Genomic DNA, 144,179 nt, shown 5'->3' with positions numbered 1-144,179 from the left:
ATATCTGGTGTAACAGTAGTGTACATTTTAAAAAAAAAACACTTTTTTGACTGTGAAATAATAGCAGTCAGTTTCCTTCACACGTGTGCGTTTCAGTGCCTGCCTGCCAGGGCACAGTGTCACCCCAATGCAACTCATATCTGGTGTAACAGTAGTGTACATTTTAAAAAAAAAAACACTTTTTTGACTGTGAAATAATAGCAGTCAGTTTCCTTAACACGTGTGCATTTCATTGCCTGCCTGCCAGGACACAGTGTCACCCCAGTGCAACTCAAATCTGGTGTAACAGTAGTGTACATTTAAAAAAAAAAAAACACTTTTTTAACTGTGAAATAATAGCAGTCAGTTTCCTTCAGACGTGTGCATTTCAGTGCCTGCCAGGGCACAGTGTCACCCCAGTGCAACTCATATCTGGTGTAACAGTAGTGTACATTTAAAAAAAACAAACATTTTTTTGACTGTGAAATAATAGCAGTCAGTTTCCTTCACGAGTGTGCGTTTCAGTGCCTGCCAGGGCACAGTGTCACCCCAGTGCAACTCATATCTGGTGTAACAGTAGTGTACATTTTAAAAAAAAAAACTTTTTTGACTGTGAAATAATAGCAGTCATTTTCCTTCACACGTGTGCGTTTCAGTGCCTGCCAGGGCACAGTGTCACCCCAGTGCAACTCATATCTGGTGTAACAGTAGTGTACATTTAAAAAAAAAAAACACTTTTTTAACTGTGAAATAATAGCAGTCAGTTTCCTTCAGACGTGTGCATTTCAGTGCCTGCCAGGGCACAGTGTCACCCCAGTGCAACTCATATCTGGTGTAACAGTAGTGTACATTTAAAAAAAACAACACTTTTTTGACTGTGAAATAATAGCAGTCAGTTTCCTTTACACGTGTGCATTTCAGTGCCTGCCAGGGCACAGTGTCACCCCAGTGCAACTCATATCTGGTGTAACAGTAGTGTACATTTAAAAAAAAAAAACTTTTTTGACTGTGAAATAATAGCAGTCAGTTTCCTTAACACGTGTGCGTTTCAGTGCCTGCCAGGGCACAGTGTCACCCCAGTGCAACTCATATCTGGTGTAACAGTAGTGTACATTTAAAAAAAAAAAACACTTTTTTGACTGTGAAATAATAGCAGTCAGTTTCCTTCACACGTGTGCGTTTCAGTGCCTGCCTGCCAGGGCACAGTGTCACCCCAATGCAACTCATATCTGGTGTAACAGTAGTGTACATTTAAAAGAAAAAAACACTTTTTTGACTGTGAAATAATAGCAGTCAGTTTCCTTAACACGTGTGCATTTCATTGCCTGCCTGCCAGGACACAGTGTCACCCCAGTGCAACTCAAATCTGGTGTAACAGTAGTGTACATTTAAAAAAAACAAAAACACTTTTTTAACTGTGAAATAATAGCAGTCAGTTTCCTTCAGACGTGTGCATTTCAGTGCCTGCCAGGGCACAGTGTCACCCCAGTGCAACTCATATCTGGTGTAACAGTAGTGTACATTTAAAAAAAAAAAAACATTTTTTTGACTGTGAAATAATAGCAGTCAGTTTCCTTCACGAGTGTGCGTTTCAGTGCCTGCCAGGGCACAGTGTCACCCCAGTGCAACTCATATCTGGTGTAACAGTAGTGTACATTTTAAAAAAAAAAACTTTTTTGACTGTGAAATAATAGCAGTCACTTTCCTTCACACGTGTGCGTTTCAGTGCCTGCCAGGGCACAGTGTCACCCCAGTGCAACTCATATCTGGTGTAACAGTAGTGTACATTTAAAAAAAAAAAAACACTTTTTTAACTGTGAAATAATAGCAGTCAGTTTCCTTCAGACGTGTGCATTTCAGTGCCTGCCAGGGCACAGTGTCACCCCAGTGCAACTCATATCTGGTGTAACAGTAGTGTACATTTAAAAAAAACAACACTTTTTTGACTGTGAAATAATAGCAGTCAGTTTCCTTTACACGTGTGCATTTCAGTGCCTGCCAGGGCACAGTGTCACCCCAGTGCAACTCATATCTGGTGTAACAGTAGTGTACATTTAAAAAAAAAAAACTTTTTTGACTGTGAAATAATAGCAGTCAGTTTCCTTAACACGTGTGCGTTTCAGTGCCTGCCAGGGCACAGTGTCACCCCAGTGCAACTCATATCTGGTGTAACAGTAGTGTACATTTAAAAAAAAAAACACTTTTTTGACTGTGAAATAATAGCAGTCAGTTTCCTTCACACGTGTGCGTTTCAGTGCCTGCCTGCCAGGGCACAGTGTCACCCCAATGCAACTCATATCTGGTGTAACAGTAGTGTACATTTAAAAGAAAAAAACACTTTTTTGACTGTGAAATAATAGCAGTCAGTTTCCTTAACACGTGTGCATTTCATTGCCTGCCTGCCAGGACACAGTGTCACCCCAGTGCAACTCAAATCTGGTGTAACAGTAGTGTACATTTAAAAAAAAAAAAACACTTTTTTAACTGTGAAATAATAGCAGTCAGTTTCCTTCAGACGTGTGCATTTCAGTGCCTGCCAGGGCACAGTGTCACCCCAGTGCAACTCATATCTGGTGTAACAGTAGTGTACATTTAAAAAAAAAAAACATTTTTTTGACTGTGAAATAATAGCAGTCAGTTTCCTTCACGAGTGTGCGTTTCAGTGCCTGCCAGGGCACAGTGTCACCCCAGTGCAACTCATATCTGGTGTAACAGTAGTGTACATTTTAAAAAAAAAAACTTTTTTGACTGTGAAATAATAGCAGTCACTTTCCTTCACACGTGTGCGTTTCAGTGCCTGCCAGGGCACAGTGTCACCCCAGTGCAACTCATATCTGGTGTAACAGTAGTGTACATTTAAAAAAACAACACTTTTTTGACTGTGAAATAATAGCAGTCAGTTTCCTTTCACGAGTGTGCGTTTCAGTGCCTGCCAGGGCACAGTGTCACCCCAGTGCAACTCATATCTGGTGTAACAGTAGTGTACATTAAAAAAAAAACAACACTTTTTTGACAGTGAAATAATAGCAGTCAGTTTCCTTCACACGTGTGCGTTTCAGTGCCTGCCAGGGCACAGTGTCACCCCAGTGCAACTCATATCTGGTGTAACAGTAGTGTACATTTTAAAAAAAAAAACTTTTTTGACTGTGAAATAATAGCAGTCACTTTCCTTCACACGTGTGCGTTTCAGTGCCTGCCAGGGCACAGTGTCACCCCAGTGCAACTCATATCTGGTGTAACAGTAGTGTACATTTAAAAAAACAACACTTTTTTGACTGTGAAATAATAGCAGTCAGTTTCCTTTCACGAGTGTGCGTTTCAGTGCCTGCCAGGGCACAGTGTCACCCCAGTGCAACTCATATCTGGTGTAACAGTAGTGTACATTAAAAAAAAAACAACACTTTTTTGACAGTGAAATAATAGCAGTCAGTTTCCTTCACACGTGTGCGTTTCAGTGCCTGCCAGGGCACAGTGTCACCCCAGTGCAACTCATATCTGGTGTAACAGTAGTGTACATTTTAAAAAAAAAACACTTTTTTGACTGTGAAATAATAGCAGTCAGTTTCCTTCACACGTGTGCGTTTCAGTGCCTGCCAGGGCACAGTGTCACCCCAGTGCAACTCATATCTGGTGTAACAGTAGTGTACATTTAAAAAAAACAACACTTTTTTGACTGTGAAATAATAGCAGTCAGTTTCCTTCACACGTGTGCGTTTCAGTGCCTGCCAGGGCACAGTGTCACCCCAGTGCAACTCATATCTGGTGTAACAGTAGTGTACATTTAAAAAAAACAATACTTTTTTGACTGTGAAATAATAGCAGTCAGTTTCCTTCAAGCGTGTGCGTTTCAGTGCCTGCCAGGGCACAGTGTCACCCCAGTGCAACTCATATCTGGTGTAACAGTAGTGTACATTTAAAAAACAAAACACTTTTTTGACTGTGAAATAATAGCAGTCAGTTTCCTTAAAACGTGTGCGTTTCAGTGCCTGCCTGCCAGGGTACAGTGTCACACCAGTGCAACTCATATCTGGTGTAACAGTAGTGTACATTTAAAAAAAAATCAAATTTTGACTGTAATAGATTGAATAGCAGTTAGTTGTCTGCAAGCGTGTGTCAGGCCTACGGCGTCTACTCTGCCAACTTCTGCCAGTGCACAGTGCCACTCATATCTGTTGTCACAGTAGCTTGCACGCATAGTACCACTAATCGAAAAAAAAATGACAGACAGAGGCAGGCCACCCCGCAGGGGCCGTCGTGGTCCCTTTGGCCCTAGAATAATGCCCAGTGTTCAGAGGCCACGTACCCTCAACTCGAACAGTTCTGAGGACATAGTTGACTGGCTAACACAGGACACCCAATCTTCTACAGCTTCCGCTCGGAACCTTGACGCACCATCCTCCTCCAGCTTAGCTTTGGGCACCTCTCAAGTTACCACTCGCCCGCCTGCCGCCACCACCAACACTAGCACCACAGCCGCTTCACTTGATCTGTCAGAGGAGTTATTTACACATCAGTTGGAAGAAATGAGTGATAGTGATGCGCAACCATTATTGACAGAGGATGTAGATAACAGGGATATGTCTCAGTCAGGCAGCATTACACACATGGACGTACGGTTTGATGATGATGATGATGTTGTACCCGCTGCTGCTTCCTTTGCTGAGTTGTCAGATACAAGTGAAGCGGTTGATGATGACGATGCGTCCATGGATGTCACGTGGGTGCCCGCTAGAAGAGAAGAAAGTTCAGATGGGGAGACAGAGAGGAGGAGGAGACGAGTTGGAAGAAGGGGGAGGTTGTTGCAAGGAGCTAGTGGCACAGTCAGACAGCATGCATCGGCACCTGGGGTCAGCCAGACAGCACGCCAATCAACGCATGTTGTTGCCACCACCAGAATGCCGTCATTGCAGAGCTCAGCAGTGTGGCATTTTTTGTGTGTGTCAGCCTCTGACAACAGCAATGCCATTTGCAACCTGTGCCAAAAGAATCTGAGTCGTGGGAAGTCCAACACCCACCTAGGTACAAGTGCTTTGCGAAGGCACATGATCGCACATCACAAACGCATATGGGATCAACACATAAGTACAAGCAGCACACAAACTCAAAGCCGCCATCCTCCTCCTGGTCCAGCATCTTCAGCCACGTCAACCACTGCTGTCCTCCTTGCCCCCTCTCAACCATCCGCCACTCCGTGTCTCCCCTTGAGCAGTTCCTGCTCATCTGCCCACAGTCAGGTGTCTGTCAAGGACATGTTTAAGTGTAAGAAGCCAATGTCACAAAGTCACCCCCTTGCCCGGCATCTGACAGCTGGCTTGTCTGAACTCTTAGCCCGCCAGCTTTTGCCATACAAGCTGGTGGAGTCTGAGGCGTTCCAAAAATTTGTAGCTATTGGGACACCACAGTGGAAGGTACCCGGCTGAAATTTCTTTGCACAAAAGCAATCCCCAACCTGTACTCGATTGTGCAAAAGGAAGTGATGGCATGTCTGGCACACAGTGTTGGGGCAAGGGTCCATCTGACCACTGATACCTGGTCTGCAAAGCATGGTCAGGGCAGGTATATCACCTACACTGCGCATTGGGTAAACCTGGTGACGGCTGCCAAGCATGGAATGCGTTGCTCTGCAGAGGAGTTGATGACACCGCCACGACTTGCAGGCAGGCCTGCTGCCACCTCCTCTACTCCTCCTACTCCATCCTCTTCCATAACCTCCTTGGCTGAGTCCTCTTCTGCTGCTGCGTCTTGCTCCACATCAACGGCACCCCCCCAGCTCCCCAGGTACTATTCCACATCCCGGATACTGCAGTGTCACACCGTCTTGGGGTTGACTTGCCTGAAAGCAGAGAGTCACACCGGACCAGCACTCCTGTCTGCCCTGAATGCACAGGTGGATCAGTGGCTGACTCCGCACCAACTGGAGATCGGCAAAGTGGTTTGTGACAACGGAAGAAATTTGGTGGTGGCATTGAATTTGGGCAAGTTGACACATGTGCCGTGCATGGCACATGTGTGTAATCTGATCTTACAACGCTTTGTGCATAAGTACCCAGGCTTACAGGACGTCCTGAAGCAGGCCAGGAAGGTGTGTGGCCATTTCAGGCGTTCCTACACGGCCATGGCGCACTTTTCAGATATCCAGCGGCGAAACAACATGCCAGTGAGGCGCTTGATTTGCGACAGCCCGACACGTTGGAATTCAACACTCCTAATGTTCGACCGCCTGCTCCAACAAGAAAAAGCCGTTAACGACTATTTGTATGACCGGGGTGCTAGGACAGCCTCTGCGGAGCTGGGATTTTTTTTGCCATGTTACTGGACACTCATGCGCAATGCCTGTAGGCTCATGCGTCCTTTTGAGGAGGTGACAAACCTAGTCAGTCGCACCGAAGGCACCATCAGCGACATCATACCATTTGTTTTCTTCCTGGAGCGTGCGCTGCGAAGAGTGCTGGATCAGGCCGTAGATGAGCGTGAAGAGGAAGAGTTGTGGTCACCATCACCACCAGAAACAGCCTTATCAGCATCGCTTGCTGGACCTGCGGCAACGCTGGAAGAGGATTGTGAGGAAGAGGAGTCAGAGGAGGAATGTGGCTTTGAGGAGGAGGAGGAAGACCAACCACAACAGGCATCCCAGGGTGCTCGTTGTCACCTATTTGGTACCCGTGGTGTTGTACGTGGCTGGGGGGAAGAACATACCTTCAGTGAGATCACTGAGGACGAGGAATGGGACATGAGTAGCTCGGCATCCAACCTTGTGCAAATGGGGTCTTTCATGCTGTCGTGCCTGTTGAGGGACCCTCGTATAAAAAGGCTGTAGGAGAACGACCTGTACTGGGTGTCCATGCTACTAGACCCCCGGTATAAGCAGAAAGTACCTGAAATGTTACCGAATTACCGCAAGTCGGAAAGGATGCAGCAGTTCCAAAATAAATTAAAAAGTATGCTTTACACAGCGTATAAGGGTGATGTCACAGCACAACGGGAATCTAACAGGGGAAGAGGTGAAAGTAATCCTCCTCCTCCCACGACCACACCGGCAAGGACAGGATGCTTTACAGACGTGTTGTTGATGGAGGACATGCGGAGCTTTTTAAGTCCTATGCATCGCCACAGCCATTCGGGGTCCACCCTCAGAGAACGACTCGACCGACAGGTAGCAGACTACCTCGCCTTAACTGCAGATATCGACACTCTGAGGAGCGATGAACCCCTTGACTACTGGATGTGCAGGCTTGACCTGTGGCCTGAGCTATCCCAATTTGCGATAGAACTTCTGGCCTGCCCCGCTTCAAGTGTCCTGTCAGAAAGGACCTTCAGTGCAGCAGGAGGTATTGTCACTGAGAAGAGAAGTCGCCTAGGTCAAAAAAGTCTAGATTACCTCACCTTTATTAAGATGAATGAGGGATGGATCCCGAAGGGACTGGCAGTGGGCGATACATTCGACTAAAAAAGGCCTGATGAGATGAGCTGCCTTGGGCTAAAAATGGTCCACACGCTGCTGTATTTTATCTGTGAATGCCGGATGACTTGCGTGACTTATCCGCCACCAACTAGGGTTCAAGCCGCAATGTTTTAGGGCACTTTCTGCCTGGGAAACAAACATCAATTTTTCTGGCCGCTGCTACAGCAGCGGCTGCAACAATAACTAATTTTTCAGGCATGTGTACATGCCTAATTTTTCTGGCCTCTGGTGCTGCACTGTGGCTTCAAAAACCAAACCAAAAAAAGGCACATAACAGGGATTAAAATGATAAGAATAGAACTACTTAACACACCACTCCTATCTAGAGGCACATTAGATTGCACGCGCAGTGCCCCAAATTTGAAGTAGGAGGACCGACCAAGCATCTTTTTCCATCTCCCGGTTCCTAAAATCAATGTCATATACACGTCCCCTGATAGGGGACGTAACAGGGATTAAACTGATAGGAATAGTACTACTTAACACACCTTATAATAACGCAGAGAGAGGCAATGCAGAGAGAGGAGTCTGAAGAAGAGGAGTCAGAGGAGGAAGGTGGCTTTGAGGAGGTGGAAGACCAAACACAGCAGGCGTCCCAGGGGGCTTGTTTTCACCTTTCGGGGACCCTTGGTGTTGTACGTGGCTGGGTGGAGGAAGAAACCTTCAATGACATTAGTGAGGACAAGGAACGGGACATGGCTAGCTTGGTATCCAACCTTGTGCAAATGGGGAGTTTGCGGTTGTGCAAATGGACTGTTTGCGGTTGTTTGCGGTGCGTTAAAGGGACAGTCTAGGCCAAAATAAACTTTCATGATTCCGATAGAGCATGTAATTTTAAACAATTTTCCAATTTACTTTTATCACCAATTTTGCTTTGTTCTCTTGGTATTCTTAGTTGAAAGCTTAACCTAGGAGGTTCATATGCTAATTTCTTAGACCTTGAAGCCCACCTCTTTCAGATTGCATTTTAACAGTTTTTCACCACTAGAGGGTGTTAGTTCACGTATTTCATATAGATAACACTGTGCTCGTGCACGAGAAGTTATCTGGGAGCAGGCACTGATTGGCTAGACTGCAAGTCTGTCAAAAGAACTGAAAAAAGGGGCAGTTTGCAGAGGTTTAGATACAAGATAATCACAGAGGTTAAAAGTATATTATTATAAATGTGTTAGTTATGCAAAACTGAGAAATGGGTAATAAAGGGATTATCTATCTTTTAAAACAATAAAAATTCTGGTGTAGACTGTCCCTTTAAACGGGGAGTTTGGTCTGTCACTGTGAAGCGGGCGTAACCCTTACACTACCTGATCGATACAACATCATACCTGATGTTTTAAAGCACTTTATTCCAAACAATTTAGGAATGTTAGGTGATTTATGCCCTTTATGGCTTAAAACCAGACTCTGCATCAACTATGTAATTTTCCATGGGAGTTTTGCCATGGATCCCTCTCCGGCATGCCACAGTCCAGGTGTTAGTCCCCTTGAAACAACTTTTCCATCACTATTGTGGCCTGAAAGAGTCCCTGTGGGTTTTAAAATTTGCCTGCCTATTGAAGTCTATGGCGGTTCGCCCGGTTCGCTCGTACGCAAACAGTTGTGGAAGTTCGCGTTCGCTGTTCGCGAACCCAAATTTTTATGTTCGCGACATCACTATGTGTAAACCCTGTTAGATGATTATTTTAATAATCCTATGTTCCACATAGCCTTTTTTGCTCAATTTCTTTTATTACCTGCTGTAAGTCTGTCAATAAAATCTGTGCAATTTAGAAATACGGCAATTTAAAGTTTAAATTACAGGAAAATGGGACAAAATAAAAAAAATTAAAGTATATTGCAAAGTTTTTAACTACACATAATTAAACATTTATATTACAATCTCATATTATTTAATATTCCTTTAATGAATTCTTCAGATAAAAGCAGGGAGCCATCTAGATGTGGTTTCTTCTTTTTTTTTCTCCACTCATGGGAGTGAATTCATCTTTGAAAATAGCAGCTAATATTTTCCATAAATAGTCAGTGCTTGAGAACCAAGCACATATATATAATTATGTTATATATATATATATATATATATATATATATATATATATATATATATATATATATATATATATATTTATATATATATATATTATTTTTTCCAAGTCGATTAGGCACTCCAAATGAGTAAGTTGTACTAAGTCTTACTATGTATTCATATTTCAAGAAAGAAGACTCAGTGTTTCTTCAAATACACTTGTTACTTTATTTTGTGGTGGGTTACATTCAACGTTTCAGCCCACACTTGGGCCTTTCTCAAGGTGACTGACCCACTTCCAAACTCCCATTATATACACACCAATGATTAACTAATAATTGCCAGGTGATTTTCACCACACTTGTCTTCACACTTAACACCATATTCTCTGGAGTATATAGAAATCTACTTGACAGCTGAATATAAGCACACTTTGCCAACTCTAGTAGTTTAATTTTAAGGTTGCTCAGTTGAAGGCATCATATGGCTATAATCACCTCTGCAATTCACAATATCAAATTTACACTTATATACATGTATATCATATTAACCAGAAATAATACATTTGCTTACCTACTGCTTACTTATAATTCTAGTTATAGTTATGTATATAATTATATTTTCAACCAATGCTGGTCTGACTATAGGTGTGTCAGATATTTCTCCAGAAGTTCCTGGGTTTTAGCTACCCATTGTGGTTATTATCATAGCTGCTATGCTGTTATTACAGTTAAAGGGATACTAAACCCATTGTTTTGCTTAAGACAGCAAATACGCCTATAGAAAACAGGTCAAGGACAGATAGGTGTTTAGGCCCCTGGGGGCCACTGTGTCCAATTCCACTATCCATTGGGCCTCCCTCTGTAGCAACAATGTCTTCCTATTTCCTCCCCTTTTCAATTTTGGTACCTGATCTATTGGGTAGCATCTCAGACTTGACACAGGTTGTCTCTTTTCCAAAAAATGCTTCACCACTGGTTGGTCAGTTTTGTCTATAGCCTGCCTTATTTGCTGGATCTATGTACAGCCATACCTTCTTTTAATGCACATTACGTTTTTCCAACATGCATTTCCCCACATCGACATTTGATAATGTATACTATGTACTTAGACTCAAAATTTAGTGCCCGTTTTTTTTTCTTCTCTCTTGCCTGTATGGCTATGGGTGAAGGTGTCTCCTAATATAAGGTTGTTACAGGTAACACACCCATGGCAACAATATACCCCTCCTTTCCTAGTAAAGAAATGTGCCTTCTGTGTCTCATATTTCTCACTTGGATCTGCTTTTACTAGCATATTTCTAAGACTCCTCCCTTTTCTGTATTAAAAGATAGGGATATCCTTTGTAAAGGGAACTTATTTCTCATCCACCTCCAATATCTTCCAATTATCCAATACAGCTTGATGTAGCTTCCATGTGTCTGTGGTGAAGTCAGTTACAAAGTATAACCTTTCTCCCTGATCCTTGTTTTTAACCTGATCACTTCCTTTCATGTCCAGCACTTGTTTTTTTACTCTCATCTATTACCCTTTCAGGGTAACCTCATTGCAGAAACCTCTGACCCTTTTCCTTCACTGCCGCCTCCCAGGCATTCGTGTCTTATGTCAGTCTGACTGCCCTTACCATCTGTGTGTTAGGCATGGATCTCAATAGATATTTCGGGTGGAAACTTTCAAATCTAACCAAGGTGTTTCAGTTAACTTCCTAAATATCCTTGTCTCAAACCTGTTACTCTCCTTCAAAATTTCAATATCAAGAAATTCCATTTTTTGTACATGCCATTTAGCCACAAAATCTAATTGGGCTTTCCAAGTTGTTTAATTTCTTCACAAATCTTTTCAGCCTATCCTCGTCGCCCCCCCCAAACAACAAACACATCATCTATGAAGCGTTTGTAGCCTTTTCCATACAATTTAAACTCGGAGTCAGAGAGGATGTGTTTCTGTTCGTAGTAGTCCATGTAAATATTGACATAGCTATGTGCCACATGAGACCCCATAGCTGTGCCAATACGTTGCAGGTATATATCCCTTTCAATTTAAAGAAGTTCTTGTGTAGTACAAAATGTAACAATGCCATAAATTCTATGGGGGTCCCTAATATTCCTTATCCTCTAAGAGGATATATTTTACCGCCTGTATCCCCCCTCATGGGGGATGCAAGTATATAAATTAGATACATCCATTGTGACTAACCAATTATCATTACATTGTTCCAAATCCGCTAGGCTCAATATAAAGTCTGCAGAATCTTTAATGAATGTTAGAATTCCCTGCAAAATAAAGTAACAGTGTATTTGAAGAAACTATAGCCCAGATTACGAGTTTTGCGTTAGAGGCTATGCGGTGCTAACGAGCAGTTTTCCCTCACCGCTCACTTACATGCAGCGATAGTATTACGCGTTTTCAGAAACCCGTCGTTAAAAGGCAAAAAGTGAGCGCACTCCAATACCAGCGCTGCTTAAGTCAGCAGTGAGCTGGTCGTACGTGCTCGTGCACGATTTCCCCATAGGAATCAATGGGGAGAGCCGGCTGAGAAAAAGTCTAACACCTGCAAAAAAGCAGCGTAAAACTCCTTAACGCAGCCCCATTGATTCCTATGGGGAAATAAAATTTATGTCTACACCTAACACCCTAACATGAACCCCGAGTCTAAACACCCCTAATCTTACACTTATTAACCCTAATCTGCCACCCCCGACATCGCCGACACCTGTATTATAATTATTAACCCCTAATCTGCCACTCCGGACACCGCCGCCACCTACATTATATGTATTAACCCCTAATCTGCTGCCCCCAACATCGCCAACACCTACATACTGTTTATTAACCCCCAATCTGCCACCCAAATGTTGCCACAACCTACCTACTTTTATTAACCCCTAATCTGCTGCCCCCAACATCGCCACCACTATATTAAAGTTATTTACCCCTAAACCTAAGTCTAACCCTAACACCCCCTAACTTAAATATAATTAAAATAAATCTAAATAAATATTCCTATCATTAACTAAATTATTCCTATTTAAAACTAAATAATTACCTGTAAAATAAACCCTACGCTAGCTACAATATAACTAATAGTTACATTGTAGCTAGCTTAGGGTTTATTTTTATTTTACAGGCAAGTTTGTATTTATTTTAACTAGGTAGAATACTTATTAAATAGTTATTAACTATTTAATAACTACCTAGCTAAAATAAATACAAAAGTACCTGTAAAATAAAACCTAATCTAAGTTACACTAACACCTAACACTACACTATAATTAAATAAATTAACTAAATTAAATACAATTACCTAAATTAAATTAGCTAAAGTACAAAAAAAACCACTAAATTACAGAAAATAATAAACAAATTACAGATATTTAAACTAATTACACCAAGGGTCCATCTTCAAGTCATCCGACGCGGAGCATCCTCTTCATCCGGAGTCTTCTTACTGAATGAAGGTTCCTTTAAGTGACGTCATCCAAGATGGCGTCACTTAGATTCCGATTGGCTAATAGAATTCAGCCAATCAGAATTAAGGTAGAAAAAATCCTATTGGCTGATCCAATCAGCCAATAGGATTGAGCCTTGCATTCTATTGGCTGTTCCAATCAGCCAGTAGAATGCAAGCTCAATCCTATTGGCTGATTGCATCAGCCAATAGGATTTTTTTTCTACCTTAATTCCGATTGGCTGATAGAATTCTATCAGCCAATCAGAATCTAAGGGATGACGTCACATAAAGGAACCTTCATTCAGTAAGAAGACTCCGGATGAAGAGGATGCTCCACGTCGGATGTCTTGAAGATGGACCCGCTCCACGCCGGATGGATGAAGATACAAGATGCCGTCTGGATGAAGACTTCTGCCGTCTGGAGGACCACTTCGCCCAGCTTGGATGAAGACTTCTCCTGGCTTCGTTGTGGACTTCGGCCCGGCTTGGATGAAGATGTCTCCCGGACCCGGTAAGTCGATCTTCACGGGGTTAGTGTTAGGTTTTTTTAAGGGTGTATTGGGTGGGTTTTATTTTTAAGTTAGGGACTTTGGGCTGCAATAGAGCTAACTGCCCTTTTAAGGGCAATGCCCATCCAAATGCCCTTTTCAGGGCAATGGGGAGCTTAGTTTTTTTTAGATAGTATTTTATTTGGGGGGTTGGTTGTGTGGGTGGTGGGTTTTACTGTTGTGGGGGTTGTTTGTATTTTTTTTTACAGATAAAAGAGCTGATTACTTTGGGGCAATGCCCCGCAAAAGGCCCTTCTAAGGGCTATTGGTAGTTTAGTTTAGGCTAGGGTTTTTTTTATTTTGGAGGGGCTTTTTTTTATTTTAATAGGGTTATTAGATTAGGTGTAATTAGTTTAAATATCTGTAATTTGTTTATTATTTTCTGTAATTTAGTGTTTGTTTTTTTGTACTTTAGCTAATTTAATTTAATTTAGGTAATTGTATTTAATTTAGTTAATTTATTTAATTATAGTGTAGTGTTAGTGTAACTGAGGTTAGGTTTTATTTTACAGGTACTTTTGTATTTATTTTAGCTAGGTATTTATTAAATAGTTAATAACTATTTAATAACTATCCTACCTAGTTAAAATAAATACAAACTTGCCTGTAAAATAAAAATAAACCCTAAGCTAGCTACAATGTAACTATTAGTTATATTGTAGCTAGTTTAGGGTTTATTTTATAGGTAAGTATTTAGTTTTAAATAGGAATAATTTAGTTAATGATAGGAATTTTATTTAGATTTATTGTAATTATATTTAAGTTAGGGGGTGTTAGGGTTAGAGTTAGACTTAGGTTTAGGGGTTAATAACTTTAATATAGTTGTGGTGACGTTGGGGGCGGCAGATTAGTGGTTAATAAATAGTATGAAGGTGTTGGCGATGTTGGGGACAGCAGATTAGGGGTTAATACATATAATGTAGGTGGCGGCGGTGTCCAAAGCGGCAGATTAGGAGTTAATAATTATAATGTAGGTGTCGGCGATGTCGGGGATGGCAGATTAGGGGTTGAAAAATATAATGTAGGTGGCGGCGATGTTGGGGGCAGCAGATTAGGGGATCATAAATATAATGTAGGTGGCGGCGGTGTCCGGAGCGGCAGATTAGGGGTTAAAATTTGTATTATAGTGTTTGCGATGCGGGAGGGCCTCGGTTTAGGGGGTAATAGGTAGTTTATGGATGTTAGTGTACTTTTTAGCACTTTAGTTATGAGTTTTATGTTACGACGTTGTACCATCAAACTCATACTGACTTTTAAATGCGTTAGGACTCTTGACGGGGTAGGGTGTACCGCTCACTTTTTGGCCTCCCAGGACAGACTCATAATACCGGCACTATGGAAGTCCCATAGAAAAAAGACTTTACAAAGTTTACGTAAGTCGTTTTGCAGTAAGGCCAAAGAAGTGTGCGGTGCCCCTAAACCTTCAAGACTCGTAATACCAGCGGGCATAAAAAAGCAGCGTTAAGACCTCTTAACGCTGCTTTTTTACCCTAACGCACAACTCGTAGTCTTCCTTCTTGAAATATATATATGTATGTGTGAACAATGAACATACATATGTACACCTATAAACACATAGATACATGTGTACACACATATATACATTTACGCATACAAATTTATATAGACCTTCTTAGTCAAACACCTTGCATATACCATATCCCTTTTTAACCCTTTGTATACATTTATTTAAATTTTAAACTTATATTTTCTATGTATTATGTGTGTATATGAGCGTAATACTTCATTTTAATATGTTTTACATGTGTTTTGTGACATTTTTATTCTAGTCCTAACACTTTAGGGCATGCTAAAGGGGTGTTGGCCATGCTAAATCTTCTCTGGATATTCAATTTACCCATGGACTTGTAATTTCAATTTGCGTTCTCATTTTAGCACAGTCAATCAATATTGATGGATAAAGACTGTGCTATCAAAAGTTCTCCACTTGTAATCTGACACAGTATGTTGCCAATAGCTTTCCAATGGTTATTTCAGTTGCAGTAGTATAAAATATATATCAAATTGTTCATTCATGTTTATTTTTGTTTATTAAATAGTAATTTTTGCTCCTTGAAATCACAACCCATTCAAATAGGCTGCACTTGTAGGGAACTCATAGCTCATTATCTTATCATGTTTTACACACAGAAATGCTTCCTTATCTTATCTCTGTCTATTAAATTAAAGTTAAAAGGAGTGGTTTTTTTAAATAATTTTATCTTCTCACGCTTGTGAAATAGATCGCTGTGAACACATTAAAAGAGAGGAAAATAATGTAAATGTACACTGGTCCTTTAATAGAAAGTCATACATTATTCCAGCAGTCATAGTAAAATATTGTTTTAAATGTATAAACTTACTTATGAAAAGCATTTCTTGTTTCTATGACTTTAAAGCTGTTGTTAAGCAGCTGCCATCAAACTATTGACAGGAATATGGCCGCATTCAAGTCGCTATTGATAGCAACAAAGTTGTGGCTGCTAGGATCTTGGCCTGGGTCTCTATTTGTCTTTGTTTCTTGGTATTCTTTGTAACAGATAAACATTTATTAAAAACAATAATTGCTGTTTCATTTTAAATTCCTCACCAGAAAGTAGCACTTTACTATGTCAGTTCACAGTAACCTGTGTTTCCATCCACTAATTCCCCAATCTGTAGAAAAAAAAACAGAAATAGTCTCCCTATACACTAATTATAAAGTTAGTCATACACATTTTTTCCTTGTTTCTGTATTATGACCCAGGTAAAAATGCACCTATTTGTGATAATTAACATGGCAATATATGATAGTCATAACTTCATTCTCTACTGACCCAGTGATCGATTATATCATATACAAAGGCAAGCACAGCTAGCTCCTAAATATATTCATTTAAACATGTATCACCTTTATGGAATCACAGGGATATTTCCTGTAGTAAAAAATAAATTGAAAATTGAAAATAAATACATTAAAAAAAATTAAACCCCATATATTACTACAAATCTTTAACACTAAAAGGTTATACTCCAGCAAAAAAAATGAATAAATAAAAATAAATAAATAAGGATATTTACCATCAGTTACCTTAGGGAATAGATAACCTGAGCTTCTCATTTAAACATTTATAAGATGATATTATTATTATTATTATTATTATTATTATTATAATTATTAAGTGTTCATTCAATTATCAAACCTGATACTGTACTACAAAAAAAAAATAAAGGGACTACTTGTCCCCACCAGGCATTCTCTACCTCATAATGATGAGAAATACCCAGGTGAGCAGTTACCAATAAGATTTCCTGTTGACAGAATGAAAAGAAGTATTATACTATGGGGCATATTACAAGTAGAGCGCTAAATATCGTTTGCGAGAGCGCGCTTCCATAGGCTCCTATGGGAGCCTCGCTCTGATGCTATCACAGATGGCATCAGAACCTTTGTGCAGTGAAGAGGTAAGTAGTGCAGCGATGGGCAGCACTTAGTAAATATATATGTATAGACTGATATACATATATATTTACATTGCGGTCTATGAGAACACACAGTTCCCATAGACCGCAATGTAAAGGCACTTTTCAGTGGAGTTTTTATTTTTTCTAACACCCCACGCCCACCAACTTTAAAGCCCCACAACTGCCTAGTGCAGTTTTTTATTTAAAAAAATGCTAGATTTTGAGGGCATTTGAGGCACTTTTAGAAAATTAACCAGAGATCGGATCTTCGGTTAATTTTCAGAGCGCTAATTGCTACTGCGAGGTTGTGGAAGCAATAACCAGCCTCTTGTAATGGCTAGTTAATTATTGCGCTCCCACAAACAGGCAAATTTGCCCATTTGCGGGAGCGCAATAATTTAGTGCTCCACTTGTAATATAACACCAGTATACTAAATCTATTGGCAGTCATATGCTTTTTCCTTGTTTCAACATTATGACCCAGATACAAATAAAGCTATTTGCAATAGTTAACATGCCAATATATAATAGTCATGAATACATACTGACACAGTGTTTGATTACTTCATATGAAAAGGTAACCACGTGTTGTGTTATTAATGGTACAGTTCAATATAGTGCCAACTGCAACAGATATTATTTTGCACATTTAACACTGTTATTGATGCACAGGGATATTTCCTGCTGTGAATAATAAATTGAAAAAGTGGGCAACATTTTAATTTAATATAAACAACAGCAATGTATTACACTTGCTGTTGTTGTCATTTTACATTGTTTAAAGGAACACTATACCCAAACTTTTTCTTTCATGAATGCTACATTTTAGAATTATTGCACAGGCAACTAGCACGTCTAATTTGCATTGCTTTTCCTAGCAGCAATGAAAAATCTATCTACTACTGATGAGTTCTAATACGAATGAAACAGCTGTCTAGTAATGATTTTTGTATTGGCTGCACTCACCCCATTAGGGGATCGCTGTGTATTAACACAGTATTTGAAGCAAAAAATCTGAGATGTTGCAAATCTAATTTCCATATCTTACCCAGAATCCTCTTGTGCATTAGTAACAATGTATATGGAGTTTTACTTGGTAAAGGCAAACAGGGATACTTGTCTAGATGTGCTAATTGCCTGTGCAATAATTTCTATTGATTATATATATATATATATATATATATATATATTTATATTTAATTTACTCCTTTTCCCTCACCACCTACTACAATCATTAGCCCATCCCTTTTATCACCATCACCTCACTTCTGCTCTCATAAACTTCATATATTCCTAAACTCTCTCTCCCCCCTGCTCCACATTCCAAAGACACTCTCAATACTGCAAATCTGTATCTCATCTTATGTTACTCTCCCTCTTGCTCATACTAACTGCTAGCGATATATCCCCCAATCCTGGTCCCCCACTCGCCCACCCATGTACAGTATCTCACAAAAGTGAGTACACCCCTCACATTTTCATAAATATTTTATTATATCTTTTCATGTGACAACAATGAAGAAATCACACTTTGCTACAATGTAAAGTAGTGAGTGTACAGCCTGTATAACAGTGCAAATTTGCTGTCCCCTCAAAATAACTCAACCAACAGCCATTAATGTCTAAACCATTGGCAACAGAAGTGAGAACACCCCTAAGTGGAAATGTCCAAATTGGGCCCAAAGTGTCAATATTTTGTGTGGCCACCATTATTTTCCATCACTGCCTTAACCCTCTTGGGCATGAAGTTCACCTGAGCTTCACAGGTTTCCACTGGAGTCCTCTTCCACTCCTTCATGACGACATCACGGAGCTGGTGCATGTTAGAGACCTTGCTCTCCCTCACCTTCCATTTGAGGATGCCCCACAGAGGCTAAATAGGGTTTAGGTCTGGAGACATGCTTGACCAGTCCATCACCTTTACCCTCAGCTTCTTTAGCAATGCAGTGGTCGTCTTGGAGGTGTGCTTTGGGTTGTTATCATGTTGGAATACTGCCCTGCGGCCCAATCTCCGAAGGGAGGGGATCAGGCTCTGCTTATGTCATAGTTCATGGTTCCCCTTAATTAACTGTAGCTCCCCAGTGCTGGCAGCACTCATGCAGGCCCAGACCATGACACTCCCACCACCATGCTTGACTATAGGCAAGGCACACTTGCATTTGTACTCCTCACCTGGTTGCCGCCACACACGCTTGACACCATCTGAACCAAATAAGTTTATCTCGGTCTCATCGGACCACAGGGCATGGTTCCAGTAATCCATGTCCTTAGTCTGCTTGTCTTCAGCAAACTGTTTGCAGGCTTTCTTGTGCATCATCTTTAGAAGAGGCTTCCTTCTGGGATGACAGCCATGCAGACTAATTTGATGCAGTGTGCGGCGTATGGTCTGAGAACTGACAGGCTGACCCCACCCCTTCAACCTTTGCAGCAATGCTGGCAGCACTCATACATCTATTTCCCAAAGACAACCTATGGATATGACGCCGAGCACGTGCATGCAACTTCTTTAGTCGACCATGGCGAGGCCTGTTCTGAGTGGGACCTGTCATTTGAAACCGCTGTATGGTCTTGCCCACCGTGCTGCAGCTCAGTTTCAGGGTCTTGGCAGTCTTCTTATAGCCTAGGCCATCTTTATGTAGAGCAACAATTCTTTTTTTCAGATCCTCAGAGAGTTCTTTGCCATGAGGTGCCATGTTGAACTTCCAGTGACCAATATGAGAGAGTGTGAGAGCGATAACACCAAATTTAACACACCTGCTCCCCATTCACACCTGAGACCTTGAAATACTAACGAGTCACATGAAGTACTAACTTTTGTTGCCAACGGTTTAGACATTGTCTGTGTGTTGAGTTATTTTGAGGGGACAGCAAATTTACACTGTTATACAGACTGTAGCAAAGTGTCATTTCTTCAGTGTTGTCACATGAAAAGATATAATAAAATATTTACAAAAATGTGAGAGGTGTACTTACTTTTGTGAGATACTGTATGCCTTGCCTTCGACCTAAACACCAGAACTTTGGAAACCTTATTCAAGTTCCTCTTGTAACTAAAACAAATACCCCTTTCACTTGTGCACTCTGGAACTCTTGCTCTGTGTGCAACAAACTCACTTTTATCCATGACCTCTTTGTATCCCACTCCCTCAATCTTCTGGCTCTCACAGAAACCAGGCTCTCTCCCTCAGACACAGCTTCCCCTGCTGCACTGTCACATGGGGGTCTACACTTTAGCTACACCCAAGGCCTGGAAACAGGCAAGGAGGTAGTGTTGGTATTTTACTTTTCTCTCATTGCGCCTTTCAACAAATATGACCCATCTCTGCCTTCACATTTTCTTCCTTTGAAACCCATATTATTAGCTTATTTTCTCCTCTCTCTCTACGTGTTGCTATTATATATTGTCCCCCTCAACTCAATTTCTTGATCATCCTGGCTACCTTTTTTCCTCTCCTCAGACATCCCTGCCCTCATCCTTGGGGATTTCAACCTCACTGTCGACAATCCCACTGCCCCTGCTGCAAAACAACATATCCAGCTCACTTCCTCTTACGGTCTGTCATGGTTTGACTCTCCCACTCACAAAGATGGTGGCTCCCTCGATCTGATTTTCAGCTATCGATGCATTCAAGCAAACTTCACAAATTCCACCTTTCCTCATTCTGACCATCATCTCCTCACTTGTAATATCACAGCACTTCCTACTGCCCTCCCTCCTTCTAGCCCTCACATCAAATTCCACAGGAGCATTAAGTCACTTGATAAGCAACATCTTTTAAACTCTCTCAAACTTCTTCTCTCTTCCATCTCCTCCTTTTTCTGCCCTGACCAATCTATCTGTCACTATTGACAATTTGGCACCTCCTAGCATAGCCAAAAAGTCACATACTCATCCTCAGCCCTGGCATACTCCTCTGAAATACTACCTACGTAGATGTTCCAGCACTGCTGAGCGACATTAGAGAAAATCCCGTTGTTCAGCTGACTTCCTTCATTACAAGTTTATCTTAATCTCCTACTATTCTGCCCGTAACCTCACAAAGCAGGACTACTTCTCTACTCTTATCTCTACTCTTTTTTCAAACCCAAAAAGTCTGTTCTCCCCTTTTAGCACCCTTCTCTGCCCACCCCACCTCCTATTTCCACTTCTCTCTAAGTTCAAGATTTTGCCAACCACTTCACCAAAAAAATAGATACCATCAGAAATGAAATCATTTCTCAACACACTACCACTCTCCAACCCCCTCAACCAATAACCAATGTTCAAACCCCGCAAAGCAGCAGACTCAGCTTTTTTGCTCCTGTTACTGAGGAAGAAGTTTCTACCCTTATAGCCTCCTCTCACCTCACTACCTGTCCCCTTGATCCCATCCCTTCATAATTACTGCCCACCCTCTCTCCTACTCTTACTCCTACCCTCACACATATTTTTAATCTCTCCCTCAGCACTTGTATATTTCCCTCATCCCTTAAACATGCACTAATTACACCTATGCTTAAAAAATATTCTCTTGATCCATCATTTCCATCCAACTACCGCCCTATTTTCCTACTCCCCTTGTTCTCAAAACTCCTGGAAAGGCTCGTATATACACGTTTATCACAATAAACTTCTTCCTTGATCCATTGCAATCTGGATTTCACCCACAACATTCCACAGAAACTGCAATTATTAAGGTTGCTAATGACCTAATTACAGCAAAATATAAAGGCCAATTTTCTTTATTAATCCTTCTTGATCTGTCTGCAGCCTTTGACATGGGTTGACCACACTCTCTTGCTCCAAACCCTCCAATCCTTTGGCATCTGTGATACAGCTCTCTCAAGGCTCTCCTCTTACCTGTCTACCTGGACCTTTAGTGGTTTTTTTTTTTTAAATCATTTTATTTAATTGGAGGAGAAGTTATGAACAGAAAACAAGAAATACATAACATATCCAGAACATAAGATATCAAACATTTGGTTCTAGTAAACTCAGACATATCATGCTAACTGAATGAAGAGAAAAAAAAATAAAAAATTTATCAGAGTTACTTGGATTCTGCGTATCTCTTCAAATGTAACAAGTCATCTCTAACAGAACATCTTATCTTCTTCCTCCAATATCTTTTATTTAATCTATTATTTGATTTGTAGGGGCACTCAGTTACCATCTGCAAATCCTGACCTGCTTTCATCTGTCCCTTAGCTTAAAACGTGAGTCCACCTGCTTTATTCCTATCTTAATCCAGTCTTGAGTCTAAATAAATGCAGCTCTGCACCAAGCTGATATATTTACAGTTACGCTCAAGCTTTCTCACGCAAAACTCAAGAAATAAAAACCATAAATACTTCTACCCGGGGGGAGGGGGGAGGGGGAGAGGGAAGAAAAAAAAAATATATGCATTTTGAGAATTAAGTTTAATCTCCAGCTTACTGTTGCTTTTATTAATTTTCCACATTAACGGCTGTATGCCCAGTTTGAAGGTAATGAACCGTCTAAGATTAATTCCAGAAAGGGTATGGAATTTTGGAAAGGCGAGAGCATGTAGTATTGAGCAGCTGTGGGTTCACTATGAATAAACTTTTTCCATTTCTTAAAAAATGTAGTAACCTGTTTAACTGCAACTTTATCCAGTCCTACTATCTCTAGCATAATCTGACTTCTCATGGAGTTTGTGAATTCAATGATGGTAGGAGAATTTCTATGCTTCCACCTTTTGCATAAATGATTCCTTGCAATCAAAATTGCCAGATTTATGAATAATCTTTCCCCGATCCTTTGAGTTGGATACAAGAAGAATATGTGTTCTGCCTTTAACTCTATCTTGTCTCTTATTTTCCTGTTTATCCAGTATTGGATTTTACTCCAGAATTGCGCAATTTTTGGGCAGGTCCAAAAGTAATGCAGCAGATCCGCATTTACTCTATGACATTTAGGGCATGTGGCCTGTGATTGAGACCACTTGGCAATTCTGGCTGGGGTTAGATAGTAATTGTTTATTACCTTGTACTGTGATTCTCTTATATTGATTCTATCAGTTGCCTCCCTTGTTCTCTCAATGCTATCTGTTATGTCCTTATCTTGCAACTCGGGAAATTGTAATGCAAATTTCTGTTTACAGTGATTGATATGCAATGATCCTTCTTTACTCATGATGTATTGATACCAAATTGAGATTGATCTGATACCTGCTTTATATAGAGTTATCCCTGCCTCAATATTTAATTGTGCCCAATGCTTACTAAACCTACTATCATAATCATTTATAAAATGACGGGCCTGTAGATATGCATAGAAATGCTTGGATGGTAGGTTATATTCGCGAGTCAGATTTTCAAAAGATCTAATATCCCCCGTATGAGGTTCTTTTAATTGTGATACATAAATCAGCCCTCTCTTTTCCCAAGTATGGAATATACTATTACAATACCCTGGTGGGAAAGCAGGATTACCAGTAATCGGTAATGATCTAGAAGTCTGAAATTCTATCCCTAGTATTGTGCAATATTTCTGCCATGCGATCACTACATTGGCAATTGTGATTAACCTGCCTATATTACTTGGTAACTGTTTATACGGATAGTGTAACACGGCCTGCAGGTTAAATGGTTTAATTAATTCATTTTCGTGTTCGTAGTAAGTTACATAGTCTGATTTGCTGAGCCAATCTGCCCCAAATTTAACCAGGGATACTATATTGTAGTATTTTATATTTGGGCACGAAAAACCTCCAAATCGTTTTTCCTGCGTCAATTTATTGTACGCAATACGTGAAGTCTTTTTCCCCCAGATAAAAAAAGCGCAAGCTTTGTTATAGCTATCAATATCTCTCTTGTGTAATAGAAGGGGTAGATTTTGCAGCAAAAATAAAAATTTTGGGAAAATAATGGTTTTGATGACATTTATGCGGGCTGAGATAGATAAATAATATAAGTTCCATTTTGCTAGATCATACTGTAGTTTCTGGAATAAATCTTTAAAATTGAGCTGGTACCAGTGTGCTGGGTTCTTAGTAATCTTGATACCTAGATAGTTGATAGTCTGTACCTCTCTGAATTTACCAGAATAACTATTTCTATTTTTTGTGATCCAAAGGATTTCTGATTTGTTAATGTTTATTTTATATCCAGAGAAAGAACTAAATGTGTTTAGTATCTTCACAAAACTTATCGACTGCCTCGTATTTTGTAAGAATATTAACAGATCATCTGCGTAAAGTGCCACAGAAACCTTCTGATTTCCCACAGAAATTGGTGGAAGAGACTTTCTTAGATATATGGCTAAAGGTTCCAATGCGATATCAAAGAGTAATGGTGAAAGCGGGCACCCCTGGCGTGTTCCTTTGCCCAGAGTAATATTTTGTGATAGCTCACCGTTGACCAAAAGTTGAGACCTGGGCTTATTGTATACTAACCCGATCAAGTCGACCAGGGCGTCGGAAAATCCAAACCTTTTTAATGAGTTTATTAGATGATCCCAGATGATTGAATCAAAAGCCTTCTCGGTATCTACAGTGAGTAATGCTATGTCTTCCCCCTGATTTTTCTTTCCGGCGTCCTGGTCAACCTGATGGAGATAGTCCATGGTAGTAAGGACTCTGCGCATGTTTCTGACTGCGTTTCTGCCTGGGATGAAGCCTGCCTGATCAGGATGGATAATTTCTGTAATGGATTCCTTCATTCTTTCCGCAATAAGAGACATTAAAATCTTATAATCTTGATTAAGAAGCGAAATTGGCCGATATGACGCTACGTTAGTTGGATCCTTTGCTTTCTTATGAATTAGAGAGACTACTGAGTCAGAAAAGTATAGTGAATTCATCTCTTTCTGGAGATAATATTGGTTAAATAATTTGGTTAAGGTACCCGCTATCTCTGCCGCCATGATTTTATAAAACTCTGCCGGCAGGCCATCTGGCCCGGGCGCTTTACCAAGTTTAGATTTTTTTATGATATTTAATATTTCCGTTTCGGTGATGGGGGCATTAATTTACTGTAGTGCTGCCTGCGATATATGGGGAATGTCCAACCCCAGCCAGAATTGCTCTTTTTGCCTTTCGTCCACCTCTTCCCTTGCATAGAGGTTACTATAATATTCAAAAAATGCCCTGCAAATTTCATCTTTATTACTCAAGAGTTTCCCTTCAGACCGAATTGAAAGGATTTGATTTGATTTTTTTCTAAATTTGACCAACCTGGCCAGATGTTTGGCCGATATACCTTGACTACCCTGAAATGTGGACCTATTTTTCATCTCTTCGTGTGCCCCGATTTTATTCAAGAAGCATTCCCTTTCCAATCTAGCTGCTTTGTATATATCCCAATTTTCCTTATTGGGATTTCTGAGATATTTCACATATTTATTTCTAAGTTGGTTTGCTAGCTGCGTTTCTCTCGCTTTATTTTTCTTATTCCTTTTAATCATGTAGGCTTTTACTTCCCCCCTGATAACCGCTTTGCCTGCTTCCCAGAACACCTCGGTCTTGTTTATGTAATCTATATTTTGTGTGGAGTATTCTCTCCATTTTTGCTGTAGCCAGTTTGTAAATGATACACTTTTATACATGTATTGGGGAAAACGGAAAGAGTTTGCAATCTTTTTGGGGGGAGTACTCCACACAATCCTGATATCAATAATTGCGTGATCGGATAATATTATCTCTGAAATCTGAGACTCGATCTGATTTCTCATAATGTGTTCGTCTACTAGGAACATATCAATTCGGGAAAATTTTTTATGCGCGCCTGACTCGCAAGTAAATTTGCGAGTATCTGGGTGCTGGATACGCCAGGCGTCATATAATTTCAATACACGTGAAAAACTCTGCAACCGCTTCGCTTCCCTATTATTAGCCATTCTGTGCCGGATTTTATACCGATCTAGGTCAGGGCACATTGTGCAGTTAAAATCTCCTGCTACAATCAGATTCTGCCCGATATATGGAGATATAACCTTAATCATCTTCTCCCAGAACTTAGAGTCCCAGTTATTCGGGGCATATAAGTTACATAGTGTCCAAATTTTATCATCTATTTTCAGTTGTATTATTATGTATCTCCCATCTGGGTCTAATTCCTGCTTGATTATACTGTATGATAGGTCCCTACCGAGCAAGATTGCTACGCCTTTTTTACGTTTTTCACAAGGTGTGGCAATTATTTCCGCTATCCAATTTGTTTTCAATTTACTTATCTCAACCTCTTTAAGATGTAGTTCTTGTAGTAATATAATGTCTGGATGGTGTTTTCTAACTTGCTTGAGGACGTTTTTACGCTTAATGGGAGATGTTATTCCCCCCACATTCCACGAAATTAATTTAAGTGAATTGTTCATTTATTCAAAATCTGTACCTATTGAGATTAAAAACAAACTACACAACAAACAGAGGAAAAAAAAAAAAAAAAATATGAACAGCACACAGGTATCCCTCTCCCCCCTTTCCCCTTATTTCTAACCAACCTACCATTCTAATCTCCAAGGCCTATGAATGCCTTTGTCTTTGAGTGCTACTTAGACCTCTATATTGTTTTCTCTACAGAATTCCTTTGCCTCTTCAATAGTGTTTAGTGTGATGACACCGTCCATGCCCAGTACCGTAATTTTCGCAGGGTATTTCATGGTTGCCTTCAACCCTGCCCTGATAAATCCTGAGCAGAAAGGTGCCATCGCAAGCCTCTTTGAGGAGGTCTCCATTGAATAATCCTGAAATAAAAGGATCTGCTTGGAGTCTATAGTAAGTGTCTGGGCCTGCCTGTATTTTTGCATGATTTTAACTTTGTCTTGGAAGTTTAGGTACTTTATCATCACCATTCTTGGTCGCGTACTACCTTCTTTTGACTGTCTCACCATGCCGACCCTATGTGCTCTCTCCACCTGGAAACCTCCCTCCGCTCCTTGCAGACCTAGCAGTTTTGGTAATGTCTGTGTACTAAATAATAAAAGGTCTTCAAAGACTCTTGATTCTGGGAGACCAATCACACGCACATTGTTCCGCCTGGACCTATCTTCAAGATCCTCAATTTTGAGTTTTAATAACTTAATCTCATCTGAATGTGTGTCCAGCACGGTTTCCTGTCTAAAATGCGTGTCTTCTATATTCGAAATTCTAGCTTCTACCTCCGTTAATCTGTTTGAAAATTGTTTTATTTCATTTGATAGCTCTGAAATCTCCCCTTTTATTATTTCAAATTGAGGCAGGATTAATTCTGCCAGCTGGTTTGTAGTGAGTTGTTTTTCCTGATTCAAATCTGGACTTCTAACTGCTAGTTCTTGTAAATTCTCCTGCAAGGATTTTTGTTTTTTATCCTTCCTTATAGGCATGGCTGGAGATTTATTTTTAGAATTTGTAATATATTTCTCCATTTATTCCGTAACTCCAAACTAATTTCTGACTAGTCCCTGATTGGTCACAGCAATAGACTCTCTCTACCCTGCAATTGGTCCTATATGATCAACTTTATCTGAACAAACTGTTCTGTGGTGAGTTACTCTCAAACAGTAAGAAAAAATGCAGATTTAGTTACACATATAGCCTATTACATATTGAAAAACAAAGTACCGCTTAAATGTGCCATAAAACATTTGCAAGAAAAGAAATCACAATACAGACCTCCTTTTGCAAATTTTAACAGAGTTACCTAAAAAACAGGAAATTTAGGTGGTGTAAGCTGAGAATGTCTACTGATTTCTAAAACTTAAACAATAAGCAGCCCACTATTTTAGTTATAACTTATGAGGATAACTCCTGCTATGCGGGCTTAATCACTCAGATGCACACCCTTTTCACAAATGCTTCTGCCCAGCTTAAATTAAGTTCTGCTCATTTGACAACTCATACAGCCTGCTATGACCTTTTTTTTTTCATATGAGCAACTATAAGGGCCTGCAGCCTCAGGCAGGATCTAAAACACACAATTCAGAGCTGATAATAATTACTTTTACCATTATCCTCTTTTCTGTATGCACCAGGTAAACTACAGTTTTTTTTTTTGTTTTTTTTTTAGAGAATGTAGCCTATATTGCTCTTAAATATCAGAAACAATGTGTAGTTCTGCCCACCACAGCAAAAACCTGGCCTATCTTATAGGATTTTAGTGCCTTATAATATGCATTCAACTATCTATTGCATCCTGATTTTTACCACTGCACCGTTGAACCTTTCAAGATTTTTTGCTAACAAGTGAGCAGACAGCAAAATATTTCAAGCTTTTCTACTAATTATAGACATAGAAAAAAGAAATTATAGCAGCCAACTGCCTTCCGTGGTATCCCCTTTGCTTGATACAGTTCTGAGAGTACTCAGGGCCCTTATAATGCCAGACAAGATTATGGATAACAGTCTTTTCCAGGTTGTCTATAGTCAATATCCCTTTAATAAATTTTCATTAGGTTGTAGGCAGAAAAGAAGGAGACAGATAAGGCAGTATCCCTCCTCCTATAGCAAAATAAGTGTCTCCCTCCGAAAAGTTATAGCCACTCTCAGTCCTATGTGTACACGAGAAAAGAAGGAAAGTCCAGTTCCCCAACTGTGCTCCCAATCAGAAATATGCCGAGGCAAACAGAAAGAGGAAAAGTCCGCTTCCCCGCTATGCTCCTTCTGCCATAAATTATTGTTGAAACACACAGCCAGCTCCGTTCTGTCACCGACAGTACTGCCTGTATCACTCAGCTTGTAATAATACTTTAATCTGCCCCCAAGGAAAAGGTAACCATTATACTTACCCCCCCTCGTCTTCACGGCTCATTCATGACTGATCTCCGGTGGCCACTTCTCTCTGAACGCTATCCTCTGGCTCCTAGCGTTCTTAGCCCGCCTTCCGAGCTTCCTGTGGCTTTCACACCAACCAGCTCTTGGCGTCGCGCCCCGACGTCAGAACTACACGCCGGCTTACAGAGGGGGGGGGGGGGGCACCGATCTTCCGGCAGCAGTGTCTCCAGGTACACCGGCCGCTCCCGGCTTCCAGCTTACGGGTATGTGGACGTTTTGCCTGGGCTCGAGCTCCTTCCTCCTTGGCACCCGCTCCTTCTCGTTTAGCCAGGGAATTTGAGCTGCCTTCACTGAATTTAGGGTAACTTAGAAGTTTCCCCTGGCTTGCTATACAGCGACCCTCGGCGTAACTGTGGGGAGCTCTGTCTTTTATGCCCTTCTAGGCTTTATGAGTAACCACCGTCTGGTCCAGTGCTCCCGTTATGGGTTAAATGCTTAGTCCTTTTTTTTACCCTTTTTCACAGGCTTTAGAGATGAGATGGAGGCTTGTAGATGTAAGAATAGGCTGTTCCCAGTCAGCCCTTATTAGGGATCTATAGAGTTTCCTTAAGCCAGCTTTTATTCCTCCGGCCAGGCTTGTACTTTACACCCCGCAATGAGGCTCAGTGGCTTGGAAGTTTTTCAGCGCTGTTACTGCTCCACGCTGCTCCACACAGGTGAGCTTGAGCGTGCACCTCCACCTTCATGCTCCTCCCACAGGAAACTCCCCCCTGGACCTTTAGTGTTACCTTCTCTGGCACATCCTCTGACCCTTTACCACTTTCTGTCCATGGTCCCGTCCCTTCCCAATTTATAAGTCATCCTTAGGTTCCTTAATACAGTCCCATGGGTTTTAATACCATTTGTATGCTGATGATACCCAAATCTACATCTCTGCACCAGACCTATCCCCCTTCCTTACTAACTTGTGTCACTAACTATCTTTCTAGTATTTCATCCTGTATGTCCTCTCACTACCTTAAGCTAAATCTCTCAAAAAACCCATATTTTCCCCCCTACTTCCGAAATACCCCCCAACTCTCTCTAACTGTTGATAATAACATCATTACCCGATATCACACGACTCAGATCTCTCTTTCACTCCCCACATACAGTCTTTTGCCAATTCTTGCTGCCTCCACCTTAAATCATCTCTAGAATTTGCCACTTCCTCACACAAGACACAACTAAGACTTTAATCCACTCTCTCATCATTTCCTGTCTTGCTGTTTATCTCGCTTACAATCCATAATAAATTCCTCTGCCAGGCTGATCTTTCTTACACGTCTCTCCTCATCTGCTGTACCTCTCTGGCAGTCCCTTTCCTGACTTCCTCTAACCTCCAGAATAAAACATAAAATCCTGACTCTAACTTTTAAAGCTCTCAATAACACTGCTCCACCCTATATCTCTGACCTTGTCTCCAGATACTTGCCCTCCCGTCCCCTTCGCTCTGCTCATGACCTCCTTCTCTCCTCCTCTCTTGTTACCTCCTCACAATCCCATCTACAAGACTTCTCTTGCCTCGCTCTACAAGACTCTCCCCTAGTTTTCAAACTTTCAAGCGCTCCTTAAAGGTTCTACTATTTAGGGATGCATATAATATACAACTAAAATTTTACTATCTTAGTCCCTTACCCACTTTAGCTATCCCTTTGAACAACCCTTAGCATCTAAGCTTACAAGCCTAGCTGCTTTGTAGATGACCTTCATGAGAGATCATTTGCAACAGGGAAACTCTTGGCAGGGCCCTCTATCCCTTTGTCTCCCATAACTGTTACCTTGCATATTAGACCCATGTCTTTAGCGCTGCGGAACCTGTTGGCACTCTACAAATAACTGATATTAATAATATATATATTATTACACACATTATTATATATATGTATATATATATATATGTATATATATATGTATATATATATATATATATATATATATATATATATATATATATATATATATATATATATATATATATATATATATATATATATATATATATATATACAGGGAGTGCAGAATTATTAGGCAAGTTGTATTTTTGAGGATTAATTTTATTATTGAACAACAACCATGTTCTCAATGAACCCAAAAAACTCATTAATATCAAAGCTGAATATTTTTGGAAGTAGTTTTTAGTTTGTTTTTAGTTTTAGCTATTTTAGGGGGATATCTGTGTGTGCAGGTGACTATTACTGTGCATAATTATTAGGCAACTTAACAAAAAACAAATATATACCCATTTCAATTATTTATTTTTACCAGTGAAACCAATATAACATCTCAACATTCACAAATATACATTTCTGACATTCAAAAACAAAACAAAAACAAATCAGTGACCAATATAGCCACCTTTCTTTGCAAGGACACTCAAAAGCCTGCCATCCATGGATTATGTCAGTGTTTTGATCTGTTCACCATCAACATTGCGTGCAGCAGCAACCACAGCCTCCCAGACACTGTTCAAAGAGGTGTACTGTTTTTCCCTCCTTGTAAATCTCACATTTGATGATGGACCACAGGTTCTCAATGGGGTTCAGATCAGGTGAACAAGGAGGCCATGTCATTAGATTTTCTTCTTTTATACCCTTTCTTGCCAGCCACGCTGTGGAGTACTTGGACGCGTGTGATGGAGCATTGTCCTGCATGAAAATCATGTTTTTCTTGAAGGATGCAGACTTCTTCCTGTACCACTGCTTGAAGAAGGTGTCTTCCAGAAACTGGCAGTAGGACTGGGAGTTGAGCTTGACTCCATCCTCAACCCGAAAAGGCCCCACAAGCTCATCTTTGATGATACCAGCCCAAACCAGTACTCCACCTCCACCTTGCTGGCGTCTGAGTCAGACTGGAGCTCTCTGCCCTTTACCAATCCAGCCACGGGCCCATCCATCTGGCCCATCAAGACTCACTCTCATTTCATCAGTCCATAAAACCTTAGAAAAATCAGTCTTGAGATATTTCTTGGCCCAGTCTTGACGTTTCAGCTTGTGTGTCTTGTTCAGTGGTGGTCGTCTTTCAGCCTTTCTTACCTTGGCCATGTCTCTGAGTATTGCACACCTTGTGCTTTTGGGCACTCCAGTGATGTTGCAGCTCTGAAATATGGCCAAACTGGTAGCAAGTGGCATCTTGGCAGCTGCACGCTTGACTTTTCTCAGTTCATGGGCAGTTATTTTGCGCCTTGGTTTTTCCACACGCTTCTTGCGACCCTGTTGACTATTTTGAATGAAACGCTTGATTGTTCGATGATCACGCTTTAGAAGCTTTGCAATTTTAAGAGTGCTGCATCCCTCTGCAAGATATCTCACTATTTTTGACTTTTCTGAGCCTGTCAAGTCCTTCTTTTGACCCATTTTGCCAAAGGAAAGGAAGTTGCCTAATAATTATGCACACCTGATATAGGGTGTTGATGTCATTAGACCACACCCCTTCTCATTACAGAGATGCACATCACCTAATATGCTTAATTGGTAGTAGGCTTTCGAGCCTATACAGCTTGGAGTAAGACAACATGCATAAAGAGGATGATGTGGTCAAAATACTCATTTGCCTAATAATTCTGCACTCACTGTATATATATATATATATATAGGGATATCAATTTAAAAATACATAGAACATATTCTGCTATGCGCAGAACATTTGAAAATATTTACAGTAAATACACAGTATAACACTTTATTAAATATGAATATTGCATATATATGCTTTTACATGTTTTCATCTACTTAACTGCAAAGGGCTCCAATGCATTTATATATATATGTCTATATCTATTTATATGTTTATATATGTCTGTAAATACATAAATACACATATAAATACGTATGTACACATATTTACTTATGGTGCCATATAATTAATTGTTGGAATTGTATTATCACATCCAAACCATTACTGAAAGTCTAGAATCTCAAGGATTATATCTTTCTGGGCTTTTGCTAGCCTCTGTTTTAGATAGTTAAATATTAATTACAAACATTAATCACATCACAGTCTCTTTTAATCTCTCAGCATTACCTTAAAGTAGCACTTTACTTTGTCTACTCAGAGTATCCCGAGATTCCATGCTCTAATTCTCCATTTTGCAGAAATATAAAAGAACATTTAATGCTCACCAATATACTAAATCTATTGGCAGTCATATGCTTTTTCTTGTTTCAACATTATGACCCAGATACTAATAAACCTATTTGCAGTAGTTGACATGCCACTATATGATAGTCATGAGTTCATACTGACACAGTGTTTGATTACTTCATATGCAAAGGTAACCATGTGCTGTGTTATTAATGGACCAGTTCTACATAGTACCAACTGCAACAGAAATTCTTTTGCACTTTTAATACTGTTATTGATGCACAGGGATATTTCCAGCTGTGAATAATAAATTGAAAAAGTAAGGACCAATGCTATTAAATTTAATATAAACAACTAAGTTATACCAGAGCATGCTAATGTGAACTGGTATTACGAGTTAGGTGCAATGTGAATGTGACCAGCAATTTTAAATATATATGTATATGAATATATACATATATTTATGTGTTAATATGTGTATATACACATATTAACACATACATATATATGTATATACGCATTTACATATATATTTACTGGGAACACACAGTTCTCAAAGAATGCAATGTAAAGGCACTTTTCAGTTCTGTTTTGTTTCTAACATCCCACTCCTACCAACTTTAGATATTTAAAAAGGCCTAGTGCTACATTTTTTTTCCCATAAAAAAATAAAAGGCCCTCTATTTTGGGGGCATTTGGGGCACTTTTAGAAAATCAACCAGAGATCTGATCTCTGGTTAATTTTCAGAGCGCTAATTGCTATCGCAAGCTCGCAGTAGCAATAACCAGCCACGTGTAATGGCAAATTTGCCCGTTTGTAGGCACGCAATAAATTAGCGCTCCACTTGTAATGTAGTCCTTAATTGTATAAGATTATATTGTATAACATCAACAAAAAACACCAACTCAGGAGCTGGATGTTAAGACCAACATGGTTGTTTAATAAATAAATAATTTCAATAACTTATGTAAGGCATGACTTTTTCAGGAGATAGATCATTTTCTTCCAATTTCATTGGTCAAGCAATAAACAAATGTTTTTAAATGAAACTAATATATAGATAATATTATTGTAGTTTTAATAAATGGAGAACAAGTTAAAAGTGTTTTTGTTATTTTTAGCCTTCTCTCCATTTGTTAAAACTGCAACAATATTATATCTAGATATTAGTTTAATTTAAAAACATTTATTTATTTATTGCTTGATCAATGAAAGGAATGGTTGGGGGGGGGACCATTCTTAGTTCTACTACTCTAGTTTTGTTTAGCAAATATCTTGCTATGCACTATGCGGCAATCTACTGCAATCGTAGCAGCTGCATGCAAATTATGAGGCCTCCTGTCTTGCCATAAAATTCCCCTAACCGAATAGTTTAAGAATTGTTTAATATGGAGAGAGATGCTATTATTTTTATTTAAATAGATGCATCACACAGGTTCCTCACTAACCTTCCCTAACTAGATACATTTCTGACTCTAGCATATAATGTGCCCCTGTCCCCCTATCCCGGACCCTCTATACCTGTCCCTATCCCTCTATCCCTAGTCCTCTTTCCCTATCCATCTGTCCCTCTATCCCTATCCATCTGTCCCTATCCCTCTATCCCTGTCCCAATCCCCCTGTCCCTATCCCTCTGTCCCTATCCCTCTATCCCTGTCCCTATCCTTCTGTCCCTATCCCTTCCCTATCCCTCTGTCTCTATCCCTCTTTCCCTATCCATCTGTCCCTCTATCCCTATCCATCTGTCCCTATCCCTCTATCCCTGTCCCTATCCCCCTGTCCCTATCTCTCTATCCCTGTCCCTATCCCTCTGTACCTGATTTCCCTCAAACAGCTCTCAAACCCCCCTCTAACTTTTGTCGCCATCTTAGGTACTGGCAGCTGTCTGCCAGTACCTATAACCCACTTTTTTTTTATTCTTTTTTGTTTTAATTTTTTTTCTGTAGTGTAGTGGTCGCACCACCTCCCCCCTCCCACGATCACCATTTAGTCATCCCCAGTCACTCCATCCTCCCAAACCACTTTTCTGTAGTGTAGCTGCCCCATCCCTCCCTGTTCCTTTAATGTCTGTAGCATAGGACCCCCCACTCCCTCCCCTGCTGAGCCGCCCACCCTCCACCTCCCCACACTTCCTGTTGGCACCAGCAGAAGATCGTAACAGACGGTGACACACACAGTGTCACCGTTTGTAACGATCAGGCATCTGCCCTTATATGCACCAATCGCACTCCGACTCCATATGTGGCAGATGCCTGAAGCTTCAAAAGCTCCAGCTCTCAGCTGTAACATAACAGCTGAGAGTGCTGGAGCTTCCTGAAGCTGTCTCGTGCAGCCGACATTCTTTTGGCTGTGCGCACAACTGGCAAAAACACGTTTATTGTATAAGATATATATATATATGTCTATACTTGTGTACATATGTATTTATGTTTTTATATGTGTATATATGTCTGTAAATACATAAATACACATATATTCATAGTAGTGCCTATTCATAAAAGTGGGGAGTTAACCTTGGTTTCTAACTATCGCCCTATATCATTGCTTCCAGTATTATCAAATATCTTAGAAAAATGAGTCCATACGCAATTATGTGAATATTACCAACTTTCTAACTATCTGACCCCTGATCAATCAGGTTTTCGCCTGAATCACTCCACTACAACTGCCCTCCTAAAAGTTTGCAACGACATCCAAACGGGCATGGAACAAGGAGACCTAACTGGAGCTATTTTCCTTGATTTCGCAAAGGCTTTTGACACAGTGGACCACGACATACTACTGCTCAAACTAAAAAATTCTGGTATTGCTGATCATCCGTTAACCTGGTTTAGATCATATGTATGGGATCGATCACAATATGTCTCCGTTTCTAACAGTGACTCCCTCCCTCTCCCAGTCACATGTGGTGTTCCCCAAGGTTCCATTCTCGGCCCCCTACTATTCACATTATTTATAAATGATCTGCCTAGTGTCTGCAAATCTTCAACTGTACACATGTACGCAGACGACACAGTAATCTATGCAAACAAATCTGATCTGCCGCAGCTTGAAGCAGTGCTCCAAGACCAGTTCACAGAGGTAGAAAAGTGGATCTCAAAAAACAAACTCTTCCTAAACACTGACAAAACTGTCACAATGATCTTTGGAACGGGTCCTAAACTACACAAATTACAAAATTCCCACCTACGCATCAAAACAAAATCCAATTGCACGCTTACTGCAGTCCACTCTTTCAAATACTTGGGTATGTTGTTAGACCCTAATCTGTATTTTGGCCCCCACATAGAAAAACTTGCATCAAAACTTTATCCAAAATTAGGTGCCCTGTACAGAATCAAATCTTGCCTCAGCCCTACAGTAAAGGAAAAGATTGTACAGCAAATGCTGATGCCTATCATGGATTATGGGGACGTAGTATATGCACCTGCACCGCAAACTCACCTTAATAAACTTAATACATTGTATAACTCGTTCTGCCGCTTTGTGCTACAATGTAACTACAGGACCCACCATTGTGACATGCTAAAAGAACTAAACTGGCTGTCGCTGGAATCCAGACGCACCCTCCATCTTTCCTGCATTGTGTTTAAGAGCCTTTCTGGGAAGCTCCCACCCTACCTGAGCAGAATGCTCTCCCCGGCTATTCCCACCTCCTATAACCTCCGATCCAGTACAAACACATTATTTAGCTTGCCTCAATACAAAAAGAAAGCAGCTCGATCCTCCTTTTCCTACAGAGCGCCACAGTTATGGAATGACCTCCCGCACAGTTTCAAACCTTCCTCAAGCCTAATATCCTTTAAGAGATCCCTCTCTACATATCTCAAAACAGAATGCACCTGTCATGGTTGATTATATATTTCCTACCTGTTCTATGTAAAATTTTTGCATACATTGTGTATTATTATTGTTTTTTTAATTTTATTGTACCCTATTGTATCAATGCAATGTTTTGTGGACCCAGGACATACTTGAAAACAAGAGAAATCTCAATGTATCCTTCCTGGTAAAATATTTTATAAATAAATAAATAAATATAAATACATAAATACATATGTACACATATATTTACTTATGGTGTCTGAAGTAAAAAATAGCGAGGGGAAGTATAAGCTAAATAGTACAGAGGCAGTCCCCACCTCCTGTTTCCCATCCTCCTACCCATCTAGATTGTAAGTTCCCACGGGAATAGGGCCCTCAATTCCCCCTGTATTTGTCTGTAAAATTTTGTCTTTTATCGTATTGGTTCTCCATTGTACTGTTATCCTTGTACCCATGGACAGCGCTGTGGAACCTGTTGAAGCTTTATAAATAAAGAATAATAATAATAATAATAATAATATCCATAATTAAGGATAATAAAATGTTAATTTTCCATTCTTCTCTCCAAGTATTGGTGATTGGTTTACAGACAGATATAAGATAAAGAAGCAGGTATATGTACACAATGTGATAAAGTAATGAGATCTGATTATACCTACAAGCTCAACCCATTTTATTAGGTTGTGGCTTCAAAACACAAAATCAGCTAATTCATATACACAAATAAGCCTTAAAAAAGCAAATATCATAAATGTTATACTCTGCAGCTGGTAAAAAAGTAATTGGAAGCCCATTAAGGGAAAAACTATTTTATAGTATACTGTCCCTTTAATAACTTCTAGATTAACTGCTGCATTTTGTTTTACGTTCTATTATCTTCTAAGCCACATGCTTCCTTGAGAGTTGTTTTTTTTAAACAGTCTATCAGTTTCTGTCTAAGAAAGTTCCCCTATTAGTCAAGTCAACATTTAACAACTGTTATTTGTCTGTTTACCACTCTCCGTCTCCATGTGCTTTTACATTTGTTTGTACAAATGAGACCTGAAAAACTGGAATTACCAGAAGCAATGATGTAGTTTTGTTGCATATTATGACCTCAGTGTTTTCTAAGAGGAAGTAGAAGAGAAAGAAATATCCATGTATAGCTGGGTAAGTGCTATCTGTGTGTATAAAGAATTCAGGTGTTTAGCTAGTAACACCTTCCCCTGTCCATTGGTTGCTTAAAATAGATTCTGATTTCACCTTACCTTATATTACTGGATGCTACACTGACCAGTAGCCAGTACGTAGACTTGAGGTGAGAGTGAATCAGTAGCTGAACAGAAAGGTAAACATTTTAGTGGCACTTTGTGCACCATATTTGCTTTACAAAATCTATTCTATAATGATATAAAGCTTAATTTTATCTGTGTGTTAGAGTTTTCTTTTACAGGGAAATTGAATATATGCAAAAGGTTATCTAAAAATCCAAATAATTATTGAGATATTCATTATCAATATGACAAATAGATAGATGTAGATAATGAATGCTAAAATTATGAAGCATAGTTACATGTAGTGCATTTATAATTCCTTAATCAGTTTCACTATATAACCTATATATTGTGGAGAACGGCAATACTTGGAAACCATAATTAAAGAAAAAAGTGGTCCGCTGGAAGTCTTCTTGTAAAAGTTTAACAACCTAAGATCTATGCCAATCCAGATATTAGTGTGTTGCATTTCCACAAGAAGAAATCCATGTGGGAAAAAAAAGCAAATGCCGCGGACAGCTGCCTTATTCCGCATTTGGCAGTGAATGAAACTCTAGTGGAGGCTTTGGTGCTAATCAAGCTGATGGTCTCCTCAGACTTGGTTAAAAGCTATTTTTATCTCTGCTCAAGCACAATTGGTAACTGGTGCATTAGCGCACAAAGAACATATAATTGTGTTAGTGATGATGGGTAGTAAAACATTTTTAAAAATGTGTGTGTGTACTTTCAATGTAATTTGTAACATTTAAAGGGACTCATAATGATGCATATAAAAAACTTTTCAATATACTTTCATGAATAATTATGCTTGCTATTTTTGAAAATTATTTCTTTTATCTACTGCCCCCAGAGAGGCTGAAGTAGATCCTGCAAGATTTTGAATGCTGACTGCAACATTCCACACAGTGATTGCTTGGTCACCACAGGAACTCAATATATCAGTTTGTAATTAAACACAGCAAGAGATAGGATAAACAAGCGGATGTTAAAGGGGTGTGTCCCTCGGTAGCAAAACAATGCAATTTTGCTTGAATATGACCGTTATAAAAATACTTTTTTTAAATATTTGTTTTGCATATAGATCGTTTATGATGCAGTGCTTCTTTGCTGATATATTTGTATGTATGTACATAAACATACACACAACACATTGAAAGTCTGGCAGTCTCTTGCAAGCACAAAGCTAGATGAAAAGGAAAATGGAAAAGTAAGTTACAGCATTTGATCAAATGGTGATAGGACCAGGACTACGTCAAGGTCTCTACCTCTCTCTCAAACCGGACTGGATATACACTGCAATATTGCAATATTCACAGCCCTGGGTACTCACACACAGGAAGCTACACAGAACATACGTTTTTTAACAACTTTACAATGTACTTCTATTATCAATTTTGCTTCATTCTCTTCGCAATTCACTACTAGGAGCTAGCTGAAAAATACTCTAGACTCTTCTATATATTTTGGAGTATCTGTGTCCCTGTGTTCCAGTGCCTGTGTTACCATCATATCAGTAAGCTGGTTTGCTGCTAAATACCCAGCTTGTGCCTAATAGCACTGTCTGAGTGCTCTTCACAAATGTGAGTATACTGAATGAGAATCTACACTGATATCTTTTTGGTTTATTACTGGTACACACAGGCGCCCTGTTTCTTCTCCAGATTTGATGTCATTTTGTTTCTGCAATCAGTGAGCTGGGTTGCTGTCAAACATCCAGCCTGTTTCCAATAGCACTGTCTGAGTGCTCTTTGCAAATCTGAGTACCCTGATTAGGGCTCTTTGAAAATCTACTGGTACACACAGGCGCCTCTCTTGTTTCTTTCATCTTCCTGAAAAAATTGGTAAGCCAAAAACAGGAGGCATATATGTGCAGTCACCAATTAGAGACTAGCTCTCTGCTCCTGAGTCTACCTAGGTATCCTTTCAACAAAGGATACCAAGAGAACTAAACAAATTAGATAATAGAAGTACATTTTTCAAAACTGTATTTGAATCCTGAAGGAAAAATTTTGTATTTCATGTCCCTTTAACTACAGACCAGTCTGGGTGCAAAACGGATAGGGAGAATTACAAAACAAAAATATTAATACAACACAAGTCAGTTACAGTATATATGTGTTAATATTTTTGTTTTGTAATGTTTCCTATGGGCTTTGCCTGCAGAGATAAATTGAAAGTCTCTTAAAATGTTATACTCCTACATTTAATGAAGCGACTGTATATTTATCTAGTTTTTAATTCGGCACACACAATTAATAATCATTTGCATTTTAAAAAATTGTTTCTTACATTGTGTGTAACTGTCATAGCATTTTACAAAAATATATCATCTATAAAATCTTTACAAATATTTATATTAGATACATGGGGTATATTTATTAAAGTGTGGACAGACATGATACGAATCACATTGATATTCTTGTGAACTGTTGGTACAATGCCGCCCCCTGCAGATTTGCGGCCAATCGGCCACTAGCCACTAGGGGGTGTCAATTAACCCGATCGTATTTGATCATGTTGATTTCTGTTTGCTGCCTCAGTGCAGGTACACAGGTTATGGGGCAGTGGTCTTTAGACCTCTGCTTCATAACTTCAGTTTCCTGCGAGCCTGAAGGCTCGTCGGAAACACGAGGCATCAAGCTCTGTACGGAGCTTGATAAATTGACCCCATGGCATGAAAGGTGATGGAGCTATGTGTGTGTTGTGGCAGCTTCTTGTTTTGCAGCTTGCATCAATCTTTTATAGAATAAGGTAGAAGGTTTATAAATAATTTGTACAAAACTGCTGGTACCACTATCGTGTCCAACTCTAGGGGGCGCAACAGTACAAAGAGGTGATAATCATATAAACTAAAAGCATTAATGACAAAATTAATTAAATGAAAGTGGTCTAATAATAGACACTATACAGTAAATATAACACAATATTTGTGTCACAGATTGAGTCACAAACAAGAGTTTTATCTGAGTCCAATAGAAGACCGACAATCTGGTTAGTGTAAGGTGTAGCTTCAATTCCAGTTGGTACAATCCAAGATTTGTGTCACGGCTGCTTCTCTCAAAGAAAAAGAACGAATCCAAGAAAATAAATCTGTGAAAGAAGATCACATGCAGAGGGTGCCTCCTAGTGTGATACTGTGATTGTAAATGTATATGTGCAAAACTTGTGTTGTGGTTATACTCACAAGAATGGCAGCACCCAATATGCTAGGGTTGCACCGATACCATTTTTTTAAAGACTGAGTACAAATACTCACCGATACCATTTATTTTTATGGTATCGGTGACAGTTTACTAAGCACTATACAGACTAATGATGATTTAAGATAGCTTCTTTATAATTATGAACTGTAACTGTAATAAAACAGTTTTATGTGATTGTTGTCACAAAGTTCACAGAACATGTTTATAAATAAAAATATTACAATAAAATATATTAATCATAACAACAATATATAGCTGCAGCAGCTGGGGCTGTAAAGCTACAATTTAAAGGGGTGATTACTGGATGTCATTTGGTTGTAGGTTGCCTATATAACATCAATCTGACATTTGTATTTAATACAAAGTAATATAATTTAATTCTGAAAACAATATTGGGGAAGGAGTGTCCCAGTAATCCCCTTTGTGAAAAATGGGGCATTTGCATTCTACTGACTCAACAGAAAATAGGGCTGGTTTTCATATTTTTCCAGGGCTGCTTTTCATTCCCAGTCCAGCCCTGGCTAAGGATGTTCCTCAGAGTACAGTATATTTTGGCATAATTGTTCAAAATGAGAACTAGCAGTATAACAGGCAATCTAGCTATTAGAATATTTTTTCAAAAGTTAGTGGCCAGTTCTTTTTAAGGAACAGAAGCATATCTGCATGTTAAGCTATAAGTCTGTTTCTGTTATCAGTAAGGACATTTGATGCTAAACTGAACAGCATATAAAAACAATGCAAATAACAGATTGCAACGCGTTTCTCAGCTGTGCTAGCTGTTTCATCAGGTATCTCTGAGATGCACAGCTGAGAAACGCGTTGTAATCTGTTATTTGCATTGTTTTTATATGCTTTAGGTGAATGTATGCACCCCAGTTTTTATTCTGTTTTTTAATTAGAAAAAAACATACTGAACTTTTTGGAAGCCTGAGCTTGGTGTGATCTTTCCAGTATGGATACCCGGGCCATTGTCCCCCTAACTAGGATCAGTTTGCCGGGACACTGAGAGTTCACAGCCTGCGCTACTTAGCACATTGGTGATGCCATTCTTGTGAGTATAACCACAACACAAGATCTGCGCACATCCATTTACAATCACAGTATCAGGCGCCCTCTTTATGTGATCTTCTTTCACAGATTTATCTTCTTAAATAATTTGTAGATGCACTTCTTTACAAAACCAGTGGTTTGCTCATGGGATAGACATTCAATAGATACGGTAAAAAAAGAATTAAAGGGACATGAAACCCATTTTTTTTTTAGTGATTCAGATAGAGCATGCAATTTTAAACAACTTTCTAATTTACTTCTATTATCAAATGATCTTCATTCGTTTGGTATCTTTTGTTGAAAAGCAGGGACGTAAGCTCCGGAGCATGTACGTGTCTGGAGCACAATATGGCAGAATCTTATCCATTTGCAAAAGCACTGGATAGCGTCACTATTTCCTGCAATGTAGTGTTCTAGGCAATTACCCAGGTATCTCTTCTACAAAGAACAACATGGGAACAAAGCAAATTTGAAACTTAGTTTTTAAAACTGTATGCTCTGTCTGAATCACAAAATAAATGTATTAGGTTTCATATCCCTTTAATAAAGCTTACATTTCAGAAGGAGAAATCTGCAGTGTTAATGTGCCTATTATCTATTATAAAAATGTATGTTGTGTAAGTTTATATTAATTGTCTCTGTCACCCCGGCGAGTTTTCTCTGTTTACAAACCGTTGCAGTACACGTGGGCAATTTTAGACAAGAAATTGTAGGTATATGTTATGTTTACATAGTGAAATAAGTCATTTTCAAATTTAAATCCATTCCAAATTTTTTAAATGGTTTCTCAAGACTAAACTTGTCAGATACCTTGTATTGCAAAGCCACCCCGATGGAATAATGAAAAGCTATTTCAGGCACATAATCTTTTATTACTTGATATCACATTTTGAACGTTCCACATTATATCTTGATTTTGTGTGCATTTTATTAGTTTACATTTTAACATTTATAAGTGTTTCATGATTTAATCGAGATGTTTAAATAATGATAAGATCACAATTTGAAACTCTAAAAAAACAACGCCTAGATTACGAGTTTTGCGTTAGAAGCTGTGCTAACGAGCAGTTTTCTCTCACCACTCACTTACATGCAACGCTGGTATTACGAGTTTTTACAAACCCGGAGTTAAAAGACAAAAAGTGAGTGTTGAGCAAAATTTTGCTCCAAATCTCACTCCAATACCAGCGTTGCTTAAGTCAGCGGTGAGCTGGTGTAATGTGCTTGTGCACGATTTCTCCATAGTAATCAACGGGGAGAGCCGGCTGAAAAAAAGTCTAACACCTGCAAAAAAGCAGCGTAAAACTCACTAACGCAGCCCCATTGATTCCTATTGGGAAATAAAATTTATGTCTACACCTAACACCCTAACATGAACCCCGAGTCTAAACACCCTTAATCTTACACTTATTAACCCCTAATGTGCCGTCTCCGACATCGCCGACACCTACGTTATATTATTAACCCCTAATCTGCCGCTCCGGACACCGCCGCCACCTACATTATACTTATTAACCCCTAATCTGCTGCCCCCAACATCGCCGCCACCTACATTATATTTATTAACCCCTAATCTGCAGCCCCAACGTCGCCGCCACCTACCTACACTTATTAACCCCTAATCTGCCGCCCCAACGTCGCCGCCACTATATTAAAGTTATTAACCCTTAACCTAAGTCTAACCCTAACCCTAACACACCCTAACTTAAATATAATTTAAATAAATCTAAAGAAATATTCCTATCATTAAATACATTATTCCTATTTAAAACTAAATACTTACCTGTAAAATAAACCCTAAGCTAGCTACAATATAACTAATAGTTAAATTGTAGCTAGCTTAGGGTTTATTTTTATTTTACAGGCAAGTTTGTATTTATTTTAACTAGGTACAATAGTTATTAAATAGTTATTAACTATTTAATAACTACCTAGCTAAAATAAATACAAATTTGCCTGTAAAATAAAACCTAACCTAAGTTACACTAACACCTAACACTACACTACAATTAAATACAATTACCTAAATTAAATTAAATAAAAAAAAACAAAAAAAAAAAACACTAAATTACAGAAAATAATAAACAAATTACAGATATTTAAACTAATTACACCTAATCTAATAGCCCTATCAAAATAAAAAAAAAGCCCCCCCAAAATAAAAATAAAAACCCTAACCTAAACTAAACTACCAATAGCCCTTTAAAGGGCCTTTTGCGGGGCATTGCCCCAAAGTTATCAGCTCTTTTACCTGTAAAAAAAAATACAAACAACCCTCCCAAAAGTAAAACCCACCACCCACACAACCAACCCCCCAAATAAAATACTAACTAAAAAAACCTAAGCTCCCCATTGCCCTGAAAAGGGCATTTGAATGGGCATTGCCCTTAAAAGGGCAGTTAGCTCTTTTGACGTCCAAAGTCCCTAACCTAAAAATAAAACCCACCCAATACACCCTTAAAAAAAACCTAACCCCCTGAAGATCGACTTACCGGGAGACGTCTTCATCCAACCCGGGCAGAAGTGGTCCTCCAGACGGGCAGAAGTCTTCATCCAGACGGCATATTCTATCTTCATCCATTTGGCGCAGAGCGGGTCCATCTTCAAGACTTCCGACGTGGAGCATCCTCTTCATCCGACAACTAACACAGAATGAAGGTACCTTTAAGTGACGTCATCCAAGATGGCGTCCCTTAGATTCCGACTTGCTGATAGAAATCTATCAGCCAATCGTAATTAAGGTAGAAAAAATCCTATTGGCTGATGCAATCAGCCAATAGTATTGAAGTTCAATCCTATTGGCTGATCCAATCAGCCAATAGAATGCGAGCTCAATAGGATTTTTTCTACCTTAATTCCGATTGGCTGATAGAATTCTATCAGCCAATCGGAATCTAAGGGACGCCATCTTGGATGTCACTTAAAGGTACTTTCATTCTGTGTTAGTTGTCGGATGAAGAGGATGCTCTGCGTCGGATGTCTTGAAGATGGACCCGCTCCGCGCCGGATGGATGAAGATAGAAGATGCCGTCTGGATGAAGACTTCCGCCCGTCTGGAGGACCACTTCTGCCCGGCTTGGATGAAGACTTCTGCCGGTCTGGAGGACCACTTCGTCCGGCTTGGATAATGTAACAATTCAAACAATCTTCCTTAGAAAACATATAAAATATGTCAGCATTTCTCTATCAGAGATAAATGTGTTATCCCAAATGTCTCATAAAAACAATGACTGCTGTAATTATGAATTTAACTTAGGATGTTTTATTTAGCTTATAGTTAACACAGCATATGTGACTTAGATATGCTGTAGTTAACGATTAGCCGGTACAAGTTATCAAGTAAAGCAGGTAGAATAACTTTCACAGTACTTAGCAAATAGACGTCAGATAAATGCAATCAAATAATGTGTTTGAATTTTTAAGTTACAATGGTGATAGGTTCGCTTACCAAGCGTGGTCAAAGGATATGTTAACGGTTTGAGTGAGACCAGAGAGTGAAGTGTTTGCTTTGCAGAGCTGAACAAGCAGCGGGAAGTAACCGGAGCCAGATTCTGTAGCGTGGCGTGTGCGGAGGTGATCGGAGCGGCCGTCGGTGACGTCACCCGCCTGTCAGTTGTTGCTCCGGAGCAGAGGTATGGAGTCAGAGAGAGAGATGTCCAAATCGAAGTCCGGAGGTAATTATTTCAGCAGGAAATACTGCCAAATAAATAAGAAGAGAGTTCCTCAGGAGACAACTTGATTATAGAAGTAGTTCTAATCCTAGAAGGAGTAGAAAGGCTAGTAACCAGGTGAGATCCTTAATACCAAGCAAAGGTATTAGGAAAAGGCGTTCCTTATAAAGGATAAGTGAATTGAAAAGGAGGCCAAAAAGATTAACCCTATACAGAGAGGAAGGTTGTTACAGAGGGCCCCCCAAAAATGAACCACTCCGAGGTTCAAGGACGAGGCCGATCTGGATTCCGACGATGAAATAGCGACACCAACCTTGGGGCAGATAAATTTACTGACGGCTCCCAAGAGTCTTCATCGGATGAGTAACCCTTCCAATGGATGAGGTATTGTAACCTACCAGAGACTTTCCTAGAGTCAAGTATTTTCTCGACTTCAAACTCACAGTCAGGAACAATGGGTACCTGAGGAATAGATCTCAAGGATGTGTTCCTGAGTTCTTTATACGGTTTGAGCAAATTGACATGAAAAGTGGGATGTATCCTGTATTGTACAGGGAGATCCAATGTCACTGCATTAGAATTTACAATTTTTTTAATTGGAAATGGACCAATGTAGAATCTATTCAGTTTCTTAGTTGGTGTACTGAGACGAAGATTTTTAGTCGATAACCATACTAAGTCTCCAATCATATAATTAGGCGAAGGACCCCTTCTGAGGTCGTAATACACTTTCTGTCTGTCCTGAGCAATCTTAATGTTTTCAGCTAAGATAGAGAAGGTTTCAGAAATGCTGTTAGTGGTGTCGTTAACAACAGGGCAATGACTGTCATGTTGTGGATTAACGTGAAAGATTGGGTGAAAGCCATAATTCGCAAAGAAAGGTGTGCTCTTGATTGCGGTATGATATGCGTTGTTATGAGCGAATTCAGCCAGCGGTAGCAGTGATGACCAATTTTCTTGGTTCTGGGTCACAAAGCACCTGAGATATTCCTCCAACCACTGGTTCGTCCTTTCCGTCTGGCCATTCGTCTGGGGGTGGTAGGCAGTACTTAAACGTTGTTCGATATTCAATGCTGTACAGAGTTCTTTCCACATACGAGAAGTAAACTGAGTACCTCTATCCGTAGTAATGGATAGAGGTAACCCATGCAATTTTATGACGTGTTCTATTAATAAAGTTGCAGTTTCCAATGATGTTGGAAGTTTGTGATAGGGTATAAAATGTGCAAGTTTCGTGAATAAATCAACAACCACCAGAATTGTGTTATAGTTACTTGATTTAGGTAGTTCTACAATAAAGTCTGCAGCTATGTGAGTCCACGGTTTGTCAGGTATAGGCAGCGAAAGTAGATAACCCACTGGCTTGTGTTTTTCAATTTTACAGGTAGTACAAATCTCACAAGACTGTACATAAGTTTGAATGTCAGAACCCATGTGTGGCCACCAGTAGGATCTCTTTGTTAGTTCTAGAGTCCTTCCTATACCTGGGTGACCTGCTAGGTAAGACTCATGCATAGATTTGAGAATATTCTTCCTCAATGAAGGAGGTACATACAGCTTATCATTTTTATAATATAAACCATCAACGTGTTTTTGTAACAAGTGTTTGGGTAAAGTAATATCTTTTTGTTGTTCATCCAGAAGAAACGAGTCCTCATTGAAAGCTATCCCAAGAGTCTCCTGAAAGCAGTGTTCTGGTAATATAGTCCCATAAGGAGTTTGTTGTTTAGGTTTTTCAGGTAGTCTGGAAAGGATGTCAGCTTTCTTGTTTTTGGAGGCGGGTCTATAGGTTATGGTAAATGAAAATCTTGAAAAGAAAAGACTCCACCTCACTTGTCTGGATGTTAATGTTCGGTGAGTCTTAAGATATTGGAGGTTCCTATGGTCTGTATATATTTGAATAGGTATGTCAGTACCCTCTAGGAGGTGCCTCCAATGTTCCAAAGCTGATTTCATAGCGAGCAGTTCCTTCTCCCCTATGTGGTAGTTGAGTTCTGAGGAAGTTAGTACTCTTGAGTAAAACGCAATTGGGTGAATGGGTTCTTGAGGTGAAGGTCTCTGAGAGAGTATGGCACCAATGGCATAATGTGATGCATCAACTTCTAGAATATACTGAAGATTGGTTTTGGGGAAAGACAATATTGGTGCAGTTGTAAAACAAGTCTTTAGGTATTGGAATACTTCATTTGTTGATTGTGTCCATAAGAATGGAGTATTGTTTTTTGTTAAATCAGTTAAAGGTTTTGTTATACCTGCAAAATTTTTTATGAATTTCCGGTAAAAGTTGGAAAAACCAAGAAATTTCTGAATGTCTTTTTTTGTTTTTGGAATTGGCCAATTTTGTATGGTAGAAACCTTGTCATTTTGCATTGAAATTCCTTGTGGTGTGATATGATAACCCAAAAATGTGATATCCTGAGAGTGAAATATACATTTCTCTAATTTCACATACAGTTGATGTGCTTGTAACCTAGAGAGTACAGTTCTGACTTGTCTAACATGTTCTTCAAAGTTGGATGAATAAATCAGGATATCATCCAGATAAATGACCATGGAGATGTCAAGTAAATCCCTGAAAATGTCATTTATGTATCTTTGAAACGTGGCAGGGGCATTACAAAGCCCAAAGGGCATAACGGTGTATTCGTATAACCCATATCGGGTTCTGAAGGCAGTGAGCCACTCATCACCTGGTCTAATTCTTATGAGGTTATACGCCCCCCTTAGGTCAAGTTTTGTAAATACAGTTGCACCTCGCAACCTCTCAATCAATTCAGGTATTAAGGGTAGAGGGTAGCGATTTTTTATAGTTCTCTTATTTAATTCCCTGTAGTCCACAATTGGACGTAGAGAATGGTCTTTATTTCTAACGAAAAAGATACCTGCTCCTGCCGGAGAGGTTGAAGGTCTTATGAACCCTTTTCGGAGATTGTCATTTATGTATGTTTTTAAATGTGACAATTCAGATTCTGATAATGGGAATATGTGCCCATATGGTATGTCAGATCCAGGAATTAAGTCAATTGGGCAATCATATGGCCGATGGGGTGGAAGTGATTCAGCCTCTTTTTTACAAAATACTAATTCAAAATCTGTATACTCTTTCGGGATTTTAGTTTCAGTGATCGTTAATAAGGGTATATGTGGTAAACAGGTGGTCTTACAGTAGCTGGAAGTAAATTGTATGTTATTAGATTCCCAATCTATTGTTGGTTGATGTAATTTTAACCATTGTAACCCCAATACAAGTGGGAATATGGGTGATGACAACACATCGAATGTAATATATTCATGATGGTTGTTTTGTGATATAACCTTAATGGGTACTGTTTGGTGTGTAATAGGCCCAGATTCTAGTTGGTTACCGTCAATGAGACGCACTAATACAGGCTTTTGCTTTTTAACAAGTGGAATTTTATTCAACATTACAAGTGCAGAATCTATATAGCAAGAATATGCCCCAGAATCGATTACAGCTTCAGAACACAGGCGGTGGTGGTCCCACTGTAAAGAGACGGGAATAAGACAGTTTGTTACCAGAGTGTTAGTTAATTTTAGGGTTAACTCATTGTCTGTTTTCTTACCCTTTTTAACTCTTTTAAGTACTGGGCAATTTGAGACATCATGATCCTTTGATGCACAATATAGGCATAAATGATTGAGTCTACGTCTGATCTTTTCATCTGAAGTTAAAGGTCCTTTAATGGTCCCTATATCCATAGGTTCTTCTGTACCCTTTGTATTCTGCAGTGTTGCTCTTGAGTCATGATATCTGTTATTGGTGTCATGGGAAAACTTCTCCTGTTTCCTCTCTCTAAGTCTGTGATCTATCTTTATACTTAACTGCATTAAAGCTTCTAAATCATCTGGTATTTCTAATCTGGCAAATTCATCTTTAATAGGTTCTGATAAACCTAATCTAAATTGGCTCTTTAAGGAAACCTGATTCCATCCAGAATCTATTTGCCAGATTTTAAACTCTGAAATATAATCCTCCACAGCCCTTTTATTCTGTTTTAAACCTCTGAGTTTATGTTCAGCTGTACTCTGTCTGTGTGGATCTTCATAGAGAGAGGATAATGAACTAAGAAAATTATCAAAAGAATTAATTATTGGATTATTTTGTTCATAGAGTGAATCTGCCCAGACACGGGGTTCACCTCTTAGATAAGATATCATTGTTAAAACCTTAATTTTATCATTAGAAAAAGTTTTAGGTTTTAAAGTGAAAAATAATGTGCAAGCATTGATAAATTGTCTGAATTGTTTCCTGTCTCCACTAAACTTGTCTGGTGGACTCACAGGTGGTTCTGGGGAGGAATCAGTGTGTTGGTGTGCTGGGGTTAGGCCTTCTTTGATGATATTTTTTAAAGTCTGGTTTTCTATCTGTAAATCTCTAAGACCCTGATTTAATTGATCAACCTTTTGGCCTAAGGTTACCACATAGTTTGAAAGTTCCACAGGATCCATCACACTTAATCTTGTTATTTTTGGGCTTGGTATTCTGTAACAATTCAAACAATCTTCCTTAGAAAACATATAAAATATGTCAGCATTTCTCTATCAGAGATAAATGTGTTATCCCAAATGTCTCATAAAAACAATGACTGCTGTAATTATGAATTTAACTTAGGATGTTTTATTTAGCTTATAGTTAACACAGCATATGTGACTTAGATATGCTGTAGTTAACGATTAGCCGGTACAAGTTATCAAGTAAAGCAGGTAGAATAACTTTCACAGTACTTAGCAAATAGACGTCAGATAAATGCAATCAAATAATGTGTTTGAATTTTTAAGTTACAATGGTGATAGGTTCGCTTACCAAGCGTGGTCAAAGGATATGTTAACGGTTTGAGTGAGACCAGAGAGTGAAGTGTTTGCTTTGCAGAGCTGAACAAGCAGCGGGAAGTAACCGGAGCCAGATTCTGTAGCGTGGCGTGTGCGGAGGTGATCGGAGCGGCCGTCGGTGACGTCACCCGCCTGTCAGTTGTTGCTCCGGAGCAGAGGTATGGAGTCAGAGAGAGAGATGTCCAAATCGAAGTCCGGAGGTAATTATTTCAGCAGGAAATACTGCCAAATAAATAAGAAGAGAGTTCCTCAGGAGACAACTTGATTATAGAAGTAGTTCTAATCCTAGAAGGAGTAGAAAGGCTAGTAACCAGGTGAGATCCTTAATACCAAGCAAAGGTATTAGGAAAAGGCGTTCCTTATAAAGGATAAGTGAATTGAAAAGGAGGCCAAAAAGATTAACCCTATACAGAGAGGAAGGTTGTTACAGATAAAGACGTCTCCCGGTAAGTCGATTTTCAGGGGGTTAGTGTTAGGTTTTTTTAAGGGTGTATTGGGTGGGTTTTATTTTTAGGTTAGGGATTTTGGGCGTCAAAAGAGCCAACTGCCCTTTTAAGGGCAAAGCCCAACCAAATGCCCTTTTCAGGGCAATGGGGAGCTTAGGTTTTTTTTGTTAGTATTTTATTTGGGGGGTTGGTTGCGTGGGTGGTGGGTTTTACTGTTGGGGGGTTGTTTGTATTTTTTTTTACAGGTAAAAGAGCTGATTACTTTGGGGCAATGCCCCGCAAAAGGCCCTTTTAAGGGCTATTGGTAGTTTAGTTTATGCTAGGGTTTTTTTTTGGGGGGGGGGGGGCTTTTTTAATTTTTAATAGGGCTATTAGATTAGGTGTAATTAGTTTAAATATCTGTAATTTGTTTATTATTTTCTGTAATTTAGGGGGGGGGTTGTACTTTAGCTAATTTATTTTAATTTAGGTAATTGTATTTAATTTAGGTAATTTTATTTAATTTAGTTAATTTATTTAATTATAGTGTGGTGTTAGGTGTTATTGTAACTTAGGTTAGGTTTTATTTTACAGGTCAATTTGTATTTATTTTAGCTAGGTAGTTATTAAATAGTTAATAACTATTTAATAACTATTCTACCTAGTTAAAATAAATACAAACTTGCCTGTGAAATAAAAATAAAACCTAAGCTAGATCCCCCCTTCCCTGATACCCTAATCCCTTTTCTTCTGCCCCTTCTTTGAGGGAGATGTCCATTTCTGTTCGATTTTAATTTGTAAGTTTCCTGGAAAACCAATCTATGGGCTTTGCTGGCCCAGTATCTACTAGTTTCCCTAATTAGGGCTAATGAGTGCCCTGTTTCCTTCTATGATTGAAAAGTTTGCTATTTTCTTACATGTTTAACTGTTTTAGAACATAACAGTATGTGAACTATATGTGACCATCAAACTGTACTTTACCGTATATACCTGTTGAATGTATTTCATGCTGCTATGATGATTTACTGTCATTGTACTGTGAACTTCTTTCAATAAAAAGTTGAAATTTAAAAAATCAAACAAATAAAAAACCTAAGCTAGATACAATGTAACTATTAGTTATATTGTAGCTATCTTAGGGTTTATTTTACAGGTAAGTATTTACTTTTAAATAGGAATAATTTAGCTAATGATAGGAATTTTTATTTAGATTTCTTTTAATTATATTTAAGTTAGGGGGTGTTAGGGTTAGGGTTAGATTTAGGGTTAATAACTTTAATATAGTGGCGGTGACGTTGGGGGCGGCAGATTAGGGGTTAATAAATTTAGGTAGGTGGCGGCGATGTTAGGGACGGCAGATTAGGGGTTAATAAAATGTAACTAGTGTTTGCGAGGCAGGAGTGCGGCGGTTTAGGGGTTAATATATTTATTATAGTGGCGGCGATGTCCGGTTCGGCAGATTAGGGGTTAAAAATTTTCTTTTAGTGTTTGCGATGTGGGAGGGCCTCGGTTTTTGGGTTAATAGGTATTTTATGGGTGTTAGTGTACTTTTTAGCACTTTAGTTAAGAGTTTTATGCTACAGCGTTGTAGTGTAAAACTCTTAACTACTGACTTTAAAATGCGGTAAAAGTCTTGACAGGAGAGGGTCTACCGCTCACTTTTTGGCAGACTCGTAATACCGCCGCTATGCAAGTCCCATTGAAAAAAGAGGATACGTAATTTACGTAAGTAGATTTGCGGTATTGCCAAGTCTGGCCAAAAAAGTGAGCGGTAGACCTGTACCTGCAAGACTCGTAATACCAGCGGGCGTTAAAAAGCAGCGTTAGGACCAGCTAACGCTGCTTTTTAAGCCTAACGCAAAACTCGTAATCTAGCCGCAAGTTTGTAAATCTAATATGATCACCAGAATGGTTGCTTATAATTGGGATCTGCTCCCATTGGCTGTTTATTTGTTATAAGAGTTTTTACAAGCCAATTTAAAAGTTTTCATGTTTACCCAATCTGATTGCACAAAATTGAAATGATGTTCTGGAGCTCAGATATATATTGTTGATAAAAAAATGTTTTACCTCAAACTGTAAACTATTGGAATATAGACCTATATCTGCTTCTGATTTAGTTTAAAATGTTTAAAGGGGCATTCTAGAGTATAAATAATATCTATTTTAATTTCTATACAGTTTTATTTATTTATATTGTTTTTCTCTCCTTCAAAAGTATTAAAACATACTCATAATTGAATTACTGGAACATTGCAATTTTGCCCCTGATGATAATGATACTGCCAGTGATTTGAGCATTAGCATGTATGCCTGCTCATGATTAACTCACCAGCTATATCATCAAGTCTTGTGGCGCAGGAGAACAACTTTTACCATGTATTTAACCTCTTTGAAAGGGAAAATTATTTAAAAATTAAATTTTCTAACAAAACAAAATATAAATACAAATAATTTAAAGGTTGAAAATGTATGGACTTGAGTCTTTTTTCGACCCATATTATGTTAAATAGTGTTTTATTTTTATATCAGAATATCCCTTTTTAATTGTCTATAGTTTAAAAAAAAAAAACATATTCAACAGAACGTATTCAACAATTATCCCCCCTCAACTTTCTAGCAATTTAAAGGGACACTGAGCCCAAAATTGTTCTTTCATGATTCAGATAGAGCATGAAATTTTAAGCTTTACATTTTTTAAGGAACTTTCTAATTTACTCCAATTATCAATTTTTCTTCGTTCTCTTGCTATCTTTATTTTAAAAGCAGGAATGTAAACCTTAGCAGCCATCCCATTTTAGGTTCAGCACCATGGATAGCGCTTGCTTATTGAAGGCTTACATTTACCCACAAATAAGCAAGCATAACCCAGGTTCTTAACCAAAAATGGGCTGGCTCCTATGCATCACATTCCTGCTTTTTAAATAAAAATAGCAAGAGAACGAAGAAAAATTGATAATAGGAGTAAATTAGAAAGCTGCTTAAAATTGCATGCTCTATCTGAATCATGAAATAAAAATTTTTGGGTTTAGTGACCCTTTAATTCTGAAAATTTCCAGTGCTTTACCGGAGAACCGTTTGGCGCAACAGACAGGGATAGGCTGGCAGGGGGCAGCATGTACACACACCTTTGTGGAACAGTTAGGATTCAGTGCAGTTTCATGCTTCACTCTGTGCTTATAATAGTCCTATAGCGCTCTACTACTACAGAGCCAACTTTATTCCTGGGGCAGCTGTATCCTCAAGAGTAGAGCAACATTATTAACTCAGTGCTACATATAAGGGGCTGGCGGCCGTACACATAGCTTGACTGAATACTCTCCCAATGTGGAAAGCAGCTTCAACCATGACCCTTCTAACACCATGACCATAGCAATCTTCTTTGCTGCTGACTACACAGAGTAATTTCCAGCTCCTCCTTCTTAGTCCCATGTGCGGTGCTGTACCAAAGACACAAAGCACTTCCTCTGTAAGCGTAGTCACCTCCCCCTTCTTCCTCCAGCATGGTGCTGACAGCCTCTGCATGAGCCAGCACGCTGCACACAGCTGAATTTACTGGCAGAACAACATAGCAGAAGCAAGGTAAGAGGGCAGGACTGGAAGCTTTAAAGCACCAGTACACCCAGGGCGATTTAATTTAATTGCGTATGTTGGTGTTTTACATGTTTTAAAAATAAATAAATCACATTTTGTAATGATAATTGTAAAGGGCATTTTGATCCTTTACACCTAGTATACAAAGCTAAAAAATTGAGGGCTAGATTACAAATGGATTGCTAATTTATCACGCACCAACAAACGGGAAAATTTGCCCGTTTTCGGGCGTGCAATACATAACCAGCCATTACAAGCAGCTGGTTATTGCTACCGTGAACTCGCAGTAGCACTTAGCGCTCAGAAAATTAACCGGAGATCAAATCTCTGGTTCATTTTCTAAATTGCCCCCAACTTCCCCTAAAATTAAGTGGTGTGTTTTTGTTTAATTAAAACAAAAAACAAAAGCATCTTTATTTAAAAAAAAAAAAAAAAACTGCTTAAATCAGTTATGTGGGATGTAAGAAAAAAAAATGCCACTGAAAAGTGCCTTATAGGAACTGTGTGTTCCCTGTAAATATAAATGTATATGCTTATAATGATACATATTTATGTGTATATTTACATATTAACACATAAATATGTATGTATATAATCATATATATATATATTTATATTTGCTGTCCATCGCTGCACAACTTACCCCTTTGCTGCGCTAGTTCTCATGCTGTGTTCGAATGTTTTGGGTTTAGGCAACATGCTTTAACAGTGATGACTGTAACTCATCTTTCTATGTAATTGTTTTATTAAAGGGCCAATACATAAAGTAGATTTGCATAATCAACAACGGTATGACAAAAGACAATGCAACAGCATTTAGGCCTCGATGATCTAAACCTCGCCAGATCAAACCGAGTTTTTCTCGACAACTCTCGCAGGGGCTGCCCTGGTGGAATGATGGTAAAAAAAGGGGCAGTCGGACCCTGCGAGTGGCGAGAATTTACAGAGTTACGCTGGGATTAGAAAGACATTTTTATATATACGCCCATGGAACGCCCATGTTCAGCCTATTTTACGAAAAAAACTAAAATTACGCTTTGCATTTTGTATTTATAAGTGCAAATTTCTATGTGTTTTTTGTACATCCAGTGTACTGAAATTACGATTTTACACTGTGCATATTTAATAAAAATAATTCCTGTGTAATATACATACAAATTTTACGGTTTTGGTAAAATACGATTTTTGGTAAAGAATTTTGTTACGATTTTTGATGCATCTTAACAATACAATTTTTCTCTGCTTATTTTTGTGTGAATGGTTAAATTATTTGTTTTGTGTGATGTTTAAAATATAAATTTTATTGTGCACTTTTCATACGAAAATGCAGTATTCGCGCCTTAGCGAGACACCCTGTTTTCAGGGCAAAGATCATACCACCAGGGAAATAGAAGGACTGGCGAGCATTCTTTAGTAAACTCGCCAGCCCAGAGAGCTTAGATCATCAAGCCCTTAGTCTTAACTTCAAATGAATATTATTTTTCTGACAGATTTCAGTTATATCTATGTCCACTCCTTCTGTATCATGTGACAGCCATCTTCCAATCACAAATGCATATACCTATATTCTGTGAATTCTTGCACATGCTCAAAAAACAAATATATAAAAAGACTGTTGTTTAAAAATACTGCTCTATCTGAATCATGAAAGTTTAATTTTTACTTGAGTGTCCCTTTAAACATTTGCTTCCTCAACTATTCAATTGTCTCTGTTACTCAGCAGTTTATTTATGTTCTTTCAGTAGTTTTCTATTCAGCAGATCAATTCCAGTAACCATTAGTTTCCGCTTCATGTGTCGTTTTGAGCTTATCAATACAAATTACACAATAAACAAACAAAAAAACAGTTTCCAGTAATCAGTTGGTAGTAAACAAAATAAAGCATTCTGGTAAATGTACATTTCACATAAATTAGCAAGTAATTGTGAACTGTGAGCATTTGTTGCAATTGTTAAAGTAGCAAATTAACCAGTAGGATCACAGAATTCATTTATTCTCATATTGTTTTATATTTCGGGCAACCAAGATAAGCTTCTTTCGTTTACGTTTTGTTTTGTTTTTTTTATTTTAAGGGCTATAGTAAAACAAAAAATATTTCTATTATTTTTCAACATAATTTAAAAATTACTATTGAGTGCTAAATTATTTGAACATGTTATCTATTTAGCTAGCTAATTGTGTGTGTGTATATATATATATATATATATATATATATATATATATATATATATATATATATATATATATATATATATATATATATATATTCTCTAAAAATGGGCACTCTCCAGCTACCAGGGTGCCGGTGTTATGTCAGATTTTCCTACTTACATGCACAAACCTACGTCACTGCATTCCATGTGGAATGAAGTGATGTAAGTGTGCGCATGCGCAGTAGGCGCAGTAGGAAAATCTGATAGGTAAGAAAATCTGACAGATCACCGGCTGTAGAGTTTACAACAAAGATCCAAGCAAGTACTATCTGGATTTTAATCAGCAATCACATCTTTCTAATTCCGAAAACTTAAACAGCGCCCTGCTGACTTCTCAATGCTAATTTTGCTATACATCTATCACTAACTGTCTTTATCGAATAACAACTGCAAAACAATACACTTGAACATTATAGCCGGAATTAGCCTTGTTGTCTGTGGACCAGATTAGCTCCTCCAAATAATAGTGGATGGAGTTTGGCTATTGATAAATAATTGCGGTAAAAAGAATGTTAATTTGTTTTAAAAATGTTAAAGGGACAGAAAACCCCAACATTTTCTTTCATGATTTGGATAGAAAATACCATTTTAAATAACTTTCCAATTTACTTCCATTCTCAAGTTTGATTTGTTCTCTTGATATCTTTGCGGAAGGAACTGCATTTGCTCTACTGGCAGCTAGATGAACACATCTAATTAGCCAATCACAAAAGACAGAAGTGTGCAGGCACCAATTAGCAGCAGCTCTCACTAGTGTAGGATATGTGCATATTCTTTTTCAACAAGGAATACCAAACAACAAAGCATGTTTGAAACTAGAAGTGAATTTTAAAATGTAAACATAGCATGTAGAAGAAATAGCACTCCCAGTATAGGGTAGGAGAGATAAGTAATAAAATGTTCATTTTCAGAAGTCTTTGGAAACACAATTTTACAGTACACTATTCCTTTAAAGGATCAGTAAACACAGCAGATTTGCATGATCAACAAATGCAAGATAACAAGACAATACAATATCATTTACTCTGAATTTCAAATAAGTAGTAGATTATTTCTAACACATTTCAAAGTTATGTATATTTCCACTCCCCCTGTACCATGTGATAGCAATCAGCCAATCGCAAATGCATATACGTATAGTCTGAGTTCTTGCACATGCTCAGTAGGAGCTGGTGACTCAAAAAAGTGTAAATATAAAAGAATGTGCACATTTTTTTTAATGGAAGTAAATTGGAAAGTTGTTTAAAATTACATGTTGTATCTGAATCATGAAAATTTAATAAAACCTGAGTGTCCCTTTAAACAAAAACACAGGAAGACTTACTCTGATTCCCTGATAATATTAACAAATTTAGCATTTAAAAGGACTGAACCAATGACAATTCTTTACAAGCCAATGCTAAAAGTCCTAGGAACATAAAAAAAACACCAAACAGATTCCTAAGTATGTTATAATATCTTTTTATTTAGATGGCTAGATAAAAGTATTTTTTTGACTTCCTTATATTGTCTTTATATTATAGTTATATGTGTAATCTGATGCAATAGAAGGAATCCCTGTGTAGCTGCCAGTTTAGCACACCTCTAACTTCCCAGAAATTGTTAAAAAGATTCTGATCTCACCTTTTCTTACAACGTTACAGCCTAAGGAGACAGTCTATCATCAGCAGCCAAAGGACTGAGACAACACAACATACACTGGGGAAGTTAGAAGGTAAATCTCCATAATACTGCTTAGCAAACCCAATGAAATCATTTGTTAATCATTTGAAGAGCTTTTCACTGATCTACACATGAACCATAAGAAATGCTTTAATTTTAATATCTAATTAAAGGAATGTTTTACAGTAAATATATGCTAGACATAGTGATGTATTCAAAGTAAAGATTCGCCATAGAATAATATGTAGAGGTATTTTTTTTACAATTATGGGCTAGATTATAAGTGGATCAGTATTATGCGCTCCCGCTTGCAGTTTAAGAGTAAAAATATTTGTATTTATATCAGTTATTTCAATACTTTTTATAAAAAAAATGCTTCTTTATTTTAGTACCAATGCCATATTTGTTCAATCTCAATATACAGTATATATATATATATACATATATATATTCTCTAAAAATGTGCACTCTCCAGCAACCAGGGTGCCGGTGTTATGTCAGATTTTCCTACTGTACATGCACAAACCTACGTCACTGCATTCCATGTGGAATTAAGTGATGTACGTGTGTGCATGCGCAGTAGGCGCGGGAGGAAAATCTGATAGGTAAGAAAATCTGACAGATCATCAGCTATAAAGTTTACATCAAAGATCCAAGCAAGTACTATCTGGATTTTAATCAGCAATCACATCTTTCTAATTCTGAAAACTTAAACAGCGCCCTGCTGACTTCTCAATGCTAATTTTGCTATACATCTATCACTAACTGTCTTTATCGAATAACAACTGCAAAACAATACACTCGAACATTATAGCCGGAATTAGCCTTGTTGTCTGTGGACCAGATTAGCTCCTCCAAATAATAGTGGATGGAGTTTGTCTATTGATAAACAATTGTGGTAAAAAGGATGTTAATTTGTTTTAAAAATGTTAAAGGGACAGAAAACCCCAACATTTTCTTTCATGATAGAAAATACCATTTTAAATAACTTTCCAATTTACTTCCATTCTCAAATTTGCTTTGTTCTCTTGATATCCTTTGCTGAAGGAACAGCGTTTGCTCTACTGGCAGCTAGATGAACACATCTAATTAGCCAATCACAAAAGACAGAAGTGTGCAGGCACCAATTAGCAGCAGCTCCCACTAGTGTAGGATATGTGCGTATTCTTTTTTAACAAGGAATACCAAGAGAACAAAGCATGTCTGAAAATAGAAGTGAATGTTAAAGTGTCTTAAAACTACATGCTCTATCTGAATCATGCAAGTTTAATTTTGACTTTCCTATCCCTTTAAGACTTGGCTTAGAGGTTTGCTGTCTCCTCTAAATGTTGTTTGTTGTATTTTATAAAGCAGAGAGAAACTAGAGAGGTTAAGCATTTTCATAGCAGAGAGCACAATTTAAAGGGATATTGTGTTGCAAAATTAATTTCCCCTTAATGTGTTGCTGCAGAGTATAAAATTTAAAAAATGATCTTTTTGGTTTATTGTGTAAATGAAACCATTGTTTTTGCTAATTGATAACAATCTATTTAAATGGAATAAGCTTTCAGAAAGAGCAGTCAAATAGCTGATTTTGCCTGAGGTATCCCTGCCTATTCTGAAATTTCTATAAAAAGCTATGTAAACATAGCATGTAGAAGAAATAGCACTCCCAGTACAGGGTAGGAGAGATATGTAATAAAATGTTAATTTTCAGAAGTCTTTGGAAACACAATTTTACAGTACACTGTTCCTTTAAACAAAAACACAGTAAGACTTACTCTGATTCCCTGATCCTATTAACACATTTAGCATTTAAAAGGACTGAAACAATGACAATACTTTACAAGCCAATGCTGAAAGTCCTAGGAACATAAAAAAAACACCAAACAGATTCCTAACCTAAGTATGTTATAATAATATCTTTTTATTTAGATGGCCAGATAAAAGTATTTTATAAACTTCCTTATATTGTCTTTATATTATAGTTATATGTGTAATCTGATGCAATATGAGGAATCCCTGTGTAGCTGCCAGTTTAGCACACCTCTAACTTCCCAGAAATTGTTAAAAAGATTCTAATCTCACCTTTTCTTACAACGTTACAGCCTAAGGAGACAGTCTATCAGCAGCCAAAGGACTGAGACAACACAACATACACTGGGGAAGTTAGAAGGTAAATCTCCATAATACTGCTTAGCAAACCCAATGAAATCATTTGTTAATCATTTGAATAAGAAATGCTTTCATTTTAATATCTAATTAAAGGAATGTTTTACAGTAAATATATGCTAGATATAGTGATGTATTCAAAGTAAAGATTCGCCATAGAATAATATGTAGAGGTATTTTTTTTACAATTATGGGCTAGATTATAAGTGGATCAGTATTATGCGCTCCCGCTCGCAGTTTAAGAGTGAAAATATTTGTATTTATATCAGTTATTTCAATACTTTTTATTAAAAAAAAATGCTTCTTTATTTTAGTACCAATGCCATATTTGTTCAAGCTCTTTATTTAAAGTATTTTGTTGACACTGTACTTATTTTTAGTAGCACAGGGGAGAATATAGTCTGTGATACAGGTTATTTTTTTACTACATTGTGCAGAACACATAACAACAAAACAAACAAAAGGTTGACATTTTAAGTAAGGTTCTTCCGACTTTTTCCCCCAAGACCCAGTGTAATGATAGATCCAGTAGAGAGGCGCACCACAGAGTCAATCACTCCAAAGTAAAAATAACTGTTAGTTTATTTCGGCACATCGTTAAAAGCATATAACAGGGCACACAGGCCCAACAGGCTCACAGGTAAAAACACAACACAGGTGTGTCAGATAGTTACGCAGACATGTTTCGTGAGCATGCTCACTTGTTCACTGCATATGGGACTAATCTGACACACCTTTACTTAAACCACAGATTTAAAGACACAGTGTAGATGTTAAAGTGGTACAAGTTAACATTGGACTTTAAATAGTATACTTTTATTTCTTAATACTTTAAATAAATGGAGAGATCAATAAATCAAAAATAGTCTTGTAGCTGTCCTTTAACCATATAAATTGTTGAAGTTAAGACATATAGTGCTTAGGTTGCAATTGTTGCATTTTAACAATTATAAACAATTACAAGTATATAAACATTTCATTTGTATTGTTTTAATACTATCGGATGTTAAAAATGCAGTATTTGCAACAAAATACAAATTTATAACTATAAAGCACTATATATGTCATTAAGACTATATTCACTTTGTTTCACTTAAAATAGTGCATATGGAAAAAACAACCTTCATTTCCCCTTTTTTTCCCCAATTTTTAATTTTTAACGCTTTAAGAAATGAGAAACAGATAGAAACAGAAGATATGCATATATCCTATAGATATGTGGGGAGGGCAAGTTTTTTGGCAAATATGTGATCACATGCAAAGAAGAAATGCAGATGTTTAAGTAAACAAATCTAGGTCTCTTCTCATGTTTAGACCTAGGGGGTTACTTGTCTTTAGTGAGAAGATCCAATAAACTTCTCGTTTGTTTAGTTTGTCTTCCCTGTTGCCCCCTCTTCTCCAGTGGGGTACATGATCAATCCCTTGCAAGGTTAAACTTGACATATCAGAATCATGTAGATTTTTAAAGTGTCTGGAGATAGGAGTGTCAGATTTTTCATCTTTCCCAGACCGTAGGTGTTCTAAAAACCTATCTTTGATGGGACGCTTCGTTTTACCTACATATTGACAATTGCAAATTCTGCATGTCAAGAGATAGACCACGTGAGTGGTCTTGCAATTAATGAAAAAATTATGTAACATAAGATAAATTTTTTCATTAATTGCAAGACCACTCACGTGGTCTATCTCTTGACATGCAGAATTTGCAATTGTCAATATGTAGGTAAAACGAAGCGTCCCATCAAAGATAGGTTTTTAGAACACCTACGGTCTGGGAAAGATGAAAAATCTGACACTCCTATCTCCAGACACTTTAAAAATCTACATGATTCTGATATGTCAAGTTTAACCTTGCAAGGGATTGATCATGTACCCCACTGGAGAAGAGGGGGCAACAGGGAAGACAAACTAAACAAACGAGAAGTTTATTGGATCTTCTCACTAAAGACAAGTAACCCCCTAGGTCTAAACATGAGAAGAGACCTAGATTTGTTTACTTAAACATCTGCATTTCTTCTTTGCATGTGATCACATATTTGCCAAAAAACTTGCCCTCCCCACATATCTATAGGATATATGCATATCTTCTGTTTCTATCTGTTTCTCATTTCTTAAAGCGTTAAAAATTAAAAATTGGGGAAAAAAAGGGGAAATGAAGGTTGTTTTTTCCATATGCACTATTTTAAGTGAAACAAAGTGAATATAGTCTTAATGACATATATAGTGCTTTATAGTTATAAATTTGTATTTTGTTGCAAATACTGCATTTTTAACATCCGATAGTATTAAAACAATACAAATGAAATGTTTATATACTTGTAATTGTTTATAATTGTTAAAATGCAACAATTGCAACCTAAGCACTATATGTCTTAACTTCAACAATTTATATGGTTAAAGGACAGCTACAAGACTATTTTTGATTTATTGATCTCTCCATTTATTTAAAGTATTAAGAAATAAAAGTATACTATTTAAAGTCCAATGTTAACTTGTACCACTTTAACATCTACACTGTGTCTTTAAATCTGTGGTTTAAGTAAAGGTGTGTCAGATTAGTCCCATATGCAGTGAACAAGTGAGCATGCTCACGAAACATGTCTGCGTAACTATCTGACACACCTGTGTTGTGTTTTTACCTGTGAGCCTGTTGGGCCTGTGTGCCCTGTTATATGCTTTTAACGATGTGCCGAAATAAACTAACAGTTATTTTTACTTTGGAGTGATTGACTCTGTGGTGCGCCTCTCTACTGGATCTATTTGTATTTACTATTAAGTTGGCAGACTTAATTTGGGGCCGCATAACAGGACTTTCCATATTTGCACCCACTCTCCATTGAGCCGACAGGAGGATTTGTTTCTCCACCCCCTGCAGCAATTACGCTGGGAGTGAACCGAGCGCTACACACACAGAACTCCTTGTGTACTTTCCCAGTGTAATGATATCCTGTACATTTGCAACCCTATTTTTATGCTTGGTATGAAATGTATGAAATAATATACAAGATAGCTGCAATTTTTGGCAAAGTGACAAAAATGTGTGCATACTTTATTCCTGATTGTAGTCAAACTTAAAATTGTTGTAAAAGGTAATACCACATACAAACTCTCTTATAACACTTGCACACCACACACTCCTTAAACCACACACACTTTCATACAACACATACTCACACACACACACTTATACAACATACACCACACACACAATCTTATAAAACACACCATACACTATCATTCAACACACACCACACACTCCTTAAACCACACACACTTTCATACAACATGTAGTGTTTGTAAATCCAGGTGGTTTAGAAATATATCTGACACAGAGTCCATTTATACAGCAACTAACTACACACTTTATTTCCTGGTTCCTCACTTCAACAACACTGTCCCCGCCCCTGCTTCTTTGCAACAATTATATACATTTACAAGTCAGAGCACAAACTAGGAAGAGAGCATTATATATTATAATATCACAACAAACACCATATCTCTCCCTTACTTTAGATTAGAAACATAACAAATAAACTAAACATAAATATAACTATATATATACTATGCTTAATATCTAGAAATAAGACCAACTATATTTCACATAAAAGAGTTGCATGATGACATAATACATTACATGAAAACACATTATTTTTCATAGTTTTTAAGGTATTCAGGAGGTCTTCTATTTTCTCTGAGAGGGTATTTTCGATTAGTATCTAAGGACTGATCATATGCTATGTTTTCTTCCCCCTCACTGCTCTCTGAGTTATTCATATTATCATCATGTTCTTGAAATAATTTGGGTATATCAGAATCATCATCTTCTGCATCAGATACTTCAGTGTCCTGTTCTTTGTGTAGTTTCTTGAAGAAATAAGAGTTCCGAGTAATTGTATGTCCATTTCTTACTGCAGTGATCATTGATCCTTGAATTCTTGTAACTGTATATGGGATGACATCATATAAAGTATCCAACTTGTGTCGTCTATCTTGCCTACACAGGACTCTGTCTCCAACAGCAAAAGGAGCAGATTTGGTATGATAATATTTATCCGCATAAGCTTTCATCTTGGCTTTGGCATGACTGTCTTTTTGTATTAAGTCCTTGTTGAGTGTCTCTGTTAGCGAATCATTTATATCCGGAATTTTGATCCGAAGTTTGCGATTGAATAACAGCTCTGCAGGTGATCTGCCAGTAGTACAATGGGGAGTTGATCGATAGTCTCTCAGAAAAGAGTATAAATTTTGTTTCCATGGTCTACCTTGCGCTGTAGTTGCCCTTAGAAATTTCCCCATAGAACGCATGAATCTTTCAGCTTCTGCATTAGCTTGTGGCCACAAAGGAGTAATGCGCCTATGTTTAAATCCAAGATATGAAGCAAATTTATTAAACTGAGTACTGTTAAATGGGGGACCGTTATCTGTTTTAACAATTTTAGGAATTCCCAATAAAGAGAAAACTTTGTCTAAAACCGGAATAACAGTGACTGAAGATGTTGAGCTGATAACTTCTACTACCGGGTATCTTGAATATTCGTCTATAATCACCATCAAATAATCTCTAGTAGGTAATGGACCATAAAAATCTATACTCACATTACACCATGGTGCTTCAGGCAATGCAGACATTTTTAAAGGTTCTTTGTGAGCTCCTGGAGTTGTGGCTTGACACACAATACAATTTCTCACCAACTTTTCTGCTTGTTGATCTATTGATGGAAACCACACTTTTTCTCGTAATAAACTTTTCATTTTAACTATTCCTTGGTGACCTTCATGTGCTAAGGATAATACTTGCTGTTGTAAACATGTTGGAATGACTAGTCGATTACCTCGCAAGATAATACTGTTGTCATTATTCACTGAGAGTTCTTTGCTAAATCTTGCAAATGACTTCAACTCTTTTCCATGTATTTTGTCAGAATCAGCTGTGTACCATTTTCCATTCCGAACTAATACAGCGAGTTTTTGCAGTATAGGATCAGCTAATGTTGCTTGTTGTATTTCTTCTAAACTCAATGCTTTAGGTATAGCATGATTAGTAACAAAATTGATATATTCCTCTGCATCCATGGAACTTGGTGGACTTGTGAATGAATCTGTTGATATAGGATGTCGAGACATATAGTCTGCTGGGTTCTCTTTTCCAGATTTGTAAACCACAGTAAAATTATATGGTTGTAGTCTTAAACCCCATCTTTCTATTCTAGCGGGCGGTTTGGATTTTGGATTATTCCAGATCAACTGTAAAGGCTTGTGATCTGTGATCAGTGTGAATGGACAACCATATAAATATAAATGAAAGTATTCACAACTCCAAACTATTGCCAGAGCTTCACGTTCTGTTTGAGAATAACGTTTTTCCACATCATTTAAAAAACGGCTACCATAAGCAATTATATAATGCTTGCCTTTGTCTCTCTGCACCAGAATAGCACCTAAACCAACAGGGCTAGCATCTACTAAAAGAATAGTTTGCCGTTGAGGGTTAAAATAGGACATTGTCTTGTCACTGGTCAAACTCTGTTTCAGTTGTTGAAAAGCTTGTTGTTCAGTTTCAGTCCAACGCCATGGCACACTTTTCTTTGTTAACTCTCTTAAAGGTGTGGCAATAGTAGAGAAATTAGGGATAAATCGAGAACAGTAGTTTACCATCCCTAGGAAACTTCTGACTTCACTGGCGTCTATTGGAGGATTTGCATTCTGAATTGCTTCCACTTTCTTTGGGTCTGCTGATATGCCTTCAGCTGAAAAAACAAATCCATAAAATTCTAGTTTAGTTTTGTTAAATTCACACTTACTACAATTTAAGGTAAGTCCTTTCTCATGAAGTCGCTCAAAAACTGCTGTGAGATTTTTATCATGGTCCTCTTGAGTAGCTCCAAACACAATGATATCATCGCTGAAGTTTTTAACTCCTGGAATTCCAGATAATGTTTGCTGTATTGCATTTTGAAATACTTCAGCAGCAGAAGAAACACCAAAACTTAGGCGCTTGTATCTCCACAATCCTGTGTGTGTTGAGAATGTAGTTATATATCTACTTGTTGGATCCAATTCCAGTTGATGATAGCCTGATTTTAAATCAAGTTTGGAGAAAACTTTTGCCTGGTTGAGATCATGAATTATATCATCTAATGTTGGGGTAACGTGGCGCTCCCTGATAATGGCAGTGTTGGCTTGCCTCATGTCTATGCAAATTCTTACACTATTTGGGTCTTTGGGTTTTGGCATTGATACTATTGGGGAGACCCATGGAGTTGGCCCCTGCACTCTTTCAATGATTCCTTGTGTTTCAAGGTTCCTGAGTTCAGCATCAACCTTGTGCCTTAGATGAAATGGAATTCTTCTATGTGGTTGTATTACAGGTTTTATATGTGGATTAATATGCAGCTGTACTTGAAAATCTTTCAATTTACCAATGCCATTAAACAAATGGGAATACTGCTGTACTAACCGATCTGCTACAGATCCTGTGTCCTTTCTAGGTGAAATTGCATTCATAAGCTTTATAAGTCCCAAACTGGATGAAGTTTCAAAACTCAGAAGAGAAGAATTTTGACCCTTTATAACATAAAACATAGTTGCTGTTTTGTTGTGTTTAAATGCACATGTGGCTGTAAATTTACCAATGACATTAAGGGGTTTAGTTGATCCATATGCATATATATTTATTTTACTCTGTAATAACTGTGGTTGTGGTTTTAACATGTGAAATGTTTGTTCACCCACTAAATTGACAGCAGATCCTGAATCAATCAATGCAGTGATTTTAGTGTCATTAATGAGTACATCAACTTGTGGCTGAGTTAGGTTACACATGTTGTTTACTACAAATACATATTTGTCATCATTGTTTGAATATTGTCCTTTTTGATCAGGAGATCTGACTAGATTTACTTTCCACTGTTCTGATGTATGTGTCTCAGTATGTGATTGAGGTATTTGATACAGTTTTGTTCTACATTGCTTTGCAAAGTGATTCAATTTCCCACATGCCCTGCATTGCTTATTCCTTGCAGGACAAGTCCCATTATGTGGATAGAAACCCCCACAGTTCCTGCATAACACACATGAGATCTGTTTCTTTTTTGTGGGCTGTACTGTTGAAATGTCTTTTTGAACTCTATTTGTAATAAACTGATCTTCAGTAGATCTATTTTCTATGCTTGCAGCTTGCCTGTCAGCAATTTCTAATGTTCTGCCATAATCAAGCAAATCTTTTAAAGATAGTTCAGATTGTCTCAGTGCATATTTCCTAAGTTTTGAAGAAGTGCAGCTTTGTATTATCTGTGCTTTAATCTCATTTTCAACATTAGAAAACTCACAATTCTTTCCTAGTAAACGTAACCTGGTTTGAAATGCATCTAAAGGTTCATCACCCTGTTGTGTTGCCTGTCTGAATGTGTATATTTCATACTGAGTGTTCTTTTTAGGGAGAAAATATGTTGTCAGTTTATCTTTAACATCATTGTATGAGTCAGTGGTTGCAGACAAGGTATCATAAATGTCATACACTTTTTCTCCAGCTAAATGAAGCAGTAAAGCCTTTTTTCTGTTTGCATCAGTAACATCCAAAGCAATAAGATAATTTTCAAATCTCTGAATCCATTTTAGCCATCTTGGGCCTACTGAGCTTAGTTCTGCATCAGAATCAAACACAGGGAAGTTGTATTCATTACATGCAGCCATTCTTGTGTGTGTATTGCAGCAGGTTACTCACTGTTTGCTGAGACAAAGCAATAGGGTTCAAACATAATCCTCGTCGCCAAAATGTAGTGTTTGTAAATCCAGGTGGTTTAGAAATATATCTGACACAGAGTCCATTTATACAGCAACTAACTACACACTTTATTTCCTGGTTCCTCACTTCAACAACACTGTCCCCGCCCCTGCTTCTTTGCAACAATTATATACATTTACAAGTCAGAGCACAAACTAGGAAGAGAGCATTATATATTATAATATCACAACAAACACCATACAACACACACTCACACACACACACTTATACAACATACACCGCACACACAATCTTATACAACACACCATACACTATCATTCAACACACACCACACACTCTCCTACAACACACATAAGTCGACAACAACTGAGGCACATTAAATATAGACTCTCAGAAAATGGGTGGGTTTTGTTCAGGGCTGCACTGTGATTCTTAGTGTTTGCCGTTTATATTCCTTACTGTAGCCTTGGTGATGGTGTGTGTTCCTTAAAGGGACATTATACACTCATTTTTTCTTTGCATAAATGTTTTGTAGATGATCTATTTATATAGCCCATAAAGTTTTTTTTTTAAATAAATGTATAGTTTTGCTTATTTTTAAATAACATTGCTCTGATTTTCAGACTCCTAACCAAGCCCCAAAGTTTTATGTGAATACTGTCAGCTACCTTCTCCAGCTTGCTCCTGTTTGTGTAAAGGGTCTTTTCATATGCAAAAGAAGGGGGAGGGGGGGAGTGTTTTATTTGCCACTTGCAGTGGGCTTTCCAGCTACCTTTTCAACAGAGCCAAACTGACAGCTTCTAAGTAAGTTTTTAAACAGTTTTATACTGGATATTTATATCAGTATCTGTGCATCTTATTCTTTATAGTAGTGTCTATTACATGCAGTTATATGAAAATGAGTGTATACTGTCCCTTTAATGTGGGGTGTAGCTAACACTTGTTAAATGATAGCAGTGTTTGCAGTTTATATTCCTTACTGTAGCCTTGGTGAGTGGTAGGGACACTAAACCCACATTTTTTCTTTCATGGTTCAGATAGAGCATACAATTTTAAGCAACTTTCTAATTTACTCCTATTATCAATTTTTCTTAGTTCTCTTGCTATCTTTATTTAAAAAGCAGGAATGTAATGCAATTAGGAGCCGGCCCATTTTTTATTGAGAACCTGGGTTATGCTTGCTTATTCGTCGGTAAATGTAAGCCTCCAATAAGCAAGCGCTATTCATGGTGCTGAACCTAAAATGGGCTGGCTGCTGAGATTAACATTCCTGCTTTTAAAATAAAGATAGCAAGAGAACGAAGAAAAATTAATAATAGGAGTAAATTAGAAAGTTAATTAAAATGTCATGCTCTGTCTGAATCATAAAAGAAAAAAATTGGATTCAGTATCCTTTTAATGTGGGGTATAGCTAATAATGGTTAAATGATAGCAGTATGTGCGGTTTATATTCTTTACTGTAGCCTTGCTGTGTGATCCCTAATGTGGGGTATAGTTAGAACTGGATAAATGGCAGCAGTACATGCATCTTATATTATTTAATGGAGCCTTGAAGGGACATAAAACAAGTTGGGATAGAGACAAAATAATATAATATGTACTTTAATTACTTTACCTGCAAATGTATACTGCAGTGCCTCGCCATTAACCCTTTCTTTTTAGTCTCTGAACTGTAGAGCTCTAACTCCCCCCACACATTTCCTTTTATGGCTGTAGCTATAGCCACCTTTGTTTTGGTAAAATGCAGAGGTGAATAGGGATTATCTGCTGGAGCAAGCCTAGAAGCTGTGAACTCAGTTGAAATACAATGCCTGTGTCTAAGCACTGATAAGGGGGGTGGAGTTAGCTTCCCCAGACAGCACAGCTTTGTAACTAATTTTCCTTATTTTTGAAAATTATTTTAAAATACTTGCCAGCTATTTTTAAACCATTTTTTAATGCAAACTATTTTTACTTAAAGGGACACTGAACCTGATTTTTTTTCTTTCGTGATTCAGATAGAGCATGCAATTTTAAGCAACTTTCTAATTTACTCCCATTATCAAATTTTCTTCATTCTCTTGGTATCTTTATTTGAAAAGCAAGAATGTAAATTTAGATGCCGGCCCATTTTTGGTGAACAACCTGGGTTGTTCTTGCTGATTGGTGGATTAATTTAACCGACCAATAAACAAGTGCTCTCCAGGACCTGAACAAAAAAATAGCTTAGATGTCTTCTTTTTCAAATAAAGATAGCAAGAGAACAAAGAAAAATTGATAAAAGGAGTAAATTAGAAAGTTGCGTAAAATTGCATGCTCTATCTGAATTACAAAAGAAAAAAAATTGGGTTCAGTGTCCCTTTAATTAGCCCTTTTAGGATAAGCACCGATCTCGACCTGTTTTATGGCACTTTAATGTGGGGTATAGCTAATAATGATTAAATGATAGCAGTATGTGCAGGTTATATTCTTTACTGTAGCCTTGCTGTGTGACCCTTAATGTGGGGTATAGTTAGAACTGGCTAAATGGCAGCAGTATGTGCATTTTATATCATTTGAATGGAGCCTTGGGGGAAGATTTAACAAGCAGAGGATGCTGCAATCTACCCCCTGTAGATTCAAGTTCCCCTGAAACGTAAGTTAAGAAGCAGCGGTTTTAAGACCCCTGCTCCTTACCTCGTCCGCCACCTCTGAGGTGGCGGAAAGCAAGCATCCCCGATCAGATATGATCAGGACGATTGACACCCCAAATGGCCGCAAACCTGCAGGGGGCGAGATTGCACAAGCATTTCACTAGAAATGCTTGTGCAATGATACATGCGGACAGTGTATGTTGTCGGCATTTAGCGATGTCCACCCGCATCTTAATAAACCGTCCCCATGGTGTATGATCCTTAATGTGGGATATAGTAAGAACAGGTTAAATGGCAGCAGTATGTGCATTTTATATCATTTTAATGGAGCCTTGGTGTGTGATCCTTAATGTGGGGTATAGTAAGAACTGGTTAAATGGTAGCAGTGTGTGCAGTGTATATTCTTTAATGGAGCCGTGGTGTGTAGGGGTATAGCTAGTGCTGGTTAAATGGCAGCAGTATGTGCTAGTGCAGTTGATATTCTTTACTGTAGCTTTGCTTTGTGACCCCTAATGTAGGGTATAGTTAGAACTGGATAAATGTTAGCAGTGTGTGCAGTGTATACCCTTGGTCTTGGGCTAAGCCATGTCATTGTATGTTAAACAACAGTATATCAGCTGGGGCTCCTGCTTGGGGAAAGAATAATTGTTTTTTAACATTCCCCATTACTTTCACAGCAGCACTATTTGTCATGCATACATTGCTTTTCTGTGTGATTTTATCTGATGCTATTGGAGGCCATGCCAGATTTAGCATGTACATTTGTGCCCAGTTCTGCAATGGGAGTCTAAGTGTGCCCCAGTGAGCAGGGCTGCATGTCATGTCTTCTTCGGGCCCCTAAGACTGGTAATAGGAAACAGGACGTGGATTTATAGCTCTTCCTAGGATGGTAGATGACTTTTCCATTGGTAGCACAGTGATGAATATAGCAAGTGAAGAATATATTGTAAATCTAGTTTCTACATAGGCTGCACTGTGCTCTTGAATGGTGTGTGCATTGCTTGTGTGTATCATTGTATTATGTTTCAGTATGGTGTTTGTATAGGCTGAGCAGGATATTTGTATATATTGTGATCAAGAACTGTAACAAATAACAATCATAAAAGGGTGTTCTGCTGAGACAGAGATTACAATTCTGTTTAAAACCTCCTTACTTTATGATTTCTCAAGTGTTATGCTCACTTCTCCAATTTGAAAGCTAAACGAGTGCTACACTTCCTGAGCAGAAAAAAACACTGATCTAATATCTCACGACTCAGATGTGTAACTAGCGCTTCTGAATTGATCAGAGGAGGATCCGCTCTGGACTAGCAGTGCTCTGCAACTCTCTGTCACAGAAGTGATTGTTTTATTGCATGCTTCAGAGAGTACAGGCTGCTAGCTGAAAGTGAGACCAACTGTATTCACTGCTATAGATGAGCAAACACCAGCCACCAATTGAGGCACAGTAAGTATGGACAAGTGGGCACTCAGAATGTGGGTGGTTACCTTCAGGTCTGCTGTTTAAGCCTCATATTTGGACATTGCTAATTTTAGGGGTAGTGTACTCTAAATTTTTCAACCCTTTAATATTTTTCCCAGTGATCATTTTTACCTGCTGGAGTGTATTAAATTGTTCTCAAATATCTCCTATACTTAAAGGGATAGTAAACCCACATTTTTTCTTTTGTGATTCAGATAGAGTATGCAATTGTAAGCAACTTTCTAATTTACTCCTATTATAACGTTTTCTTCCTTCTCTTGGTATCTTTATTTGAAAAGCAGAAATGTATGTTTAAGATCTGGCCCATTTTTGGTTCAGAACATGGGTTGCACTTGCTGATTGGTTAGTTACGTTTAGCCACCAATAAGGAAGTGCAACCCAGGTTCTGAATAAAAAATGGGCCGGCTCTTAAAAATACATTTCTGCTTTTTAAATAAAGATACCAAGAGAAGGAAGAAAAAATGATAATAGGAGTAAATTAGAAAGTTGCTTAAAATAGCATGCTCTGTCGCCTTTACTACCCATTCCCCACCTTTGCACAACCAATATTGTTATATTAATATACTAATACTTTATAACATTTAAGCCTCTAAATGTCTGCCTGTTTTTAAGCCATTAAAGACAGCGTCTTATCACATGCTTTTCTTAGTTGCTTTCACAACAGGTGACTGCTAGTTCATGTGGGCCATATAGATAACATTGTGATCATGCCCGTTGCTTGTAGCAGACACTGCACTAATTGGCTAAAATGCAAGTCAATAGATAATAAATATAAAATGTCATGTGATCAGGGGGCTATCAGAAGATGCTTAGATACAAGTGAATCACAGAGGTAAAAAGTATATTAATATAACCGTGTTGGTTATGCAAAACTGGGGAATGGGTAATAAAGGGATTATCTATATTTTAAAACAATAAAACTTCTGGTGTAGACTGTCCCTTTAATACAGTTATTTAATTCATTAATTATTAATTTAATAAATAGTTTTGAGAATTTGGTATCCCTAATGAAAAAGAGATATTTAGACAGCATTTTATTCCCAGGAGTGATTTAATTTACATACCTTGGGTTTTAATCATTTGGAATTAAATTGAGATATAGTTCTCCATAGGTAACAAAAGCGAGTTACTTCTTTTTCATAAATACATATCAATAGGGTAGTTAAAAGAGAGACAAGAAGGACGTCTCCTAGTGTAGCCAAAATGGTAAGAGTGAATATAGGGACAAAGAGAAAAGAGGTACTCACAATTCCCAGAGGCAGAGATAATGCCTAAGTACACAAGCTGAGAACTCACAGTGCCCCAGTGCACTGCACTTGAATGTTGACTGCACCTTTCGATACCAGGTTTGGAACACAGAATCTAAAAACAAGCACAAGAAAAAGGGCGCCTCCTAGTGCAGATAAAACAAGCGATATCGACCCCAAATGAACCAAATGGGAAAAAGGGTACTCACACTTGCCAAAGCACATACGAGTGCTCAAGAAACATGCAGGGCTATTCTAGTGGCCCGGCCCACTATACAGCTGGCAGGGTGTTCTAAGCGGCTGGATTGCCACCAGATGATACAACGAGTCAACGAACCCACACCAAAATAACGACTCCAAAGAATGCTGATGTAGAATTATCCACAAAAGTGTATTGATAAAAAACAACAATGTTGACAAAATAAAAACAATAGCACATATAATGCAATACGTTTCTCGGCGTCCACTGCTTTTTCTGAATCATGAAAATGTATTTTGAATTTAGTGTCCCTTTAAGTGTTTCAATATTTTTTTTTCTCTTAATACCAACAGGGCACAATGGATCGGAGAAGAAGTGTGGTAACAGGGTTAAACAGAGTGAAGCTATCGTCTTTAGATAAGCGGGATGCACAAAGAGTGCTTGAAACGTACATGAAACGAAGTTTGAGCAGCGGTAGCCAGTACCAACAGAAACAGAAATTTGGGCAGAAAGTGAATGTTCAGAGGTCAGTTAGTGACTGCCACAAAACCCCTGAAGGCCAATATAACTATAAATCTAAAAAGCACAAAGGACCTCCGATACATAAGTCTAATGAAGATGTAAGGAAACAGCATGAAATTGGCAATGAAAAAACCATGCCAAGCATCTGTGAAAATGCAATAGACAGGAATACTTTTACAGACACTAACAAGGCGCTTAGTTTACCAGCAGTCAAGAAACAATCTTGGTTAAAGAATGTTTTGAGTCGTTTATTCAAGAGAAGAGACAACAAAAGTGAAGAAAAACAGACATTTTATGGCAATGCAACTTGTATAACTAAAGATCCAGTTGCATTCTCAAATGACGGGACTTGTCGCCAGTCTATTAGGAAAAACAGTAACCGAAGGACAAGCATTAAAAGAGTTTTTTCCTTAAAAAAGAATACTTCCGAAGGGTGGAATAGTGAGACTAAAGTTGTAGACTCTGGACCAAACAAGCCCAAAAAACCTACATCACTCCCACTGACAAACATTTGCAGGCCATCAAGAGGAAGTAAGTATTTTTATTGATACTAAATCCCTAATAATAATAATAATAAAAAATACTATGCACTTATATGATAATACGGTAATAGTATGTTATTTCTACATGAAAAACATCTATGCAGTAACCAACACTGTATAAATGTTTTTCATTATATGTACTTATTAGTGTTTATTTCTGTAGTAGATCTACCAAAACTTCCACCCATTAAAGGGACACTAAATTAAAATTAAACTTTTATGATTCAGACAGAGCATGCAGTTTTAAGAGATTGTGCAATTTACTTCCTTTATCAAATTGTGCACAGTATTTTTATATGCACCCTTTCTGAGACACCAGCTACTACGGAGCATGTGCAAGAGTTTGCAGTGTATCTGCATATGAGTCTGTAATGGGCTGATGGCTGTCACATGACACAGGGGAAGGCAAATTAAATTACATTTTGAAATTTATCATAAAAAATCTATTGCTCATTTAAAATGCAGATTGAGAGTTATTGCATTGCCATTTTATTATGCAGTTTTACTGTATTTAGTGTTCCTTTAATTAGTCACCGTAGAATGAGGAGCATGTGCCATTTGCGTCTCTTTCAGGCTAAGGGGCCTAGTTATCAAGCCGTCAACCTCAAATACGCTGGAATTACACAGCGTATTTGTGGCGAGGCTGATTCGCCTTAGTTATCAAAGGCTCGAGACCGGCAAAAGTAGAATTTTGTGACGTAAGCATCGATCCGCCGGACTCAGTCCGACACAGATCGATTCTTACGTCACTCCAGATGTTCCGCACACAAGTGCGGCACATTCTCACTACTTTTGCTAGCTATCAAAAAACTAGCAGGTACGCTCTGCACTTTTACGGCCCAGCGTACCTGGTTTTCAAAGCGCCAGCCTGGAGGCGGCGGATCCCATAGGAATCAATGGGAGTCTGACCATAGCGAAAGTACAAGTTCGCTGCTGACAGACATCCCATTGATTTCTATGGGAGCTGTCTACACCTAACACCCTAACATGTACCCCGAGTCTAAACACCACTAATCTGACCCCCCCTACACCGCCGCAACTAAATAAAGTTATTACCCCCTAAACCGCCGCTCCCGGAGCCCACCGCAAGCTACTCTATACATATTAACCCCTAAACCCGCCGCTCCCGGAGCCCACCGCAACTATAATAAATGTATTAACCCCTAAACCGCCGCTCCCTGAACCCGCCGCAACCTATATTAAATGTATTAACCCCTATCCTGCCCCCCCTACACCGTCGCCACCTATAATAAATTTATTAACCCCTATCCTGCCCCCCACTACGCCGCCGCCACTGTAATAAAATGATTAACCCCTAAACCTAAGTCTAACCCTAACCCTAACGCCCCCCTAACTTAAATATTAATTAAATAAATCTAAATAAATTAACTCTTATTAACTAAATGAATCCTATTTAAAACTAAATACTTACCTTTAAAATAAACCCTAATATAGCTACAATATAAATAATAATTATATTCTAGCTATCTTAGGATTTATATTTATTTTACAGGTAACTTTCAATTTATTTTAACCATGTACAATAACTATTAAATAGTTATTAACTATTTAATAGCTTACCTAGCTAAAATAAAGAGAAATGTACCTGTGAAATAAATCCTAACCTAAGTTACAATTACACCTAACACTACACTATACTTTAATAAATTATTCCTATTTAAAAATAAATACTTACCTGTAAAATAAACCCTAAGATAGCTACAATATAATTAATAATTATATTATAGCTATCTTAGGATTTATATTTATTTTACAGGTAACTTTGTATTTATTTTAGCTAGTTAGAATAGTTATTAAATAGTTATTAACTATTTAATAACTACCTAGCTAAAAGAAATACAAAATTACCTGTAAAATAAATCCTAACCTAAGTTACAATTAAACCTAATACTACACTATCATTAAATTAACTAAATAAACTACCTACAAATAACTACAATTAAATACAATTACATAAACTAACTAAAGTACAAAAAATAAAAAAATCTAAGTTACAAAAAATAAAAAATTAAGTTACAAACATGTTAAAAATATTACAACAATTTTAAGCTACTTACACCTAATCTAAGCCCCCTAATAAAATAACAAACCCCCCCAAAATAAAAAAAATCCCTACCCTATTCTAAATTAAATACATTTCAAAGCTCTTTTACCTTACCAGCCCTTAAAAGGGCCATTTGTGGGGGCATGCCCCAAAAAGTTCAGCTCTTTTGCCTGTAAAAGAAAAATACAACCCCCCCCAACATTAAAACCCACCACCCACATACCCCTAATCTAACCCAAACCCCCCTTACAAAAACCTTACACTAATCCCCTGAAGATCATCCTACCTTGAGTCGTCTTCACTCAGCCGAGCCACCGATGGAACTGAAGAGGACATCCGGAGCGGAAGAAGTTAATCCTCCAAGCGGCGCTGAAGAAATCTTCCATCCGATGAAGTCATCATCCAGGCGGCGCTGAAGAAGTCTTCGATCCAGCCAATGTCATCTTCAAAGAGGCGCTGAAGAGGTCTTCTATCCGGGCGAAATCATCTTCTAAGCCGGGTCTTGAATCTTCCTTCCGCCGACGCGGAACCACCTTCTTCACCGACGGACTACGACGAATGACGGCTCCTTTAAGGGACGTCATCCAAGATGGCGTCCCCTCAATTCCGATTGGCTGATAGGATTCTATCAGCCAATCGGAATTAAGGTAGGAAAAATCTGATTGGCTGATGGAATCAGCCAATCAGATTCAAGTTCAATCCGATTGGCTGATCCAATCAGCCAATCAGATTGAGCTCGCATTCTATTGGCTGATCGGAACAGCCAATAGAATGCGAGCTCAATCTGATTGGCTGATTCCATCAGCCAATCAGATTTTTCCTACCTTAATTCCGATTGGCTGATAGAATCCTATCAGCCAATCGGAATTGAGGGGACGCCATCTTGGATGACTATTTAATAGTTATTGTACATGGTTAAAATAAATTGAAAGTTACCTGTAAAATAAATATAAATCCTAAGATAGCTAGAATATAATTATTATTTATATTGTAGCTATATTAGGGTTTATTTTAAAGGTAAGTATTTAGTTTTAAATAGGATTCATTTAGTTAATAAGAGTTAATTTATTTAGATTTATTTAATTAATATTTAAGTTAGGGGGGCGTTAGGGTTAGGCTTAGGTTTAGGGGTTAATCATTTTATTACAGTGGCGGCGGCGTAGTGGGGGGCAGGATAGGGGTTAATAAATTTATTATAGGTGGCGACGGTGTAGGGGGGGCAGGATAGGGGTTAATAGGTTTAATATAGGTTGCGGCGGGTTCATGGAGCGGCGGTTTAGGGGTTAAACTATTTATTTAGTTGCAGAGAGGTGCGGGATCAGCAGGATAGGGGTTAATAATTTTATAATAGAGGGCGACGGTATAGGGGGGGCAGGATAGGGGTTACTAGGTATAATGTAGGTGGCAGCGGTGTCCGGGAGCGGCGGTTTAGGGGTTAATACATTTATAAGACTTGCGGCAGGGTCTAGGAGCGGCGGTTTAGGGGTTAGTAACTTTATTTAGTTGCGGGGGCCTCCGGGGGCGCCGGTATAGGGGGTAGAACAGTGTAGTTTAGTGTGAGTGCTTAGTGACAGGATAGCAATAAAGCTGGGAAAAAGCCGAAGGGCAGCGAGATCGGATGAGTGATAACTGTCACAGTCCGCTGCTCATCGCCCCGCGGCTTTTTGACAGCTTTATTTGATAACTTAGGCGAACGTATTCAAGGTCCGCGGCGGCGAAGGTAGGCGAGCTTAGGCGGACGTATTGGGCCGGCGAAGCCAGAAAAGTAGACGGCTTGATAACTACCCCCCTATAAGAAGAGCCGTAAGAGGTGTCTCATGTCTTTCATGAGGTTTTTAAATTGAAAACAACTTTATAAAATCTTTAGGATATGTGCCGCAAACGTTTTGCACTGTATTAAAGGGACATTTTACTGAAATGTTCTCTCCATTAATATGCTCCCAACAATTTATTTTGCCTGCTAAGTGTATTTAATTGTTTAAAAAGAGAATATTTTGTCATTTGAAATAGCTGCTTTTGAAATGGTCACATAAACTTAAAACTTCAATACTAAAGTAAAAAAGTATTAAAACATATTAGGCTATAAATACCAAAAAATTATTTCATGATTGAGACAGAACATGCAGATTTAAACAACTTTCTAATTTACTTATATTATCCAAATGGCTTTTTCTCTTGGTATCCTTTGTTAAAAAGCATACCTAGGTAGATGCAGAAGCAGCAAAGCACTACTGGGAGCTAGCTGCTGATTGCTGACAGCACATATACTGTATGCCTCTGCTCATTGGTTTGCCTAATATGTTTAGCTAGCTTTCAGTAGAGCATTGCTGCTTCTTCAACAAAGTATACAAAGAAAATTAGTCAAATTTTATATTAGACGTAAACTTTAAGGTTGTTTAAAATGGTATGCTCTATCTGAATTATTAAAGAACGAGTTTGGGTTTTATGTCCCTTTAATGTTTTTAAAACACATTAACACCCTTTTTATTGCAATAATTTCCGAATAGCCAAACTCTACCCAGCATTTGTCTTATTTGGAGGAGCCAATCTGGGGTTTAGTAAGGCTACCAATTGTCATAAAGTTTGTATAAATTGCATTAGTTTGCCGATGTTAAAGTGAATGTAAACTTTGACGAATGTGTGCCAGGTTTTTAAAAATCCTATTAAAAACATTGGCACTTTCATTCATCAAAGTTTACATTTCAGCGGTTTTGTTGAAATAATTATCTTTTCTTCTTGAAAGCCGGATCAGCGATTCCCCCGCCTGCCGCTCGTCTCTTCATAGGTCAGAAATGAAGAATCTGGCTTCCTCCAATCACGGCATGGCATCAGGCAATGTTTGCTCTGGGGGGGGGGGGGGGAAGCTGTGATTGGAGGAAGCCGGATTCTTTATTTCTGATGTAAGAAGAAAAGAGCGGCAGGCGAGGGAATCGCTGGTCCGGCTTTCAAGAAGAAAAGTTTTGCAAACAGAAGAATATTTCAAAAATGCATTTTATTAAAGGACCATTAAATACAGTAGAATTGTGCAATCAACAACTGCATAATAACAAGAAAATGCAGTAGCAGATACTCTGGATTGTAAAATGGACGGATTTTTTTTCTGACAAATTTAAAAATTTTGTTCCAATTGACAGCCACCTGTATCATGTGACAGCCATCAGCCAATCACAGACTCATATACATATACACTGTGAACTCTTGCACAGGTTGAGTAATAGCTGGTGCCTCAGAAAGTGTGCATGCAAAACGACTGCACAATTGGAAAGTCTATTAAAACTGAATGCTCTATCTGAACCATGAAAGTTTAATTTTGACTTTATTGTCCCTTTAAACATGATCTGTGCTACTGAATTTTAGATTTATATGTATGTTCCTTTTATACAAAAAAAAATATCTTAGAAGTAAACAAAACATTTTACTGACCTTAAAATTTTTATTTTATATGATAAACTTAAGTATTTTTATGTAAAGCTTTCTTCTGAGAAGATCCTTTTATTGCCCTCATATGTTTACCACCTGTCACATACTCATTGATTATGTAATCTTACATATTAATTGTCTCTCTAATGAATTATTAATGCTAGCATATGTGTCATCTCATTGTCTAGATCTTAGTTATTGGTTTGATTTAGTTATTACCACTTCTGCTCACACGCTAACATCGCTTAACTTCTGCTCTTTGTGCGAGTCGTGTAGCGCTCGTATTACAAGTTGAAGGTAAATGTTTATCGCTCGAGCACTAACCCAACTCACGCAAAGAGCAGAACTTAGAATATATAGTTAATGTACTCTCCCGTTAACTTCAATGGATAGAAAAAAGTGGGGGAAAAAACACCCATACTCGCACACTAACCCGAATTATCATAAGCCCCTAATAAACCCTAAACCGCTACATAGCCCACCACAAAGTCCCCACTACACTATTTACCTCTAAACCGCCACAACCTCTTCGCAAAGTAACCCACCACGCTATTAACCCCTAAACTGCCACAACCCCACATTGCAAACTACACTTTACTATTAACCCCTAGAACTACCATTCCCACATCACAAACTACCCTTGTACACTATTAACTCCTAAACCGCCACCCCAACATCACAAACAACCATTCTACACCATTAACCCCTAAACTGCCCCCCACATCGCAAATGTCTATATATGTATACATATGTATTTATTTGTGTGTATATCTATTTACAGACATATATACACATATAAACACATAAATACATATGTACACATATCTAGTCATATATAGAAGTGCATTGGAGCCCTTTGCTGTTAAGTAGATGAAAACATGTAAAATCATATTTATGCAATATTCATATTTAATAAAGTGTTATACTGTGTATTTACTGTAAATATTTCACATTCCAATGTTCTGCACATAGCAGTATATGTTTTAAGTATTTATAAATAGATATTCCTATAAATATCTGCATATATCTATATATATCTATATATCTATCTATATATATATATATATATATATATATATATATATATATATATATATATATATATATATATATATATATATATATATATATAATATATTTATTTATAAAATATTTTACCAGGAAGGATACATTGAGATTTCTCTCGTTTTCAAGTATGTCCTGGGTCCACAAAACATTGCAATATATATATATATATATATATATATACAACACAGCTCCAGCTCTGCCCTCCTTGCGACAACTGCCTGGGTGCAATGATGCAGATAGATACTAAATAAAGATTGCACTCTCAGGTCTTTCATAAACATAAGTACAAGTACTTTAATGTGGAACGTTTTCGGGGATCTAGTCCCCTTCGTCAGCAAACAACAGTGATAAAATACAAAACTTTTATAGTGTTTTCAAACTAACAAACCTCTTACCCAAATGGCGCCAATCTTACGTGAATGGAACGCATCTTGCGTTCCACTGAACATCCAATACCGGAAGTGTGAGTACATCACTTCCGGCCATGTGAATAGTGTGAATAATTGCTTATTAAAGACAACATTGTTTTTACATTCTTAATGCACAATAATAGAACAATGTAAGCGTGTATAATATACATACAAAATAGGGCCATCTTAACTCCATAGTGTGAAGAGATAATAAACGGTAACGGAGCAACCCTATGTATCAATGGTTGCTATGGAGACGGCTAGTATCACTGCCAAACCTCCGGCCGTGTAAATAGTGTGAATAATTGCTTATTAAAGACAACGTTTTTTTTACAATCTTAGTGCCCAATAATAAAACAGTGTAAGCGTGTGTAATATACATACAAAATAAGGCCATCTTAACTCCATAGTGTGAAGAGATAATAAACGGTAACTGAGCAACCCTATGTATGAATGGTTGCTATGGATACGGCTAGTATCACTGCCATACTTGACGTGAAGTAACCTACTACAGTGGTTATACCTGTATGTGAAATATATACAAGTAAAAATGTTTATACTGACTCAGTATAAAAAAGCAAATAGTGACACAGGGTAGGGATTCTAGACTGCATGTCACCTCCTGTTTAGTATACAAGTTACGTGATTTGTGTTAGACTTACTCACAAATCCTATTTTCCTGTATGTGTCTCCTTATTGCACATAATAAAAAAATAAAAAATACATAAAAACTATATTGAATCAGAATGTTACACTATAACTTCCCTGTATAATATAATACAGGTTATATCCCTACAATGTAATGACCTAACTGGTAAATTTTAGGCTAACAGTCACAATGTACTAATTAGATTTAGACAGAGTATAGCTATAAAGCATAGTGAATTTCTACTAGACCTAGTGATACAATAATTAGATTTAGACAGAGTATAGCTATAAAGCATAGTGAATTTCTACTAGACCTAGTGATACAATAATTAGATTTAGACAGAGTATAGCTATAAAGCATAGTGAATTTCTACTAGACCTAGTGATACAATAATTAGATTTAGACAGAGTATAGCTATAAAGCATAGTGAATTTCTACTAGACCTAGTGATACAATAATTAGATTTAGACAGAGTATAGCTATAAAGCATAGTGAATTTCTACTAGACCTAGTGATACAATAATTAGATTTAGACAGAGTATAGCTATAAAGCATAGTGAATTTCTACTAGACCTAGTGATACAATAATTAGATTTAGACAGAGTATAGCTATAAAGCATAGTGAATTTCTACTAGACCTAGTGATACAATACCCAACGGAAACTGATCATCATGACATATCACTAGCATTGTTGGTCAATACTAATCTTCTCACAAGGATCTATTCACATTATTAGTAAATTAGGAAAGGAAATTACACTTTATTAAACATATATATATAAACAGACGAACAATATCAGATTGGATCAATAGGAAAATGGGTATGTGTCAACCATTCCTATATAGTAAGATATGTAGTGATCCAACTAATGGGTTAAAAACAAGGCTAAAAAATGGGCTATGTGGCCAGATTGTGATCCCATGAGACTGTGAGAAGACAGTGGAGAACCAGAATAATATAGTATATGGTATAGGGCACAAGATTGTCATACAATGCACACAGGCCTATGCGCTCAAAGGCGTCCTCCTACCTGCGTACTGCTGGGATTAAACCCAGTCAGCCGATTTCTAACTTGTTGCCCTGTGTCTAGAAACACCATACACACATAGTTAAATCAATTTTGTGCCGTATTAATCTCATAAATGTGACTTTCTTATTCTTAAAGGTTATGTCAGTATCATTAAACAATACTCTGTAAGTATATTATGCATATCTTGGTACCTTCAGGCAATAATACAGCATATAATCACATGTCAATACAGCTGTATATTGAAGACCCACTAGTACAGTATAGTCCACCCATATAGACTAATTGGTATCCTAAATAGCACACTCCGAAAGCGCGTATTAGGTGAGTGTCCACCCCGATGTAGTGCCGTTCTGATGGCGTGCCTGTGATTGACCATGCGTTCTCTTAAAGTTCCATACGTTTATCCCACATAGAAGCTGGAACACGGGCAAAACAACAAATACACTACATGAGTGGTGGTGCATGTTATGGAATGTCTGATGACAAAATTACGGTTGGTGTGTGGATGGTGGAAATATTTGGTGTTAATCAAACCATTGCATGTGGTACAACCAAGGCAGCAGTATGAACCTTTTATTTTGCTCCGTGTGCCAGTGGTATAGCTCCGTTTAGGATCCGTCTTAACCAGCAAATCTTTCAGGTTGGTACCTCTAGGATTTGTGAGTAAGTCTACCACAAATCACGTAACTTGTATACTAAACAGGAGGTGACATGCAGTCTAGAATCCCTACCCTGTGTCACTATTTGCTTTTTTATACTGAGTCAGTATAAACATTTTTACTTGTATATATTTCACATACAGGTATAACCACTGTAGTAGTTTACTTCACGTCAAGTATGGCAGTGATACTTGCCGTATCCATAGCAACCATTCATACATAGGGTTGCTCAGTTACCGTTTATTATCTCTTCACACTATGGAGTTAAGATGGCCCTATTTTGTATGTGTGTTATACACGCTTACATTGTTCTATTATTGTGCATTAAGAATGTAAAAACAATGTTTTCTTTAATAAGCAATTATTCACACTATTCACATGGCCGGAAGTTTGGCAGTGATACTAGCCGTCTCCATAGCAACCATTCATACATAGGGTTGCTCAGTTACCATTTATTATCTCTTCACACTATGGAGTTAAGATGGCCCTATTTTGTATGTGTGTTATACACGCTTACATTGTTCTATTATTGTGCATTAAGAATGTAAAAACAATGTTGTCTTTAATAAGCAATTATTCACACTATTCACATGGCCGGAAGTGATGTACTCACATTTCCGGTATTGGATGTTCAGTGGAACGCAAGATGTGTTCCATTCAGGTAAGATTGGCGCCATTTGGGTAAGAGGTTTGTTAGTTTGAAAACACTATAAAAGTTTTGTATTTTATCACTGTTGTATGCTGACGAAGGGGACTAGATCCCCAAAAACGTTCCACATTAAAGTACTCATGTTTATGAAAGACCTGAGAGTGCAATCTTTATTTAGTATATATATATATATTGTACCAAAATACCATCAGATATCTATAGAAATAAGTATTTATGATTAAATAGAACATATTCTGCTACGTGAAGAACATTGGAATGGGAAATATTTATATTTTCATGTTATGTTAGAGCACATGACAATATGCAATTGGGTTTGCGCGCAAGTTGGGTGTTTTGCACTTTTTTTGCTCCATTGACTTCTATGGGGGAATAGGTCATTGCGCGCAATTCTTAGTTTGGCTTTTTGCATGTGTCGAGTTAGCGATAACGTTTTACTTTCAATTTGTAATATGAGGGCAACCTGACATGCGCAAAAAGTTTACTTCTAGCACAATTAGCGCTCTAGTGAAAACGCTAAACAGCGCTCCACTCATAATCTAGCCCATACTTTGCAAATGCCACATTTATCAAAGATAACAAAATAATATGTAAACCATTTTATACTGGTGTTTTAAACTAATTTGGCTATCTCAAAATATCTAAAAACATTTCATTTGTTTAGGTAAAAAGGAAAAAGATTTATTTTATAGTAAAGTATCTGAAGAAATTGAGCAAATTGTAAAAGTTTGTGAATCAAAGAATCAAAGTTTAGTTGGAGATCCTATTGAGGATGAGGACCCTGGTGAGTATACTGGATATCCTAAATCACTTGCTATACATAAGGAATTCTACATAAATAAAACAATAGTATATTTACAGAACAGTTATACAATGTGTCTTCTATTGTTATATCTAGGGACTATTTTAGATGAAATATTTTTTATTACTCACATTACACCAACAATAAAATTAGAAACAATACATGCATTTAGTTACAGAGATACATCATACAGGAAAGTCCCGACATCAAAATATATATAGAGTTATTGGATTGTGAGATGTTCCTTTGTATAAGAGTTCTGTTATTTTTGAGTCTCTTGAGAGTCCAAGTATAAGATTCCTTAGGCATCTTTACTAGAATTACCATATCATGGTCCTCATAGTTTTCTGCTAATGGGACATCTTACTTGAGATTTGTTAATGTTTAAAAAAGATAGAAAATCCCTTTATTAACCATTCCCCTGTTCTGCATAGCCAACACTGTTATATTAAAGGGACAGTAAAGTCAAAATTAAATTTTATTGACTGGACAGAGCATGACATTTTAATCAGCTTTCCATTTGACTTCTGTAATCAGTTTTGCTTAGCTATCTTTTTATATCCTTTGTTAAAGGGACACTGAACCCATTTTTTTCTTTGGTGATTCATATAGAGCATGCAATTTTAAGCAACTTTCTAATTAACTCCTATTATCAAATTTTCTTTATTCTCTTGGTATGTTTATTTGAAAAGCAAGAATGTAAGTTTAGATGCTGGCCCATTTTTGGTGAACAACCTAGGTTGTCTTTGCTGATTGGGCAGCACCAATAAACTAGTGCTGTCCATGGTCTGAACCATAAAATTGCTGGCTCCTTAGATTAGATGACTTGTTTTTCAAATAAAGATAGCAAGAGAACAAAGAAAAATGATAATAGAAGAAAATTATAAACTTGCTTAAAATTGCATGCTCTATCTGAATCATGAATGAAAAAAATTAGGTTCAGTATCCCTTTAAGGAGTAATCGTAGGTGAGCTCTGCAGCTTGCACATGTCTATAGACATCTGGCAGCAGTGTTTGTAACTGTTTATTGTAGTGTTATATATTGTTGCAAATACTGCTGTCATAAACTGCTAAAGACTCTCCTAAGCTCCTATCAGCCTACAAAGCCTACTCTTCAACAAAGGATACCAATAAAACAAAGAAAATGTGATAATAAAATGGAAATGGAAAGTTGTTTAAAATTGCATGCTTCATCTGAATCATGAAAGTTTAATTTTGACTTTACTGTCCCTTTAATATACTTTTTACTTCTATGATTACCTGTATATAAACCCCTGCAGACTGCGCCTTATCTCAGTGCTTTTAACAAACTTGGATTTTAGCCAATTAGTGCTGGAACAAGCATAACTACACGGGATTGTGCTCAATGTTATCTATATGACACACATGAACTAGCACTGTCCTGTAGGAAAAAGATAATAAAAATTATATCAATATAACTATGCTGGTTATACAAACCTGGGAAATGGATAGTAAAGGAGTTATCATCTATCTTTTTAAACAATACAAAAAAAATCAAGTAGACTGTCCCTTTACATAACGATTTTCACATTATTGATAAATGGGATTAATAGGAGAATAAAGTACAAAAAAGAAAATACTCTCTGTATTATATACAAGCAATAGTACGATAATTATAATAAACTGCTCTCTGTATTATATACAAGCAATAGTACGATAATTATAATAAACTGCTCTATGTATTATATACAAGCAATAATATGATAATAAACTGCTCTCTGTATTATATACAAGCAATAGTACGATAATTATAATAAACTGCTCTCTGTATTATATACAAGCAATAGTACGATAATTATAATAAACTGCTCTATGTATTATATACAAGCAATAGTACGATAATAAACTGCTCTCTGTATTATATACAAGCAATAGTACGATAATTATAATAAACTGCTCTATGTATTATATACAAGCAATAGTATGATAATAAACTGCTCTCTGTATTATATACAAGCAATAGTACGATAATAAACTGCTCTCTGTATTATATACAAGCAATAGTACGATAATAAACTGCTCTCTGTATTATATACAAGCAATAGAACGATAATAAACTGCTCTCTGTATTATATACAAGCAATAGTACGATAATAAACTGCTCTCTGTATTATATACAAGCAATAGTACGATAATTATAATAAACTGCTCTCTGTATTATATACAAGCAATAGTACAATAATAAACTGATCTCTGTATTATATACAAGCAATAGTACGATAATTATAATAAACTGCTCTCTGTATTATATACAAGCAATAGTACGATAATTATAATAAACTGCTCTACGTATTATATACAAGCAATAGTACGATAATTATAATAAACTGCTCTCTGTATTATATACAAGCAATAGTACGATAATTATAATAAACTGCTCTCTGTATTATATACAAGCAATAGTACGATAATTGAATTAAAACTGATATTAGCTATATCCAAAGCAATAATAAACTGATCTCTGTATTATATACAAGCAATAGTACGATAATTATAATAAACTGCTCTCTGTATTACATACAAGCAATAGTACGATAATTATAATAAACTGCTCTCTGTATTATATACAAGCAATAGTACGATAATTATAATAAACTGCTCTCTGTATTATATACAAGCAATAGTACGATAATAAACTGCTCTCTGTATTATATACAAGCAATAGTACGATAATAAACTGCTCTCTGTATTATAAACAAGCAATAGAACGATAATAAACTGCTCTCTGTATTATATACAAGCAATAGTACGATAATAAACTGCTCTCTGTATTATATACAAGCAATAGTACGATAATAAACTGCTCTCTGTATTATATACAAGCAATAGTATGATAATAAACTGCTCTCTGTATTATATACAAGCAATAGTACGATAATAAACTGCTCTGTGTATTATATACAAGCAATAGTACAATAATAAACTGCTCTCTGTATTATATACAAGCAATAGTAAAATAATTATAATAAACTGCTCTCTGTATTATATACAAGCAATAGTACGATAATTATAATAAACTGCTCTCTGTATTATATACAAGCAATAGTACAATAATAAACTGCTCTCTGTATTATATACAAGCAATAGTACGATTATAAACTGCTCTCTGTATTATATACAAGCAATAGTACAATAATAAACTGCTCTGTGTATTATATACAAGCAATAGTACGATAATAAACTGCACTCTGTATTATATACAAGCAATAGTACAATAATAAACTGCTCTCTGTATTATATACAAGCAATAGTACGATAATAAACTGCACTCTGTATTATATACAAGCAATAGTACAATAATAAACTGCTCTCTGTATTATATACAAGCAATAGTACAATAATAAACTGCTCTCTGTATTATATACAAGCAATAGTACGATAATTATAATAAACTGCTCTCTGTATTACATACAAGCAATAGTACGATAATTATAATAAACTGCTCTCTGTATTATATACAAGCAATAGTACGATAATTATAATAAACTGCTCTCTGTATTATATACAAGCAATAGTATGATAATAAACTGCTCTCTGTATTATATACAAGCAATAGTACGATAATAAACTGCTCTCTGTATTATATACAAGCAATAGTACGATAATAAACTGCTCTCTGTATTATATACAAGCAATAGAACGATAATAAACTGCTCTCTCTATTATATACAAGCAATAGTACGATAATAAACTGCTCTCTGTATTATATACAAGCAATAGTACGATAATAAACTGCTCTCTGTATTATATACAAGCAATAGTACGATAATAAACTGCTCTCTGTATTATATACAAGCAATAGAACGATAATAAACTGCTCTCTGTATTATATACAAGCAATAGTACGATAATAAACTGCTCTCTGTATTATATACAAGCAATAGTACGATAATAAACTGCTCTCTGTATTATATACAAGCAATAGTACGATAATAAACTGCTCTGTGTATTATATACAAGCAGTAGTACAATAATAAACTGCTCTCTGTATTTTATACAAGCAATAGTACAATAATAAACTGCTCTGTGTATTATATACAAGCAATAGTACAATAATAAACTGCTCTCTGTATTATATACAAGCAATAGTACGATAATTATAATAAACTGCTTTCTGTATTATATACAAGCAATAGTACGATAATTATAATAAACTGCTCTCTGTATTATATACAAGCAATAGTACAATAATAAACTGCTCTCTGTATTATATACAAGCAATAGTACGATAATAAACTGCTCTCTGTATTATATACAAGCAATAGAACGATAATAAACTGCTCTCTGTATTATATACAAGCAATAGTACGATAATAAACTGCTCTCTGTATTATATACAAGCAATAGTACGATAATTATAATAAACTGCTCTCTGTATTATATACAAGCAATAGTACAATAATAAACTGATCTCTGTATTATATACAAGCAATAGTACGATAATTATAATAAACTGCTCTCTGTATTATATACAAGCAATAGTACGATAATTATAATAAACTGCTCTACGTATTATATACAAGCAATAGTACGATAATTATAATAAACTGCTCTCTGTATTATATACAAGCAATAGTACGATAATTATAATAAACTGCTCTCTGTATTATATACAAGCAATAGTACGATAATTGAATTAAAACTGATATTAGCTATATCCAAAGCAATAATAAACTGATCTCTGTATTATATACAAGCAATAGTACGATAATTATAATAAACTGCTCTCTGTATTACATACAAGCAATAGTACGATAATTATAATAAACTGCTCTCTGTATTATATACAAGCAATAGTACGATAATTATAATAAACTGCTCTCTGTATTATATACAAGCAATAGTACGATAATAAACTGCTCTCTGTATTATATACAAGCAATAGTACGATAATAAACTGCTCTCTGTATTATAAACAAGCAATAGAACGATAATAAACTGCTCTCTGTATTATATACAAGCAATAGTACGATAATAAACTGCTCTCTGTATTATATACAAGCAATAGTACGATAATAAACTGCTCTCTGTATTATATACAAGCAATAGTATGATAATAAACTGCTCTCTGTATTATATACAAGCAATAGTACGATAATAAACTGCTCTGTGTATTATATACAAGCAATAGTACAATAATAAACTGCTCTCTGTATTATATACAAGCAATAGTAAAATAATTATAATAAACTGCTCTCTGTATTATATACAAGCAATAGTACGATAATTATAATAAACTGCTCTCTGTATTATATACAAGCAATAGTACAATAATAAACTGCTCTCTGTATTATATACAAGCAATAGTACGATTATAAACTGCTCTCTGTATTATATACAAGCAATAGTACAATAATAAACTGCTCTGTGTATTATATACAAGCAATAGTACGATAATAAACTGCACTCTGTATTATATACAAGCAATAGTACAATAATAAACTGCTCTCTGTATTATATACAAGCAATAGTACGATAATAAACTGCACTCTGTATTATATACAAGCAATAGTACAATAATAAACTGCTCTCTGTATTATATACAAGCAATAGTACAATAATAAACTGCTCTCTGTATTATATACAAGCAATAGTACGATAATTATAATAAACTGCTCTCTGTATTACATACAAGCAATAGTACGATAATTATAATAAACTGCTCTCTGTATTATATACAAGCAATAGTACGATAATTATAATAAACTGCTCTCTGTATTATATACAAGCAATAGTATGATAATAAACTGCTCTCTGTATTATATACAAGCAATAGTACGATAATAAACTGCTCTCTGTATTATATACAAGCAATAGTACGATAATAAACTGCTCTCTGTATTATATACAAGCAATAGAACGATAATAAACTGCTCTCTCTATTATATACAAGCAATAGTACGATAATAAACTGCTCTCTGTATTATATACAAGCAATAGTACGATAATAAACTGCTCTCTGTATTATATACAAGCAATAGTACGATAATAAACTGCTCTCTGTATTATATACAAGCAATAGAACGATAATAAACTGCTCTCTGTATTATATACAAGCAATAGTACGATAATAAACTGCTCTCTGTATTATATACAAGCAATAGTACGATAATAAACTGCTCTCTGTATTATATACAAGCAATAGTACGATAATAAACTGCTCTGTGTATTATATACAAGCAGTAGTACAATAATAAACTGCTCTCTGTATTTTATACAAGCAATAGTACAATAATAAACTGCTCTGTGTATTATATACAAGCAATAGTACAATAATAAACTGCTCTCTGTATTATATACAAGCAATAGTACGATAATTATAATAAACTGCTTTCTGTATTATATACAAGCAATAGTACGATAATTATAATAAACTGCTCTCTGTATTATATACAAGCAATAGTACAATAATAAACTGCTCTCTGTATTATATACAAGCAATAGTACGATAATAAACTGCTCTCTGTATTATATACAAGCAATAGTACAATAATAAACTGCTCTGTGTATTATATACAAGCAATAGTACGATAATAAACTGCACTCTGTATTATATACAAGCAATAGTACAATAATAAACTGCTCTCTGTATTATATACAAGCAATAGTACGATAATAAACTGCACTCTGTATTATATACAAGCAATAGTACGATAATAAACTGCTCTCTGTATTATATACAAGCAATAGTACAATAATAAACTGCTCTCTGTAATATATACAAGCAATAGTACAATAATTATAATAAACTGCTCTCTGTATTACATACAAGCAATAGTACGATAATTATAATAAACTGCTCTCTGTATTATATACAAGCAATAGTACGATAATTATAATAAACTGCTCTCTGTATTATATACAAGCAATAGTACGATAATAAACTGCTCTCTGTATTATATACAAGCAATAGTACGATAATAAACTGCTCTCTGTATTATATACAAGCATTAGTACGATAATAAACTGCTCTCTGTATTATATACAAGCAATAGAACGATAATAAACTGCTCTCTGTATTATATACAAGCAAAAGTACGATAATAAACTGCTCTCTGTATTATATACAAGCAATAGTACGATAATAAACTGCTCTCTGTATTATATACAAGCAATAGTACGATAATAAACTGCTCTCTGTATTATATACAAGCAATAGAACGATAATAAACTGCTCTCTGTATTATATACAAGCAATAGTACGATAATAAACTGCTCTCTGTATTATATACAAGCAATAGTACGATAATAAACTGCTCTCTGTATTATATACAAGCAATAGAACGATAATAAACTGCTCTCTGCATTATATACAAGCAATAGTACGATAATAAACTGCTCTCTGTATTATATACAAGCAATAGTACGATAATAAACTGCTCTCTGTATTATATACAAGCAATAGTACGATAATAAACTGCTTTGTGTATTATATACAAGCAATAGTACAACAATAAAATGTTCTAGTTGTGGTGTTGATTTCAGTCTTTCCAATCTGGTTTATCCGTGGTTTTTCTGCTCCCAATCCATGTTTACCCAGCTCTGAGTGATCACAATCAAATGTTAACACCATTTCTGTAATGGCAAAAGTTTGGATTGGATCAGAGCAGATAGCAGAAAAGTCGCCCATATGATGCGTGTACAGCACTGACTTCAGCAAGATCTAGCAAGATCTTTTATTTTAATACTTTACCTCTCATTTTTATTAAAACCCTAAAAGTCCTTATGGACCCCGATTTCACATGTGGCTTCTCTTATTGACAATTTAGTATTGAGTAATAACAGTGGTCACCTGGCCATTTTCAATATTGTTTACTAAAATATACTTTTTTTGTTTGTTTTTATTGCCACCGCTATCTCACATGTCATGCAATATAAATATAATAATGGTATCTTGTGAATTTGCTGGGCATACTGAAAAAAAACAATATATAATTTGTGTGGATCCCTAACTAAAATTTGACTTTCAATAGTGTTTAAATGTAAGTAGCAAAAAAAGCTCAAAACTGTCTTAGCATTGGGGTGTGAAAATGGCTTAGCAGCAAAAGGGTTAAACAGATATGAAACCCCAAAAAATATATTTTTGTGATTCAGATAGAGCATTGTGTTTTTAAAACTTTACAAATAATTTCTATGATCAAATTTGCTTTGTTCCCATGGTATTCATTGTTGAAGAGATATCTATATAGGTGTCTGGAGCACTACACGGCAGGAAATAGTGCTGCCCTCTAGTGCTCTTGCAAATTGATAACATTCTTGTAAAACTGCTGCCATATAGTGGTCTAGACACCTGCATGCTCCTGAGCTTACGGGGCCGATTTATTATCCTGCGGACAGACATGATCCGCTGTTCTGGTGAACTGTTTGTGCAATGCCGCACCCTCCAGATTTGCAGCCAATCGGCTGCTAGCAGGGGGTGTCAATCAACCCGATTGTATTCGATTGGGCGGATTGCTGTCTGCCGCCTCAGAGGTGGCGGACGAGTTAAGAAGCAGCGGTCTTAAAAATCAGCTACATTAAGATGCATACGGGGCTTGTTAAATCAGCCCCTACGTCTTTACTTTTTAATAAAAGCAGTAAAGTAGAAAGCTGTTTAAAATTGCATGCTCTATCTGAATTATGAAATACATTTTTTTAGGTTTCATGTCCCTTTTAAATTCACCAGTTAAATTATCTTATCAAATTTGAACTTAGCAAGGCTCAGGAGCATACACGGCTTTAGTGTTCTATTGCAGCAGAACTTGCATCAATGTATAACATTTATTATTATTGGTTATTTGTAGAGCACCAACAGATTCCGCAGCGCTATAGCGCAATGTATAACATTCCTACAAACAATGCGGCAAACTCTGCTGCCATAGAGTGTTAAAACTATGTGCAGACTCATGAGCCTACATGGGTTTAGTCTATAACAAAGGATACCAAGAGAACAAAATAATGGATTTTTTATTAAAGTCGCCTGCTCTATCTAAATCATGACTGTTTAAATTTGACTGTATTGCCCCTTTAACTTTCATTTACTAGCTCTATTAATATAATACTTCAGTTAATCATGAGTTCATCATTTGTATTTTTTTCAGATACAATAATTACAAAACTTGTCACTGTTCTGCGCAGAGAAGGAGACATTTGGGATAAAAAGGTAAATACAAAACTGTTACTAGTTGATCTTTGTATATATTGTTACATACAGTATATATGCAGGTTCTTCTATGTATCTGGGAGTAACTTGAACCCCTGAGGCAAAGGGGATAACAAAAGCTAGGTGCCCTCCCTATAAAGCCTTATTCATGCACACACTTGTTTTAATTACAAGGGCGGAAACATTCCCTGGAGCACAGAGCCTGGGCTTCTAACATTTTACTACAGGCTCCTTTGATGTAGAGACAATTCGAACATGGTTGCAATCATCAAGATATGCAGGGATGAAGCTTAATTCAGCAGAAAGACTGCATTTCTGGATTTTATTGGATATATCACTATAATATATATATATATATATATATATATATATATATATATATATATATATATATATATATATATATATATATATATACTGTATATATATATATATATATATATATATATATATATATATATATATATATATATATATATATATCACTATAACATGATACCAATGTTTTTAATCTTGATAAGAGCTCCTGTTGGGATAAAGGGTCATTATAGTGATAAAACTACATGCCCCCTGTAAAGTGGTTAAACACATAGTTAAGGGATGTTGAACAGTCTATTTTATTGTTGTAATAGCAAATACACTAAGTAGTGGGTTATACGTTATACGTTATATTTTAAAATGATTTTACATTTAATTTCTCATTTTTAAATGAATTTGTGCAGTATGCTGTGGTCTATACAGGAAGGGTAATCTATCTTGATGTCATAAATCTTCTAGAATAATTTGAGCTGGTTTACTATTCAGATTATGCTAGAGAGACAGTGTCTGTTTTGCTTGTGCTCACTTAACCCCTTTGCGTAGATCTACATCGCGCAGTGCAAGTAACAACGTATATCTATGTCAGACATTTTGTTTGAATAACCAGTTCCCTCTAAGCTGTTCTTCCTGAATAAATTCTGTACTATCAAACGTTTTAACTATCATTTGTTGTACTGATTGATTTAGGGACTTTATGTATATTTCCCATTTCCCAAAGAATCTTATGACGTGTTTTTCTAGTTGTACATTAACATCATATTATTCTAAAATAATTTGTTGGTGTAATCTTCTTAAGAATACTCGAAAATTTGGGGCCTTTTTTTGTTATCCACTCTTTGAAAATTCAATTTCTTCCTATCAAGATAATGGTATTTATGAACCGAGTTAAATTGTCAAAAATTTCCCCTTTTAGAAGAAATAGAATGTCAGTAGCTGAGAGGGTTATTTTTATTATACATTTTTTTTAGCCAATATGTGATTTTTAACCAGTATCTATTAACTTTAGGGCAGGTGAAAACACAATGTACTAAGTCTGCACAACTGAATCTACATTTTTTACAGAAATTGTCATTGGAGTTTTTCCATTTAGACATTATATATGGGGTTAGGTATGTGTGATATAATATTTTAGTTTGAGATTCTCTCCAGCTTGACATTAGGGTGAAACCCAAAAAAATATTTCATGATTCAGATAGAGAATACAATATTAAACAACTTTCCAATTTACTTCTATTATTTAATTTGCTTCCTTCTCTTGTTATGCTTTGTTGAACGGTTTATATTGGCATGCTCAGGAGCAGCAAATAACCTAGGCTCTAGCTGCTGATTGGTGGCTGCATATATATATATATACCGATTGTCATTGGTTCACCCATGTGTTAAGTTAGAAACCAGTAGTGCATTGCTGCTTCTTCAACAAATGATACCAAGAGAATGAAACAAATTAGATAATAGAAGTAAATTAGAAAGTTGTTTAAAATTGTATTCTCTATCTAAATCATGAAATAAAAATTTTGGGTTTCATGTTCCTTTACGCCCCTGCAGGCCACATTCACCTCAGTCCATTTTATAAGATTTTCACAGCTCGATTGAGCTAGTTAATTGTTACCATATAGATAACACTGTGCTCACTCCTGTGGAGTTATACATGAGAATGCCCTGAGATAAAGGGATATTCTGCAGAGGCTTAGATACAAGATAATCAAAGAGGTAAAAAGTGTATTAATATAACAGTGCTGGTTATACAAAACTGGGGAATGGGTAATAAAGGGATTATGTATCTTTTTAAACAATCACAATTGATAAATGTTATTGTTGTAAAAGATAGATAATCCCTTTATTACCCATTCCACAGTTTTGCATAACCAACACTGTGATATTAATATACTTTTTACCTCTTTAATAACCTTGTATCTAAGCCTCTGCAGACTGCCCCCCTTATCTCAGTGCTTTTGACAGACTTGCAAATTAGCCAATCGGTGCTGACTCATAATTGACTCCACGGGAGTGAGCAAAATGTTATCTATATGACACACATGAACTAGCACTGTCTAACTGTGAAAAACTGTCAAAATGCACTGAGATAAGAGGCGGTTTTCAATGGTTTAGAAATCAGTTTGAGCCTACCTAGGTTTAGTTTTCAAAAAAGAATACCAAGAGAGCAAAGCAAATTTGATGATAAAAGTAAATTGGAAAGTTGTTTAAAAATGCATACCCTATATGAATCATGAAAGTTTAATTTTGACTAGACTGTCGCTTTAAATCAATAATAAATGTATCAGTGCATCTGATTTATGTATCTCCACAGATCAAAGAGGATCCTTTCCTATCCACCTTCTTCAGTGATATTACCTACAAGTCATTCAAACAACTAGCAGATGTCTATGTTGAGAAGGAAGTACAAAATAAAGCTGTGGATGTAATTCCTGAAGACCTGGCATTTGCATATTCCATTCATTTCACTGCACAAGTTGCAGGCCTCTGCAGTAATCCTGTAAACAGAATCATGGGATTTGGGCATCAATACCTCCAAGACAAGTTTACACAGTTTTCATTCAATAAGGAACCCTGGGTAAGGATGATAGTTTTTCTGTTATAATTGTAGAAATGTGGCACCATAACTGCTGAATGAACCAACACAGTAACCATTAGCAAGACAATGTATTACAGTGATTCTCAAAATGTTGTCTCATTTTAAGACTTAAAGGAACTCTAAATACAGTAAAACTGGATAATCAATAAATACATATTCAAAAGACAATGCAATAGCACTTACTCTGAATCAAATGAGCAGTAGATTTTTTTTCTCACACATTTCCAAATTTCCTTGCATTTCTATGGTCCTTGTATCATGTGACAGCCACAGGCCAATGACAAACTCATATATGTACAGTATATAATGTGAACTTTTTCACATGCTCAGTATAAACTGCTGTCTTAAAAAGTTTGCATATAAAAAGATCATGTACAATTTGATACTGAAAGTAAATCCTAGAACTGCGCTAAATTGTCCAACTTTTTTTTACTTATTTAAAAAAAATGACAGTATGTCTCACATTCACTGTACAGGATATTCTGCTCGCTTTTGTACAGTGCACTCAATGGCCATAGTGTATAACAATAGTTATTTTTTCCTTATTCAATATGACTTGCTATAGATAGATAGATAGATAGATAGATAGATAGATAGATAGATAGATAGATAAAAAAGAACGTTCATTTATAAACTACTCGATACATGAATTGCTTGAGCTACCAACATGTCTTATCAGAAAACTAAATAAATATATACTTTGAACTCTTAGAAAAGACAAACATAGATAAGCCCTTGCCATTGCATGACATATTTCTACATAATATTATGAAAAACAGGAAAAACAAATATATGTTAGGTAACTTCCTGGTTTGCATTTTATTGTGTTCAGGTGTCTGTGTTAGTATTTATTTTCAATATAAAGAACTATAATTAAAGCCAATGACTATGTTGCACAATTAGTGCTGTAAGGCACAATGCCAAAGTAAATATATTCTGTTGAAGATTTCAGGGGTGGTTACAATTAATGTATGATTGAACCTAGAAGTAACGAGGAACAGAGTTATCTGTTGAAATTAAGAGACTGTTATTTAAATGACTAATAAATGACTCTATGGCTCATGGCTTTGTGATATATATATATATATAAAACTGAATGTACAAAACTTTCTAGTATGCAGACTATTTGCAAATACAAGATTACAAGCATGTAATATCAATTTATATATTTTTTTTTTAAAACGGTAATGCCTATAAGGGTATGAATTATTGCAGCAAGTGATATACTAACAATCATATTAAATTACACTTGTATATATTTTAGATTTGAAAAATGAATGGCATGGAAAACATATTTTCCCTGTCCTGTTTATGTCACAGTTCCAGAATGTGGAACTCGGAACAATCAAAAACTGCCCAGAAATTCAGCACTCAGTCCAGTCAAGTTCAGAGACCACCCAGACTTAGGGTTGCCTGGATCCCAGATTCCAACGTATGCCTTATTGATTCTTCCCTAGCCTTTAGGTCCCAAGTTTAAACATCAAAATATTGGCAAACTATTGGTTATTTTAAGTTCAGATTATTAATTTTAAGTTAATTAATATGTACATATCTATATAACTATATATCCATATAATTTATTCGCTGGAAAATTCTATTTTTCATCAATATTGGGCCAAATCACTAGTGATGCGTTAGCAGTTATGTGCGAGCGATATTGCGTTTATTGCGGCTGTTTATGCGCATTGGATGTAGCGCTCCTATTACAAGTTTAAAGTAAACGCAGTCGCTTGAGTGCAATTGAAGTTAACACTCCATAGGGATAGCCCATCATCAGTGCTCTCGTTAACTGTTTCACGGAGAAATAAAATGCCACATAACACTTTAAAAATACATTACAGTCAAACTCACAATAACACTAATAAAATTATTTAAAAAAAAATACTGCACAAAAAAGTTATAAGGGCTCAAAGATATGAGGTTTCGGGTGTTAGAAAAAAAAATGCAGGCAAACAGCTTTAACATAAAGATACATACATATACATGTATAAATATGTATGTATGTGTATATATATATATATATATATATATATATATATATAAAGAAAATGTTAGCAAATGAATCACATAAACAAGAACGGCTGTAAGTACTTAGTGGATAATTCCAAAGTAATACCAAAAGTCCATATGCCAAACTATAGTTGAAACTGAGTAGTTGTGTAGTTTTATAAAGTCCCGCACTTATGCTGAACAGTATGTAATTAAACAGCATATAAACTTGTAAGTAAAAGTCCAGATTCTGTAACTGGAAAGGCAATGAATACGGCCAATACTTGTTAAGTCCCCGCTAAAGAGCCAAACCACAGCCAGGTGTGGATTGAGAGTAAGAAAGTACCTTTTACGGGTCAAAAACCGGACCAGTTCGTGTCTCAGTGACTTAAGGACAACTTCCACCGATGTTCCTGGGCAGGTAGATACCCGCCAGTCCCAGCAGCAGGGAATGTCCACGTCGATCTCACACGTTGTCCTCAATAGACGAACACTCTGACGTCAGAGGTATGCGCGTCGTCGCGTAAAAGGTCCGGGAAGTCCCCAAGGAAAGTAACGGTAAGAGGCTCTTAGTAGCGGAGATAGGGCTCAGATCTTCAGGCAGGCACATGCAGCAAGTCACAGCAGACAGGCATGACATGACATGCCTGTCTGCTGTGACTTGCTGCATGTGACCAAGGCTCTGTTTAGGGGACGAAACGTTATGCTTTGTATGTATTAAAGTGGTGATTTATTTAATCTCTTGTGCTGGCTGTTTTATGTGGTGGGTTACTACAGATCATCACCGGATTCATTCCCACTTCATTGCACATTGTATATAATTATATATATATATATTATTATATCAAAATACAATCAGATATATGTAGAAATATGAATTTATGAATACATAGAACATATTCTGCTATGTAGAAGAACATTGGAATGTAAAATATTAATATTTTCATTTTAGGTTAGCGCACTTGAGAATATGCGATCAGGTTTGCGTGCGAGTAGATTTCCCCCCTACACTTTTTTTGCTCCGTTGACTTCTATGGGGGAATAAGTAAACACAGTCGCAATATTCTAACTTCATTTTTTTGCGCGCAACTGTTTAGTGTGAAGCGAAAACTTTTTACTTTCAACTTGTAATACGAGCGTTACCCGATGCGTGCAAAAAGCTTACTTCTAGCAGAGTTAGAGTGTGTGCGGGAGCGTTAAATACCGCTGCACTTGTAATCTGGCTTATTATGTGTTAATTATTAGACATGTCCACAGACAAAACATGTTTCGGATTAATTATTTTTGAAGAAATAAAAGTTGTGTTTTTTTCCAATACTCACTCATGGGTCATTTATTACTCAGTTGTTAAAGGGATATAAAACTCAAAAAATGTATTTTGTGATTCAGATAGAGCATAAAATCTTAAAAAGTTTACAATTTACTTCTATTGTCATATTGTATTCACTCCCATGTATTCTTTGTTGAAGAGATATCTAGGTAGGCATCTAGAGCACTACAAGGCAGGGAACAGTGCTGCCATCTAGTGCTCTTGCAAATGGATAACATTCTTGCAAAACTACTGCCACATAGTGCTTCAGACACGTGCACGCTCCTGTGCTTATGTTCCTGCTTTTCAAAAAAAGATACAAAGAGAACAAATAAAATATGATAATAGAAGTAAATTAGAAAATTGTTTAAAATTGCATGCTTTATCTGAATCATGAAAGGAAATGAAATGTGTTAACTTCTTATTTCCTATTGTAAACATATTTAGGGTAGCAGAGAGACAGCTTGAGAGCATCTTAAACTTAAATTAGTAGATAGTGATATTTCTACAAGCCAGCAGCAGCACATTTTTTTTTTCCCATGCGGTCAGGATTGGCCAGGAACAAAAGTGAAATGTACATACTTACAGGAATTGTTTAACTGAGGAAGAAAATTGCATTGAATAGCGTAAATATGAAAAAGCTCCTGCATCTAGAATAACCATTTTAAGTGCATAAAATTAATAATCAACAACATTATGTATAACATGCATTGTTTTTTATTTATTTACAAATACAACAAATAGTAAAAAATAATGTTGTTGTTTATATTCGTCCCAATCTGAATGCAAATGGAAATAATTGAAAACATGTTTTAGTTTTGCTTTAAAAGTTTTTTTTTAATTCATCCTTTTATTCCTATATTATGCCTTTGTTGACCTTTCTGTGAATATGTATTTTTGATAATTTGTGTGTAAACTGTATCATTGAAATATATATATATATATATATATATATATATATATATATATATATATATATATATATATATATATATAATTACAAGTCTTTTCTATTTTTTTTGTAGGACTCTAATGCAATTGCTGCAGACCCATGTCTAAGCCCTGATTGATAAGGATGCTACTATCACAAGATCTGAAAACATTTGCAAAGCTGCAGCATTTTAAACAATGATACTTTCTGGGTCTTCATATAAGCTAAACTAAATAATTTAAAAATATAAATGATATACAATCATTTATCAAGTCAAGGAGTAACTGAAAAATAAGCATCTAATATTTTACTCTGATGTTGGAGCAAGAGGCAACTTGCATGACTTTTAAAAGAACATTTGGATAATAACTGTTTTTACTGCGTTCTTTGGGATGTCTCACATTGTGTGATTTAAATATAAACACTTCTATTAGTTTGACAACCTAAATGTGTAAAATATAACTACTGTGAATATAGAATTGTTTCCTATGGAGATGTTTATTGGAATACAGAAAACACACTTTCAGGTATCATATAGCTGCTGAGCCTTCAATGTGCAATAATATAATGTCCTTCAATGCGACACTTACATAACAGAAATATGAACAATACAAAACTGTGCCTTTATTACAGAAATATGAGTTGATCTGTCTACTTGTGTAAATGTTTAACAAGGTATTAATAATGTTTTAATGAGGATATTCAAGTACAAATATGAGCATATGCAAATTGAAATAATATTGTATGGGCTCTATTTATCCTTCAGGCTCGCCTCGTCTTAAGACCGCTGCTTCTTAACTGGTCCGCCTGCTTTGAGGCCGGCGGACATAAATCCGCCCAATTTCATATTATCAGGCTGATTGACACCCCGTGCTAGCGGCCGATTGACCTTGAATCTACAGGGGGCGGCATTGCACAAGTAGTTAACAAGAACTGCTTGTGCAATGATAAATGCCGACAGTGTATGCTGTCGGGATTCATTAATGTCTGTCAGACATGATCCGCTGAGCAGATCATGTCGGACAGACCGATGATAAATCAGCGCCAGACTTTACTAAATACCAACAGAGTTAAGTCGTCACAGATTGCCAGAATAGTACAAGATTGTTCAGCCGAATTTGATCACTATTTAAGTTGAGACATTGGGGCCTATTTATTCAAATGTCTTGTGGACCTGATTCAACAGTGCGGATCAGGTCCGCAAGACATCGCTGAAAGCGGAGAGCAATACGCTCTCCATATTCAGCATTGCACCAGCAGCTCACAAGACCTGCTGGTGCAGTGCTGCCTCCTGCAGACTCGCGGCCAATCGGCCGCCAGCAGGGGGGTGTCAATTAACCCGATCGTACTCGATCGGGTTGATTTCCAGCGATTCCTGTCCGCCTGCTCAGAGCAGGCGGACAGGGTTATGGAGCAGCGGTCTTCAGACCGCTCCTTTATAACTGCTGTTTCTGGCAAGTCTGAAGACTCGCCAGAAACATGGGCCCACAAGCTCCGTTCAGAGCTTGATAAATGGGCCCCATTGTTTTAATCTATAGAAGGATACTATGGGCCAGATTTTATAAAGGTCTCTGGGATGGTGAGATTAATAAAGAATGCTCACCATCCTATTTCCCTGGTTGAAAGATCCAAAGTCACTTTTTACCCTCAAAACAGGGTGTCTCGCTAAGGGGCATATACTACATTTTGTATGGGAAGGAGCTGCATACATTCTAAAAATGCACAATAATATTCGTATTTTAAAAATCTGACAAAATGAATAATTTAACTATTCACGCAAAAATTTTATTTTTACGGTGCATCAAAAATCGTAACAAAATTCTCCACCACAAGCATAATTGAACAAAAATGTAAAATTTCCAAGTAAATTACTCCGAAAATAAATCGTATTAAATATGCATAATGTAAATTGTAATTTAAGTACACTGGTTGTGCAAAAATCACTTAGAAATACATTCTTATAAATACAAAATACAAAGCGTAATTCTTGTTTTTTCATAAAATGTACTGAACATGAGCGTTCCATGGGCGTATATGAAATTTTCTCTCTAATTACAGAGTAATTCAATAAAGATTTTCACACTACAGATCTAACAGTTTTTTCTCACAGACTAAAAGGTGGCCAGCTTTTCTGAAAACAATGAATACACTTATAGCCCTAATAGACAAAAAAATGCATATGAAAATATAGGTGAGTGCAAGATGCTATATGCAGAAATTAGCGTAATGTGATATATATAGGCTGCAGGATTTAATTTTTAAACTGCACTCACTGCTAACTGCAAAACTACGCTCTACTGAGCAGTGTCCCTTTCCAGCAAGCTCCATTAATTTCAATAGGAGCCATCTTGCCACTTGCAGGGACTGCGCCTTTTTCACAATAATACCACCAGGGCAACACCTGCGAGGGTCCGCGAGAAAAAGCACTCCTGAACTTGCGAGGTTTAGATCGTTGGGCACCATGAGTGTGTGTTAGATGATGTTCATGCTGTGACATAGACATGATTGTCATATAGAATAACACAAAAAAGTTTAACCAAAGTCTAAAATTATTTTTCAGGTCTAGATTTGAGATATTAAAGGGATATAACATTATCTTAGCGGCAACTTTCAAAATCAAAAGCTTGGAGAGATTTTTGCTATCGAAGTCGCACTTACCTGGTCTCCTCTCCAGGCTCTTCTGTTTGGGTCTTGATTGGGCAATCGCGCCATTAAACTGAATGCAGCTCGCTCACGCTACCATACCAGAGTGGGAGCGAGCTACATTACGTTTAATGGTGCGATCGGGCTCTCCAAGCTTTTGATTTTGAAAGCTGCCGCTAAGATAATGTTATATAATTCTGTAATATGTGCAAAATTATATAACGTTATTTTTTAAGTTTACTGTACCTTTAACATACAAATATTGGTTCTTGTAAGACTGAGAATAAAAATTCAAATGTTAAATCTGTTGTTAACAACACAATATAATATCAGGGTCTGCTACCATTAACTGCTGCTGTTTAAATGTATAAAATGTATATATGGTCTATTCATCTTATTTTTTTTTACCTTTATGTAAATATAATGATGCTGTTTCTAACATTTTTGTAAGAAAATTCTAATTACAAAGTGTTGTTTAAAAAAAACTAATTTTGTGTGGTTTCAACTATATGTATGTAAACAAAGGAAAAAAGATAAAATGGCTAAATGTGTAATAGACAGAGTAATCAGCTATGCAAGGCCATCCTCTCTGAAAAAGCATGTGAAGCCTTATCATTTTACAAAACACTTCCTATTTCCTTACATTTGTTATGATCCATAATTATGTACCCAAAACTCCCCAGGGAAACAGCAATGGGGAATTTATAACTTCTCAAAGAATATATGTTTCTAGTAAGAAAGTCCTTACAGCTGGGCTCTACAAACGCATATTAGGCCTTAAAACAGGTCATACAAGTTATTGAAGTGGAATAGCTGGGTCAGATGACTACCACTGTTGATTGGGTCTGCATTTTATTTCAGCTCGAGACCAACAGTGGTTTGCTGCTCCCAAATGGTACTTTAACTATGTGTTTAACCATCTTGCAGGGGTTCAAAGCACAGAATTGCAAGGTCGCTAGTGTTAAAATGACATGTTCTAACACATTGGAGCATGTTAATTTTCCACTATGGAGATGCATTTATCTTGTAATGGTTCATTTTTCGGTACATAGAACGAGTTCCACTATAAAGAATACCAGCATTACAAAAACACATTAAAAATAAATTAACTATTTTAATATATGCCAAAAAAACAACAACTTGTAAACAGTTAAAATAAAAAATAAAACAACTCATACAAAACATAGAAGGGGACTGCACTCTCAGACTGGACTGGGTACACATCCCATGACCCTGCAACATGTAAACCCATGGGTGCTCAATAGCACTGTCCCCAGAGTCACAGGCAGTTAACCCCAGACAGGTATGGGTGCAAGGCCCATAGGGAAAATTACAAAACAAATTAATACAACACACAGAGGAAGTCCAGCACTTACAATCACTCAGCTAAGATTAAAAGCAAAAATGGAAGAGTTAGTTACCGCAACTGGCCAAATGGGACAAGCCCAGGTACCAGGTCAAGGTCTCTCCCAAAACCTAGGTCCCTAAACAGCCAAACAATGCAAGCTCTCAATCAAATTGGGAACAAGTGAAGGGTGCACAGACAGGGTTGTGCATGTTGCAGGGTCATGGGATGTGTACCCAGTGCAGTCTGAGAATGCAGCCCCCTTCCGTGTTTTGTATGTGTCTAGGGTTATTACATAAGTCTCTGCACCCTTCACTTGTTCCCAGTTTGTTTAATTGAGAGCTTGCATTTGTATGGCTGTATTAGGGACCCAGGTTTTGGGAGAGACCTTGACGTGGTACCTGGGCTTATCCTATTTGGCCAGATGCGGTAACTAACCCTTCTATTTTTGCTTTTAATCCTAGCTGAGGGCTTGTAATTGAGTGCTGGACTTTCTCTGTGTGCTGTATTAATTTGCTTTGTAATTTTCCCTATGGGCCTATGGGGTTTACTGCCTGGGACTCTGGGGGACAGTATAGCTACCTGTGAGTGCTATTGAGTGCATTGATTGCCTGACTAAGGGGACATACCCCGAAACGTTGCATTTTTAATAGTGTTTCCAATAAAAGTTACTTAAAGGGACACTCAATCAAAATTAAACTTTCATTATTCAGATAGAGCATGCCAATTTAAACAACTTTCCAATTTACTTCCATTAACAAAATGTGCACAGTCTTTTTATATTTAAACTTTTTGAGTCACCAGCTCCTACTGAGCATGTGCAAGAATAAGTGTGTATGCATTTGTGAATGGCTGATGGCTGTCACATGATACGTGTATGCATTTGTGATTGGCTGATGGCTGTCACATGGTACAGGGGGAGTGGAAAAAGACATAACTTTTAAAATTGTCAGAAAAAAAATCTACTACTCATTTGAAGCTCAGACTAAGTGCTATTGCATTGTCTTGTTATCTTGCATTTGTTGATTATGCAAATCTACTGTGTTGACTGGTCCTTTAAAGCTTAGAAGTGCCGGTGACTCTTTGAACTTTGCAAGCATATTGGGGTGAAGCAGTACACCTCTATCACACGAGCGCTATAGATTGTTGTGCTGATCCTCTCTATCTTTTGGATTATCCATGTTGCAGGGTCATAGGATGTGTACCCCGTCCGGTCTGAGAGTGCAGTTCCCTTCCGTGTTTTGTTTATGTCTAGGGTGATTACATAAGCCTGTGCACCCTTCACTTGTTCCCAGTTTGTTGGATTGAGAGCTTGCATTTTGTGGCTGTTTAGGGACCCAGGTACCTGGGCTTATCCCATTTGGCCAGATGCGGTAACTAACTTCCATTTTTGCTTTTAATCTTCGCTGAGTTCTTGTAAGCGAGTGTTGGACTTCCTCTGTGATTCAGACAGAGCTTACAGTTTTGAAAAAGGTTTCAGTTTACTTTACTATTATCAAATTTGCTTTGTTTTAATCATATTCTTTGTTGAAGAGATACCTAGGTAGTTAGTGTATACATGAAAAAAAGTGTTGCCATCTAGTGCTCTTGCAAGTGTATAACATTCTTGCAAAACTGCTGCCATATAGGTCTCGATTTATTAAAGGCTTTGCCTCGCTACGACTGCAGGTTCTCACAAGAGAACCTGCAGTCAGTATTTATCAAGCAGCGGTCATCAGACCTGCTTCATGTCCTCTTCACCACCTGTTAGGTGGAAAATTTCAATCTCCCTGGTCTTGTCCGATCGGGGAGATTGACAGCTCTTGCCTGCGCGTGATTGGCTGAATGCAGGCAGGGGGTGGTGTTGTACAAGAGCGTACAATAGCGCTCTTGTGCAATGCTGAATTCCGCCAACGGAATTCTGCCTGTCAGACGTGAGCTGCAGCGGACAGGTGCCATATGTACGCCCCTGTCCGCTGTCACTTGATAAATTCAGCCCATAGTGCTGCAGAAAATCTGATAATATAAGTGAAATTGTAAAGTTTTTTTTTATGAAAAAATAATAATATGCTTTATCCTAATCATGAAAGAAAAATGTTGGGTTTCACATCCTTTAATTTGAAATCTATACAAGGCACTTTTTACAGAAGATTCTAAATAATTTAATTTTATGTAACAGTGAAAAGAAGAAATTTGTTTCATGTGAAATATAGAACATATTGGGCAAGATTACAAGTGAAACATTATTTAAAACTCACGCTCTAGAGTTAATTGCGCCCGCAAAAAGCCGAACTTAGACTATTGCGCCCGCGATAAACTATTCCCCCATAGAAGTCAATGAAGCAAAATAAGTGGAAAAATAAATTGCACCCAACTTGCGCACAAACCCCATCACATTCTCATGTGCGCTAACCTGACATGAAAATATGAATATTTCACATTCCAATGTTCTTCACATAGAAGAATGTGTTCTATTTATTTATAAATGCATACATTTATATACTGTATATATACAGTATATATATATATATATATATATATATATATATATATATATAATGTTTTTTGGTACAATATATATATATATATATATATATATATAAACAGTATATATAATAATATATATATATAATTATAAGTATTTAGGACAGAGTGCACTCCAGATCGCAATCCACAATAGCCTTGGGTGCTATTCAAAAACAATATAACAAGCAAACATGAAGCACTCCAAAGGTCTTATATCTTTTTCAATTTATTGTTACAATAAAGTGAAAAAGATATAAGACCTTTGGAGTGCTTCATGTTTGCTTGTTATATATAATTATATAAAGATATATACAGATATACATATATATCTAAAGTTATATACATGTAAAGTTATATACATATTTTATATACATAAAACCTTTATTAAAAATGAATATTTTAAAACTATGCTTTTACATGTTTTCGTCTACTTAAATCCAAAAACTCCAATGCAATGATATGTATGTCTATAAATGTGTGCATATGTAGTTATGTGTGTGTCTGTAAATGCATATATGCACATATAAATTCATAAATGCATATGTACACATGCGTATATATATATATATATATATATATATATATATATATATATATATATATATATATATATATATATATATATATATATATATATATATATATATATATACATACAGGGAGTGCAGAATTATTAGGCAAGTTGTATTTTTGAGGATTAATTTTATTATTGAACAACAACCATGTTCTCAATGAACACAAAAAACTCATTAATATCAAAGCTGAATAGTTTTGGAAGTAGTTTTTAGTTTGTTTTTAGTTATAGCTATTTTAGGGGGATATCTGTGTGTGCAGGTGACTATTACTGTGCATAATTATTAGGCAACTTAACAAAAAACAAATATATACCCATTTCAATTATTTATTTTTACCAGTGAAACCAATATAACATCTCAACATTCACAAATATACATTTCTGACATTCAAAAACAAAACAAAAACAAATCAGTGACCAATATAGCCACCTTTCTTTGCAAGGACACTCAAAAGCCTGCCATCCATGGATTCTGTCAGTGTTTTGATCTGTTCACCATCAACATTGCGTGCAGCAGCAACCACAGCCTCCCAGACACTGTTCAGAGAGGTGTACTGTTTTCCCTCCTTGTAAATCTCACATTTGATGATGGACCACAGGTTCTCAATGGGGTTCAGATCAGGTGAACAAGGAGGCCATGTCATTAGATTTTCTTCTTTTATACCCTTTCTTGCCAGCCACGCTGTGGAGTACTTGGACGCGTGTGATGGAGCATTGTCCTGCATGAAAATCATGTTTTTCTTGAAGGATGCAGACTTCTTCCTGTACCACTGCTTGAAGAAGGTGTCTTCCAGAAACTGGCAGTAGGACTGGGAGTTGAGCTTGACTCCATCCTCAACCCGAAAAGGCCCCACAAGCTCATCTTTGATGATACCAGCCCAAACCAGTACTCCACCTCCACCTTGCTGGCATCTGAGTCGGACTGGAGCTCTCTGCCCTTTACCAATCCAGCCACGGGCCCATCCATCTGGCCAGTCAAGACTCACTCTCATTTCATCAGTCCATAAAACCTTAGAAAAATCAGTCTTGAGATATTTCTTGGCCCAGTCTTGACGTTTCAGCTTGTGTGTCTTGTTCAGTGGTGGTCGTCTTTCAGCCTTTCTTACCTTGGCCATGTCTCTGAGTATTGCACACCTTGTGCTTTTGGGCACTCCAGTGATGTTGCAGCTCTGAAATATGGCCAAACTGGTGGCAAGTGGCATCTTGGCAGCTGCACGCTTGACTTTTCTCAGTTCATGGGCAGTTATTTTGCGCCTTGGTTTTTCCACACGCTTCTTGCGACCCTGTTGACTATTTTGAATGAAATGCTTGATTGTTCGATGATCACGCTTCAGAAGCTTTGCAATTTTAAGAGTGCTGCATCCCTCTGCAAGATATCTCACTATTTTTGACTTTTCTGAGCCTGTCAAGTCCTTCTTTTGACCCATTTTGCCAAAGGAAAGGAAGTTGCCTAATAATTATGCACACCTGATATAGGGTGTTGATGTCATTAGACCACACTCCTTCTCATTACAGAGATGCACATCACCTAATATGCTTAATTGGTAGTAGGCTTTCGAGCCTATACAGCTTGGAGTAAGACAACATGCATAAAGAGGATGATGTGGTCAAAATACTCATTTGCCTAATAATTCTGCACTCCCTGTAGTTAGATAGAAAGATACTTCAAAAAGTGAAACCACCCTTCTGGGTCAGCTACCTGGGTGCAAAGATGTAGGATACAAATGCCAAAAATATGCACTCACAGGAACTTAAAGGGACAGTCAACACCAGAATTTTTGTTGTTTAAAAAGATAGATAATCCCTTTATTACCCATTCCCCAGTTTTGCAAAACCAACACTGTTATATTAATATACTTTTTACTTCTGTGACTAACTTGTATCTAAGCATCTTCTGACCGCCCCAATCACATGACTTTTAGTTATTATCTATTGACTTGCATTTTAGCCAATTAGTGCAGTGTCTGCCACTAGCCACGGGCGTGATCACAATGCTATCTATATGGCCTACATGAGCTTGCTCTCCCCTGCTGTGAAAAGTAAATAAAATAGAGGCGGCCTTCAAGGGCTTAGAAATTATCATATGCACCTTCCTAGGTTTGCTTTCAACTAGAATACCAAGAGAACAAAGCAAAATTGTTGATAAAAGTAAATTGGAAAGTTGTTTAAAATGACATGCCCTATTTGAAAAATGAAAGTTTTTTTGGACTTGACTGTCCCTTTAAGACTTTAAAAAGTCAAAGGTTTATTCTACGTTTCGGGACTATACTATCCCCTTCATCAGAATAAATAAACCGTGGATAACAACACTCTTATATAGTGTATACAATAAACTAATAATACAAATCCAAACCTGGTGTAAACACACTCATATAGTGAATGGAACGCACGCCATGGCCATACATATATATGTATATATACATATATATATATATATATATATATATATATATATATATATATATATATTTACAAGTGTTGCCCATCACTGTGCGAGTTCTCATGCCATGTCTCACGGCATGAGAACACGGCTCCCATTGGAGCCTATAGAAGAGCATTCTCGTGAGTGCAATGCTTCCCAGTAATGCAAACGCGAACTTGAATTGCTGTCAACTTGTAATGTCAGCGCACATTTGAGATGTAACCATGCATATTTTTAATCATCAATGTTGATATAAATAAAGATAATCTTCGGAATAGATGTAGTCAAATATCAAGGTATGAAAAAGTTCATAAAGTGCAATTCTTAGATCCGTGTAAATAAGTTGGTGAATATCCTGTGCAATGTACAGCTATGTTAATAGTAGCTTCTTTGCTAGTGTTGTGATCCAGTTATAGTAGTGACTTCCTTACGAGTTCCTAAATGTTCAGTGTTCAGCTGAAGTTTTCATCTAACACTGAACATTTAGGAACTCGTAAGGAAGTCATACTACTATGTTTGGTTTCTTTGTTTGTTTTGTGTTCTTATTTCCATTCAGATTTTGAACTGGCTCCAGCCTGTTACAGAAGTATCTTCTTGACAACCCACATAACGTCACTACAGGACAAACAGATTATTTTCATCCACCCTTTGCAAAGCATCTCACTAATGATCTGGACTCCAGGAGGCAAGTACTGTATCTGGCCTGATGAGACCCTATATTGTAATATGTTCATTTAAATTGTATTGTGTTTTCACACCATTTCAATGTATTTTTGATTCATATTTTTATGCTCACTTACCAATTCTTGCCTTCTGATCTGATGAGTTTTTGATAGTCCAACACAGGTTTGATTGTTAAAATGATAACCTTGAATGTTCCATCTCCACCTAAGAGATCAATTATACTTTATACTCTAGATTGCATAAAATGAAAGTGGATGTAGCTCTCCTGCAGGAGATGCATCTTACGATGTGGAACATGCTAAGTTAAAGAGAGGATGGGTGAGGGGAAATAGTGCACACCCCAGACACGGAGAGAAAGAGGGGTGTTGCTATCCTTTCCTGGAAAGGCCTGCCTATAGGTATCCAACAGAGTGCAATTGATAAGGAGGGTAGATTTATAATTTTGAAAATAATTTTGTTGGAGAAAACTTATTATCTATGTAATGTATATGGCTCTAATCATCATAAAAAGACATGGGTGGAGATTAAGAAACCCAGATGATAGAGATTATTCTTGCATGTCCAAAACTCACCAAGCCTTATCCCTTATAGATTATTTTTAACATTCACCTTTAGTGAACAGCTCTATTTCAGATATAGGAATTTCTCAGATAGCTATTTCAGATCATGTGCCCAGGTGGTTGACCTTAGATATAGGAAAAGACAGGCCAGGCAGAACTGATAGGAAATTCCCAATTTTAATGCCCACAATCAAGCATGTAAACTCCATCTCCAGACTAAATAGAAAGACTATGTTGATCTTAATAAATATAGTAGAAAATAAATTGATGTGCATTGGCATGCTTCCAAAGCTGTGATGAGAGATGAGATTACCTCTTCCATGGCTGCCTATTGCAGAAATAAAAATCAAAAGTCTGAACATCTTGATAATCAAACGTTGGTAACATATAGTGAATACCTAGCTCACCCCTCCAAAAAACAAAAACAAACAGGAGAGCCTATTATATGAAGAAGAAAGAGATATGTATCTTTGCCTTGATAGTGGAGATGTTCTTGGTGCATGCTCAAGGGAGGTTTTATCGCTTTGGGAGAAAAATGGGTAAGTTATTAGCAAATGTAGTAATCTTATATTCCCCAAAATCTTATGTTTCTGCCTTGAAAATAGGAGATAAGCACAAATTAACTACAGTAGAAATAATGGAAGGGTTTAGAGACTATTATCAAGATCTTTATAGCAAAGAGACTCAATAAATGCTCCTATCACATTAAAGGAAGTACTAGTTTCCATTCAAAATATGTCAACAGGCAAAGGGGCAGGACCTGATGGCTTATTATAACTTATTTAGCAGCTTCTAGGGCCTAAAAATTTATATTGACAAATCAGAACTTTTGTGGTTAAAAAAGAACAAGATAGATTTATTGAAAGATTGGCCCTTTAGAGAAGTCTCTAAATCATTTACACCCTTATGCATTCAATTGGTGAAACATCCACATACTTGGTACCAGTTAAACATTTCCCTTATTATAGCTCAGGGAGAGAATACTCTAAAATGTCATGGAGAATAGGTCTTACAAAGATGTCACTCTTCCCTAAGTTGTTGTACATGTTGAAGGTGCTTCCCTTATTATTAACCAAAAATGACATCCAGAGAATACATAGGTCATACTCTTTATTAATATGGCAACAGAAAAAGAAGAGGATAGGTCTCTCAAAACTATTGAACTCCCCAGCAAAAGGAGGGTTAAGATTACCAAATGCCCAGTGGTACAACTGGGCAGCATTAGCAAAAATAGTGCTAGACTGGGTGACTGACTCTGGACACTTTAAGATCAAAGAGGTGGAAGAGGCTTGGGTTACACCAATTTCGGGCTAGATTATGAGTGGAGTGGTAGTTACATGCTAACTCCACTTGACTTCTGCTCTTTGCACGCATTGTGTAGAACGTGCGTATTACAAGTTAAAAGTAAATATATTTCACTTGCGCGATAACACAACCCATTAGAATATCGCAACCGCATAGAATGTACTCTCCTATAGACTTTAATAGAGAGATAAAAGTGGAAAAAAAACAGTTGCATGCTAACCCAAATCGTCATAAGTTCCCTACTCTAATAACCCTTAACCTACCACATAACCCACCACAAAGTCCCCTCTACTCTATTAACCCGTAACCCACAAAATCACATTAAAGTTCCCTCTACTCTATTAACCCCTAAACTGCCACAACCCCCACAACAAAATACCCACTAACAACTAAACCCCTAACCAGGTAACCCCTCTACAGGTAAGGTTAGTGGGTATTTAGCGGTGGGGTTTTTGGCGGTTTAAGGGTTAATAAAGTTGAGTGTTATTTTACGATGTGGGGATGTGGCAGTTTAGGGGTTAATAGATTAGAGTGGTAGTTTGCGATAAAGGTTGTGATGGTTTAGGGTTTGATAGTATAGAGGGGTATTTTGCAATGAGGGTTGTGGTGGTTTAGGGGTTTATAGAGTAGTTTATTGCAATGGTTTCCTCCAGCCAAACTCTTTACGTGGCTCCTATTTTGAACTACTTCCTTTATGTGGAAATTTAGATTTCATTCCAGGTTTTACCTTGAGCCCTTTTAAACATTGGGCTTCCAAGGGCTTAATAACTATATTTCAGATGGTTGACTGCTCTCAGAAATGTATTCTTACATTTGAGCAGCTGCAGGGAAAATTTGAGATACCTCTGCAACAATATTTTGAATACTTACAAGCCCACCATTATGTCAATCAGATTATACAACATAATTATTCCTGTTGGGGAACCTACCACTCGGATATTTTATTTTCTCTCTATAAACAAGGACTTCAGTCTATCTCCTTAATGTATGAACTACTGTTGTCAACTAAAGCTGATGCGCTCATTACACAGATTTCTGATACCTGGACGAGTGTGTGTTATCTAGCAGTCACAGCAGAGTTGTGAGAGGAATAGGGTTGCTTTCAGCAGATCTTCATGAAACACAATACAAACTCATACATGGGGCCTCGATTACTCCACAACAATTAGTTAAGTGGGCCCCATCACCAGATCATGTTTGCCAAAAATGTTTATCCCCTAGTCCATCATTAAAACACTTCGGGGGGTAGTTATCAAGCCGTCAACCTCAAATACGCTGGAATTCCACAGCGTATCTGTGGCGAGGCTGATTCGCCTTAGTTATCAAAGGCTAGAGACTGGCAAAAGTAGAATTTTGTGACGTAAGCTTCGATCCGCCGGACTCAGTCTGACACAGATCGATTCTTACATCACTACAGATGTTCCGCACACAAGTGCGGCACAATCTGACTACTTTTGCTAGTTATCAAAAAACTAGCAGGTACGCTCGGCACTTTTCCGGCCCAGCGTACCTGGTTTTCAAACCGCCGCCCTTGAGGCGGCGGATCCCATAGGAATCAATGGGAGTCTGACCATAGCGAAAGTACAAGTTCACTGCTGCCAGACATCCCATTGATTTCTATGGGAGCTGTCTACACCTAACACCCTAACATGTACCCGAGTCTAAACACCCCTAATCTGTCCCCCCCTACACCGCCGCAACTAAATAAAGTTATTACCCCCTAAACCACCGCTCCCGGAGCCCACCGCAAGCTACTCTATACATATTAACCCCTAAACCGCCACTCCCTGACCCCGCCGCAACTATAATAAATGTATTACCCCCTAAACCGCCGCTCCTGGAGCCAACCGCAAGCTACTCTATACATATTAACCCCTAAACCACCACTCCCTGACCCCGCCGCAACTATAATAAATGTATTAACCCCTAAACCGCCGCTCCCGGACACCGCCGCAACCTACATTATACCTAGTAACCCCTATCCTGCCCCCCCTATACCGCCGCCCTCTATAATAAAGTTATTAACCCCATCCTGCTGATCCCGCACCTCGCCGCAACTAAATAGTTTAACCCCTAAACCGCCGCTCCCGGACCCTGCTGCAACCTATATTAAATTTATTAACCCCTAATCTGCCCCCCCTACACCGTCGCCACCTATAATACATTTATTAACCCCTATCCTGCCCCCCACTACACCGCCGCCACTGTAATAAATGTATTAACCCCTAAACCTAAGTCTAACACTAACCATAACACCCCCCTAACTTAAATATTAATTAAATAAATCTAAATAATATTTCTATTATTAACTAAATTAATCCTATTTAAAACTAAATACTTACCTTTAAAATAAACCCTAATATAGCTACAATATAAATTATAATTATATTGTAGCTATCTTAGGATTTATTTTTATTTTATAGGTAACTTTCAATTTATTTTAACTAGGTACAATAGCTAATAAATAGTTATTAACTATTTAATAGCTACCTAGCTAAAATAAAGAGAAATTTACCTGTAAAATAAAAACTAACCTAAGTTACAATTACACCTAACACTACACTATACTTAAATAAATTATTCCTATTTAAAACTAAATACTTACCTGTAAAATAAACCCTAAGATAGCTACAATGTAATTAATAATTACATTGTAGCTATTTTAGGATTTATATTTATTTTACAGGTAACTTTGTATTTATTTTAGCTAGTTAGAATAGTTATTAAATAGTTAACTATTTAATAACTACCTAGCTAAAAGAAATACAAAATTACCTGTAAAATAAATCCTAACCTAAGTTACAATTAAACCTAACACTACACTATCATTAAATAAATTAAATAAATTAAATACAAATAACTACAATTAAATACAATTACATAAACTAACTAAAGTACAAAAAATAAAAAAAGCTAAGTTACAAAAAATAAAAAAAATAGGTTACAAACATTTAAAAAATATTACAACAATTTTAAGCTAATTACACCTAATCTAAGCCCCCTAATAAAATAACAAAGCCCCCCAAAATAAAAAATTCTCTACCCTATTCTACATTAAAAAAGTTCAAAGCTCTTTTACCTTACCAGCCCTTAAAAGGGCCTTTTGTGGGGCATGCCCCAAAGAAAACTGCTCTTTTGCCTGTAAAAGAAAAATACAACCCCCCCAACATTAAAACCCACCACCCACATACCCCTAATCTAACCCAAACCCCCCCCTTAAAATAACCTAACACTAATCCCCTGAAGATCATCCTACCTTGAGTCGTCTTCACTCAGCCGAGCCACCGATGGAACTGAAGAGGAGATCCGGAGCGGCAGAAGTGATCCTCCAAGGGGCGCTGAAGAAATCTTCCATCCGATGAAGTGATCCTCCAGTCAGCGCTGAAGAAGTCTTCCATGAAGACGACTCAAGGTAGGATGATCTTCAGGGGATTAGTGTTAGGTTATTTTAAGGGGGTTTGGGTTAGATTAGGGGTATGTGGGTGGTGGGTTTTACTGTTGGGGGGGTTGTATTTTTCTTTTACAGGCAAAAGAGCAGTTTTCTTTGGGGCATGCCCCACAAAAGGCCCTTTTAAGGGCTGGTAAGGTAAAAGAGCTTTGAACTTTTTTAATGTAGAATAGGGTAGGGAATTTTTTTATTTTGGGGGGCTTTGTTATTTTATTAGGGGGCTTAGATTATGTGTAATTAGCTTAAAATTGTTGTAATATTTTTTAAATGTTTGTAACCTATTTTTTTATTTTTTGTAACTTAGCTTTTTTTATTTTTTGTACTTTAGTTAGTTTATGTAATTGTATTTAATTGTAGTTATTTGTATTTAATTTATTTAATTTATTTAATGATAGTGTAGTGTTAGGTTTAATTGTAACTTAGGTTAGGATTTATTTTACAGGTAATTTTGTATTTCTTTTAGCTAGGTAGTTATTAAATAGTTAATAACTATTTAATAACTATTCTAACTAGCTAAAATAAATACAAAGTTACCTGTAAAATAAATATAAATCCTAAAATAGCTACAATGTAATTATTAATTACATTGTAGCTATCTTAGGGTTTATTTTACAGGTAAGTATTTAGTTTTAAATAGGAATAATTTATTTAAGTATAGTGTAGTGTTAGGTGTAATTGTAACTTAGGTTAGTTTTTATTTTACAGGTAAATTTCTCTTTATTTTAGCTAGGTAGCTATTAAATAGTTAATAACTATTTAATAGCTATTGTACCTAGTTAAAATAAATTGAAATTTACCTATAAAATAAAAATAAATCCTAAGATAGCTACAATATAATTATAATTTATATTGTAGCTATATTAGGGTTTATTTTAAAGGTAAGTATTTAGTTTTAAATAGGATTAATTTAGTTAATAATAGAAATATTATTTAGATTTATTTAATTAATATTTAAGTTAGGGGGGTGTTAGGGTTAGTGTTAGACTTAGGTTTAGGGGTTAATAAATTTATTACAGTGGCGGCAGTGTAGTGGGGGGCAGGATAGGGGTTAATAAATGTATTATAGGTGGCGACGGTGTAGGAGGGGCAGATTAGGGGTTAATAAATTTAATATATGTGGCGACGGTGTAGGGGGGGCAGGATAGGGGTTAATAAGTTTAATATAGGTTGCGGCAGGGTCCGGGAGCGGCGGTTTAGGGGTTAAACTATTTATTTAGTTGCGGCGAGGTGCGGGATCAGCAGGATAGGGGTTAATAACTTTATTATAGAGGGCGGCGGTATAGGGGGGGCAGGATAGGGGTTACTAGGTATAATGTAGGTTGCGGCGGTGTCCGGGAGTGGCGGTTTAGGGGTTAATACATTTATAAGAGTTGCGGCGGGGTCTAGGAGCGGCGGTTTAGGGGTTAGTAACTTTATTGACAGGGTCTGAATGTTATATAGTTTTTGTTCACACATTTGGGAATTGATTAGGTTGCGACAGGGTCTGAATGTTACACTTGAAATATTGGTAATTGTGGGTTACTTTGACCACTTAATATTAAGCATACCCACCTGAGCAACAGCTTACTAGCAGAGGTATTATCTGATTATACACCTCATTTAGTGGAAACCACCAACACTCATTCACGAGAGTTTGCACATATTCACACGATTTTATGATTTTGGTATTTTGATTAGCACCAACAATCACCTATTGAATTCACAACACTAGAACACTTTGTATATCATACATTTTTCATTTATATTACGATATATTGTGTATACATCACGTACACATATATATATATATTTTTTATAAGAGCACACCACTTACTAGTAAAATGCAGAGTAAAGATCAAAGGATCAATAATAGAAAAGCCATAAGTTGCAATGAAAACGCTATAGATATGTGTAATGAATCTACTAGTGATCTATCTATGGTTCAATTATTTCATAAACTTGAGGAAGCTCTAAAAAATGAACACAGACATTGGTGGGACATAGATACACTTCGTAAATATAAAGAAAGGGGGCATTTACCCAGGGGTTTGAGGATATCTAAACAATGTTCTTTTAAACAGGACCCTGAACTAACCACTAAATGGCTTAGTATTTTAACTGAATGTTCATTCAAGCTTATAGATCTTTTAATTGAATATCGGGAGACTCTTTTAAACAAAACTGAGACAGAGATAGAGGAAATCCAAAAAAACTTACTGAAGTTTGAGTCTAGTACAGATTATGCTAAATTTACCCAAGAAGTACAAGATAAATCTGATGTTTTCCAAAAGAAAATTGTATCCACCAAAATTAAAAAGTTAGCAAGGGATGAACAAGATTATCTAGAAGACAAAGTATATGATGTATATTCTAGTAATAAAGCAGAAGAAGCTGAAAACCAGGAGTCTACATCTAATGAAACTAGGACAGACACCTGGGTCAAAGTTAATTATAGAAAACCTAAAGACAAAAAGAAAAATGTCCAGTTTAGGAATAACAACCCTAATGGAGATAGGAGGTCTTCTGCTAGTAACAGCAATTATTCATCCAACTATTGGAATCAGGCTTCCCACCAAGAGAGAGGGGTCGATAATCATTATTATACGCCTAAGAATAATTATACTAATGATTGGAGACGTTGGTCCAATAGGGATCATCAAAACGAATTTGGTCACCAACAGTATAGACCTCACCAGTTTTCAGATAACACAAGGGATCATAATACCTATACATCCAGGAATAATTATCATAATGAGGATAAAAGCCATATGGCGAATAACAGTAACTTTACACAAAGACATGAGAGAGAACACACTAACAGTCAGCAGGTTTTTCATCAGGCACAGAGATTACCGCACAACTCCCCGCAGGTAAGACACACACCAATACGATTGAAACAATTAGAAAGAGGCCCAGAAAGAGAGAATGTAATAACTACTCCGAAAAAAAGATCGTACGCCAACGTGGCAGCAGAGGGAGAGCTAAGTCATCCCAAAAGGAGAAATTTAAACGAATGAGGGAGAACATCTTTAATTTATCTGATCACATTTTAACCAATGAGGAGGTGAGAGTTCTCAATAGAGGACTCTCTTTCTGCCCCTCCAAAAACCACAATTTGTTCGAATTATTGTGCCATTAAAGTCTTACATATTTTAAGATTGTAGCCACGAACTTTCTTTTCTACCTTTGGTAATATTTGATTTGCCAATTTACAATATTTGATTTGCCATTTTACAACTCATATCAAATTTGCCCGGCTGTTTTACTCCTCTTTGGAGTATACTGATTTGAACTGCTACATCCTGGATCGAGTGGATTTTTAGCCAGTCCCTTTTGCAACACTGACTGCAGCCAAGACAAAAAGCGGATCTGAGACCACCAGCGTAGCTACCTTGATTGGCAGTGACGAGCGGTTTCATTACCACAGTGGAGTGGGAGTCAGCTGGACGACTCAGAGGGTCCAGGATGCTTTTGTGACACTTCTCAAGTGTCTGTTATCCTGTGAGTATTTGATTTTACTTGCACTGCGTGTCCCATCTCACTGGTAATCACACTATGTTGGCGCCTTCTTTTATCTCCTTTTCTGTTTAACTTTATTGAGTTGCGGGGGGCTCCGGGGGCGCCGGTATAGGGGGTAGAACAGTGTAGTTAGTGTGGGTGCTTAGTGACAGGCTAGCAATAAAGCTGTAAAAAAGCCGAAGAGCAGCGAGATCGGATGAGTGATAACTCTCACAGTCCGCTGCTCATCGCCCCGTACTTGGTGCGCGGCTTTTTGACAGATTTATTGATAACTTAGGCAAATTTTTTCAGGTCCGCGGCGGCGATGGTAGGCGAGCTTGGCCGGGCGTATTGGGCCGGCGAAGGCAGGTAAAGTTGACACGTTGATAACTATCAACGTGTCAACTTGTTGGATTGCCCTAAGATTTGCAAATTTTGGGGAATGACTGATTATTGGCTGAAGAGGGTGTGAAAAATCAATGTGATTTTATCATGCTCTGCGGTCATATTATTATTTAGCGATAGAGAAACGAATAATCAAGCAAAGTTGATTAATACTTTATTACTGATAGCTAGGAAACTAATGTTATCACTTTGGCTATCACCCCCAAAATTTACAAGTCTGAGGAATAGGATTTATATTCAGTTGAGGATAGAGCAGGCGGATGTGAAGGGGGAGATCTCCAAACGAATAAAAAAATTCTCTCAAATGGGAAATATTTATTAATACACTACCTATTCCATTTCAACATCAAATAGTAACCCCTGTCTATTCCTCTGAGTTCATTTTGTAAGAGTTACTTTGTGAGAAGTGGAGTTTTTTTACTGAGACAATGGGAAATAGAGAGAGAAATATTAACTCCTAGGAAATTTACACTAGTCTGAGTCTGGAACACATATCTTTTACAAACAGCTAATATTAAGTGAAATATGATACACTAGTTTGGTTAATTTGTTAATTTATTATTTGTTAGTTTTATACAATGAGAAAACTCAAGAGCTTGTGGCTGTTACATCTTTGCTGCAGTTGGAATTCTCTTGATTGCTATTTATTTTATCTTATTGATGGAATAATTTTTTTTTCTTCTCCTTGAGTGTTAATGTAATGCTCTATGATCAAGTGATGTAACTGTATGACCTTTGGTGATGCCTCAAGTTTCTTGTACAAATAAACGCCTAGATTTAGAGTTCTGCGTTAGCCGTCAAAATCAGCGTTAAGGGGTCCTAACGCTGCTTTTGGCCGCCCGCTGGTATTTAGAGTCAGGAAGGAAAGGGTCTACCGCTCACTTTCAAGCCGCGACTTTTCCATACCGCAGATCCCCTTACGCCAATTGCGTATCCTATCTTGTCAATGGGATCTTCCTAACGCTGGTATTTAGAGTCTTGGCTGAAGTGAGCGGTAGACCCTCTACCAACAAGACTCCTAACGCCCATGGAAAGGCTGTAGTTAAGAGCTTTATGGGCTAACGCCGGTTTATACAGCTCTTAACTACAGTGCTCTAAAGTACACTAACACCCATAAACTACCTATGTACCCCTAAACTGAGGTCCCCCCACATCGCCGCCACTATAATACATTTTTTTAACCCCTAATCTGCCGACCGCACATCGCCGCCACCTACAGTATCCCTATGAGCCCCTAATCTGCTGCCCCTAACATCGCCGACACCTATATTATATTTATTAACCCCTAATCTGCCCCCCCAACGTCGCCGCTACCTAACTACACTTATTAACCCCTAATCTGCCGACCGGACCTCGCCGCCACTATAATAAATGTATTAACCCCTAAACCACCGCACTCCCGTTTTGCAAACCCTATAATAAATAGTATTAACCCCTAATCTGCCCCCCCCCCAACGTCGCCGCCACCTAACTTCAAGTATTAACCTCTAATCTGCCGACCGGACCTCGCCGCTACTCTAATAAATGTATTAACCCCTAAAGCTAAGTCTAACCCTAACACCCCCCTAAGTTAAATATAATTTTAATCTAACGAAATAAATTAACTCTTATTAACTAAAGTATTCCTATTTAAAACTAAATACTTACCTGTAAAATAAACCCTAATATAGCTACAATATAACGAATAATTATATTGTAGCTATTTTAGGATTTATATTTATTTTACAGGCAACTTTGTATTTATTTTAACTAGGTACAATAGCTATTAAAAAGTTAATAACTATTTAATAGCTACATAGTTAAAATAATTACAAAATTACCTGTAAAATAAATCCTAACCTAAGTTACAATTAAACCTAACACTACACTATCAATAAATTAATTAAATAAATTACCTACAATTACATACAATTAAATAAACTAAATTAAATTACAAAAAAAACAAAAAACACTAAATTACAAAAAATAAAAAAAAGATTACAAGAATATTAGGCTAATTACACCTACTCTAAGCCCCCTAATAAAATAAAAAAGCCCCCAAAAATAATAAAAGTCCCTACCCTATTCTAAACTAAAAAGTAACCAGCTATTTTACCAGCCCTTAAAAGGGCTTTTTGCGGGGCATGCCCCTAAGTAATCAGCTCTTTTGCCTGTAAAAAAAAAATACAACCCCCCCCAACATTAAAACCCACCACCCACATACCCATACTCTAACCCAAACCCCCCTTAAATAAACCTAACACTACCCCCTTGAAGATCTCCCTACCTTGAGTCGTCTTCACCCAGCCGGGCACCGATGGACCAAAAGAGGACATCCGGAGCAGCAGAAGTCTTCATCCTATCCGGGCAGAAGAGGGCATCCGGACCGGCAGACATCTTCATCCAAGCGGCATCTTCTATCTTCATCCATCCAGAGTGGAGTAGAGCCATCTTCTTCCAGCCGACGTGGATCCATCCTCTTCAACTGACGCCTACTCGCCGAATGAAGGTTCCTTTAAATGACGTAATCCAAGATGGCGTCCCTCGAATTCCGATTGGCTGATAGGATTCAATCAGCCAATCGGAATTAAGGTAGGAAAAATCTGATTGGCTGATCCAATCAGCCAATCAGATTGAGCTTGCATTCTATTGGCTGATCGGAACAGCCAATAGAATGCGAGCTCAATCTGATTTGCTGATTGGATCAGCCAATCGGATTGAACTTGAATCTGTTTGGCTGATTCCATCAGCCAATCAGAATTTTCCTACCTTAATTCCGATTGGCTGATAGAATCCTATCAGCCAATCGCGAGGGACGCCATCTTGGATGACGTCATTTAAAGGAACCTTCATTCGGCGAGTAGGCGTTGGTTGAAGAGAATGGATCCGCGTCGGCTGGAAGAAGATGGCTCCGCTCCGGATGGATGAAGATAGAAGATGCCGCTTGGATGAAGATGTCTGCCGGTCCGGATGCCCTCTTCTGCCCGGATAGGATGAAGACTTCTGCTGCTCCGGATGTCCTCTTTTGGTCCATCGGTGCCCGGCTGGGTGAAGACGACTCAAGGTAGGGAGATCTTCAGGGGGGTAGTGTTAGGTTTATTTAAGGGGGGTTTGGGTTAGAGTAGGGGTATGTGGGTGGTGGGTTTTAATGTTGGGGGGGTTGTATTTTTTTTTTACAGGCAAAAGAGCTGATTACTTAGGGGCATGCCCCGCAAAAAAACCCTTTTAAGGGCTGGTAAAAGAGCTGGTTACTTTTTAATTTAGAATAGGGTAGGGACTTTTATTATTTTGGGGGGCTTTTTTATTTTATTAGGGGGCTTAGAGTAGGTGTAATTAGCCTAATATTCTTGTAATCTTTTTTTATTTTTTGTAATTTAGTGTTTTTTTTTTTTTTGTAATTTAGTTTAGTTTATTTAATTGTATGTAATTGTAGGTCATTTATTTAATTAATTTATTGATAGTGTAGTGTTAGGTTTAATTGTAACTTAGGTTAGGATTTATTTTACAGGTAATGTTGTAATTATTTTAACTAGGTAGCTATTAAATAGTTATTAACTATTTAATAGCTATTGAACCTAGTTAAAATAAATACAAAGTTGCCTGTAAAATAAATATAAATCCTAAAATAGCTACAATATAATTATTCGTTATATTGTAGCTATATTAGAGTTTATTTTACAGGTAAGTATTTAATTTTAAATAGGAATACTTTAGTTAATAAGAGTTAATTTATTTCGTTAGATTAAAATTATATTTAATTTAGGGGGGTGTTAGGGTTAGGGTTAGACTTAGCTTTAGGGGTTAATACATTTATTAGAGTAGCAGGGAGGTCCGGTCGGCAGATTAGGGGTTAATACTTGAAGTTAGGTGGCGGCGACGTCGGGGGGGGGCAGATTAGGGGTTAATACTATTTGTTATAGGGTTTGCGAGGCGGGAGTGCGGCGGTTTAGGGGTTAATACATTTATTATAGTGGCGGCGAGGTCCGGTCGGCAGATTAGGGGTTAATAAGTGAAGTTAGGTAGCGGCGACATTGGGGGGGGGGCAGATTAGGGGTTAATAAAACATAATTTATGTAAGAACTTACCTGATAAATTCATTTCTTTCATATTAGCAAGAGTCCATGAGCTAGTGACGTATGGGATATACATTCCTACCAGGAGGGGCAAAGTTTCCCAAACCTCAAAATGCCTACAAATACACCCCTCACCACACCCACAATTCAGTTTAACGAATAGCCAAGAAGTGGGGTGATAAGAAAGGAGCGAAAGCATAAAAAATAAGGAATTGGAATAATTGTGCTTCATACAAAAAAATCATAACCACCACAAAAAAGGGTGGGCCTCATGGACTCTTGCTAATATGAAAGAAATGAATTTATCAGGTAAGTTCTTACATAAATTATGTTTTCTTTCATGTAATTAGCAAGAGTCCATGAGCTAGTGACAAATGGGATAGCAGATACCCAAGATGTGGAACTTCCACGTAAGAGTCACTAGAGAGGGAGGGATAAAATAAAGACAGCCAATTCCGCTGAAAAAATAATCCACAACCCAAATAAAAAAAAATGAAATAATAAGCAGCAGAATCAAACTGAAACAGCTGCCTGAAGTACTTTTCTACCAAAAACTGCTTCTGAAGAAGAGAAAACATCAAAATGGTAGAATTTAGTAAAAGTATGCAAAGAAGACCAAGTTGCTGCTTTGCAAATCTGATCCAAACACACTCCAAAAAGAGTAGCAGCAAACAATTGTGTTTATTGGGTACAACACAGCATTAACAGCAACGTTTCGGTATTGCTACCTTATTCATGCTAAACATCATACTGAAATGATTCTATTTAAACCCAAACACCACTAAGTGGCGCTGCAGGTTCAACTTCCTATTAACTCTTTACATCAAACTTATTTTATACATCAAAAAACATTAAAAAAATTCTATAATATATTAATTATAATTAAATTACAATCACAGATATTTATAGAATCATATTATTTTCTCAAATACAGATTAATTCATGAAAAAATAAAAAATTAATTCATAAAAAATTATTATAGAAAGACAGACATATCCAGATCTTTATTTAACCCATTCGGTTCCATAGTGCCTAATTTCCAAATCCAAAAACTTTCTCTCTGTTTAAGGAGAAGTTCTCTATTCCCTAACCTTCTCGGTATTTCTATTTTCTCAATAATTTGAAAGCGCAATTGCCCAATTGAATGGCCCATTTCTACAAAGTGCTGTGCTACTGGCGCTTTAAAATTCTTAATCCGAATAGAGCTTTTATGTTCAATTATCCTATCTTTGATAGTTCTGGTCGTCTCTCCGACGTAGCCACGCCCACAGGGGCATTTAATTAAATAAACCACATAAGTGGTTAAGCAAGTATGAAAGCCATTAATTTTAAACTTTTTTCCAGTAATTGGATGCACAAATGTGGGCCCTTTAATCATGTTGTTACAACAAGAGCATCCCAGACAGGGATAACACCCCTCATTCTTACTTTTAATGAATTTTTGTGTTAACCTAATATTTGTCCCTATATCTGCTCTAACTAATTGTTGTTTCAAATTAAAACTCTGTTTATACGCTGGCATGGGTAAGTTCTTAAATTCTTTAATTTGGGGGTTACATTCAGAGAGTATTGACCAATGTTTTCTCAGGATATATTGGATTTGGTTAGACTGGGAATTAAATTCAGATACAAATATGAGGCGATCCTCTTTATTATTTTCCTTCTGTTTTGTTTTAAGTAAATTTTCTCTAGAAACAGAAAGTGCATGATTAATTTCAGCTTCTAATATATCTGATGGGTATCCTCTTTTAGAAAATCTGTCTGCCATTTCTATCATTCTTTTTCTTAATAAATTTTCATCAGTAATAATTCTGCGGGCTCGTAAGAACTGACTACGGGGAAGTGCCTTCAGGAGGGATCCAGGATGGGCACTATCAAAGTGCAATAAGCTATTCCTGTCTGTTTCTTTTCTAAATAAGTCAACCTTCAGCTCTCTTCCTTCCTTAATAATCCTAGTGTCAAGAAAAGCAATGTTACTCTCACTCCAAGTTAGTTTAAATTTTATGTGGCCAGATGCTCCATTTATATCCTCCACAAATTTAAGTAGGGATCCAACGTCGCCCCACCATATCCCAAAGATATCATCGATATAGCGCCATCAACAGGCGCCATACCGATGAAATCCAGGATTGGAAAAAACAAACTTCTCTTCGAATACATTCATAAAAATGTTAGCGTAATTCGGGGCGACGTTGGACCCCATTGCAGTCCCTTGTATCTGAAGGAAAAATTCATCTCCAAATAAAAAGTAATTACAATAAAGAATCAATTCTAATAGCTGAAGGAGAAAGTGAACCTGGGCTTTAGAATAGTTTTTATCCATATCTAACACCATCTTAACAGCACCCATACCGCTCTCGTGAGTAATTGATGTATATAAACTTTCTACATCTAAACTATATAGGATAAACTTGTCAGATTCAAAAACCAAGGTGTCTATCTTTCTTAAAAAGTCACTTGTGTCTTTCAAAAAAGAATTAGATATTTCAACAAATGGTTTAAGAATTCGATCTAGAAAGATAGACACATTGGTTAAGATAGACTGGTTGCTAGCCACAATTGGGCGGCCTGGGGGTTTAAGTAGATTTTTATGCACTTTTGGAAGTGTATAGAGCACAGGAGTGCAAGGGTGCTCTATATATAGAAATTTAAACAAATCTTTACCAATAAGACCATAGTTCAATGCTCTCTGACATATTTTTTTCAACTCATTCTGAATTAGAAATACAGGGTTATTTGGCAATTTCTTGTATACATCGGACATACTTAATTGTTGTTTAATTTCTTCCACATAGTAATTCTTATCTAGGGCAATAATCGCCCCGCCCTTGTCAGCACGCTTCAAAATAATGTCATCCCTAGCTTTTAAAGTTTTTAAGGCAGCTACATTCTTTGCATTAAAGTTACTTTTTTTGTTTTTTAATGTAACCAATTTTATTAGATACAGGAATATACCTTTCATTATGTTTCTTTTTGTTAGTGTTAACTTGTAATTTAGATATATCACGTTCTACAAGATTAATGTATGTCTCTATGCTATGATTGTTTTGTGGTGGTAAAAAAGTGCTTTTATTTTTTAAACCAAGCTTAGGTAGATTAAATACAGACTGTTCAGATTCTGATTTAGTACTCTGTTGCAGATTACACATAAACCCTTTTAACCTTAAATTACGGTAGAACTTAAATAAATCTTTGCTAAGTTGGAAAAAGTCACAATCCCTTCTGGGACAGAAGGACAGTCCTTTATTAAGAGTGCACAGTTCATCTTGCGAAAGTTCAGCCTTGGAAATATTAATCACTGTATCTTCTACTTCTTTATCACTAGCAAACAAATTAGCAGCTACCTTTATGACTTTACCCGGTCCGGCATTTACTTGCCCCTTCTCGGTCTCAATTGCTTTTTCTTTTCTTTCTCTTTTTTCTGATCGGCGGTGTTTCCGGCCACCACGCCGATGTCGGATTCGGAGTCCCCCGGTGACAGATATTTATAGAATCATATTATTTTCTCAAATACAGATTAATTCATGAAAAAATAAAAAATTAATTCATAAAAAATTATTATAGAAAGACAGACATATCCAGATCTTTATTTAACCCATTCGGTTCCATAGTGCCTAATTTCCAAATCCAAAAACTTTCTCTCTGTTTAAGGAGAAGTTCTCTATTCCCTAACCTTCTCGGTATTTCTATTTTCTCAATAATTTGAAAGCGCAATTGCCCAATTGAATGGCCCATTTCTACAAAGTGCTGTGCTACTGGCGCTTTAAAATTCTTAATCCGAATAGAGCTTTTATGTTCAATTATCCTATCTTTGATAGTTCTGGTCGTCTCTCCGACGTAGCCACGCCCACAGGGGCATTTAATTAAATAAACCACATAAGTGGTTAAGCAAGTATGAAAGCCATTAATTTTAAACTTTTTTCCAGTAATTGGATGCACAAATGTGGGCCCTTTAATCATGTTGTTACAACAAGAGCATCCCAGACAGGGATAACACCCCTCATTCTTACTTTTAATGAATTTTTGTGTTAACCTAATATTTGTCCCTATATCTGCTCTAACTAATTGTTGTTTCAAATTAAAACTCTGTTTATACGCTGGCATGGGTAAGTTCTTAAATTCTTTAATTTGGGGGTTACATTCAGAGAGTATTGACCAATGTTTTCTCAGGATATATTGGATTTGGTTAGACTGGGAATTAAATTCAGATACGCCCTGTGGGCGTGGCTACGTCGGAGAGACGACCAGAACTATCAAAGATAGGATAATTGAACATAAAAGCTCTATTCGGATTAAGAATTTTAAAGCGCCAGTAGCACAGCACTTTGTAGAAATGGGCCATTCAATTGGGCAATTGCGCTTTCAAATTATTGAGAAAATAGAAATACCGAGAAGGTTAGGGAATAGAGAACTTCTCCTTAAACAGAGAGAAAGTTTTTGGATTTGGAAATTAGGCACTATGGAACCGAATGGGTTAAATAAAGATCTGGATATGTCTGTCTTTCTATAATAATTTTTTATGAATTAATTTTTTATTTTTTCATGAATTAATCTGTATTTGAGAAAATAATATGATTCTATAAATATCTGTGATTGTAATTTAATTATAATTAATATATTATAGAATTTTTTTAATGTTTTTTGATGTATAAAATAAGTTTGATGTAAAGAGTTAATAGGAAGTTGAACCTGCAGCGCCACTTAGTGGTGTTTGGGTTTAAATAGAATCATTTCAGTATGATGTTTAGCATGAATAAGGTAGCAATACCGAAACGTTGCTGTTAATGCTGTGTTGTACCCAATAAACACAATTGTTTGCTGCTACTCTTTTTGGAGTGTGTTTGGATATTACTTTAGAGACTGGAGTGGGTCTCTTGGGTAGCTGGCACAAGGACCGTTGTGTGCTGAGTCAATTGACTTTGTATTTTGGATACTGTATCCACTCGACTCGTGCACCTAGGTCCTGATAAGGAATTTACCTGTGATTTTGGAACATGGATACTACACAACAAGAGTTAAAGACTTTCTCATATACAGATGTAGAAGCGGCTCGCATTACAACTTTGACTAAAGGATCAAGAGATTTCCTAAAAACAGCACCTTCTGAATCGATTGCAAAGGATTTCGAAAGATTACAGAAAAAAAGAGTAGCCTATGATTTGCATGCCGCCACCCTTGCGGAATATCACAGGGTGAAAAGAATCCCTAGAGGGCTCAGAATGAGCACACGCCCAACTCTAATGAAAGAGAATACGACCTACTGTGAGAGATTTGAACATATCTTAAACAAGTGCTCTATGGATTTAATGGTACTCACTGTCGACTGCCTGAATGCAGAGATTGCAGAGCAGGATGAGAAATTGGCATCTATGGAAGCTGAAATCAAGAGTGGACTGTCTCTTAATGAAGCAACGAAACTACTAAAAGAGGTGAATTCTAAAATTGAAGACCTGAAAAAGGTAATAGAAGAACGAAAAAGATCAAAGTTTTCAAGAGATGAGAACGATTACCTCCAAAATAGGGTTTACCGATGGAAGTATGATCCGGAAGGAGTAAGCAGAAGACAAGCTTCCGGTTTCCAAAGGCGTAGGAATCGTTACCCCATGAAGAGTGGAAGTAGTACCGGATCCTCCGATACGTCACCGGGGGACTCCGAATCCGACATCGGCGTGGTGGCCGGAAACACCGCCGATCAGAAAAAAGAGAAAGAAAAGAAAAAGCAATTGAGACCGAGAAGGGGCAAGTAAATGCCGGACCGGGTAAAGTCATAAAGGTAGCTGCTAATTTGTTTGCTAGTGATAAAGAAGTAGAAGATACAGTGATTAATATTTCCAAGGCTGAACTTTCGCAAGATGAACTGTGCACTCTTAATAAAGGACTGTCCTTCTGTCCCAGAAGGGATTGTGACTTTTTCCAACTTAGCAAAGATTTATTTAAGTTCTACCGTAATTTAAGGTTAAAAGGGTTTATGTGTAATCTGCAACAGAGTACTAAATCAGAATCTGAACAGTCTGTATTTAATCTACCTAAGCTTGGTTTAAAAAATAAAAGCACTTTTTTACCACCACAAAACAATCATAGCATAGAGACATACATTAATCTTGTAGAACGTGATATATCTAAATTACAAGTTAACACTAACAAAAAGAAACATAATGAAAGGTATATTCCTGTATCTAATAAAATTGGTTACATTAAAAAACAAAAAAGTAACTTTAATGCAAAGAATGTAGCTGCCTTAAAAACTTTAAAAGCTAGGGATGACATTATTTTGAAGCGTGCTGACAAGGGCGGGGCGATTATTGCCCTAGATAAGAATTACTATGTGGAAGAAATTAAACAACAATTAAGTATGTCCGATGTATACAAGAAATTGCCAAATAACCCTGTATTTCTAATTCAGAATGAGTTGAAAAAAATATGTCAGAGAGCATTGAACTATGGTCTTATTGGTAAAGATTTGTTTAAATCTCTATATATAGAGCACCCTTGCACTCCTGTGCTCTATACACTTCCAAAAGTGCATAAAAATCTACTTAAACCCCCAGGCCGCCCAATTGTGGCTAGCAACCAGTCTATCTTAACCAATGTGTCTATCTTTCTAGATCGAATTCTTAGACCATTTGTTGAAATATCTAATTCTTTTTTGAAAGACACAAGTGACTTTTTAAGAAAGATAGACACCTTGGTTTTTGAATCTGACAAGTTTATCCTATATAGTTTAGATGTAGAAAGTTTATATACATCAATTACTCACGAGAGCGGTATGGGTGCTGTTAAGATGGTGTTAGATATGGATAAAAACTATTCTAAAGCCCAGGTTCACTTTCTCCTTCAGCTATTAGAATTGATTCTTTATTGTAATTACTTTTTATTTGGAGATGAATTTTTCCTTCAGATACAAGGGACTGCAATGGGGTCCAACGTCGCCCCGAATTACGCTAACATTTTTATGAATGTATTCGAAGAGAAGTTTGTTTTTTCCAATCCTGGATTTCATCGGTATGGCGCCTGTTGGTGGCGCTATATCGATGATATCTTTGGGATATGGTGGGGCGACGTTGGATCCCTACTTAAATTTGTGGAGGATATAAATGGAGCATCTGGCCACATAAAATTTAAACTAACTTGGAGTGAGAGTAACATTGCTTTTCTTGACACTAGGATTATTAAGGAAGGAAGAGAGCTGAAGGTTGACTTATTTAGAAAAGAAACAGACAGGAATAGCTTATTGCACTTTGATAGTGCCCATCCTGGATCCCTCCTGAAGGCACTTCCCCGTAGTCAGTTCTTACGAGCCCGCAGAATTATTACTGATGAAAATTTATTAAGAAAAAGAATGATAGAAATGGCAGACAGATTTTCTAAAAGAGGATACCCATCAGATATATTAGAAGCTGAAATTAATCATGCACTTTCTGTTTCTAGAGAAAATTTACTTAAAACAAAACAGAAGGAAAATAATAAAGAGGATCGCCTCATATTTGTATCTGAATTTAATTCCCAGTCTAACCAAATCCAATATATCCTGAGAAAACATTGGTCAATACTCTCTGAATGTAACCCCCAAATTAAAGAATTTAAGAACTTACCCATGCCAGCGTATAAACAGAGTTTTAATTTGAAACAACAATTAGTTAGAGCAGATATAGGGACAAATATTAGGTTAACACAAAAATTCATTAAAAGTAAGAATGAGGGGTGTTATCCCTGTCTGGGATGCTCTTGTTGTAACAACATGATTAAAGGGCCCACATTTGTGCATCCAATTACTGGAAAAAAGTTTAAAATTAATGGCTTTCATACTTGCTTAACCACTTATGTGGTTTATTTAATTAAATGCCCCTGTGGGCGTGGTTACGTCGGAGAGACGACCAGAACTATCAAAGATAGGATAATTGAACATAAAAGCTCTATTCGGATTAAGAATTTTAAAGCGCCAGTAGCACAGCACTTTGTAGAAATGGGCCATTCAATTGGGCAATTGCGCTTTCAAATTATTGAGAAAATAGAAATACCGAGAAGGTTAGGGAATAGAGAACTTCTCCTTAAACAGAGAGAAAGTTTTTGGATTTGGAAATTAGGCACTATGGAACCGAATGGGTTAAATAAAGATCTGGATATGTCTGTCTTTCTATAATAATTTTTTATGAATTAATTTTTTATTTTTTCATGAATTAATCTGTATTTGAGAAAATAATATGATTCTATAAATATCTGTGATTGTAATTTAATTATAATTAATATATTATAGAATTTTTTTAATGTTTTTTGATGTATAAAATAAGTTTGATGTAAAGAGTTAATAGGAAGTTGAACCTGCAGCGCCACTTAGTGGTGTTTGGGTTTAAATAGAATCATTTCAGTATGATGTTTAGCATGAATAAGGTAGCAATACCGAAACGTTGCTGTTAATGCTGTGTTGTACCCAATAAACACAATTGTTTGCTGCTACTCTTTTTGGAGTGTGTTTGGATATTACTTTAGAGACTGGAGTGGGTCTCTTGGGTAGCTGGCACAAGGACCGTTGTGTGCTGAGTCAATTGACTTTGTATTTTGCAAATCTGATCAACAGAAGCTTCATTCCTAAAAGCCCAGGAAGTAGAAACTGACCTAGTAGAATGAGCAGTAATCCTTTGAGGCGGGGACTTACCCGATTCTACATAAGCATGATGAATCAAAGACTTTAACCAAGATGCTAAAGAAATGGCAGAAGCCTTCTGACCTTTCCTGGAACCAGAAAAGATAACAAATAGACTAGAAGTCTTTCTAAAACCTTTAGTAGATTCAACATAATATTTCAAAGCTCTTACTACATCCAAAGAATGTAAAGATCTCTCCAGAGAATTCTTAGGATTAGGACATAATGAAGGGACAACAATTTCTCTACTAATGTTGTTAGAATTCACAACCTTAGGTAAAAATTTAAATGAAGTCCGCAACACCGCCTTATCCTGATGAAAAATCAGAAAAGGAGATTCACAAGAAAGAGCAGATAACTCAGAAACTCTTCTAGCAGAAGAGATGGCCAAAAGGAACAACACTTTCCAAGAAAGTAATTTAATATCCAGAGAATGCATAGGTTCAAACGGAGGAGCCTGTAAAGCCCTCAGAACCAAATTAAGACTCCAAGGAGGAGAGATTGACTTAATGACAGGCTTGATACGAACCAAAGCCTGTACAAAACAATGAATATCAGGATGATTAGCAATCTTTCTGTGAAAAAGAACAGAAAGAGCAGAGATTTGACCTTTCAAAGAGCTTGCAGACAAACCCTTATCCAAACCATCCTGAAGAAACTGTAAAATTCTAGCGCCTAGATAGAGTTCTGTGGCCAAAGGGGTGCGTTAGCTACGCGTGCTTTTTTTCCCACGCACCTTTTAAATACCGCTGGTATTTAGAGTTCACAGAATGGCTGGGTTTTCAGTGCGTTAGGCTCCAAAAAGGGAGCGTAGAGCATCATTTAACGCCACTGCAACTCTAGATACAAGCGGTGCTTACGGACGCGGCCAGCTTCAAAAACGTGCTTGTGCACGATTCCCCCATAGAAAACAATGGGGCCATTTGAGCTGAAAAAAAACCTAACACCTGCAAAAAAGCCGCGTTCAGCTCCTAACGCAGCCCCATTGTTTTCTATGGGGAAACACTTCCTACGTCTGCACCTAACACTCTAACATGTACCCCGAGTCTAAACACCCCTAACCTTACACTTATTAACCCCTAATCTGCTGCCCCCGCTATCGCTGACCCCTGCATATTATTTTTAACCACTAATCTGCCGCTCCGTACACCCCCGCCACCTACATTATAGCTATGTACCCCTAATCTGCTGCCCTAACATCGCCGACCCCTATATTATATTTATTAACCCCTAATCTGCCGCCCCCAACGTCGCCTCCACCTAACTACACTTATTAATCCCTAATCTGCCGACCGGACCTGAGCGCTACTATAATAAATGTATTAACCCCTAATCCGCCTCACTCCTGCCTCAATAACCCTATAATAAATAGTATTAACCCCTAATCTGCCCTCCCTAACATTGCCGACACCTAACTTCAATTATTAACCCCTAATCTGCCGACCGAATCTCGCCGCTACTGTAATAAATGGATTAACCCCTAAAGCTAAGTCTAACCCTAACACTAACACCCCCCTAAATTAAATATAATTTAAATCTAACGAAATAAATTAACTCTTATTAAATAAATTATTCCTATTTAAAGCTAAATACTTACCTGTAAAATAAACCCTAATATAGCTACAATATAAATTATAATTATATTATAGCTATTTTAGGATTTATATTTATTTTACAGGTAACTTTGTATTTATTTTAACCAGGTACAATAGCTATTAAATAGTTAAGAACTATTTAATAGCTAAAATAGTTAAAATAATTACAAAATTACCTGTAAAATAAATCCTAACCTAAGTTACAATTAAACCTAACACTACACTATCAATAAATAAATTAAATAAACTACCTACAATTATCTACAATTAAACCTAACACTACACTATCAATAAATAAATTAAATACAATTCCTACAAATAAATACAATTAAATAAACTAACTAAAGTACAAAAAATAAAAAAGAACTAAGTTACAAAAAATAAAAAAATATTTACAAACATTAGAAAAATATTACAACAATTTTAAACTAATTACACCTACTCTAAGCCCCCTAATAAAATAACAAAGACCCCCAAAATAAAAAAATGCCCTACTCTATTCTAAATTACAAAAGTTCAAAGCTCTTTTAACTTACCAGCCCTTAAAAGGGCCCTTTGCGGGGCATGCCCCAAAGAATTCAGCTCTTTTGCCTGTAAAAAAAAAACATACAATACCCCCCCCCCAACATTACAACCCACCACCCACATACCCCTAATCTAACCCAAACCCCCCTTAAATAAACCTAACACTAAGCCCCTGAAGATCTTCCTACCTTGTCTTCACCTCACCGGGTTCACCGATCGGTCCAGAAGAGGGTCCGAAGTCTTGATCCAAGCCCAAGCGGGGGGCTGAAGAGTGACGTCCATCCTCGGGCTGAAGTCTGGATCCAAGCGGCAAATAAAGAAGTCCATCTTCGGGAAGAAATCTTCATCCTATCCGGGCAGAAGAGGACATCCGGACCGGCAAACATCTTCATCCAAGTCGCATCTTCTATGTTGTTCCATCGGATGACGAGCGGCTGATCTTGAAGACCTCCGGCGCGGATCCATCCTCTTCGTTCGACGTCCAACTGAAGAATGAAGGTTCCTTTAAGGGACGTCATCCAAGATGGCGTCCCTCGAATTCCGATTGGCTGATAGGATTCTATCAGCCAATTGGAATTAAGGTAGGAAAATTCTGATTGGCTGATGGAATCAGCCAATCAGATTCAAGTTCAATCCGATTGGCTGATCCAATCAGATTGAGCTCGCATTCTATTGGCTGTTCCGATCAGCCAATAGAATGCGAGCTCAATCTGATTGGCTGATCGGATCAGCCAATCGGATTGAACTTGATTCTGATTGGCTGATTCCATCAGCCAATCAGAATTTTCCTACCTTAATTCCGATTGGCTGATAGAATCCTATCAGCCAATCGGAATTCGAGGGACGCCATCTTGGATGACTTCCCTTAAAGGAACCGTCATTCTTCAGTTGGACGTCGTCGGAAGAAGATTGATCTGCGCTGGAGGTCTTGACGATGGAGCCGTTCCTCATCGGATGAAGATAGAAGATGCCGCTTGGATCAAGATGGTTGCTGGTCTGGATCGCCTCTTCTTCCCGGATAGGATGAAGACTTTGGAGCCTCTTCTGGACCTCTTCAGCCACAGGATTACGGATGTCTAGCCCCCGCTTGGGTTGGATGAAGATTTTGGAGCCAGGACCGATCGGTGATACCCGGCGAGGTGAAGATAAGGTAGGAAGATCTTCAGGGGCTTAGTGTTAGGTTTATGTGGGTGGTGGGTTGTAATGTTGGGGGGGGGGGTATTGTATGTGTTTTTTTTTACAGACAAAAGAGCTGAATTCTTTGGGGCATGCCCCGCAAAGGGCCCTTTTCAGGGCTGGTAAGGTAAAAGAGCTTTGAACTTTTGTAATTTAGAATAGGGTAGGGCATTTTTTTATTTTGGGGGTCTTTGTTATTTTATTAGGGGGCTTAGAGTAGGTGCAATTAGTTTAAAATTGTTGTAATATTTTTCTAATGTTTGTAAATATTTTTTTATTTTTTGTAACTTTGTTCTTTTTTATTTTTTGTACTTTAGTTAGTTTATTTAATTGTATTTATTTGTAGGAATTATATTTAATTTATTTATTGATAGTGTAGTGTTAGGTTTAATTGTAGATAATTGTAGGTAGTTTAATTTATTTATTGATCGTGTAGTGTTAGGTTTAATTGTAACTTAGGTTAGGATTTATTTTACAGGTAATTTTGTAATTATTTTAACTATTTTAGCTATTAAATAGTTCTTAACTATTTAATGAAAACTATAAACCACTAGATACCTGAGTAGCTACACTATCAGGGTCTAAAAAGGAGGTGCGCCAATATAAATCCAAATAAGAGCGTATATAGAGACAATTCTCAAGCCTGATAGTATAAGGGCATAGATAAAGACCATACAAGATAAATTTAAAATATTCAATATTGGATGATTGTTAATAATACAAACCTAAATAACAAAAATAGTGTATATTTGATATGCCTGTTAAAGTCCCAAAACTGAAGAGTAAATATAATTATAAAAGTCCAAATAAACCATTAACCAGATCCCACGACGTACAGCAGCTCTCTCCAAAAATTAGCAGGAAGAAAATAAAGTCCTAGAAGACAAAAAACGAGAGGCGCTTTTGGTGCAGCAAATCCCAAACAAATGCAAATATTGAATACACAATATGACATGTACTCACAAGTGAAGTTGCACAAACAGTGCAATATCGTGCAGGCCGAAACTTCTGAGCCGTTCGGCTGACTCGCAGTGGCTAGACCAGATGGTATCCAGAATGAGGCTCCAAACCTGATACTTGTCACCTCTCAGGAACGCCAACAAAAACCGATCAGTGCTATAGATATCCAGCACTCGGCTAAGAATCCAATCAGATGTTTCACTCCAACAACACCAAGGATAATAAAGGGTCCAGAGCAAGACTTAAAATGACATACACACTTTATTTAAAACATATAAAAGTGTTGCTTAGCAACACGTTTCTCGGCTGAATGCCGTTTCATCAGGCTATTATTTGGTTTATGGTCTTGCTCTATTTAAACCCCTGCTAACAAATCAGCAGCTTTAAAATTTGGCGCGCCTCCTAACCCGGCTCTATTAGGTTCCTAACATTGGTTAATACAGCTGAGAGCCAATATCCAATAAGGTTCAACGGTAGGGGCACTCCTCTAAAATGTAGTATATCGTCATAATCGTCATGGTAATGACAATTGAGTTTGTTTACCTAACGTATATTACTATTATGCTCATGATAATCCTGGCACAAAATAACGATATATAAAATGTTCCGTATACTGACCTCCACATTACTGTCTAAATACTAAATTGTAATGTTCACTAGTGAGCCATATTAGTTTAAGATTACTACGATACAAAACTCCCCTTACGTGTATTTAACACCTGTTGCACCAGAATAGCATAAAATACATACACAAATATAAAAAATATGAAAGTATAAATATATCATAATGGGGGCTAATTTACTCTAAGTAATGGCACTGACTTGTAGATGTATAATATAACACCCCTTATTACCAACCTTATAAGATAAATACATTACAATCACATTTGTTGTTAACAATACATTAGACATTATTGATGGACAAAAAAATAAATAAAAACAATATATGTGTTTCATAGAAAAATAATAAATAAAAACAATAATTACATTAGAAATAAAGATAAAAATAATAATTATATATGCAATATAACAATAAAGTTGCCCATACGAATGAAATTACAATATGAAATACCAGGAACAAATATATATCATATGATGTATGATATATATGGTATTTAGTAATTTCATAAGAATATAAAGGTGCTCATTGTTCATTCAAGATGTAAGCTTACGCTTCATATTAGGTATATATTAAAATTCATTAAGCCCCACCTATCTATCTAATCCTAATTTGATGTGTACTGGGAATTTGTGCTTTAATAATATAGGAGATGAAAACATTCTCGAGAATGTTTTCATCTCCTATATTATTAAAGCACAAATTCCCAGTACACATCAAATTAGGATTAGATAGATAGGTGGGGCTTAATGAATTTTAATATATACCTAATATGAAGCGTAAGCTTACATCTTGAATGAACAATGAGCACCTTTATATTCTTATGAAATTACTAAATACCATATATATCATACATCATATGATATATATTTGTTCCTGGTATTTCATATTGTAATTTCATTCGTATGGGCAACTTTATTGTTATATTGCATATATAATTATTATTTTTATCTTTATTTCTAATGTAATTATTGTTTTTATTTATTATTTTTCTATGAAACACATATATTGTTTTTATTTATTTTTTGTCCATCAATAATGTCTAATGTATTGTTAACAACAAATGTGATTGTAATGTAGTTATCTTATAAGGTTGGTAATAAGGGGTGTTTTATTATACATCTACAAGTCAGTGCCATTACTTAGAGTAAATTAGCCCCCATTATGATATATTTATACTTTCATATTTTTTATATTTGTGTATGTATTTTATGCTATTCTGGTGCAACAGGTGTTAAATACACGTAAGGGGAGTTTTGTATCGTAGTAATCTTAAACTAATATGGCTCACTAGTGAACATTACAATTTAGTATTTAGACAGTAATGTGGAGGTCAGTATACGGAACATTTTATATATCGTTATTTTGTGCCAGGATTATCATGAGCATAATGGTAATATACGTTAGGTAAACAAACTCAATTGTCATTACCATGACGATTATGACGATATACTACATTTTAGAGGAGTGCCCCTACCGTTGAACCTTATTGGATATTGGCTCTCAGCTGTATTAACCAATGTTAGGAACCTAATAGAGCCGGGTTAGGAGGCGCGCCAAATTTTAAAGCTGCTGATTTGTTAGCAGGGGTTTAAATAGAGCAAGACCATAAACCAAATAATAGCCTGATGAAACGGCATTCAGCCGAGAAACGCGTTGCTAAGCAACACTTTTATATGTTTTAAATAAAGTGTGTATGTCATTTTAAGTCTTGCTCTGGACCCTTTATTATCCTTGGTGTTGTTGGAGTGAAACATCTGATTGGATTCTTAGCCGAGTGCTGGATATCTATAGCACTGATCGGTTTTTGTTGGCGTTCCTGAGAGGTGACAAGTATCAGGTTTGGAGCCTCATTCTGGATACCATCTGCTCTAGCCACTGCGAGTCAGCCGAACGGCTCAGAAGTTTCGGCCTGCACAATATTGCACTGTTTGTGCAACTTCACTTGTGAGTACATGTCATATTGTGTATTCAATATTTGCATTTGTTTGGGATTTGCTGCACCAAAAGCGCCTCTCGTTTTTTGTCTTCTAGGACTTTATTTTCTTAACTATTTAATAGCTATTGTACCTGGTTAAAATAATTACAAAGTTGCCTGTAAAATAAATATAAATCCTAAAATAGCTATAATATAATTATAATTTATATTGTAGCTATATTAGGGTTTATTTTACAGGTAAGTATTTAGCTTTAAATAGGAATCATTTATTTAATAAGAGTTAATTTATTTCGTTAGATTTAAATTATATTTAACTTAGGGGGGTGTTAGTGTTAGGGTTAGACTTAGCTTTAGGGGTTAATCCATTTATTACAGTAGCGGCGAGATTCGGTCGGCAGATTAGGGGTTAATAATTGAAGTTAGGTGTCGGAGATGTTAGGGAGGGCAGATTAGGGGTTAATACTATTTATAATAGGGTTATTGAGGCGGGAGTGAGGTGGATTAGGGGTTAATAACTTTATTATAGTAGCGGTGCGGTCCGCTCGGAAGATTAGGGGTTAATAAGTGTAGGCAGGTGGAGGCGACGTTGAGGGGGGCAGATTAGGGGTTAATAAATATAATATAGGGGTCGGCGGTGTTAGGGGCAGCAGATTAGGGGTACATAAGGATAACATAGGTGGCGGTCGGCAGATTAGGGGTTAATAAGTGTAGGCAAGTGGAGGCGACGTTGTGGGGGGCAGGTTAGGGGTTAATAAATATAATATAGGGGTCGGCGGTGTTAGGGGCAGCAGATTAGGGGTACATAAGTATAACGTAGGTGGCGGTCGGCAGATTAGGGGTTAAAAAAATTTAATAGAGTGGCGGCGATGTGGAGGGACCTCGGTTTAGGGGTACATAGGTAGTTTATGGGTGTTAGTGTACTTTAGAGCACAGTAGTTAAGAGCTTTATAAGCCGGCGTTAGCCCAAAAAGCTCTTAACTACTGACTTTTTTCTGCGGCTGGAGTTTTGTCATTAGATTTCTAACGCTCACTTCAGCCACAACTCTAAATACCGGCGTTAGAAAGATCCCATTGAAAAGATAGAATACGCAAATGACGTAAGGGGATCTGCGGTATGGAAAAGTCGCGGCTGGAAAGTGAGCGTTAGACCCTTTACTGACTGACTCCAAATACCGGCGGTAGCCCAAAACCAGCGTTAGGAGCCTCTAACGCTGGTTTTCACGGCTACCGCCCAATTCTAAATCTAGGCCTAGGAATTCTAAAAGAATGCCAAGAGAATTTGTGAGAAGAACACCAAGAAATGTAAGTCTTCCAGACTCGGTAATAAATCTTTCTAGACACAGATTTACGAGCCTGTAACATAGTATTAATCACTGAGTCAGAGAAACCTCTATGACTAAGAATCAAGCGTTCAATCTCCATACCTTCAAATTTAATTATTTGAGATCCTGATGGAAAAAAGGGCCTTGAGATAGAAGGTCTGGCCTTAACGGAAGTGTCCAAGGTTGGCAACTTGCCATCCGACCGAGATCCGCATACCAAAACCTGTGAGGCCATGCTGGAGCCACCAGCAATACAAACGAATGTTCCATTAGAATTTTGGAAATCACTCTTGGAAGAAGAACTAGAGGTGGAAAGATATAAATAGGTTGATAATTCCAAGGAAGCGACAACGCGTCCACTGCTTCCGCCTGAGGATCCCTGGATCTGGACAGATACCTGGGAAGTTTCTTGTTTAGATGAGAGGCCATCAGATCTATTTCTGGAAGTCCCCAGATTTGAACAATCTGAAGAAATACCTCTCGGTGAAGAGACCATTGGCCCGGATGTAACGTCTGGCGACTGAGATAATCCGCTTCCCAATTGTCTACACCTGGGATGTGAACCGCAGAAATTAGACAGGAGCTGGATTCCGCCCATACAAGTATCCGAGATACTTCTTTCATAGCCTGAGGACTGTGAGTCCCACCTTGATGATTGACATATGCCACGGTTGTGACATTGTCTGTCTGAAAACAAATAAACGATTCTCTCTTCAGAAGAGGCCAGAACTGAAGAGCTCTGAAAATCGCACGGAGTTCCAAAATGTTGATTGGTAATTTCGCCTCCTGAAATTCCCAAGCCCCTTGCGCTGTGAGAGATCCCCATACAGCTCCCCAACCTAAAAGACTCGCATCTGTTGAGATCACAGTCCAGGTTGGACGAACAAAAGAGGCCCCTTGAATTAGACGATGGTGATTCAACCACCAAGCCAGAGAAGATCGAACATTGGGATTTAAGGATATTAATTGTGATATCTTTGTATAATCCCTGCACCACTGGTTCAGCATACAAAGCTGGAGAGGTCTCATGTGAAAACGAGCAAAAGGGATTGCGTTCGATGCAGCAGTCATGAGACCTAGAATCTCCATGTACAAAGCTACCGAAGGGAACGATTGAGACTGAAGGTTTCGACAAGCTGAAACCAACTTGAGACGTCTCTTTTCTGTTAGAGACAAAGTCATGGACACTGAATCTATTTGAAAACCCAAAAAGGTTACCTTTGTTTGAGGAATCAAGGAACTCTTTGGTAAATTGATCCTCCAACCATGTCTTTGAAGAAACAACACAAGTTGATTTATATGAGATTCTGCAGAATGTAAAGACTGAGCAAGTACCAAGATATCGTCCAAATAAGGAAATACCGCAATACCTTGTTCTCTGATTACAAAGACAAGGGCACCGAGAACCTTTGAAAAGATCCTTGGAGCTGTTGCTAGGCCAAACGGAAGAGCAACAAACTGGTAATGCTTGTCTAGAAAAGAGAATCTCAGGAACTGATAGTGATCTGGATGAATTGGAATATGAAGATATGCATCCTGTAAGTCTATTGTAGACATATAATGCCCTTGCTTAACAAAAGGCAGAATAGTCCTTATAGTCACCATTTTGAATGTTGGTATCCTTACATAACGATTCAATATTTTTAGATCCAGAACTGGTCTGAAGGAATTCTCCTTCTTTGGTACAATGAATAGATTTGAGTAAAACCCCAGACCCCGTTCCAGAACTGGAACTGGCACAATTACCCCAGCCAACTCTAGGTCTGAAACACATTTCAGAAACGCCTGAGCCTTCACTGGGTTTACTGGAATGCGTGAGAGAAAAAATCTTCTCACAGGCGGCCTTACCTTGAAACCTATTCTGTACCCTTGTGAAACAATGTTCTGAATCCAAAGACTGTGAATCAAATTGATCCAAATATCTTTGAAAAATCGTAACCT

The 144,179-nt window shown here is 37.0% G+C and overlaps 1 protein-coding gene across 4 annotated transcripts; it reads left to right on the top strand.

Annotated features, from left to right (window-relative positions):
- The first annotated feature begins 37,733 nt into the window (after positions 1 to 37,733).
- LOC128653323 (uncharacterized) lies at positions 37,734 to 102,520 on the top strand. Of its 4 annotated transcripts, XM_053706538.1 has the most exons (8): positions 37,734 to 37,872; positions 58,449 to 58,519; positions 60,555 to 60,622; positions 74,257 to 74,956; positions 85,601 to 85,720; positions 94,840 to 94,901; positions 97,528 to 97,791; positions 102,136 to 102,520. In XM_053706538.1, exons 4-8 carry the CDS (start codon positions 74,263 to 74,265, stop codon positions 102,178 to 102,180), a joined length of 1,185 nt encoding a protein of 394 aa, XP_053562513.1. In that variant the 5' UTR covers positions 37,734 to 37,872; positions 58,449 to 58,519; positions 60,555 to 60,622; positions 74,257 to 74,262; the 3' UTR covers positions 102,181 to 102,520. The 4 variants fall into 4 exon arrangements, with proteins under 4 accessions (XP_053562513.1, XP_053562516.1, XP_053562514.1 ...); XM_053706541.1 differs by lacking the exon at positions 85,601 to 85,720; XM_053706539.1 differs by lacking the exon at positions 58,449 to 58,519 and having other exon boundaries at positions 37,735 to 37,872.
- The last annotated feature ends 41,659 nt before the right edge of the window (positions 102,521 to 144,179 follow it).

Source organism: Bombina bombina, chromosome 3 (assembly GCF_027579735.1).
Source record: "Bombina bombina isolate aBomBom1 chromosome 3, aBomBom1.pri, whole genome shotgun sequence".
Classification (NCBI taxonomy): Eukaryota; Metazoa; Chordata; class Amphibia; order Anura; family Bombinatoridae; genus Bombina; species Bombina bombina.
The sequence above is the reverse complement of the archived record's forward strand: the minus strand, read 5'-3'. Positions and strand labels throughout refer to the sequence as shown.

Excerpts from the sequence above, each read along its gene's own strand:
- LOC128653323 (XM_053706538.1), top strand. The coding sequence starts at position 74,263 with ATGGATCGGAGAAGAAGTGTGGTAACAGGGTTAAACAGAGTGAAGCTA. Across the intron at positions 85,721-94,839 it reads TATTGAGGATGAGGACCCTG|ATACAATAATTACAAAACTT; the intron begins GTGAGTATACTG and ends TATTTTTTTCAG. Across the intron at positions 97,792-102,135 it reads CATTCAATAAGGAACCCTGG|GACTCTAATGCAATTGCTGC; the intron begins GTAAGGATGATA and ends TTTTTTTTGTAG.